This window comes from Drepanopeziza brunnea, assembly GCF_022702325.1.
Source record: "Drepanopeziza brunnea f. sp. 'multigermtubi' strain 214-2 chromosome Unknown ctg1, whole genome shotgun sequence".
Lineage (NCBI taxonomy): Eukaryota > Fungi > Ascomycota > Leotiomycetes > Helotiales > Drepanopezizaceae > Drepanopeziza > Drepanopeziza brunnea.
This window is the reverse complement of record NW_027094064.1, coordinates 4,737,341-4,839,645: the sequence shown is the minus strand read 5'-3', so window position 1 is coordinate 4,839,645 and position 102,305 is coordinate 4,737,341. Positions and strand designations below refer to the sequence as shown.

Here is a 102,305-nt window from a genome sequence, read left to right as displayed (position 1 = left end):
AGTGGAGTTGACAGGGCTTTGAGCCATTAAGAGACCACCGCTCTATGATTTATGGGCCTAAACTGGGTCCGACATTTATTCATGGGGGGGGAGAGTACGTATTCATAGGGCCGATAGTAAGTACTAGTAGTACTACCGGTATTGTGAGCCTCGATATATCAAAGCTCTTAAGAATTAAAATTGTCGCTCCAGTCACCGCGCTTCAAATTCAGCCTGAATGCAGGAACGGATGCCCCACTAACTCGGTATCCCGACCCACTCGCGAGAAAGCTTGTTTACTCACCAACTCCCCCGACTCTCCACGGATGAACAAATATTAGGGCTGGACGATTGCGCCTGGGATACGCTTGAAATGACGGGTGTTGAAATTTTGATAGTCAGAATTTGCGGAGGCGGGAAGCTCTCGAAGGGTATGGATATCCGGGGCGCCGGGACGATTGCAGATGATGGCATCGGACGAACCGAGAGCGATACAGGGGACAGCGATCGGATATCTGCAATTGATATTAGGCCGAGATGTTCCAAGCAATATTGATGTGCCGGCCCCACGGTAAGTAGAAGCTTGGAATGTACTACGTATTATGTCGCTTCGCGCTTCGCGAGGTAGTGGAGAGGGCTATAGATTTGTATATAAACTTGAGAATCCCCAGCTCCTGTCGAATCTGAAATCAGAATCTACTGCGTCAAGGTACTTTGCTAGGACTCTTCTCAAAATGCTGATGAACTTAGTTAAGATACTTGCATTCCTGGCCATCCTCGCGAAACCAGGCGATGCCTCCGTGCGTGAAAGGGGTGACAAGCGCTGGGTCGATACCTGGGTTAGCATGCCACAACTGACAGAGCCCGCGAATCTTCCCCCAGCACCCTTCGTACGTCTCTCCCATCGATATGCACAAAGCCGGTGAGATCCTCACCGTACCCTAGAATGGAACAGGCGCTGTCTTCGTAGACTCGACTATCAGACAAACGCTCCACATGTCCATCGGTGGGCCGCAGATTCGCATCCGCATCTCCAATGCGTTCGGAATATCCGACCTGCCGATCACAGCGGTGACGGTTGCGCTGCCCTTCAACGGATCTGCAGGGGTCGCTGCGATCGAGCCGGGCACCCTCAGAACTGTCACGTTTTCGGGCAGCAAGAACTACACCGTCCCGGTCGGAGCGTTGGTAGTCTCAGATCCGATCGAGATGGGAGTGGAACCGCAAAGCATGCTGAGTGTAACGATTTATCTAGCAGATGGGCAGCGGAGCGCAACGAATGCTGTGACAAGCCACCCGGGAAGTCGAACGTCTAGCTGGATCAGCGCTGGGAATCAGGTCTCTGCGACCAACATTGCGGACGCAGGTGCGGTGAGAGTGGTACATTGGTAAGACAATTCGGATATTGGAAAAGGAAGCGATCAGATACTGATCTCAAAAACAAAAGGTACTTCTTGAGCGCCGTTGAGGTGTACGTGCCGCGGAGCACCCGCGCTTTCGTAATCGTTGGGGACAGTATCACGGACGGCCGAGGGAGTGATACCGATGCCAATAATCGGTATGTGATTTCTGTACGGCCCGTAACATTCGCAGACTAACATTATCAGCTGGCCGGACCTCGTTCTTCGCAGGATGCAGACCCGTAACTCGACGTCAGACATTGCCGTTCTTAACCAAGCCGCTGGCGGAAATCGTGTCGTAAACGACCTGGTAGGACCCAACGCGCTGTCCCGAATCGACCGAGATGTCCTCTCCCACTCGGGAATTGAGTACGCCATGGTCTTTATAGGCATTAACGATATTGGAACTGCTGCGACGGACCCGCTATCCCAGCAGATTGTTGGCGATCGCTTGATTGCGGCCTTCATCCAGATTGCCATTCGCATCAAGACGTTCGATATCCCGGTCTTTGGGGCGACTATTACCCCGTTCAATGCTCCCGGGTATAACAAGACGACCCAGATATACAGTGATCCGGAACGAGAGAAGACGAGGCAGAGGGTGAACGAGTGGATACGGACAAGTGGGACGTACGATGAAGTGCTGGATTTTGATCAGTGGTTGAGGAACGAGACGTACCCGAGCCAAATTCAGGATTCATTGCAGGGAGACTGGTTACACCCCAATGCGAAGGGGTATGCGAGGATCGCCGAACTATTCCCACTGGAAATCTTCTGAATAGAGTTGCTTCGTGTAGGAAGAATCGCATTATCTGTTTTGATGACTGTCATGTTGACATCCTGACCGCAACCGAGGAAATAAAAGAGAGGTAGTAAAAGTTCATGAAAGGATCTCTTCCAGAACACGCTTCCCGGGCCGGTATTGTAGCGAGTGCCAAGCCAAGAGTGGGGGTGAGGCGAGGGGTCAGCGCACAACACACCAACGTCCAAAAACTGGTGAAGACAATATAAAAGCATAGCCCTGGACCTGAGACATGTCCAAGCTGGCTTCAATGATGAACAGCGTCGTAGCTTCCGTGGTCCAATGGTTAGGATTCCACCCTTCCAGTGCATTCAGTGCATGAGCGAGGTGGAGGTTCGTGTTCGATTCACGGCGGTTGCAATAGATAATATATTTTTTTTATTTTTGTTTACAAGGTTTTTGTTTTTTCCCCTCTTCTTTTGCTGCGGGGTACAATTATGTATGGTATGTGCGAAGGTGGGGCGGGCGACCCCATGAGAGTGCTCACGTAGACCGAGGCCCCCTTTTTCCTTTTGTTTACTTGCGTATGCTGATGATTTTTCCTGGCACTGTCAAGGCGCACCAAACCGCGGCGAATAGGTATTAGTTAGGTGAAGCTTCTTTCCTCTTGCTCGTTCGCAAATAACTGTATGATACCACCCACCAGGACTGCGCCATGGTCAACCATCAATAAAGAGCAAGAGTACTAACGTAAAAAAACGCATAGGCTCCCCAAGCCGGAGACGATTCGAGCCTTGATCGAGGACCTTCTCCACGATCAAAGGAAGCTGCTGTCTCTCGATGGCTGGGTTGTCGCAACCAATGATGAGCACCATACACACTATCCGCATCGGCAAGGCTACAAACTTGCATGACCGAAATAAGTCTATCGGACTGCTCCCCAAGCCCAATTCGCCACTAACGATTTCAAAGTATATCGAGGATCTGGGAAGTATGATGAAAGAACGCCTCGAGACTTGCCGACTTCGCACTAAGCGATACCTTAACCACGTCCTCTTTTATCGGGACGGTGTCAGCGAGAGCCAGTTTGGTATGGTGCAGTCGAAAGAGACACCCCAGATCCAGGCAGCGATTAACGGCAAGCCTCGATGCGCTACCAGCAACTCGGCATGCACCTCGAAGCTCAAATTTCTGGTCATGGGAAAGCGCTACGAAGCACGATTCTACCCAAGGACGTCCCCCGAAGACGAGGAAAGCTTCCATCCTGGCTTGGTGATCGACACGACCGTGGTCTCCCCTAAGCAATTCAACTTGTATCTGCAGAGCCTCGACAGTCCGCGCGGCACGGCCAGGCCAGGTCCGGACATTAGGTCCTTCTCAGGAACGACAGCGGATACGACGGAAAGCTGCTCCAGGAAGTGGTAAGACTCGATCACTTCCATTACTTTCTTGTATACATGTATACTACTGCACTTTGATACCGACTTTGGGTAGATTGATAAACTCTGCTCGATGGGCTCCCCGGTGAACCACACACTTTCCGTTTGCACCCCGGCTCGATACGCAGACTTTCTGTGTGACCGCTTCAAGTGCCAAATGAGGCCCGTCCTTGAAGATGGCATGCAATTTCCGCCGGGCGACACCTTGAAAGCATATGTAACGAATGAGAATGTCTGGGGCAGAGGGCGGAGCCAGGGAACAGTGTTCCGTGGCACGACGGTGTCAAGAATACCATATTCTATGTCCGGTTGCGGTTGACGATAGAGGTTTGCTCGAATTTGCTTTGAGGTTTGAGCCTTCGCTGCGCTGTTGCTATTTAGCCTTACGAGGATGGTTCGGATGTTCTGGCGTTTGAATCTATTCCATTCTTGTTCTTCATTTTCTCATATTCCTTTTTTTCTCCTTCTCCTTCCCTTCCTCTTCTTTTCCTCTTCTTTTCCTCCTCTTTTTCTATTTCAGACAGGCTTCTTTGGCGCGCAGCGTCGATGTCCACGTGTTGCACGCACGTATTTTCTACTTCTCAATAAATGTGGGATTATGCTTTAGGATAGATCGAGGCGGCGTTGGTAGCCCAGGCTTCCAGAGTTAAAATTTGAGATGGATAAACAACACTTACAAAACAGCCTGTCACCATGCGGTGTTGTGGGTATGGACTCAGCTTCTGCCGAGAACCGTCGAATTTTTGTGCTTCCAAAGCTATCTGTTTTGGAAAAGGTGGTCGCAGTGAACTTACTTCTTTGTAGATAAGAAACAATAATAGAGTATTTATATGAGGGTTGATGTGAGTTCAATTAGGGCTCGTTTAATATCCTTGATTGAGTTAGTGCTCCTCCGTAACCGAGACGGACTAAAGAGTGTGGGGCCGCTCTTTCGGCGCTCTTGATCGACGACGTCCGTTCGCTTCTCCCTTCTTTCACTCCACCTCATCTCTCCCATCCTCATATCAGCTAAAGCTGATCATTCAGAAAAATCACCAGTCATCCAGTCTCTCTATCTCTTCCTGGGACTGCTTACTCAATGGCGAGATGTCGCAGTCACTTGAAGATCTCGTCCGTGCGTTCAACGCTCTCCCACGGTCCCCAAAGACTCCATCCGGACTCGTGGACAATCACTGGTACTTTGCGATTCGACGAGTTCCACTGGAACCCCCGGGCGATCTCCTCCATGTTGTGAACCCTGGCAGTCGCTACAACAGCACCGAAGGCCCTACTCAGATCTTGTCCTACAAATCCCTAGCAGAACGCGCTGATATCGTGCTTCCCATGTTGCTGAGGGTATTCATGTATTCGATGAGCAACCCTCATCAAGCTCAAACATTTGCTCCATGGAGCTGGGGAACTGACGATGTCGATTTGGCGAAGGCTTTGGAGCAGCGTCTCAAACTTGCCGGGGTTTGCAAGGAACTTTGTGTCATCAAGGTTGGGGATGAGGCAAGCAGCAAAATCGAACAGGAGATCTGGGATAGACTCCTTGATGAGTTGATAAAGAAGTCAGGACCACAGTGTGACAGATGCAATAGTCCTCCTACAAACAGTACCAAGTTGCTGCGGTGCGGCGGCTGCAGACAGACTACATACTGCTCCAAAACTTGCCAAAAAGCAGATTGGAAAGATCACAAGGCTTACTGTCAGACTTCAGCGATCGATTACTGGAAAGTCATTGCACCAAACGCCCACGATGCGATCGAACTGGCGGCCGAAATTGGTCTGAAACTAGGCTCTGGTGGTCTCGTGTAAGCTATTATCCTTCAATCAATCCGTTATCGCAGGTGATGGTTTTGCTCGTCATTAGCTCCGGATTGAAAATGACGAGCTCTTAGATACCCAATCCGACGTCTTGTAGTCACCGGCAAGGATACCCCCGAGAACTTCAGAAAGCTGCTCGGCTGGAATGATAAAGATGAAATCAAGGATATACAACATAGTGCACGAAAGGAGGTCCTGATTAGACCACCAAAAGGTTCGCCAGATTGGGCCTTCGCGAAGGGTCTCAAGCTCGATGAGAACTGTCCTCCATGGACTCCTCGCCCGGCATCGGTGAAAGAGGAACAAGAGGTCCGCGAAATCAAGGAAATGCAGGAGCTCATTAAGCGCCATATGGGATCGCGAAGCATGAGCACAATCGGAACCAAAGATATGACGGATTTCTTAGCGAAATACTTCCCTCGCGATTTTAGTGCCAAGATGCAGACATTTACGGCGGCGACCAATGCTATGGACCAAGATGTTATGGTCTAGCTGTTGGAATTGAAGTGTACTCGATCATGTCGAACAAAGCTTTACGAATTTTGAGAGCCCAAATCTCAGCTGGTTTGCAAAACATGAGTCTTTATACCATTGGGAGATTTTAATTCCCGAGATTTGTTCTGTCTCTAAGATCGGCACGCCATATTGCAGGGCTTTTCTCTTCCTCTCATGTCTTTCCGGGCTTGCCGTGCCAGGAGAGCAGCTTCATCACAATCATCTTTAGAAGGAAGATGAGATGCTTGCCACGAGTCAAATGGCTGCCTGACTCTCCTCTGAGTGATCTCAGCAATCCTCAGAGGCAAGATTAAATCTCCTCTAATCTTACAGTGGTCCGTTTATCCTATTCAGTGCTCAAATCGAACATAACACCGAAATATATCGCCAAGCTAAAATTGGCCACAATATAATACGCTCAATATTTGTTTTCTCGCAAACAACAACAACAACACAGCCTAGAGCTCCTTTGGTTCTTACCAGCTATATCATGCCTCGAGACGATTACCACAACGGGACTGACAGGGATATAGGTGTGTATGTCCAGAAGTATCTCGACCTCGCTCAAGTGCATCCGCTGTGCACCATTAAGCGCAGCATCCAACTGATGATCAGCCGAAAAAGACACTGCGCATTTATCTATTGCACCGATAGATAAATATGCTGAAGGGAAGAACAAGCTTTGAGTTTCAATCCGCAAAGTGTCTTTTCGTATTAGTTAATTATGCTTTTGGGAAAATGTATAATGGGAGACTGACGTGTCTAAAGTAGCTCTCAATGCTCAACATAGTACTGCGTTTCTGCATTTAGAGCGTGATTCATCAATTGGCAAGAGTTTTGTCTCTAATTTCTACCTTACTTTAAAGCAAACCAGATATCTAGGTAAGTATCTCAAGCCCAAAATGGTATTCAAGCGCTCATTTAAAGTACAAAGTAGACGGGTACAATACGCTGCTACGAAAAGAATCCAAATAACCACAACCAATAGCCAGTGATCCATATCATCCTATATCAGTACAAGACCCTATCCTAGGCGTTTTCTCAGTCCTGGAAACAGTCATCTCCTCGTCATACCCTGCCGCGGCAGACTTCCAGAAGAAGATAGTTCTCATATAGAGATACTTAAGTCCGCCAAGTTACACACACGACTATCCCACCTCCTTGTTGATAGCCACACTATCAGCATCTCCCAGCGGCTGGCGAACGACAGGAGTATCCGTCGTAGCAGCGCTAGCCCCAACGTTCGTGCGTCCCCCGGATCCATCTATCAATTTGCTCATTCGGACTCATTCCGGCCACCGGACGCTCAAACAGCGCCTCAAACAGCTCCAGATCTTCTCCATGTAGCTGCGCGCGCGCCGCCGCAAATGCACCAGCAATTGCGACCCAAACATCCCGCTGCTGCTGTCGCCGTTGTTGATACACCGCGGCGGCCGGCAACTGGACCCGGATTTCGTCGGCGGAGACGAGGTCCGTGGGAATCGCGCGGCTCCGACCCCAGTTGACGTTCTCCTCCTCGGTTTTGATCCCCTTTTGTCTTTTGTATTCAGAGTTTTCGAGCGTGGCGGCTGGCAATCGCACCCGGATTTTGTCGGCAGAGACGATGTCCGTGGGAATCGCGCGGCTCTGACTCCAGTTGAAGTTCTCCTCCTCGGTTTTGATCCGCTTTTGTCTTTTGTATTCAGAGTTTTCGAGCGTGGCGGCTGGCAATCGCACCCGGATTTTGTCGGCAGAGACGATGTCCGTGGGAATCGCGCGGCTCTGACTCCAGTTGACGTTCTCCTCGGTTTTGATCCGCTTTTGTCTTTTTCTTTTGCGTTTAGAGTCATGGAATGAAGAGGGTGAGGCGAGCCTTTTCTTAGAAGGACCTGCTGGTGGTGCTGGCGCGGGTGTGCTGCCATCGACGTCCAAGGGATCGGCCACGCGGTGGTCGGCGCCCTCCATCAGTATGTCCTCGAACTCATTTGGTCCTCGTCGCTCCAGTGCTTCTGGAAGTCCATAGCCCTTACGTTGTCGATCGCGCGAGTCCATATTTTCTCCGCTGGTGCAAAAGTGTCTTCCTCCTGCAGATGTACGCGAATTTGCCGTTAGACCTAGCCGCGGATAGAAGGCTCTCAAGACGTTGGCTATTATCGGATCGCGTTGGTCTTTAGTGGGTGTGCGCGTGTTGACTTACTTGCCCTCGGATTCCGCATGTAATATCTTCGGTAATGATACGGTGCTGATATTATCGCGTGGTATGCGGATGAGGAAGCGAGGTTCTTTGGGTAGGGCATCGACGTTTTCGTTCAGGGAAAGAGGGAAGTAGTGGAACACTTACGAGGGATGTCACGATAGCTTCACTTTCGCTTTCCATCAACGTCATTTTGAAATTAGGACTCGCGATCCTAAGAAATCATGGATTATAATATATAATCGATCTTTAATCGCGCATCAGCTATTTTTCCAATGAGTCTGTATTTTAAAGATATATATTCCTTTCGCTGGCTCGAAGTTTCCTGCTTTATTCTCTTCAAGGGATCAGCCAAAAGTTGGTTTATTCCTTTATATATTTGCATCGTCCATTCTTCTATCAGCTTTTGACTTTGTCTTCTAGCCACGCTCTGTACCCAGATATCATTTTCTAACAATCGAAATCCGATTATTCTCTCTGCATCCTTCCATCCACCCATAATTCTCATCCCCACACGTAATAAATACAATTCATTGTAATCGATAAATACAAAGTCAGGTATCGCGAAACACAACTAACAAATGCAAAGAGTAGATAGAATCAATAAATATGAATTATACATCAGTATATATTTTGCTTAACCTTTCTGTATATACCTTACAAGAAAATCTCATCACTTACAAGGTTTTCTTACGAAGAGGTCGGGTTTTTGAAGGTGCCCTCTATAGGGCTTCCTTCGCAGAGAGGAACTAGAGCTAAGAACGAATTCCTCCCAATAAGGACGGCCCCATGAAGCAGCCTAATTCGTTCTTTGAAGAAGTACTAAGAACGAAAAGGTATTGTTTGGTTAGAAAGTATTAGACCTATCTCTTTCGTGACCAAGGAATCTTTAGAATAAGGGATAAAAGGTAGTAGTCATTTGACAACAAAGCATCTCAGATTTGATCCCTCTTTTCTTTTCATAAGCTACGAATCTATGACTATATGTTCAATGACTCACCAGTGGTAGTATCACAAGTGTTATTAAGACTAGTCATAATGATCAATTCTAATTATTATCATTCGCGACAGTTTCTATCCCTCTTTTCTGGATTACAGTTCCCTACAAGGAAGCCGCGGTGTCCCTCATCCCCGTGCTCATGCCCCAGGCCCACAAATCCTCCGTTCCTGCTACTCCCGACCACAGAGGTCCATTACTTTCCTTCTGAAAACACCAGAGGCAGCATAGGATAAAAACCGTAACCACAATAGTCTGAAGGAGAAAAAAAAAAAAAAAAAAAAAAAAAACCTTATCACCTTGCCGAAAAGGCAACTTGGTTCGAGCTACGTAAGCAACACTCGCTCACATTCATACATCATGGCACCGTTCAAATATCTTTTGTCTCATATCTCAGACTCCAATTGCCTCTCCGTCGATGCGCATACTTTGCCTCGCGTGTTCTGAATTCGAGTTGTCGATTGCAACGTCGGGGAACATTTGGTAAAGCCCTCAGCTTCTTTCTAAGATAATGCTACTAAACGTGCTCGGTCGGATGGGGATCGGGGGGGATAAGGTGGCCCATTGATTAAGAAAGTGATCTTTATTTTTGTCGAACCAAGGCCCAGCTTTTTTCGCAGCGTGAATCGATACACGATCTTGCTGAAACGAATATTTGCGAGGCAAATTTCGAAAGATGGGCTTGACTGCAGCTTCGAGGACTTCGAGGTAAGATTGTGCCGAATACCTATGCTTTATTTAACCTTGCAGCCGTTCGAGGCTGGATTTTTTTCTCTCGGGTGGATGGATGTCTTTGCTATATCTGGTATCTCAAAAGCAATCACTAAAAAACTACGCCAAAAAAGACATTACACTGTCCATCGATCCGCCCACCTTATCATTGTCTATGGATAACTCGCCGGTGCATCCAGACACTGACAATCCTCCACCTTGCCCGCGTAGCCCATCCCGCTCAACAACGACGGACAGCGAGCTGCCACCCCGGCATCAGTCGCGCACTGCATCACCAGTCCCCAGAGCCTCTCGACCGTGAAGCCGAAGAACGGGTTACTCGAGCTATCCGCCTCTGTGCCTACGCCCTTCATCTCGTCGCTCCCCGGGTGGATGCCGCCCTCTGCAGCCCTAGGACTCGTGATGGTCGTCAGCAAGCCTGCGAACGTCTTGATGCCCACCCCGCGGATACGGCGCGCGCTGACCACGAACTGGCCTTTGTACGACAGCAGAATCGGCTCGTCGCGCCGGCAGGGCTGCGAGTAGATCTTCTCATAGAGGGCCGGGATGACGCCCCATTTGTCCTCCCAGCCCCAACGGTCGCTGCAGCTGCCGCACGCACACGTCACGCCTGTGAAGCCGAGACTGAGCATGCCCGTCGCAGGGACGAGGTAAGAGTTGATTCTGGGTATGAGCTCGCGCATGTTGTGTGCGTGGGCCTGGATGAACATGGTTTGCTCGGCGAGCTCGTCCCATTTGTTGACTATGTGCCACAAATAGGTACCGCCCTCCCTTCCGGTATTATCGAGACGCTCAACAATGTCGGCGCCAGTGGCTTTCTTGAGGGCGTAGAGATCTTGATCTGGGTCTTTAGTATAGACTATGACGCGGGGCTTCAGGGTGGATAGGAGGGTCGTGTGTTTAAGGGATGTGAGCATGGTTTTTACGGAGGCGGTGTCTTCCTTGTACATTGAGACGACAATTTCGAAGCGTTCGGTGGGGATGTATGCGGTGTCAAAGGTCGACATTGGAAAACTTTGTGGGAGAGAATTGATGGATGCGGAGGCAAAAGAAGAGACGGTCCAGCCGGAGACGAGAAGAAGGATAAAAAGAGCTGCTAAAGTCAGAACGCGACTCGCTCTGCGATTTTCTTGGCGCTCGTTTCCTCTTGACTTGTTCATCTGTTGCTGAGTTATTTCCACGCATGCTAGAATGTAACCGTGCATCTGACCTATCCCAACCAAACAGGCGGATGCGATCAAGTAAGCTGCGATCTGGACCCAGGAGACGTTGGATATTGGACTTGAATGAATGGTCACCAGAAGGGTCCACAGGCTAGAAGATGAAGAGGCCAGGAAATCTACCCCACGCACGGGTATATTTGAGAACTCTGGCGTCGGATCCTCAAAAGATATGGGCGTGTATGCCAAAAGGGATGTTCCCGAAAATGCCGTACCAGTTATCGCCAAGAGGTTTACGAGTATTAGCGCCCAGGTTGCGCGTGTCAGAGGAACTGTAGGCTCAAAATGTTCCATGTAGTAAGCTGGTACCCCGCAGAACAGAAGTCCGAACAGCAATGTCATGCAGACGAATCCATGGTACGTTTTCAGTCGAGCCTGGACCGCAATACTGGACCCCGCTCTCTCGGATCCCAGCACGAAGCATGCGCGCGAGAACCCCATAAGTAGAATGCCTGAAACCCCCCATATAAGACCTGGGACCATCAGGCGATACTCATTAAAGAGCACAGTGCTCGACGCCGCTGTGGAAACCACGGCTTCCCAAGGTAGAGACTTTTGGGATCGAGACTTGGCGCAGCATATGAACAAGACGACGGACTCGGCAATGTAAATGACAGGCTGTCGATGTCAGTCTTGACAACCACTGGATGTTGGTGCAATACTCACAAACAACATGACTAGAACAGAAAGACTCGGCATGTGTAGAATCCCTTCCATAAGCATAGGGAACGATGCTGCCGCGGCCAAGGAAGCAGGTATCATGGGGATCCAGTGCCGGTTGAGCAAGAAATCATTCCCTTCCGACTGCCTCAACCCCCATTGTCTCCTCTTCACTCCTGAAATCACGTTCGGCTCTGTGTATATTCGAAGGAGGGCGACGTACACGAGAGCCATTGAAACCACCGAGCGCAAAGCAATCGTGAGTGCTGTGCGAGTCAGGATACAGATTAGAAAACAGGGACTGATTGTGCCAACATACGGTAATCTAGCAGACATTAGCGGAAATCTCGAATGGCGAAGTAGCGTGCTCACGATAGTTGTGAGTGACCATCAATTGCTTTGTCGTGTATGTTGCCGCTGCAGAGCATACCGTCCAGCATCTGCAACACAGGGGTATCAGCACATCTTTCCGTCCATTTGATGTCTTTGTAAGGCCCGAAATCACATACGCTGCTCTCCAAAAGCCCTGTTTTCTTTCTGCTGCCGGGCCTGAAGCCATTGCCTCTTCGTCGTCCATATTCCTAGCACCCAAGAACAGTGCAGCGCTGCCAGCAGTATCACTGCCGCTCATGAGCGTAAATTCTGGCTCTCGAGACGTCGTTGGTAGAATCTTTCACCGTCAAGACGGTTGAAGAAGTGGATGGGCGAGATGGAGGTCGAGGTAACATAGTGAAAAGGTGAAAAGGTTCGGACGTTGATCTGCGCGGCACAGGCACAAGCTCGGTACCAGTACTTTGCGAGGTGATACCTACATTGCCTGCAAGGTCGGGAGCTATCTATCCCGACGTGAGATTTTCAGACGGGCAGCCGCAGCCGCAGCAGCAGCAGCAGCACGAGCCCACACGCAGCCCTGTCGAAGCCGCTAGCTCACAGACCTGGGGTTTGGAACGGTTTCGTGGGGTATGATGTTTGGTCAATTATTTTTCATATCTCTGCTGCTGTGATCTTATACTGGCTATCCTTCTTACCTCTCGTCATCCACGCCGGATGCCGGTGAATATTCTATTAGTTTTACTTTTACTTTTGACCCGATGGGCCGCCCCGTAAACGCCAGCCGGCAGATCTACACGCCACGATCTACTCACATGGCGTGTAGATCACCACCGGAAAAGGCCTAGCCCCGGGTGTGTACCGAGCCCGGGTAAGCTTCATTTGACGTCTTCGATTCTTCGTTCACTCCGTCCTGGGCCTCTCTCTATACAGAACCATCTTCTTCACTGAAGTACTTCCCTATGCAAGCGGAGATTTCTACGCATTTGAGCAACTTCAGGCTAAACAATTGATTCGAGGTCCAGATTTTGAGAAACACGGGAAAGTACATGCGATAAGGTCTTATCGCACGCAAAAGTGGATATTTGCGGGTACCTTTTTCGTGCTTAGCACGGGCCGGGCATTTGAATAGGTGAATAGGTATTCCGCGAGGGGTACGATTTACTTTGCGCAAAAGGCAGGTAAGGGGGTCATTTCAATGGTCCTCTATCCTTCTTCTATATGAGATGGTTATCGGTCCGTTCAAAATCAGTATTAAGCTCTATTCAAGAACAGCTTAGCTAATAGACCATCCCATTGAAAAAGACAGTCCCATGAGCGTCCCACAGCCCGTCCCCGTCTAATTATTGAGAACGCGTTTCTTAGAGAGCTCGTTTTAGGATTTGGGAAAGAACCGATCTATTGATCGTTCATATTGTTCAGTTGATTTATTTAAATACGAATTCGTTTGGAAATATTGCTTATTAAGCTGAGATCTGTGCTGAGATATTTCTTCGTGATCGCTGCGGCCTTACGAACGTCAACGCTTTCGTCGTTTAAATATTGAAATCGAGCGATTTAGCGGAACTTCATCCGTTTTCCGCGGTGTTTCCTCTCGTAATAAGCTAGGGATAAGAGGGGAAGGGAAAAGGGAGGGGATGGGGGAAACTGAAAAGGTGAGGGGAAGCAGAAGAGCATGTGTTGATTACTTGCTTACTAATCTAAGTTCTCGAGGACGACCTTAAAACGATCCCAAAACGGTGTCAAAACGCTCGGAGACGGTCCTAAGGTGGTAGTATAACAAGTTTGATTCCACTTCAGCTACAGACCTAAAGGTAATCATCTACTAGCCATGCTAACCTTTTAGGATCGTCTCCCAATGAGATCTTCATCGGATGACCAGCTAGCCGATTATCCAAAACCTCTAAGCTCTAGCATTCCCCTTTGAGGTAGGTGCGGGTAGCTAATCTTCACTTGTTTCTATTTACGGAAATAGCAAGGCCCACCCTACCCCAGCTAATGGTTAGCGCTATGTCCGGGCACTCACAAGTAGCGGGAGATCTTTCTCCCTCGTTTGTCGGGAGAAGCATGAGAACAAAAGGATTCCATTTGAGAACTTCATATTTGATTAAATTCGTTTAATAATAGGTAGGTGTTTAAATATACGAGGAATATTTTTTATATATATTGATAAAGGCTAGGCTACGGCGAGAAACTTAGTATTGTATCCGAATCTTTGACTAAGAAAAAAATGATATGCGAGTCTGGTATTTAGTATGGGTATAAGGCGGATGGCAAAGAGAAGAAGTCCAAAGAAGCTGCGATGCGAAACAAAAGTGCTTGCTTATATCTGGGAACATGGATATTTTGAGCGTATTGCATTCCCTTTGAAGTAGTTGGTCTGGTAGAAGTTACATTTTATTAAGGGGTTAAGAGCGAGACGAATGGTATGAGAGTGAGAGTAGCCGCCCTTCCCATGCTGATCATTTACACCCTCCCAGTGCCGACAGCCCTTGTAAATCAAAGAAGCCTGTCTACGCCCCGAGGCAGGATCATGAAGATGGTGCATCGTCTTTTTCAAAGTGCATCGTGATCTCGGCCTCGCGGGCCTCCGTCTTCGCGCGAAAAATTGAACTCTCCCGTGCGGGCCGCCTGGAACATTGCGCAATCGTCCATCAGGCCTAGACGAAATGATTTTGGAAACAGATTCGCAATCGTATTGTCCGACAGAGTCGTAATCGTATTGCCCGCATCTCTTTCAGTGGCGAGTAAGCGGTAGGCATAAGTCTTGTTGATTTCTTCGTTAGGGTCCTCTCCAGCTGCCGCGACCAGTCCCTGGACAGTGTCTTGTTGCAGCCCCGTGGTCGGTTCGCTAAAATTTCCTAGAAAAATATTTTCTAATCGAGAGAAGCCGCAGATGCCGATGGATACCTTCACGCTGTAAATTGGGTTCGAGGACCGGGATTCTTTGGGACCATGACGGCCAGGACCCGTGATTTTTCACCGGCGGGGTCTTGATGGAGGCTGAAGGTGAAGAACGCGGCGCAGGAGAAGAACTGGATCGTGTCGACGGCGAAGTTGAAGTACCTCTGGCGGAGAAGGTGGGAGCGGAAGGAGACTTTGTCGACCTTGAGGGCTTCGCGTCGAGCTTCTCGGTTGACGTGGAGGACAGGGACTCTCTAGCTGCAGACCTGTTCTTGGCTGTGTTGTTCGAACATCCCGTTCCGTTTGAGACGGACTTTAAATAAGACTGATCTTGGGTTGTTGCTCCATGTGGTCTAGATTTTGAGTCGGAGTTCGGCGGGTAGTTGAAGGAACAGGGTGAAAGTGGGGTCGGTTTTGAAGAGCAGTTCCGTGCCAAACGCGATGAGAGAAGACATGGTAGCTTTGGCGATGGGTGGTAGTAGTATCTCCATGATTTCTCCTCTCGTGTTGTCTGATGTCGAGGTTGCTGTTCTTGTGGAAGAAGGTCGGATGGTTTTGTGCTGAAGCGAGTTGCACGAGAGGATGAGCCCAGTCCAGTAGCGCTGATCATCTACGTAGCGTTGCCAATTCACATTTCGAGTGAAACCAACAGATATTAGAGAATGAATAGGTTTGCATGGTTTGATTGAATGGTACCCTACAGAGCTCTGTGCAAGGTAACAGGTGCCGTCATGCTCTAGTTTAACCGTGGATCCATTATGCCCCGTCATATAATATGTACCTACCTATGTAATGCCACGCCGGGATGTTTTTCATGGAACGCAGCTTCTACTTCTGGATATAACGATACCAAAAAGCAGTTACCCAATTCTATCAGCAACACGACGCGACGTACGTAAACTCAAATTCTATTCATTCTTCGGTATATTGCTAACTGCCTGCAAGATTTACTCGGCAAGATTCTCCTGACAAAGATAAGATACCTGAAAAGTCACTCGTCACAACCCCCGCAGACATACCTGACCGGATATATTCCATTGTGAATAGGGAAGAAAGCAGCCCGCCTGCCGAGATTCCATTATTCGAGATGAAACTAAAGGCGCAATTCCCGGAAATCGCATCCAAGTCTCAAGAACAAAATCCGGATATCGGTCGCATGTTTCCCTCGTTTTCCAAGCTCCCAGATGAACTCCGCCTTCAAATATACGAGTTCATCGCATCAACCCCTCGCGTCCTTACCGTCAAGAACCGACGCGTCAACCTCTTCATCCCCGCCATCCTTCAAGTACGTGACGACGATGGATCCCTATTCCCCCCCCCTTAAAACACATCTTCACTTCTACAATTCTGTCCTATCTCTATAACTTCCTCGTCGACGCAAATGCTGATTTGTTCATGTCCCGCCAGGTCTCCTCCGAAGCTCGCGCCGCAGCACTCAAATGCTACACCTTCGTCCCAGGTTCGCCAAGCCACCTCGAGCATCCTGTCTACATCAACTTCACCCACGACATCCTCTTCTTCCCTACCGAGTCTCAGCTCTCCGATATATCTTCTCCCGTCGGCAAAGCTCACCACGATATCCAAGCCAACATCCAGAATATCATGATCGGACGCATTGACCGTGCCAATCTTGACGGCACTCTCGAGGAGACCTATCCATATCATATGAGGACCTGGAGACGTCTTCAGAGCTTCAAGAGCCTCAAGACAATCAAGCTCATCAAGGAAGATGTCCAGGACTCTGTTGCAAAGGTTTCCGCCAAGTACGAGCTCGCGAGAGCCCGCAGATTTGTGGTTGGTGGGAGCACCACTGCTAGGGCTCTGGGCTTCGAGTTCTCCACTCAGAATACAATGGCGGCTATGGCTACGGAAAGCTTTAAAGGTTTGTTAGAGAGAGAAGAACCAGGGACTGCATTCTCCGTCTCTCTGCAGCCCGAGGTTGATTATAGTAGACTGACAGAGAATAGTAAACGACCGAAGAAAGGAGTCAAACATCGTACGTGGTGCTTCGGAGGTTTTGGCAATATCGGAGATTGGTGTTTCGAAGGATGTATCTCCCTTCTTCGGGGTTGCCGGCTCTACTGAATGATACTTCCTCGTCGTCTGATTATCGCTCCTCGTATAGGCTCTACGCATGGCATCTGCGACGTACTTGCTGTAATATCTGGAGGGATTTTGATGCCCTTTTTTTTTTCAAGACAAAGAATCCGAACTTATGTTCCCTCTTGATTCTTTGTTGTTAAGAGCGAATGATTGTGATCGGGGTCCGAGGGGTTTGACCGAGAGAGCAAGTGGCTGTCTGTCGGATGCAACAGCGTCTTTTTCATCATTTCATAAGCAATGAAAGCGATTTTCGATATAATCTCGATGTGATGCCTCGTTCACTTGACGGGAAGACAATAGCTAGATGCGTTACTAGACCGGTTAGCGTATCATGAATCAATAGCAACAGAGGCCTAGATCTATCAGTACCGAATTACCTCACTGGAATCAACAAATCTAGTTTTTTTTTGTCTCTCACCATGAAGCAGTTGGAATACTTCATTTGACTGAACACAACCCAAACTTTTTTTTTTTCTTTTTCGCAGCTGGGCTGTGAAATTCGGATAGCCATCCTAAAGGGCATTTGATGTCCGTAGGAGGTTTATCATTAGAGAGTGGCTCCGAGAAGACTTTGAGTAATACACCACTTTGTAATATGACTGTAACCTACGAGAGCAAAAGGTCTTTTAAGCCGAGCTCCCAGTACCAGCAGTATTAGGAACTATCTCATACTGGATCTACCATGCTACTGTACATGCTTAATGACTTGCGCGATTGGGGAGGGGCAGGAAGGGTTGGAGAAGAGGGAGAAGAGGGCGGTGGATGATGATGATACTATAGGGATTGGCTGGGGGAGGAGGTGTACTGAATTATTTGGATGCAGAAGGGAGGTAGGAGGGGATGACGGGGAAGGGGGTGTGGATGGAGATGCTGAGGCTGAGGCTGGTCGTTGTGGTGGTGGCTGAGCGGGTTGGGCGGGCTGCTTTGCTGACTTGGGTGCCGAGATGGGGGGCCGAAATAGGAAGTAGCATGCGCTGCTTGCTGAGCGTAAGGATTCCTTCCAGGCACGTTATTCTATCAAATTGATTCATGAGCTGCTGCTTGATATTTGCCGTCAGAAACGGGATCCTGAAGGTGAGTAGAGCCCGTGCTACGATTTCGGTATACTGAACTATGGAGGGAGCCCAAGTCATACAAATTCTTGGGTTCCAATGGGACAATGAACCAAACTTGAAGCTCCTATTCGAAATTCAAGATCAGAATATGGCTACCAGAAATACAGCATGATCTTCTCGTACCCTGGACAACACGAGAATTTCAAAGTGGAGTTTTCGGTTGTAGAATCGTTCACTTTCAAAGTGTTTATCTTCGGGTTACAATGCTCCTTTCTACATCCCCCTTCCGCCCCCCCTCAAACTGCGTTTCCAGCTCTAGCAGTGTTTCTGATAGGTCCCATAGAGTACCATGTCACCGGGGTACGGTTCCGCCTGAAATACAATCAGATTGTTTCAATGTCTCAATGACTCAAGTGACTTACTGCGCTCTGCTCTCGGAGCAGTCACGCACCCACGTGAAGACGGCGTAGCCGAGGAGCGGCAGGGCACAAGAAAGGACGGCGAGTATCACTGCCGTAGCAGTCTCCATTGTTTGTTTGTTTCTATGTCGCCAGTCAGTATTTTACACTTATGGCTATTGAATCTCATGATAGAGAAATATACAGTAGGATACAGTCATTGACAAAAGGGGAGCGCGTGAAGGGGGAGTGGGGAGTCGGGGGGGGGGGGACGGGAAGGGGGAGGGGGGGGGGGGGATAGGGGTATTCACTTCGTTAAGGTGGTTGTTGTTTTTGGTAGCGTACTTTGTATTTGAGTGGTTGTTAGATCGATTTTTAGGAGATCGAATTTGTTTAAAAGTCAAAGTTAAGGATCCAAGTTCTCGACCCTATGTACTAAAACTGGGGAGCTATAAAATTAGCCGAGACATTTTGTTATTGTCCTAAACAAGCTTAGTGGTAGTCTGATTATAACTATGATAATCAGGGAAGCACAATGCTACCTTCTGGGGGTAGTTTATATCTGGTTATGTGCTCCTGGTACCGCAAAGGTGAACTCAACGTAGGCGTCGTATATCTGCTTCGCCCTACTCGGGACTCCAGTAATACTGTAATACCTGCAGATTATCAGCGATAATGACCTCAGATCTCTCAACTTTCATAGGGGCTTATCTAGTCCCCATTACCAGCACATCTCCTTTTTATCATAGTTGGATAGTGAATTTGGAGTCAATTCATCTTACTGAGCATAGTCGGCTTTGTATCATCCGCATACGTAGGCCAGTAGAGAAACTTCGCGGTCATGGGTCTGTTGGTCTGGGTGTCGACAATGCTCACTTTTGCGGGACTAAAGTGCTTGATCTCATCGTACGAACCATCATAGGTCCATCTTACCAATCCCCTATGCCGCTTCACAAGCCTAAGAGTAAGTTTTTTGCGGAGTCTTCTTCTTGCTCGCAGGGGTACTCGCGTCGCGATTCCTACTTCACTGGGTTAGCATTTAAATAAAGAATTTTCGAACAGGGTCGCTGGGTGAATTCTCGCTTATTAAACAAACAAAGAAAAAAATTCACCAGAAGCAAACGGAGCTAAGGTTTTCTACCTCTTGCAGTTCACCTTTACCTACCTACCTTCAATAACAATACCTTCAATAACAATACCTTCAATAACAATACTATCAATAACAATACTATCAATACCACTAACTTCAATACCACTACCTTCAACACTGCTACCTTCAACACTACCAGCTTCAACACTACTACCTTCAATACCATAACATTCTCGATCTCGGTTTCGCATAATATCTGTTTGGAGAGCAACATCATCTCCAGCAACGCAACATCTTCCGTCCAACAAATATTTTGGTCTCTGGGGCTTTGTGGAGAAGATTTGGAGGATTGCATCGCATCAGTAAGTCTTCGCCGAAATTATCGAGGTCGTTTTACCACAGGATCCAGAGCTGATTGTGCTCGCCAGACCAGAGTACATTGCATCAAGTCGTCCATCAGAAGGCCCCGAGACCTCACAAGCCATGTAAGTACCGACCCGATTTGGGACCCTTACTCTTCCTAACAAGATGCGATAGTGTTACTGGACTTCTATGATGCCTGCCGCTATCTCGATGCCTCCTGCCTCGGCGGACCCGTTGCCAAACACTTTCAAGATCGAGGGGTCATCTGACGATGTGAAGTCGGGGACCTTAAAACCAGTACAAGCAACAAGTCTCACCAAAAGTGAGGATGACGAAAGCCCGCTGTTTTCGATATTCGAGAATCTTCCTTTGGAGCTGCGCTCGATCGTTTGGCTATCCTCTTTCCTCCCGAGAACCATCAAGCTCGCGACCACCTTTCGAAGCAAGACCTTCGTCCTTTCGAGTGACATCGCCCAAGCTCGGATAAACACCTCCTACACCGTTCCACCATCACTCCACGTCCACAAGGAGTCGCGCGCGTTGGCGCTCAAGTTCTACACCAAAGCATTCCTCAACCACCCCAAGTTGAATCCGATGTACGTCAACTACGACAGAGACAGCCTCCAGGTCGACGCACGCCTCCTCGAATCTTCATTCGTTGGCCAAGCTGGACATGCCATTCAGGTAAACACTCTGGATAATATTCGCCATCTGGTGCTCACTACCGGGTATCTCACCAATAATGGTCTCGAGAAGCTTCTGGCTCGCTTCTTCCCCTCGCTCGAGACTCTCTGCTTGAGCTCAAGAACATCCTGGGGAGGAGTTCGAGATCATAAGAGAGAGAAGTTGTTGAAGCAATACTTCGACGCTGTTCGTCCTGGTAAGGTTGCCGGCGAGGTCTCTCGTGCAGCTATCTACATCGAATTCATGACCGAGGATGAAATGGCGAAGAAGGCGGCAGTTTAGGAAGTAGGTTTATTTGGCATGTAACTATGATTCCAGGTTGCTAACTTTTTACATTAGACTTTTTGAGGACCTCTTACTGCTGCGGTTGGGGGATATGAATGGCAGGGTTATCTTTCAAATCTTCGAGGGCGCTATGGGGTTCCCTTGGTATTTAGAGGAAGTCGGTGCTTCAGTAGGACTTTCTCTACACAAATGGATATCTTGAAACTGTTATGACCCGCGTAGAGCATTCAATCCTTCTCGAAATGCTGATTTCATTGCTTTAATTGGTAACAATCATCAGGCTTCGATTTTGATTCACCTTAGAAAACATTTCAAAGAGTGTTCACTTTTCAGCGGACAAGCAAGAAGCTTTGACGATTTATCATATGGATCGATCTTTCTCACATCTACTTTTCTAGCTGAGGGCCCGGGTACTTTACAATCATTTTTCTACAGGTGCTTGAGTTACACGGAACAGACAGACAGTTCATTCTTCAATGGGTACCACGAATTACCCGACTAATTGTCAGCTAATACTATCATAATACATGAGCAAAGCACTAGCAATGAGCGGCTACAAATAACAGGCACCTATTTACCTCCTACTCCTCCTGTCACCCATGTCCTAGCGATCTGTCGTATCAAGGGGCTGCTTCCGCTATCATGTGACACGCTCAAATGCATAATAATTGCATAACGAAACACCTTGTAGCAGCTGCAGGCAAGTAACTCTCTACTTTAAATCCACTGCTTCACCAGTCATAGCAAGACTTATCTGCGATCAACAATCCCCTGTGCCGCTCACCCCGAAAGGGGGCTTCGCTTTACTTCTTGGCATTATGTATCTATTTAACCGGCTACAGACCAAGAGAAGTGTTATCCCGAAGCCAGTGCTTTTTTTTACTGAAGAGATCCGATGGCTTGAGGTTTCCGCTCGAAGGGAGATTTTTTTTCCGTGTATGTGGGAATATAGGGCATGGGTATCCAAGGTCACGTGGCTATATGGTCACGTGGCTACACTAGGTAGCCGGCCTTGGCACTAGCATATAGCTCTCCTTCAGCTAGAATAGCTGACCTCTTCAGACTTCACGAATACAATTGGTACCACCATAATATTCGTACTTCTCATTCGGTACCTGTGATACCGGCAGTGTATTTCTTCAAGGCTGATGATATGCGCCTGCCGCAGCACATGTACCATGAAGATTGTTTTAGGACGGGGTTTATTTGGACTCTTTTCGGCCCCCGATTTATATGATCTCAACTATATATGTCAGGTGACAGTCTAGTTCTGATGTAGTTGAAGTTAATTCTCTCAACACTCTTGTTCTGTCTATACCTACAATTGTCGAGGATAACAGGTCTACCATGCGTTCCACCGAGATCAATCCCATCATACCGGGCTTCTCTCCAGACCCCTCAGTCGTGTTGATAGATGATACCTTCTTTCTGTTGAACTCTACGTTTCACGTTTTTCCAGGCCTGCCAATCTACGCTTCGAAAAACCTGACCTCGTGGAGACACATCGGTAGGCTCTCAAATGCCAGTCCCGATTCCCGTACTTGGCTAATTTCTTTAGGAAACGCCATCAACAGACCAGAGCAATTGAGTCTTGCCAGATCAAGCACAAGGATCTGGCCTAGAGATGATGCTCAGGATGACACAGGTGATTGCATGCTGGCTACAGGTGGGCTGTATGCACCAACCATCCGTCACCGCCAGGGTACCACCTACATTGTCTGCACCAATGTGATCCACCCCGATGATTCCAGTGACATTACGGAGAACTTCATCGTCTCGACCAAGGATATCTGGTTAAGTGAGTGGAGCGACCCGGTGTACTTCGAGTTCGATGGCATCGATCCCAGCATCTTTTTCGACGACGATGGTCGCTCTTACCTTCAAGGGTCAGCTGGCCCGGGACCAATGACCAAGATCCATTTATTTGAGATCGATCTAGAGACGGGGGAGAAAAAGTCCGAAGAGAAGACGATATGGCGTGGTACAGGTGGGATCTATTCAGAGGGACCGCATCTCTACAAGAAAGATGGCTTCTACTACTTGGTGATCTCTGAGGGTGGTACGCACGAGAACCATATGGTCACTGTAGCCAGGTCTGAGGAGATCTGGGGCCCCTATGAAGGGTTTGAAAAGAACCCCATCCTTACCGCCCGCGGAACAGGTGAGTATATTCGCTATACGGGACATTCCGACATGTTCCAAGACCAGCAGGGACAGTGGTGGGGTGTCTGTCTTGGGGTCCGGAGAGGGTCCCTCAAAAACTCGGGATACATCATGGGGAGGGAGAGCTTCCTCACGCCAGCAGAGTGGCCGAGGGGAGAGTGGCCAGCTCTGAGCCAAGTCAAGCTCAACCCTGTTCTCAAGGACGGAACGGCACTCGTGCGGGTGGAAGGTACCTCGCGCCTTACATCTGCCCCGATGGTCGACTTTCTGTACATCCGAGATCCTGTGCTGAAAGACCACGTCTTCTCGAATGACGGAGCATCGATCACCCTCACCGCGAGCGAGGAAGATATCTCGCAGTGGGCTGCGCCAGTGACATTCGTCGGGAAGCGCCAGCGAAAACTGGAAGGCAGCGCTATCGTGGCCATGCAAGGTGTGTCCAGCTCTCCCAAGGCCGCGCTCAAAGCTGGTCTGGTGTATTACAAAGACGAACATCGCTATGTCAGGATCTTCTACGATTTCTCGGCTTCGGAAATCGTTTACGAGCTAGTGAACAAAGCGAAAGTCATCGCCGAGATCGAGAGAGAGAAGTTGGCTTTGGGCCCGGATAGTATGGTATCACTTCGCATCAGCTACTCCGAGACCCAACTCACACTTCTATACAGCTGTGATGTCAATGGGGATACCGTATGGAAAGTTCTCGGAAGCTTACCGACTATTCACATGAGTGGCCCGGACTTCGTTGGTCCCCTCATTGGGATCTTTGCGATTTCTCCGGAGTCGGGGGTGCAAGTGCGATTTGACGAGTTGCAGGTAGATGTGGCTGGCTCCGAATTTCCTCGAGCCATCAGCTCAAATTCTAGCCGGGGGTAGTCGTATGTTATTAGCCGAGAAATAGTAGCAGGAGAACGGCTCACAAGCTCTTCTAAATTTTAATCCGGACCAGTAGCTACGACGTTCTACCGGAAAGATGATCAAGTGCATTCACGAACAAGGGCATTATCTCAGTAAGATAAACAGGCTAAACCACCGACGAATGGGCTTACTTGCGCTCCTATCAACGTCAACTGATTGTACCATGTTCATGCGCATCTGCAGGGAAAGTAATCACAATAGAGGGGTACCTACCTAGGTAGCGAGATGGAAACCACCCACCCCAACCTCTCTCTCTCCAGCTCTAACCAACAAACATCCTTTTTAAAATCACCAATTGAGCCATCCTACTCTCACGCTGCAAGCCCATGGGATTTTTACGTAACCTAGAGATTATCCGATCAGATGCAATACCTTGTTTGAATTCTTGTTGCAGCAGCTGGCTGGTGTGTGTATTTTCTTTGAGGGGGTGGTCGGTCGCTAAGAGGAAAGGGGGTAGCGAAGGACTGCTTTTCCCAATTTTCTTTAAACTTTTTTTATATTTTTAATTTTTTTAATTTTTGCAAGATTGCGGTATCAGGATGGAGCCTATGTCCCTCGAGTGTTTTATGGGGATGGAGACGGATTATTTGCTTTGCATTTACTTCGTTGCCAATGGCCTTGCTGCGGTTATTGTTGTTCCCAACATTGGGAAGCGAGGTCGAGCTACCGAGGTCTCGACAGAGCAAGGTGCATGCACATACCCCAGTACCCCATATTCCATTCCCCGCGATACTACGTAGATCTACGAGGGAAAAGATTAGGACCGGGACGCTGAGCATGAAAAGTCTTATTTAAAAAATTTTCCCTTGTTATTCGAAAGCTTATTTATAAAGTCCCGAGACAGCCCAAAATTGAAGTTGGCCCATCCACACTCCTCACTCGTCCCCCACCATAAATTCACAACCTCCGCAAACCTCTCTCTCCTCCAGCCCGAAAAAATCAAAACGCTGGATATGATAATGGGCTTCCCTCCCAAGCTTCCGCGAACCCATCAGAACGAGGCGTTAAAGCCCGTCAAGCCTCCCAGCGGCCATTTCTTCTTCGCCGGCCGAACCTTCCCGCGCATCAAGTGGTGGAGAGACGCCCATCTGCGCAAGCTATACATCTACATCGTCGTGCTCATCCTGACCAACGTACATCCCACCCCTTTCCCCATCTTCAAAGCGAGAAGATTGATTGACCACTTCCCTCGCCCCGCCTTTCCTACTAGACAGCGAATGGCTTCGACGGCTCCATGATGAACGGCCTCCAGACCCTCTCTTACTGGCGCGAGTACTTCCACCACCCCAGGGGCTCCATCCTCGGCCTCTTCAACGCCGCCATGTCCCTCGGCTCGCTCACCGGGCTCCTGTTCGTCCCGCACCTCGTCGATCGCTTCGGGCGGAAGTCGGGCGTGACGGTCGGCTGCCTCGTCATGCTCGTCGCCGTGGGGCTGCAGACCGGCGCGCGAAACTTCGGCATGTTCGTTGCGGCGCGGCTGCTGTTGGGCTTGGGAGACTGCATCGTGCTCGGCTCGGCGCCGTTGCTGATTGCCGAGATTGCGCATCCGCAGGACCGAGCCGTGTTGGTGACGCTGAGTGCCGCCTCGTACCATTCGGGGGCCTTCATTGCGAGTTGGGTTACGTATGGGACGCTGAGGATCGAGGTCAGTTCCCTTCCCCTCCCTGTGCTTTGCTTTGCTTTGCCTTGTGTGTTTGGCAGCCAGCAGCATGGCTGAATAGCTGAACGGTCTGAGAAAACAGAGTGACTGGTCGTGGAGGCTCCCCAGCTTGCTGCAGTCCATCTGCAGCGTCGTCATCCTCGCGATGATGTGGTGGGTTCCAGAGAGCCCTCGCTGGCTGCTGAACAGAGATCGTCCGGAGCAGGCCCTCGGGATACTGGCTCATTACCACGCCGGCGGCCGGCGAGACGATGAGTTCGTCCAGCTTGAGTTCACCGAGATCCGCACAACCATCACCCTCGACAGGGAAGCCGAGGCCAACTCCTGGCTAGACCTCATCCGCACCAAAGGCAATCGCAAGAGGATCGGGATCATCACCGCCATCGGGTTCTTCTCCCAATGGTCAGGGAACGGACTCATATCGTATTATTTGTACCAAGTGATGAACAGCATGGGCATCACGAACCCTAACACGCAGCTAGGTATCAACGCCGGGCTGAAGACCTGGGGACTCTTCGTCAATGTCTTCATGTCTTTCTTCGTTGACAGGGTGGGACGACGGCCGATCTATCTGGTTTCGACGATCGGTACGCTCGTGGCGTTTACGATCTGGACGGTCATCTCGGCGAGGTATGCAATTGCACCGCAGGACAGTCTCGGCGCCGCGTTCGTGTTCATGATATTTGTGTATGGAACATGCTACGACTTTAAGTAAGCTTTCCTCTCTACCTCTGAGCGGCAATGTGCTTACTTGCATCCCCTCCAGATCGGGACTCCTCGCTTCGTACACAACGGAGATTCTGCCCTACGGGATCCGCGCCAAAGGGTTCACCTGGATGAACTTCTGCGTCACGGCAGCGCTGTTCTTCAACCAATACGTCAATGCAATTGCTCTCGAAGCATTGGCTTGGAGGTACTATCTCTTCTACTGCGTGTTCCTTGTGTTTGAGGTTGCTGTCATCTACTTCTTCATCATCGAGACGAGATATACACCGCTGGAAGAGATTGCGAAGTTCTTCGACGGAGAGGATGCGGTCGATGTTGCTGAGATTGCGAATGCAGAAATGAAGGATATGGATAAGGGTGCTACGCAGGAGATAGAGGAGGTGGGAGAAGTAGGCGGTGCGATTCATGCCCGAAAAGACGTGTGAAGTAAGAGCATGCATCGGGAGGTGGTTTTAGGCGATGCTGAGAGGGGCAACTGGATTCAAGCTTCGGCGTTTCTGCATCTTTTGCACCATCGGAAAACGTGGGTTGTCGCTTAGCACAACCTGTGTGGAGCTGCGGGTAAGAAGATGTTTGAGAAAGCTGTATTTCGTGCGATCGGGACCCCAAATACCCCGATCATCTCGATATGAAAAAAATATACAATGTGAAGAAGTATCATCAGAGCAAGAGCGCCGCCACTGCCAGCCATACTAGCGAATGCAATATAACAAAGGTCGGTCGGCCTCGAGACGAGTCGCTCGACAGAACCACCGGAGTCGTGATGTTTCTCATCACTCCGACCACGGTGTTAGCCGCGGGAGTGGTGAGCCAGCCATTATCCACAGCGTCCTGAATCCCTCCATACCACGCTTCTGCCATCTTGCTATAGCCATAGTCATTCGGATGCAACCCATCTTTCAGATCGTCAACCGAGACATAGGCGGGCATGTCTATAGCCGCGATTTTCGCTCCGTTGCTCGCTCTACTATTTGCCAACGCGACAACTTCCGGGTTAAATGTCTCAATGCGAGACTCGACGTCGGTTGTAGCAGACGGCGTAAGTTGGGCGAGGAGAATTACCGCATCGGGACACGCAGCGATGCACATGTCGACCAGACTCGCCAGTCTCTCGGGAGCTCCGATAGAGAGATTTTGGACCATGTCGTTCGTGCCTGCCATCAGGAGGATCAGATTAGGTCGCATCGGCAGGCTGGCCCGAGAAAAATTTGCGATTTGGTCGATGGTCGCGCCTGGGTGGCCTTCGTTGTAATTGTCCGTCATGTTGCCGGCTCTGACAGACCCGAGGTATTGAGCTTCAGTCCCGTTTGAGGTAAGTTTTGTGAGAAGCTCGTTGCGATAGCCATTTCCGTCGGTACTCAAATAACCAAATGTAATTGAATTTCCTAAGGGTAAGATCCTCAAAGGTACGTCTTGGTCGGCAAGTGTGAAGTTTGAATATGTAATATTGCGTGACGGCGCTGGAAATGCTACTGATGCTGCACAGAAGTCAATATCTTGGTGGACCCGAAAGAGAGTATAGACCCACGGGTTGTCCAGAAAGCGAACTGTAGCAGAAGGATTGCTCCTGGCTTTAGCGATTGAAGAAAATACATTATGCTGCGGACGAAGGTAATGCTCTGTCTGGTACGTATATGGATTCCAGAAGCTTGGGGTATTTATACAACCATCTTGACTGTCGGGAAATGAACTTTGTGCGGAGCGGCAAAGGGTCCCAGCCAAAAATAAAAATTAACAATGCGCTGGATCAGGGATTATCTGACTCCTTCAACCACGGCTTGAGCGAACCTCACCAGCAAAGCGATAAATATCCACTGTCGAGCGCTATAGCCTTTTTCGATATTGATCAGAGAGCGAAAAACACGAATTTAGAGTGTACACGGCAGGACTTCAGATTGGGGTGGAGTGCCATATGGAACGCACGGAGGGCTCACGGCCCCGGTTACAAGAAGGCCAGACGACGGGCTGTTCCGATGCGAAGAGCTCGACCTATGTCAAAAGCAAAAGGAACTATGCCCCACATCAGGTTCGTGATGATGATCGCCGATGACATATCTTGAAACGAAACCTAACAGACACAGACAGGCTCAATCCCATGACATCTGAAGCTCGCAACCCTTAGCCCGTAAAAGGGGCCGTTCGGAAGCGGGCTCATTCTCCCAAGCCTCAAAATCCCTCGTCCGAAATGACCGGCATCAAAGCCATAAAAAACATCCCGCGTCTGTGAGCCAGGTCCTGCATGTTGTTGTTGAGGAAAAATGAGAGCCCTGCTCAATTGGTGCAGCGAGCGAAATCAACTGAAGGAAGGGAAACGAACACGATGTACAACAGCAGCAAAAATAACAAACAGAACAAACATAACTAACTCGTAATGCTGGGAAAAGATATCTGATTGTTGACGCCGCAATGTGAGAGACCGGGGAACTGGTTGATCCAGGTTCGTTCTCTCGCACTCTGACTGGCAGCTGTGCCCTACATGATGCTAGAGCTTGAGCAGCAGGGCGGCACATTCAAGTGCCAATGGACTAGATCAGAAGTGAGTCTGCCATTGTTTGGGATAATTTTACTTGACTCACACACTCGAGCGCGTGGTGTTAGTGTTGGTGTTGATGATTTGAGGTCGGGAGAAAAGGGGCCCGGCGAAAACGCCGAAGTGTTTTACCGCAGCCGGGTCCAAGCTAACCCGAAGCAGAACGCGACTTCTTCGCCACATTGCCGCGCTGCCCCAAGTTCCAAATCCCTTTCTTTCTATCCATTTATTTGTACATCAACTTCGCAACACTTCGCCAGCGATTCAGTTAACTCAGTATCCCGGCAATCTAACCAATCCGACCTTTTTTTTTTTTTCTTGAATTTATATTTGACATTGGACAGAATGATACACGGCTAATCGTCGGTTACCTTGAATAATTCTTGTAAAATTGACCCGACTTTCGCAACCACCAAGGCGGGACACCTATTTTCGTCATTATAAAATCGATAGAAAATCAACCACTTATAACATTGTACTTATTTCTGTATGAAGATATGCACAGTATGGGTTTCAATAATGATCAATTAATACTATTCTAAATATGAATAAATGTTTTATTATTATGCTAGATTAAAATCGTAAAAATAGTGCTTTTGATGTGCTTTTAACGTTACGCGTCCGTGCGCTGCTTATGCATATACTTTAAAATTGCCGCTTAAATACTAGAATAGGCGAGGAACGCGAAGATTGGACTTTCCTAAAAAAAATACATTTGCTACACCACCAAATGTCATTCAATAATTATTTCCTTTTATAAGATAATGGATTTATTTATTTCCTGTCGACTTATGTTTTTTTTTGGTAGTTGTGGCTGTTGAGATGTTCAAAATGGACAAGTAAAATCTGATTACTTGGGACAGTTTTTAGTCGCATTTTAACTATATCGAAATGCTCTGGCTTGCACTAAATAGATGCATCTCGATATCTTTGATACACGTTTCTATAGCAATTTTTATTAAGCCTTGGTGGTGCCGATCTGGCGCAAATTGAATTCAAAGTAACCGACGGTTATTGCTACGATAAGCGAGATCATGATTAAAAGGGTGACCATCTCTAATAAATTTTCCTGCATAACTGAACACTCTGCATAAAACTCACAATTACCGCCGTCTCAGACGGATGAATGAATGTGCAGCCTACCAAGTACCAAATGTCACATTGACGATAGAATATCTTTACGGAAGATTAAGGTACCCGACCAATGCATCCATTCTAGCTGCCGAAAGGGTTTCCGCAAACCGAGAAAGAACCGACCCAGAGATATACAAAAACCTCGACGCGGTCCATAGAACCAACTTACCGGTCGTCGCCAGCGACATCATCTTGTTCACGGCTCTATTCCAGCTCGGGACGCGGCGGATAAATATAGGCCGGGTTGCTTCCCGGGCCAGGAACCTAGAATAATTGTACAGTTAGTATCAATTAACTGATCTTTTCCACCTCAGGACTACTCACCTGGCTCGTGGTAACTGCCGGTGTCTTATCAAGCGGGAAGTAGTTTTTCTCCGTCAAATTCCCTATTTTTCTGTCAGCGTGCACACTTTGCGGCGAGCCCATACTTGACACAACGGGCGACTGCACACCTAATGGCTGGTATGCGCTTGGTAAGTCGGTGCCGCAGAGTACCGCTGATCGGTAGCAGGCGCCTGGTAACCTTGTGGCGTCGGAGCCATCGGGGGCTGATTGTACACCAGAACTGGCTGTTGTGGTACTTTGCGTTGGGTAGTACTTTTGGATTTCTTCTTGATGCAAAGAATCCAGGTTACCAGCGCGATGATTATGATGAAAACGATTGGTCGACGACAATACCTGCGATAAATGCTATGCTTTTTGTGAAGGGCTTGGACTTGGGCACCAATCTGGGAGTGGTTACTCTACCGAGCGGAGTAGTTGACCTTGGGGTGTTTGCTCGAGGCGCGGAGGAGGTTTTGATACCCCTGGAGGCCGCTGACATGGCAAACAGTAAGTCAGCATATCATCTATCTTCACTCGTGAGGAGGTGCGGCTGGGAACACTCACAGGTGACAGGAGCCGGAGCCGTAGCAGCTGCTGGCCTCGTCTGGTAGTAGTTCGTCTCCAATCCATATCGTCATAGCCAATCCAAAAGGTCGGGCTGGCATCACTTAAAGTCTGGACAATCTGGTCCGTATTGCAAACACTGAAGCTTCCAGAACTGTTGCCCCATTAGCCATCTCCTTCTGCCCTGTCCTGAGAGAGGAGGCACGAACCACGAAGAAGTATATCCGTCTCCGAACACAGCTGTGTTTCCAGAGCACTTTGTTATGAAATATTCCTCGGCACACGTCAAGCTTGTTGGACAACATCGTCCGTAAGTCGATGAAGCCGTCCATGTGGACCCTATCCTGCATCGCGCGCTGTCGTCTAGATCTCTTGCTCAGCATATGTACGGCTTCTCTCCTGATTCAAAAAGACCTACATCCAGATCCATAGGCATAGTACTCGATCATATCCTGCCCGAAATTCTGTCTCGGGAAAACAGGAGCCGGAGTAGTGATGGGCTCGGCTATCGCTTTAGCCAACGCAATGGCAACGAATGTCGATAGAGCGGCGATGAAGGCTAATGAAACCATTGCTCCTCACATTTCCCAGTAGAGAAGCGATGAAACTTAGAGAAATATTCGGGGAGCTCCTCACTTTTACTCCTCGCGGCATGGTGCAACATGCCTTTTCTGCCAAGAATCGAGAGCAGGCGAGGCATTTATTATGTTGGACGAAAGCGGTCGAGCTAAACCTTTGACCCGCGAATGGCTGAAATGTGGCTGAAGAAGGATCTCTCCTGTTATATTTTCTATACTTGGATTCCGTATCTCTTCAAGGTCGTTTTTCATTGTTTCCAGAATGCTGTCCTCCGGTATGTATGCTGTTTGTGCTTTGCAGCGGCACTCTGCGTCGTCGTTTGATTATGCTAGGCTCATTGGCGTAAAGCCTCGCCTCCGGAGCGGCTGCAGAACCTCATTCCCGCCGCAATGTCACACCAAAATTCCAATTATAGTTTGGGTCGAGATAAAAAGCCTCTATATAAACCCTAACTAATTGTCAATCAGAGGCGTGACCGAGTTGTACGTTGTCTTGAAGGATAGAAATCCTTTAATTATTCAATGGGCCTACAAGGAGATTTGAAGAATAACTGTCCCAGAATCAAACCTGGATCAACCATCGCTAATTGCAAGAAGAGAAACATTCATGAGATCCAATGGCAATAAAAGCGTGACCATTTCAACTAGTCTCATTCGCCCGCTCATCCTCGTGCATTGTTCTTAATGCATCCTTCCATCTCTGTCTGTGTTTCATCCAATCTTTTTTTTTCTTCTTTCTTTTACGGGAATGTTTCGCCGCGGAGCTCTAAGCATGGCAGCATGGGCATGAATTCGCGAGAACAAGTGTGGGACTCAGATAGGAAAGTAGAAGCTTGACCCCTCATCATTTTCAAACGTCTTATCCACTATGCCTCGTTATATATTTCTAATGCGTAGATAAATACTGAAATTGAGCTTTTTTTATCTGCCTCGCGTATAGCCAGGAGTATCGTTCAAGTCTGAAGTCATGATCGATGAGGCTGTTGGCAAGAGCAGCCGTTGTTCGTTCGTAAAAGCATGCTTCCTAGTGCATCACCTAGATGTTGATTGCAGTTGATTATATTACACTCGGTTTGTAAGAGTTGGGCTTTAACGGCGTAGATCTCTACACTCCTTAAAGAAGAGATATTAGCTTGATAAGATGATTGCTGAAAACGGCTGGATGTTGCAGGGTCTTAAGCGGGATTACGTGCACTGAATGGCAACCCACTTGCTGCCTGGGGGTGTACTAGGCAGTTATTCGATTGACTGGCTTTGTTTTCAACGAAAATAAGTCAGCGGTTCCCATGGAGATACAGAGCCATGCCAATGCTTTGTTTACCATAGCTTCGCTTATTTCGACTAGATACCCATCATGTGCAATATCCCTAAAGCAATCCATGCAATCGATTATATCTCGTCCGAATTTTAGCTACTTGCTTATCTGGCCACCAGCATTCTCTTTCCAGGGCCAAGTGGTCTTATCACGTGGACGAGTATCGGGTGTAGCTCCGCCAAGCTGCGGCTGAACCACCTTACTCCTGCCGTTCAGCTTTCCTCCATTCCTCGAGAACCATCTTTCTACCGTTCTTCTTAACTAAGTGCTGCCAATAATGCTGACCCGACTCCTTGACAAGGCGCTTGTGAAGCTCGAAATCAAAGACTCGCCAAAACAGACATCCGCCAGGGCAGACGAAGCACTCTACCCGACCTTGTTTTTCCCGCCCCCACCCCAAGGCACGACTTCTCTCTGTCGGCGATGTTTGACACTACTCTCCCACTTTATATCGCGGTTTGGAGATGGAACTGACTACCAGCCGCTCACCATCACTCACTCGTGGTCGATACGGGATCTTACACACGCCGTTCAGATGAACCACGCGGTCGCTCGGAAGAACACTACAGAGGTGAGTGGTCTCATTTCCTGTTTAACCAATATTTTCGAGATCAGGATCGCATCTCAGATTTATACAAATCTTGTATCTTCGCGATTCTGAGATTGTTAAAGAAGTTGGTAATAACATTCCGGGTAGTGCGTGATATGCATCAAGGTATTCATATTGTTCAAGGCTATGCAGGCGCATGTTTCATTCGAGGATTCGTGGCGGACTTCACCGTCTACAGATTGGAACTTGACTTGGGCAATAACTTTACCTAATTACGAGCCAAACAAAGATCGTCTGCACGTAAAATTCTCTGTGACCCACAAGGGCGGATACAGTTGGGGCATTGGTATGTGATCAGAGAATCGCGCTTGAGACTGTGAGTTGATATAACGCCAGGTGGCTTCAAGGTATATCCCGATAGGAATGCTACAGCTGCGAGAGCCCCCGAGAATCCAAATAAAGTGGACGATACCCTTTTGGTGGGGCCGCTTGATGGTTATGAACAGCCTACAGACGGTATCTCCAATCTTGATTTCTCTTCAACACTGAGCCAAGGGACCCTCGCCCTCGTATCTTCTTGGGCAAGGGAGTGTGCAACATCTCACGCAAAGTGCCGAAGAATATTTGGAAGCGATGGACTACAACAGCCTGAGCCTTGGTTCCCAGACCGGCTTGTCCAAGTCAGACGCAAAGACAACGGGTCCCTGACTGCTCGACTTGTGCTCAAGGCCAACCCAGCACATTTTCCCACCTCTGCCTCGAAACACGTTGACTACCTCTCATTTTCCCACTGCTGGGGACCTCCTCCTGAGCCAAATGCTCCCCTCGGCGGCCGAGCAGGCAGTGTCCTTACGCGAGACACGCTCTCCAAGTGGACAGCTGCTTTACCGGTTAATGACCTTCCATTAGCATTCCGGCATGCTATCACTGTCTGCGCCTGGCTCGACTTTGAGTACATTTGGATTGACAGCCTTTGCATCATGCAAGATAGTCGAGAGGACTGGGAGATCCAAAGTGCCGTCATGGGAGACGTTTACAAGTTTGCTTTCCTTAACATCGCCGCTCTCTCGTCTACGTCCGACTATAATGGCTTCATCTTCTCTCGCGATACGAGGATCGTTTTTGGCTTTCGACGCTCCTTCGCAAACCTCCTCGGTCGGAATGCCAGTGAGCGAAATCAAGAGGGGAAGCAGTGCGTCTTGCTCAAAGGACAAGCTCCGCTTGTCTGGGATTTTCAAAAGGACATTCAGGGGAGTACGGATTCTAACACTCCGCTCTTTACTCGCGCATGGGTGTATCAAGAGCGCAGTCTTGCTCGTCGCTCCCTTGCATTCTCCAACTCTAGCGTTTACTGGTCATGCGATGAGCATAGTGTCTGTGAGCAATCTGGATGGGGAGGGTACATGTCAGTTTACCCCGCCCCAACCTTTACCTGCCACTTGGGCATCATGGAACTTAGTTAGTCACTTTAAATGTCCTGAATCGCTTGACTGACATTTTAAACTAGGCAGAATGGCCTGCGAAGAACTTTACATAGGGTAGAGGAAATCATGAGCACCATCTCACAGAACGGGGCGACCGAAGACCTCGCAAAAAGCTTGATTCAGGCATTCGATTACCAGTGGCACTCGACCGTAACAAACTACTCTAATTGCAGTCTCACCAAGCACACCGACAAACTAGTGGCCGTGTCTTCCGTGGCTCGCGAGCTGGACAGCACTGGGATCCTGCAGAGTCAGCGGTACCTCGCCGGCCTCTGGAGCGTGAGCATCCTCATCCAGATGTCTTGGATCACCATCGTCGGCTCCAAGACACCTGCGCGGAAAGTCGTTGGGGAGGAAGGCTACGTCGCGCCGAGCTGGAGCTGGGCCTCGGTCGAAGCGTGCGTTCAACCTCGCCATTTCTGGACGGTTACATCGGCGACGACCATCCCACTGGGCGAAGTTCTCGGCGCCGATGTGGAGCTTGCCACGGATTACAAGTTCGGCTCTGTCAAAGCGGGCTGGATTCGCGTCCGCGGGCATCTGAACGGCGTCCAATCCGGGTCTCGCGACGGTAAAAGCCTCAGCCTCACTGATAGAGAGACCGGAGGCGATTTGTGGTTCTGCTCGGACACGGTCGAAGGCTTCGATATCGTCCGGCACGGAAACGCAAGGAGGCTGGTGTGGATGCCGTTGTCGGTGAGCTTCGATACTAGCATATCCGGGAAGTGCCTCGTTCTTCTGGAGGTGCCGGGGCAGCAATACGGGGGGCCGAACGCGTTCATAAGGCCCGGCGAGAAGGTCTACCGGAGAATGGGAACCGGAAGATTTGGGAGGACTATCGGCATGTTGCATCCGACCGATGTGGTCCTTGGTCTGGGCACTTACCCCAATATCAAAATTGGTGGTGAAACTCGCACTGGGGCAGAGCTCGCTAGCGTCTTCACGCGCAAACAGACCCCAATGGAGGAATTTGTGTTGATATAGACGTCTTCCGGGATGTGAGAAATGAAATAAAAATTTCTCCTCCCTTGTAAAAAGGCCAATGATGGGGAAGTATTCTGTTGGGACTGAGACCTCGGTCAGTTCGGTACAGTTACTTTGGCAACCAATAAGGCTAAGCGAGAGTAGCGGTCAACTCGGTCAAGTGAGTCAAGTGAGTCAAATACTTCAGGCCACTGACTTCCGTTTGCTACTCTCCGTTTGTATCGATAGCTATATAAGTAGCTACAATTCCACTTATTAGAGGCATTGAAAACCAACTGAAGACACTCAAACAACTGAATACGTATTCAACTTTGCATCACATACCCTGTGATACCAACATATTCAAATTTCTCATAGCTCTCAGGCCCTTCTGTCGACGACGCACTCGAGATTTACCCCTTCGGCAGGTGCCCATTGAACGGGTCTGAAAATCGCGGCTTCAGAAGATAGGCCACGATTTCAATACCGATCCAGACCCAAGTATGCGGGCCCTCTCTCCGTGGTTATAAGATGCTATCAGCAAACCCTCATATCAACACAGGCTAAAGAAGAACTCACATTCACGATCTCCATGCCCGCGTTTTCAAGCGCGGAGACTGCATACGCTGTCACCGTCGTGGCAATCACGCTCTACCAAGCTAGCTCTTCTCGTGGCTGAATCGACAGCGCTAGAGGTAGGATGAAAGATGCCAATTCAGCTTACGGGATGCTTATGCCGTCGAAGTCATACTGGTGTTCAGATTTCAGTTGGTTTCTGTACTGGGCGGCAGGCGAAGTCTGCCGCCCTGGGACCTCCCATGGGGTACGGCGACGTGCTGAACCAAGGAGTTACATACAAGACAGCCCTAGAAAGCATGTCAAGGTGGAGCGGCAAGACTGCCATCAAGTGCGTCCTTCCCCTATGGGTAGTATCGGTATCACAGGTACCGAGTGATAAGTACGAATATTATGGTGGTACCAATTGTATTCGTGAAGTCTGAAGAGGCTCAGCTGTACTAGCTGAGGGACTATATGCTGGTGATGCCAAGGCCGGCTACCTAGTGTAGCCACGTGACCTTGTATGCCTATGCCTTATATTTCCACAGATAGGATGGATCACAAAAAGAGAAGACTCAAGTAAGGTAGAAAAACCGGTGAGACAAGGGCCATCGCGAGCTTTAGAAGCCTAGCGGTTGCGAATTGTACAACGATAGGAGTCGAGGCCGGACCGAGGTCGGCCGGGTGTATGTCCGAAGACCGAAGAGGTAGAAACAAAATCGACAGAAAAGGGAATAAACAAGGTCCCAATCGAACGTCAAAGATCGTATACATCCATGGTTTCTGCAGAGAAGAGCGCGGACGGGGGATTTTCGTCAGGCAGATTGATCAGAAACTCCTCTAGATTAACGTATTGGCTCGATTATCTCTCGCCCGCCCAGATGGAGTTCGAGTGCTATTGCTAGGGTAGGGGACGCAGCTTAGCGCTGACTTTGACCTTGCTAGAAGTACTAATAGCGTCGCCGTCCTCTGCTGAATTTGCTGGCAGTAGTAGAACATGCACGGAGCTGGATAGGACGTGCAAATGATCAACTATGAGTTGGCGGATACCTTATATCATATTGAATTCGTCTAGCGAGCACGGAATGGTTTTGTTCGAAAAGTGATTGCACTACCGACGATGAATCTTTAGCGGTCGTTAGGTCCGCTTGCAGTAAAAAAAAAAAAAAAAAAAAAGGGGGGGGGGGGGGGGGGGGGGGGGGGGGGCAAAAAAGGCAAAAACCACTCCTCTAAATACGTGGGAAAGGATAACGAGTGCATGGAGATCTCTCCTCCAGCATGCGGTATGGCTGCAAATGTTAAGTTGGCCACAACTTTTGCTTCTGATAGGAGAATCTACAGCACTAATGGAGAGCAGGTGACTGCATGAGGTGCATCGTATCAAATGCGATGCTGCTATAGCATCTCCCCTCTATGTCAAGAGTATTCTCTGACCAGTGTGTACAAATCTCGCTTCCTGAGAAAATTAGAGCCAAATAATAGGCAATAAAGTATCAGTAAAATCGATAAGCGATCTTCTCGATGTACCTAGCTAGCCGACGGGAGGAAAGGGGCTTTCGCTTAAGCGGGGGGTATATAAATAGCTAGCATAGAATCAAACCGCCGCTACCGTATCTAGCTTTAAGTAAAATATATAATTTACGCAAGGCAAGAGATTGCGAGAAGTCTATGGGCACGACTTTTAAGTCTGAGACGAGATGAATCATCGAACCTTGAGGCAGAATCCGATCAGACAAGTAGTCACTCCAACCAGTACACACACTTCCACTGCTTCCTTTACCTAGCTCTTTTGTTTTCTTCTTTTTTTCTTCTTTTTTTTTTAATAACAGATACAACGATCCGTCCGTATCTATCATACGATTAAAAAAATAACTTTTAATAAATGTACAGAATAGAAATCCGTTATCAAGGAAATATATATCCTACCATCTTCACATACTACGTACAAACATCCCAATTTCCATATATAGAATCAGCAACCCACGTCCGTCAGCAAGAGAAAATCCAAATTCACAAATATCTCAAGGTTAAAGTTGGCCAACTCAATTTCTATCCAAAACCTCTCTCAATCACCTCCTAATTCTACGGACTGCTTCTCACATTCCAGACTCGGTTACTCTCCGTACCCACCTGAAAATAAACAAACCATCCCTATTCCCCAGCCTTACTAATCCCCCAAGACCTACCGAGGTAACGTCCGTCCCGACTTCTATCGAAGTTTAAATCGCCCGATTTCCGAAACATGATTTATGCAATGTGATTCAAGCTCGCATGCATGCATGCATGCACGCCTCCGTACGCCACGGGAACTTTCAAATTCATGTTGCATTTTCCGATAAGACTGATACCACGGTACAGGCGTAATTGTTACCCCTTGAGGGTGCTTCAAAAGTTTAGTTTCCACTATAAGCCCCTTGGTAACCCTACCCTCAGGGGGATAATACTTACACCTGGGACGTAGTACTTCGTAAATCAATCAAAAGAAAACCAAATCAAAAAACTACTTATAGGGTATTCAAACACTAAAAGCTAGGGAGGCTATGATCTTTTACCTGTACGAGGTGCCTCTTACGAACCTTCAGCTCTCTCTTGCGGCAAAGAGTTTAGAAAGCCGAGATTGAATTATCGATATGCGACGTCTCTTCGAAAAGAACTTCTCTCACCGGCGGTTCCGAACTTCCTTCTTCCTTCTTCTCGAATATCACGCCGATTACGATCTATACCTGACGGGCATACCGATTGAAAAGACCAAGAGGATTTGCGATAGAATAGGAACGGATGTGATAGATGGGATAGAAAAAGCTTAATTCGACTTATCGGAAACACGATATTGCGCTTTCGTAAAAGCGTTTTGCAAATATACCGGCTTTATATAAAGGCTACGAAGGGAAGCTATTTTTAGCTTTACGATAAAAGAGAACGATGTTTGGATTTATACGGATCGAAGCCGCCCGTAACGCTATACGTATTCGATAATTAACGAAAAGAAAAAAAACTCGAAGCATATTCTTATAAAATGCTTTTAAAAGGTTTATAAAGACTTTGCGACGCCGCGGGATCACAAACCCGGAGCTATTTAAAGATAAAGCTTTTCTTTAGCGTAGATTCTACGTCTGATTAGATAATAATTTGTAGATAATTCTTTTATTTAATACGTCGCCGTACCTTATAAGCGGTCTTTTGGTCTGAGCATTGCGTTTTCGATACCCGCCCGACGCTAACAAATACTACGTACAATAACGATAATAACAATAACATTAAAGCTAGTATGAAAATGAAACCGACTTTCGATCACTGTATAATATGTTCGATTCGTACGATACGTTACGTTACGTCATACCCTAGAACAAACAATCAAAAGGAAACAGAAGGGGAAAAAAAGAAGAGGTCTGTATATCTACTCCGTAAATCTACTCCGTGGCGTTACGAGGTACGTAAAGAAAATGTAAAAGTCTCTTTCTTTAATCGGAGAATCCGAATCCGACTTCGGTATGCCTCACTTAGGGAAGGTTACACTCCGTAAGGTCAACTCTTACGTAGTATTTACTATTACGTTATATCCATCGAATCGATAAATGGAATGGATGGATGCATGCATGACCGGGCGTGGCATAGCATGACGCAGGTATCAACTCTATCTATCCTTCCACAATTCTCCCTGACAATAAAAACAAAACAAAACAGAAGCCAAAAAAATTGGATTTTGAAAGAATATGCTTCCATTCTGCTGTGAAGTTATCTTCGCGATGACTGACCTGGCTAGGTCTCCGAGATACGTAGTAAGATAGATAGACAGATACATAAATATATTAACCTCGCCGGAAGTCTTTAGTCTCGTATTCCATACACAAAGGTATAGTATATACGGAGTATACCTATATATATATATATACAAGTAAAGTTCCCCACCTAACGACAATAAGTCCGTACCTTACCTTACTCCGTACTCTATTGTTCCAGGAGCCTGAACGAACTACAGGAAGATACCTACGTAGTAACTCTTCTAGAGACATCTTGGCGGTCAATTCTCCATTTATCTCCATTTATCTCCATTTATCTCCATTTATTCAATAAGATCTCACCCAGCTCTCCTATCGGTAGTCTTTCTTTCCCCCTGTCCACGGCGTAACTGACAGAGGCCCCTTTGCCCATGGTTCAGTCGGGACTTCTAGAAAAACCGAGTACATGAAATTGCGTAAAACTGCATAATACATATAAGATATACGGAGGTAACAGCGGTTAAGTGTCGTAACCATCGTCGACCCACGGCGACTATACTATTTCTAACCCACTTGGGCAATAGCGTGATCGCCAGGCACGAACATGTTGAAGATCCATATTTTAACAGAACCCAATTAGGTTAGAGACAGTGGCTGTGGGTCGACGAGGGTTTATGACACTAAACCGCTGTACCACTGGTATATAGTGTTTGTACATACTTACCCCCTGATGAACAGAGGGCGGCATCCCAAGGGTAGCACGAGCCACAACACAGCAAAATTCTGTCCGTGCAACCCTGGAATTGCTGCTCTTTATTCATGGGGGGGGGATTAGTAGTAAGTAAGTAAGTAGTAGTAGTAGTAGTTAGTTGCCCTACAGGCGTAATAGGAAGTAATGCTATGCATATACGAAAAGGAAGGAATGGAATGGTAGGAAATAAGTAAATATGATATGCATGCGAACAGGTATGCATCTACGGTACAGCAGATCGTTTTCCGCTTTCTCGCTTCGAGAACATTGCAATATAAAAATACAAAGAAAAAGCTCAGGAAGAGTCCGGTTAAAGCGCTTACAATCGCGATTAAAAGATAGGTGAAGGAGTGAGTTATGTGAGCGATTGCCGCGCAATTATTTACAGATTGAATTTGTTTAATATGCTTGGAATAGAAAGGAATGGAATGAATGAGGGTTTTTTTAAGGGGTCAAGCGAGAGCGGAGAATCAGAGACTTAGGCTAAGAGAAAGGTAAGATCAAGGTCGTAACCATTCGTTCGTCATGGAGAGAAATATGTGTTTTTATGTACATGAGGAGGGTCTTGCTTAAAGCTGGTGGCAAGTGCGCTCTCTCTCTGTCTCTCTCTCTTCGTAGTGCGTGGTATGCTGTGCTGTGCTGTCAACCCCAGGTCGTGCATCCGGATTTTCTTTCGTTCACATCCACCTCCATCCATCATCTGGTCTGGTCCCCTCCTCCCCAGGAACCTCTCGACTTGGCCAGCGGCTCTCCTCCTGGCCTCTTCTCTCCTTTTCCTGTCTCGATTTTTTCCCCTCCTCCTCATCATCGAAGGGCTTTGCTCGCCCCTCCCCCACTCTCTTCCCAGCAGAATAACAAAAGAATGATACGGATTAGAAAGTAGTAAGTGACGCAACAGCGTAATCCCAGATCGATTCCCGCTCCCTTGGTATTGAGAGCGGGAAGATATATGTATGTATGTATATGTATAAAACGCCGTGTAGAATGAGGATTCCGAGGGTATGTAGACGCCGGCCCCCAATCCCCCATTCTCAGATATCCGATTCCCGATTCCAAAAAACTGAATCGTATTTGATGCATGACAGACATGCGCATGCAAAGCTCTCTCTCCCAGCGGTGAGACACCCGGTTTGGTTGGTTCTCGTCATATTACTACAGCAGCCATGTCATCAGTATGGCGCAAAGAGCAAGTACTAAGCTCACCGCGCTCGGCGGCGGTTTCAAGGCGAAGGCCGGGGAGGTTATGGGTTCGGCTAGACTGGCGTTGACGAAACCCGGCCCGCAGTTTACGTTGACTTGCTTCGCCGCCGGGACGTACGTATTGGCTAGCGCTTGGTCTCGATCGGCGCTCGAGGCCTCGAATATCCCCATGGTGGTCTGCAAACAGGAATCGCATGTCGGCTGGCTGCCGCCTACCAGCGAGGTGTTCAGGGGCAGGAAGTAGATGTACGAGTCGGTCGGGTTCGTGACGTTGGTGATGGAGTCTGCGAAGCAATATGAAGACGTTTCCGGATTACGCGAACACGAGGCTGTGTAGAGCGTCTTGTAGGCTTTGAGGCCGAGGAGTGCGTCTTGAATGAGAGGATTCTGAAGTTTGAGGTCTGATTCGCAGCTGTCTGACGTGGTAATGTTGGATGCGAATGAGGACATGAGGGCGCTGCATTCCGTGAATTCTGCAGCGCAGGAATAGTCCAGAATTTGAGTGATTCGGACTAAGGACTTGGAGGCCTGGAAAAAGGAATTGGAATTCTGTGATGCGAGGTTAGAAGGGTATGACAAGCGGCAATTAGGGAGCACAAACCGAGAGCAGCATAGAGAAAGGAAGGCATTCGCGGAATGAGCTGTTACTCAACATAGAGTCCATGAAGGTTTGGCATTCGGTAGTGATGTTATTGCTGAACCCCATATCGAAAGGGTGAGGAAAGCTATCAGGGGTAGGCGTTTTATCAGCAACAATGCCACTGTTTGGTTCTGCTGGCGCCTCTGTCGGTGTGATTGTGGGGTTCTCAGCAAGGGCAGCAGCTGCACGAGGTCGGAGATCAGCAACGGGCTGGTCGAGTTCTGGAGACCAATTGTTGTCAGGTACTGGAGCTGGTCTTCGATCAACCAGAATTGTGCCCGAACGAGCAAGGCGTTCGAATGTCGATCCCAACGGCTCTGAAACGGCTGATTGGGCCTTGAGCAACTGCTCCCCGACAAATCTTGCAGGCGCTGCGGAAGACAACGTAAAGCAGAACGAGAAGATTGCCAACAGGCGAAAGAGGCTTTGGGAGCTGGGGTTGGATTTGGAATTGGACCTGGAAGACCTTCGACGACGTGATGGCTGTGTCGATGCTCGGGCAGTGAAGCTACCGTGGTCCGGTGAGGGCCATAATATCGGACTGGGGAATGCCGACAATGAGCAAGATGTATAGGATTTCCCGTCGTCCCCCATAGTGTATATAACGGTTCCGAGTTGAAATTAAATTGGGTGAGGTCCTGAAATGTTTATAACCGTGGTTCCAGCATTAGTCGCACCGAGTCGACGAAGCTGTTCGTCCCAGTATCCTAAGGGTGATATGATCAAAGCAGGTACAAGGAGTGTGATTATCTGGTTGCAGTGTCGGATCGTTCCTTTTTGGAATCGCGTTCAGTCCTCGATCGGATGGTTGAGGTTGTCTCTTGTTTCCTTCCTATCTCCTGCTCTGCCGAAGAATCACTTCCGTGTAATCCGTTGACTTCGAACGATCATCGATTCGTAAACAGGTTAGTAGTTGGTTAAACGAGTGTCGGTGGGATTCGAGGTTCCAAGGAAGGTGTTTGCGTCTCCTGGGTCCCGGAATCCGGATTATGTATTTGTTGATGGATGGATGGATTCGACAAAAAAGAGTGTGAGTGTGCAGAGATCGTATAGGTACTGTACAGGACATCGGCTCGCCTCCATCCACTTCTATCCGTACTCCACCGTACTGTACTGGGATCGATTTGCACGAAGGTTCCTTGGATCTTGATTATCCCGGGGCATGGCATCCTTTTTCTTTGGGCTGGGTACCGCGTCGTCAATCGGGCCAGACTCAGGTCCAAGTTGCCTTTGGCCTGTCCTTGTCCCTGCCCTTGCATCCCCGAGCGGCCGTGCAGAAGAAACACAAAGGGACCACAACAACCGGTCGCACAGCCAGTCAGTTCGCTGGAATCTCTCTCGATGCTCTCGATGCCCTGATGCATACCGGGGGAATGCCCCCATGCAGTCAATATTCAATACTTCCAAGAGACCAGGATCCGATAACAGACTGACCGAACTCGTCCATCAGGACATAAATTTATAGAAATGTATGTATGATATACGGACTGTCATTTCTCGTATTGCGGTTACAAAGATGATCGTAAACATGTCCTATTTACAACTACATCTTATTTTCTTTTTCTCTCTCTCTCTCTCCCATTTTGACTTTCAGACCTTGGCTTGGATAAGGACAGAGCGGGCAAGGGCGTCGCACACACATTGTGTACAGATCTACAGATACACACGCCCGCCGCCGCCCCTTTTTCTCGTGTTGTGTGGAAAAGTCAGCGCCAAAGCATATTCTCCGGGCGGTATCTCCACCACGCTCGGATGACATTGTTGACTCCGTTCAACCTCAAACGTTAGCCAGGGACGAGTCAGATTAGTCAACCAACAATTCATCATCTCATGTGTTCATCTCATGCTGCATCAGGGACAGATTGGCAGTAGTACTACTATATGTACAATAGCAAGTACATCAAACTCGGGCCCTGCCTATCTACGTACGGTACGGAGGTCTGCGAGTCTTCTAGAACAGAAACTAGCCTGGCGCGAGTGCTACGCGAGCTTACGCGAGCTTACGCGAGTTTCCGTACGGACATGCTAATCCAAACTAAATGAGATGAGACCCTTCCCGCGACTCCGAGCGAGTCGCACGAACTATTTTCAGAGCAGCTAGGTAGGCCTACGTAGTAGTAGTAGTAGTACGTCAGTCGAAGTCGAGATTTCGTGACTAGGTCCAGCTTCCATCACTCTCATTCATTTGTCATCTTTTTAGCGCCGAGTGATTGTAGGAAATAAGGAAATTCGACGTTGATAAGCGGAGCACCGTCCGACCAAAAGACCCTGCACCTCCCTCCAAGCATAACACAGCAGCATACATAATATACTCGCAGCACACAAGAGCAAGGGAGCAGCGTGTTCCCTTCTTCTTTTGACAGCGAAGAGGGGCGCATAAGAACACTAACAATGCCTAATTTTCCGTATGTGACTAAATAACACGTGCGACGGTTTTCCGTCACAACTGATTACGATGAAGATGAGCACAGATAGGGATGAAAATGCGGTTTATATATTTAGAATGCCGATTCTGATGCTATCTCCCTCCGCGTCGTCATTGGATTGCGCCAGACCGTGCATTATAATTTCCGTACGGTAGTAGTACTATAGTACTACGTATATTGCCAAATGTATACCGGACCCACAGTCCTTGAACCATAAGGGGGCTAAATAAGAATACCAAAAAACATCCATGCGATTTCAAGAAACCTCAACGTTCATCATCATCATCATCATCATCAAATCATCCGGAACTCTTCTTCAGCCGTCGAAAATCATACTCTTTCCTTCCTCCGTGATCGGCTGATGAATATAGTTGTATGAAAACATACTAGTACACTCCGTCATTAAACTCTACAGATGTTTCCCCCTTCTTCCCCACCACCATACAGTCATCCGTACAGCATGACAATTTGCATAGCATTCTATCAATTGTTGGTGGAGTAAAAGGGATGGACACCATTTCGGGCATCACGCAGCTGCACATGCGAGGTATTACTACCATTCTCCCTATGCCCCTCCTCCTGCTCCTCTTCAACATCCAATGAGTTTTTTAAAAAAAAACCTTATCTTACTTGGCTCCGTACTTTACCTATTATTACCTGATAATACCGGTAGTATCACACCCCTCCATCCCGTCCCTCCTTGAAATGCAAATACTACTTATAATAGCGCAAGGTGCACTTCGAATTTCATCAAAGAGAGTTTGATTATACATAATTTGCAACTAACCAAACAAACTTGAAAGCTGCTTACTACTACTAGTTGTACCACGGTACAGGCCTAAGTATTACCCCTCGAGGGTGCCTTAAAAGTTTGGTTTCCACTTTAAACCCCCTGTTTTCCTTACCCTCGAGGGGTAATACTTACGCCTGCGACGTAGTATGTAGTAGTACGTAGTAAATCGCAGTACCACCTTGACTTTATTATACCTTGTCTCAGAAAAGACAAGATTATATTGTACGGAAGCTAGCTCCACCTCTTTCTTGTCTTTGCCTTGTCCTTATTGACATCAGGTAGGTAGCCGGTGATACGGAAACGAAATCTCAAACCTGGGTTCACACCTTTTTTTCTTTCTTTTTTTTTGTCCCTTAGAGTACGAATTATACGGAGTAGAAAAAAGAAAAGGTCCGGATCAACCCCCCACCAGAGATAAGAAGTAGGCACGGCAAATTCCAAAAGAAAAAAAAAAGAAAAAAAAAGAGGAAAGGGAAAAGAAAAAAGGATTGGCATATTTCTTCTGTTGATTAGCCGAGTACCGAGCCCGCCGGTGAAGCAGATAGACAGGCCAGAAGATTTCCCATGCCTCGCCCGACATTGTATTAGTGGATCATGATTTCGCATGCCGCTACCTACAGATACGTACTGTAGTACCGGTAGTACATGCTAGCTAACGCTCCCCCCCCCCCCCCCGCGTAAAGCAAAGTAAAATAGAATATAAAACCCGGGCCGTCCTCCGTCCACCTCGCACCTTATCGACGAGAACTACTCTCCCCCCCATGAATACACGTCGAAAGTAAGACTGTTGCAAGGGATCTTACCAGGTCTTTAAAACCGATCAACGGATAAGAATCCATTCAGCCTTGAAAAGGGTACAACGTCACAGGCGTAAGTGTTGCTCCCTGAGGGTAGGGTAACCAGGGGCTTTAAAGTGGAGATTTTAAACTTTTTGAGGCCCCCTCAAGGCGGTAGCAATTTGGGGGGGCGGAGTGGTACGTAGTACTACGTATCTTTGAGCCAGTATTCCGTCTGTGCAATGGAGTTGACAGGGCTTGAAGCCGTTCAAAAATCACCGCTCTACAATTTATGGAGCTAAAATGCGTCCGACATTGATTCATTGGGTGGGGGGGAGGGGATAGTACAGAGATCGGAGGCAAAAAGGTAAGAAGCTTCTTCGCAAAAGTCTCTGTTTGTGTGCAGAATCGCGAGGAGATGTTCCGCAGTTACACTCTGTAGAGAAGTCAAAAAGGAGCGGATGAAACGCAGATGTTGATCGATTAATTAAACCGCTCTTAACTGCGATCTGCGGTTCGCAAAGATACTTACTTTTGATCACAAGCAGAACAAGAGTAGAGTCAAGCGTCGCTGGCTTTTTCTTCCTGGCATCTGTTACCGTAGAGGGCCATGGGGAGGTTTCTGGACAGGCGGTCGCAGCCAGCAAACTGTAGCAGGGTGGATTTTTTTTTCCCTTAATTCGATCCTTTCTCGTTTCCGATTTGAATGAGAGATTTCAAGAGCGTTAATACATCAACCCGTAGCAGCGTAGCAGCGATAGAGTCCCGAGAAAATCTCTTGGCATCGACGCTCCGTAGAGAATCAAAAACTAAATACGGTACTATTAAAAGAAGGGTTTCTAACAGGATCTTCCAACCGTATCTTAATTTGAATAATCTTCAGATTGTTTATAATGTTTAAGCCGAGCTTTTTAATGAGCGCGTTTTGAAAATCTGGCAGGTCTCTTTCAATAGGACGGTCGAGGACGGTCTATTTAATAGACTTACTCTTGAATCAAGTCTAGCTCCAACTTAAAACATTCTACTGTGTAATACTTACTACCTAATCGACTCATATCTTATAAAAGAATGTCAGAGGACAGGCCATTGAAACCACTCTCCTACCTACCTACCTTCCTTCCTACCTATATTTTTAATAAGTAGCTCTGCTCGTTGTGTCCACTGGCTTGCTCGCTTAAGCCTTCCTCAAGGCTCAAGCCAACAATAATCAAGCGAAGCAAATGGTACGTAAAGTTTTCTCCCAATTATTATAGTTGTACGGAGTATGTATGGGGTATATTAACCGCGTAAGCCCTACCTACAGTATACAAAAAAACACTTCACTACGTATTCGATACGAGTACCGTATACGGAGTAGAGCGGCATTAAAAGTTTAAGCCTTAAGGTGGATGTTGAGGCATGTGAAGTGCGAACTCATGCTCCACCAACAGGCAAGGCAGCGAGCGGGCCGCGCACAGATTATTACATTAGTCATTCGAATCAACCAAGTCAATATTGCGGGGGTTCGGACTTTCAAGAGATCCGAAGACGAAGACGAGAGGCGGCGCGCCGGCGGCGGGCGGGGGCCCGGCGGGCATCCTTTTCCTAGAGTAAATACGGAAGTCAGTGCGCTACGCTGCTTGTCTGAGCTACTACCTACTCTACAGGCTCTCGGTATTTGCACATCTACGTAGCAGCTTACTCTTTTTTCTTTTCTATTTTTCCACTTAGTGGTGGATTGATTCCATGACTCATTCATAACGTTTTATAAAAATGACAAATGAAGAAAAACATCCGTCCCGTTAAAGTTACCTGTGTCATATCTTTCTCTTGCCATTTTCAAACCTCCTGCTCTTACAACTCGGAGGCTTATGGGGCGCGCAGTGCAGATCCGGATCATTCATTCAATCGTTTTGGTTTTGATTCCGAATCATATGATCTCTGGCTTAGCCCACCACCACCATACTCCCTCGCCGACTTCCTCCTGATATCACGAAAGTAAGACAGCGCATTAGTGATGTAAAAAAATCTTATGTATTGTTACTGAGGTAGAGCATAAGCAAAGGCCCGCCTCGGTCATAGTCGTCCGATGACAACCGGCAGTGCAAACCATGTCTGCCCTAAACGCTGCCAGCTCCACCGAGCACCCATCCATCCTTCATAGCCACACATCATCTTTCGTAAAATCATACCCGAAGATATCTGGTTGCCCAGCAGCCCAAGAGAGACAGCATTCAAGAGGCCGTAGAAATTCGAAGAGAATGCTGGATTCACTCCGTCACGAAGCGACGGGGTGAAATACGCAGTATCTACGAAAAACATTGGTAATGGAGTATAGACAAGAAGAAAGAGGGGAAAAAAGAAATAAAAAAAAACCATACTACCATACCCTATGCCGCAGCACAAATATCAGATGACAGGATAGAAGGGAGAAGGAAATTTGATACATGGAAAAGAAATGATCATGCGGCTGATCGGAAGATGACAGCAAGGTTAATCCCAACCCGCAAAGTTTTCGAAGCTTTGTGGAGGGAGAGGAGAAGAATTTAGGAATGCCGACATAGCGTCGATATGTGTAGGGTCTGAGAAATAAGGAAAATTGCTCTGTTTTGACAAGTGCATGGACGGGTCTAAGCAATGAGTTTGCTGAGCAGTACCAGGCAGGTCGAGAGGCATGGTTTGCATACCAAAGATGTCGCTGCTGTTAATATCGAGTGACGATGGGTAGAGGTTGGCGATTGGCGAGGTATCAACGAGGAAAGCGTCGTCGAAGATGAAATTGCTGTTTAGAGCCTGCATTGGTTGACGGGAGTAGGTAGTTTCGTCGATAGAATTGTCGGGAGTTTCGTCGTCGGATGCATCAGCCGCTTCTTGCTGGGCGTCAGTGAGGCACTCGGTGACTTTCTCCTCCACCTCTTTCATCCAGAACTTCAACTCGGACATTGGTGGGTAGTCCCCGCCACCCTTCCCACCTCGCTTATTAGTATCATCCGACTTCGGCTGGTTCTTCGACCGCCCCTTAGTCTTAGGATTGAAGTGAGCTCTGCGCAAATGTGCAGCAGCGTTGTAGTACGCCCCGTACTTCTTCTTTTGCTGAGTGCATGCCTTGCATCGCGAGAGTGACACGATAGGCTCCGGGTGATGCCCGCCATCTGTCGGCTCAATGCAGACGAACTTCTTGACCGTCGTCTTATGCTCTCGGTCTACGTGGCGCCGCAGCTCATGCTCGCCGCGAAACCCATCCTGATGAGTATCGCATTGATCGCAGTAGACGCGCTCGTGTTTAGGTCGTTGATAAGTAGGCTTTGAGATGGCAACTTTGTCTTGTAAGCCGTCCTTCGACCCGATTCGTGCCATTGACTGCGATGAAGCTTCTCGAGTCATTGGGATGCCTTCGCCACCACCCTTGGGCATGATCGGCCGTGCTGCAGCCATATTGATCTGATCTTGCAGGCGCTTGACATTTCGAGACGACGACGATGATGAGCCGGACGATGAAATACTTTCATTTGACCGAGACTTTTCCATCTTTTCGCCAGGTGAGCCACGAGACGAAATTTGAAAGAATTTAGGAAACCGGGACTCGTGACTTGCACCACCAGTACCAACAAGAAGCTGAGATTGCTCCTCGTCTGAAGAACGACGAGTATGACAAGGGGATGGAAAACCAGTACCATGATCATTCGTGGACTGATCGGGGTATGGATCAGTGGGATGTGAGTAGTTCGAAGTGAGATTCATCTGCATACTTTCGAGTCCCGTGCAGAGACTATTGTGCCGACTCATTTCGCTTGTAAGTGTCGTCGCAGAGTCGAGTGTGGGAGTCGAGGGCGTTTGCGTGTTCAAATAACTTGTGGGGAGTTGGTTGTTGCTGTTGAATGTTGCCGAGGATGGCATGGAAATTGACGGCGAGTTGCCCGCTGTACCCAATTTTCGAGTGATATAGTCGCCTGGGTTCTCTCCTACAGAATCGAGCTCTGGGACCTTTTCAAGACTCGAGTTCCTCTGAGATGTTGATCGCTGGAGTTGGGGGGTCTGGGAGTAGGTGTATGCAGTATAGGGTTGTTCTTGGGCGACCCAGTCCATGATAGCGGAGTTCTGTGGAACCGAATTCAGGGGTGGAGGAGGTATCGCTCCATTTTGGGTGAAAGGAACATTGGCGCGCTGGGAAGAGTTGCCTCTTGAGTTTGCTCGTGTCATCGACGATGCCGAGCGCTGTGAAAGGGCTCTCGGACGTTGCGACATGTCGTTCAGGTCCTGCTTGAGGTTAGAGCAAGGCGGACAAGGCGAACAGGTGCTTCCTACAGAGTGATGTCTGGCCATCGCAGGAACAACGCTATAAGGCATGCTTCGAGGAACATTGCTACTTCGATGCTGCTGGTGGTGCTTGCGTATGGGAGAGCGGTGGTATTGGCGGGAGGATTGGGAAGAGGATGGGAGGAGAGAAGCAAGCTCGGCGTCAAGCGCTGCTGTCTTTGCTTCCATCACGGCCCGCTGGGCCAAAAGGAGTTGTCGCCGTTGTTCTGGCTCGTAGTCCTCACAGTCCATGGATGTACTGTCCCATAGGGTTGAGGCCATCTTGAGGCTATGGGCCTACCTTCTCGTGGGAGTTTCCACCTCGAGAAATGAGCTGTAACGTCTGCAGCCTCGCCGTGTCAGCGAACAGTAGGAAACATGCTAGAAACGAGCAGATGGGTGACCGAGTGGGATCTACAGAACTTACAGGTGGACAAGGCTCTTGCGTATACAAAGAGAGTGGGGATATCTCGCTCCTCGTGCGGTTGTGGTTTCGGGCAGGGCGGAGGAGGTAGGATATGTGATGGGGCACCGGGTGGTGCTTGGGATTCCGTCAAAGTAAGGCGAAAGGAAGGATGAAGATCAGGGCGAAGAGGAAAGACAAAGTATGTATTGGATCAAGGGGGATCTGCCAGCTACTGTACTAACGTTGTATCTGATGCAACCTGGAATGGTGAAGGCTATTGATGGGGCAGATAGAGAGGGTGGATGGGTAAGGATGACGGCGTGAGCCGCGATGCTTTCTTGACGCTTTCTTGACGCTTTCTTGTCGCTGTTGATCCCTGGCCTGTGCCCTACTGTCGGGGCACAAGCAGCGATCTGAGTGGCCAGAGCGCTAGCAGCAGTGTTGTTTCCGGGGAATGTTAGTGGTTGGCTACGCTGCAAGGGAAGTCTATTACGGTAATGCCTGTAGATGGTCGGGACTCGGGCCCAGCACACCGCACGCCAACTCATTCCTATCAACTCACACCGCAGTGCAGTGCCTGTCGACAGCGACAGTGAAGCGACGAATCAGCGATCCAGACATCTCATTCAAGAAAAGGAAGCAATGGCGCTTGTCCGCCTCACTTCTCGCCAGCTGATGTTATTCGACAACGCAGAGGATTCGATGTGGACTAAGGACTCGCAACTTTATGTTCCACCCACAATAGCCAGCCACGTTGACAAAAGGTGCCTCGTAGTCTCCAGTCTCCAGTCTCCTACCGGTACTCCCACACCCGGCCATCTGCTCCATGGTATTGCTTGCAACCAGTCACAACCTCAAGCCATACACCAACCATGGGCAGTATCGGAGCTGCATAGACAATCATTCGACGTATCTTACAGCACAGTCAGGCGGGACCAGTTCGAATCTTTTTGCAAAGGTATCACAAGGTTTCGCATTCTCCTGGGCCTCAATGCCGCAGAGCCCAATGCTTCGCTGGCACATCGTAGCCTAACTGAATAGCTGGCTCTCTCGACGCGCCGTATGTTCTAGACAGGTCTATAGGGCAGAGGGTCGGTTTCTGCTTTCGAAATTTGATTGCGAGATTTGGTGCAAGCAGATAAAAAGCATCTAAAAAAAAGGACATCGTTCGCTCGCTCTGACCAGTCGACGTATGAATGAAGTCTAAGTCATCGAAGCATTACACCTTGAGCACGATAATATCTCCAGTATTAACACCCTAACAGGAAGGGTTTTAGGGAGCTCTGCTAGCGTTTGTCCATGGACCAACAATATGCTCAACGATCTAACGCGAGATAAAAAGCTCGGCTGCGATAGCAACTGTATCGGCACGGATCGCAAGGCAACTCTCATAAGCGGTGCTCTATTTCGACAGAACATGAAGAAAGACTTGAAATATAGCATACGTGATTGAATAAGGACTATAACCTCCGGGCTTCCTTCTTCGCTCGGTACATTGCAATTGTACCGGCATAAACAGCATTCAATTGGCGAAAGAGCATGAAGACAAAAACATAAAAGCCCGGGAGGACCAAACTCTGATGGGCGCAAAGAGCAACAGTAAAAGAAAGTTGATCGGTGTACAAAGTATGAGCCGCATGAATGGCATGTCTTTGAACAGCATGTCTTTGAGATCTCAAGAACGCTGCAAGCCTCTGCCAGGTACTATTGCAGTTATGGCCTAGGGCACACTTCTCCAGAACTTCTCAGTTGCCTATGTTAGACGCACTATGTTAGACGCACTTTTCGTTGAACAATGAGCCGGAAGTTTGGATCAATCTGACCATCCAAATGCTCTCGAACATGCTGACGCCGAAGGTGAAGATGAGAATATCAGGTTTGGAGGAAGTTGAATGTCGGATGTTGCAAAGCGGAAATTCGTTCGCGACTCTACTTTGACTTTTAACCTCATCCTCGCATCCCTCTACTGCAGCGTCTTCGCTTACGAGAAATCCTCCTTAGAATTCAGGCCGCTATCTTATCGTCTTTCCATGATGCCAGTTGGACTCTACACTCCAACTCTCAGCCTCGAATCTCTCACAGACATCCGACTACTTGACTTCTCTCGAATGGCACGATGCAATCATTCATTACAGCCTTGCTGGCATCGCTCCTCCCTGTAGTCCAGGCAAGTCAGACCGTGTTCAGCGTCCACGATGACTTGCTGGCTTTCCCTCAAGTAAAAACGCCCCCTCCCCCCCCTCTCTGCTCTGCTCTAGAAAGCTAACAGCTCCAGTACGAAGTCGTTTTCTCGGAAATCTTTATCTCGGATGTCGAGGCGAGCCTCTTAGTTGAGCAGGCTTCTTCTGCTATCCACAAATCCACCTCTCCCCAGAGCTCGACTACAAACAGCGTAGACCTGGAGAAAAAATCCGATAGCAATGGAGACAGCTCCCGGGCAGAGCATTCCTTCGATCCCGAACACGAAACTTACGAATTCATATACTCCCATGGCGAGAAACATCTATGCACGATACCCATAGTGGACACGCCCGCCAAAAACGACACGTCCGAAGCTCGAGCGGCGGAGCAGAAAGAGCTGACCCGCGCCACAGACCGGGGCTGGGAATTGCTACAGGATTTGGAGGGCAAATGTCTATACTTTGTCTCCGGCTGGTGGTCCTATGCTTTCTGTTACGATGATGAGATCACGCAGTTCCACCAGCTGCCTCCGCAGCCTGGAAAGCCACTGCTTCCACCTCAACCCGACCCTACAACATCACAATTCGTGCTGGGCAAGGCGAAAAGAAAGGATAGGGCAAACGGAAAGGACAATTCGATCGAGAAGTCGTCGAACGAGCATCCGAAAACAGAGTTGCAGATCCGAGGCGATACGAGATACCTGGTACAAAAGATGGAGGGCGGTACGACATGCGATTTGACTGGGAAGCCGAGACGAGTGGAGGTACAATATCACTGCAACCCTCACGTCACAGACCGAATAGGATACATCAAGGAGGTCACAACATGTTCCTACGTCATGGTCGTGTACACTCCACGACTTTGCTCCGATGTCGCATTTCAACCTCCAAAAGAAACCAAGGCAAACTCGATTGTCTGCCGAACCGTTGTGCCTGAGGAGGACATTGCCGATCTCTCCGAAATCAAGCTGCTCGATACCTCCCCAACAGTGGATACGGAGCTCCCTATCAACGTCGGGGGTATTATTTTAGGTGCGGAAAAGTGGATAAACAAGGAGGGACAGCGAATGCCGGTCCCTGCCAACTTTGGAGAGGACGGGCAGAAGAAGGCAGTGACGGAAACCATTGCCCGTGCGGAGAGCAAGGCCGAAGGCGGAAAGGTTGAGATTGCTAGCGATGCTGAGCTGCAAAAGCTAGATCTTGATCCCAAGATGATTGAGAAGTTGAAGAAAGAAGTTCAGAAAATGGCCAAAGAAAAGGGATGGCAGATCCAGGTCGTAGATGCACCGGGCCAGGTCAGAGAGATCTTGGGTATTGTGGACGGAGACGATGACGAAGAAGAAGCTGACGACGAAGAAGAAGGGAGTGAGGAATTGTTCTTCAAGGATGAGTTATGAGCCCGATAGTTGTAGTTTGAATTTTTGTGCGTTCATCATACGATACCTCTTCCAATACCCCTCCGGAATAGGTTCACAGCAACGCTGGAACAACTCTCGAGGGCTATGATGCACATACTCTCTGCGTACATTTGTGCTCTTCCGAACGGTCCGCCCTAGCGACAGCTTCCCACGTCCCGATCCCGGAGTTCCTTGACTCTTTTCTAGAGTGGTTGCCTCCTCTGCCAGAGTCAGGTTGTGCTAGTGCTACGGTAGTGGAGGATTTCAAATGTCGCCTCTCGAGACTCTCTGCCGCAGGAGGTTCGAAGGAGGCTCGAAGGAGGTTCGGAGGAGGCAACCTCGTACGTACGGGTCCAGAGTCGTAGCCTAGCCCTCCCCCTTTTCTTTCCATCCAGGACAAATAACTCTTCTCTTAGAAACGACCCCGTTCGCGAAATTTTCTCGTGAAGCCGGTGAGGAAGGAGGTCCCCCATCCAACCCGCCTCTTCTTCTTCTTCGCACCAAGTCTCCAACTTCAACAAGATGAGAAGGGGGAAAACAAACCCCCCCCCCCCCCCCCCACAGGAAATATGCATACGTCCACATGGATTTGAATGCATATGTGTGTATGTATATAGATATATATATCTATATACGGAGTACATCTAACCATATTATACATCCATCCATCCATCCATCCATCTTTTTATTACAGAAACCAAAACTCCTTTGACTGTTGTTTGTTGATATCGAAAAGCTTCTTTGCTCTTCAAAATTCCCGCCCTTTCTCTTTCCCTTTCCCTTTCCCTTTCCCTTTCCCTTTCCCTTTCCCTTCCTTTCATTTCCTTTTCTTTCCTTTTCTTTCCATTTCTTTTTGAAGAAAAACCCCCAAACCACCAAGCCCCAAGCCCGCAATGCCGAATTCCAACTAAACAAACATTCTCACGCGCCCCTCCTGGACATCGAGGAGAAGCAAAAGCAAAAGGCTAAGCAAACAGAGAAACTCATTCGTATCATACTATTCATACATGCAGCATATGTCTCCCTCGATGGCCCTGGGGTAATATAAAGGAGAAGAAAGAACAGAGAGAGAGAGAGAAATGACCTAAGTACCCATACTCTGGCTAAGCCCCGACCTGCCCGGCCCTTGAGTCTTCTTGAGAGCCCGTAATTCGTCTTCGAGGCGGCGCCGTTCTGCTTGTTCGGCCTACTCAATATTAGCCGAGACAATCCCGAATCCCCAATCCCCAGGTTCAGAGAGGAAAAATAGAGAGAAAGGAAGAGAGGGGGAGGGGGAAGCATTACCCGCAAGGCCTTCGCATTCTCTGCGCGCGCATCCCTCATCATCTTCTTGAATTCGTCTTTGAGCACGCTGGTGCTCGTCGACCCAGGCGGCAGAGTCCCATCGATGCCAGGACTCTTCATGCCTAGCCAACGAACCTTCTCATCGCTCAACTGAGTCTCGAGACTGTCCCTCTCGTCACGCAAATTGTCAATCGTACCTTCCAAGGATTCCCGCTCCTTCTCCCACTCGATGCTCGCTTTGGTCATCTGCTCGTACTCCTCGATCGTCTCTTCGAGCTCCTTCTTCAGCGTTGCCATCTTAGCCTCAGCTTCGGGGTTCGCGGTACCTTTATCGAGTAAGGTAGCGAGTTCGGCAGCGAGAGAGGAGTTGCTCTTGGTGAGAGCGTCGATCTCCCTTTGAATTTCGGGATTCGCTGCAACTTCCGCTGCACGCTGGGCTCTAGATCCATAGGCACCATCCAATTCGGCTCTTGCTATTGTGACCTCGGTTCGGAGGTTGGCGATCTCCATGTTCATTTCCTCCTTTTCTTGCTCCTTGGCATCAATCACCTTCTGTTTCTCCTGGGAGCTGTTCTCAAACAGTGCTTGAGCAGCTTGGGCGGCAGCCAACTCCTGCGTTAACGAAGCTATTTTGGATTCCAAGCTGGTAATCTTGCCTTGCAACTCGGCATTGCCAATGGTTTGACCATCCTTCATATCTTGCAGTTCTTTCTCGAGGGCAGAAATCCTCTGGTTGCGGGTTTCCAGTTCTTCTTCGAGAGAAGCGATTCTCACGTTGCGGCTTTCGAGCTGCTCTTCCACCTGCCGAATCGTCTGGATACGAGATTCCAGCTCTTGCTCTACTTTCTGGAGCTTTTGGTTGCTGCTGTTCAGCTCCTCTTGAGATTGCTTGAGGACAGCCGAGTCACCGTTCGAGCGAGCTTGATCACGCAAGAGCTGTTGCTGATCTTTCTCGGCGAGCCGCTCCATCATATCGCTCAATTGCTGCCGAACGTTGTCAGCATCCGCTTCGCTTCGCGTGAGAAGATCTTGCGTCCTCCGCAGCTCTTCGATCTTCTGTTCCATCTCGGCGTCCTTCGTTGCATCTGACTTGTTGTTCAGCTCTCTCTGTTGTTTGATCTGCCGTTGTAAAACCTTCTTCTGGTCCTTCAGTCGAGTGGCTTGGGTGTAGAGCCACTGCACCTTGGAGGAGAATCCTTGGAGCGAGAACTTCTCATTCGGATCACTGTCGTCGTCAGGTGAGTCGTCCTCGTCTTCGGGTAAATTTTGAGCCATTCGTGTTTTCCGCCGATCAGCTTTGCGTTGTCGGTGGTCTTCTTCGCCGGATTGGATGATATCCCACAGTCCCATCAAGACTGTCTCCATCTGTTCTGAGTTGCCCTGGTTGCCCATATTTCGGTTCGCGGTAGTTGAGGCTTTCGAGAGCTCAGCCCCCGCAGACTGTGCCTGTCCACCGTTCCCCTGGTTGATCGTCATGATACTCTTTTCCATGTAGTCCAAATGACTTTGCAGAGAAGCACCAGCATCTGCAGAATTGCCATCTCCCGGAGGAGCACTGTATGTCGTTTCGCGGTCCGGATTCGCTCTCACAATCACTTCCCGCAACTGCCTATTTAGATCTTCCAGCTTGCGCTCCGTATTCGCAATCATTTGCATCTGTTCCTTTGACGAGCCCTTAGACTGGGACATGAATCCCTCCCTGCCCCCGATCTCAAATTCATCCGAGTGATCGGCAAGTCTGTAGAAACTCCTCTCGTCGAAGAAGAGATCGTCGCTGAGGGGTTCCATGCTACTTCTCGCGTTCGAGTATGTGTACATGCTCTCCGGGCTTCCAGGAATTCCTTGTTGCTGAGCTCCCCCTTTTACCATTGGCACCTTCGGCCCCTTGTGAGTCATCTGCAATATGCCCGCGGTGTGCTTCAAGAGCCTGCTCTGTAGCTCCATCTGGCGTTTCTCCAAATTCCATAGCTCCAGTGCCAGATCCTCGCACTTCTTCTCGCTGGCCATTCGTTCCTGGTCTGCCTCCTTGACAGAATCACTAACGTTGCGATTGTGCCCGAATATGCTCCGCCTCTTCCCATCCTGGCCATCCATACTTTTCTTCTTGTCAGGGTTGGTATACAGTTTAGCCATCGAGATCGCAGCATCGCGGTACTTGGACTGAAGCGCGAGGCCTTGCCGCGTCTGCTCGATCCGCTGGGTCAGGGCCTGACATTGTTTCTGGAGGTCGTCAACCTCCTCCGGGGACAAGATCTCATACTCCTTGCTATCACAAAGCGCAGTCTCAACCAGCAGATGGACTTGTATCGGGTCATTGACATTGAGCAATGGAGAGCTCTGTGGTCGCGTAGGATTCAACTGCCAAACTTCCGTCAGCTGCGCCCTCTCCCATTGCTCCTCCAGCGACCTTGAGTGGCTTCCACACAACATACCGGATTGTAACGAGGCTTCTCCTCGAAGCCATTCGTGGTATTGCTCCTGTAGCCCTCTAGCACAGTCCTCCCACTAAGCTCAGGAGGCCCCCTCGTCCCGTTCGGCGGCGCTGAGACATATCCCAAGTCCTGCATTGGTCGCTGCGGCAGTGCCTTTTGTCGAGGTATTGTTCCACTCATCGTGGTTTTCTGCGGCTCCGCTCCAATCTAGAGCCTCATGGTCCGCTGTACTACTGGTGTCGTCGCTCGTTGCTGTTGCGTCACATCGTCCAAAGGCCGTTCGCATAGTTTATAATGCGAAGGCCGCCGAGTGAGGTGATGCGCGTTCCCGCAACAAGGAGATTGTCGCCTCCTTTTTTTTTTCCGGGCTCCTGCCCTGTCGTCTTTGAGTTACGGGGTCTTTGCCAGGGCGACCCCTGATCCAGATTCCTGAGTCGGAAATTTGAATCTGGACGCGATTCTACGCTGCACTTGTAGCTTGAGAATAGGTCCTCGGTTACAAAGGATAGCGGTATGGGTATTTAAATAGATGTCGGTTGTCGTCGCCGTCGACGTTGTTGGGGGATTGCGATTCGGCAGTCTCTAAAAGTACTGGACTCTGTCAGTCTCATAGGCGTGTTAGGTGCCAAATAGGTCACGTTAAAAGGGGCTCAGCGGCTAAGGTAGCCGCTGAGTGCAAGCCGCCACGACGGGGCCGACGGGACGGGTCATGGGAATTCAATATCTTCCTTTCTTTGGCTTCACAGCTGATGTCATCCGTCACATAAGCTTTGATTATTTAGCAAGTAGTACCGGTATAACCTGCCAATCTTCCTTTGCTTCTCGAATCCGCCGGCGTGTGCTTGGCGACCCGTGAATGGATTGCTTGCTTATTAGCTGCAGGAGGCCCGAGAGTCTTTCAAAATGTAAATCCACTATAGGAGGAAGAGACTCGGTTGAGAGAGGGAAAATGAATGTAGCTTTATATATATTCAATTATTTATTTATGTATTTCACACGACACATTCCAAGCCCACATTCGTATCATTGTAGATCTCTATTCACTGGCCTGTTTCTATAATCTCGTTTCGGACGAAGATATTCTGAGTACTCACTCTCGCTTCCGGAAAAGGTAGGTGAGCATCTTGGATATCGATCGGAGCCGTCAAAGGAACATGTACGTATATTATATTGTTATCTTTCTCTCTCGGCTTTTACTTAAATTCAGTGCCCCCTCTAAGATCTCGTCGTTGTAGACTTCAAAAATCAAGTGCCTTGCGCCGCCCTTCGTCAATCAGACCTATCGTCACCTGCATATCCTCGAACAATGGCAAAGTTGTATGTACCGGTATACAACTGTCAATTTTGAAGGGCAAGACCGGCATATCTCTTTCGGGGAGGCTTGTTTCAAGGCCAGCAAGCGGCTCATATCTTGAGGAGCACGCAATGAATAGCTGGAGCTCGAGACCTGTACTTGAGATTCGTGAGAACTTCATAAGCTCTTCTGCTGCCCTTCCCTCCTTTCCAATTCCTATTAAGAAGCCCCTTGGAGCTTACGAAAATGGTTGCAGTGCTTAGTACTTGCCAGTCTTCACGGTCAGAGATAACCTATCCAGTACGTATCTCCCGGCCGTGATCGGCGGGTACAGAGATGGGCACCCCTCACTGACACACGAGGGGAGCGTCTCCACCGTCTCATCGTAGTTGATGGAGAAGAACAGTGGGATACTGTATCTCTCTTCATCAGTCCGGTTGACCACCCTATGGATTGTACTCTTGTAGACTCCATTTGTCCATCGCATCAGGAAATCCGCAACATTGACCACGAATGCTCCCGGTACGGGCTCAGCACCGACCCATCTTCCATCTGGGCTCAGAACCTCAAGACCGGGATTGGAGTCCTGCAGCAGGAGAGTGAAGCATTCGTAATCGGAGTGGGCGCCGAGACCAATCTCTTCGTCTTCGTTGACTTCAGACAGAGGCTTAGAATTGGTACTTGGTGGGTAGCGGATCAATCGTGCAATTCCTCCCGGGTGTGTCATCATGGGGTCGAAATAATCCTCAGACAGAGCTAATGAGAGGGCAAAGAGGCGAAACAGGTGTCTTGACAGTTGGAGAACCTGATCACAAGTTAGAAAAGGAGGTTGAGCTTTGGCATTCCGACGTACATGTCCATAGTATTTCGCAATTCCTTCGTAGAACCCAGGCAGTTCGGTTTCTTTCGGCCACATGTTCACCGCGAATTCGGGCTTCCCATCCAATTCCACATACTTTCCATCACCACCCGTTGGGTCCAGCCCAGATTCATAGCCCCAGTTGAACGCCTCCTTCGACTCTTTACTTGTGAAGTCATTGCTAGACGAAGATTCGGCTGGCTCATAGCCCCGAAAGTATTCATTCTTCCTCATGTGTAGTTCTTCTTTCGACTCCTGTGGCAACTCATGGAAGAACCTCCTCGCAAGCTTCAATACATCGTTGCAAACTCCATCTGGTATTCCATGTCCGGTGATGAAGAAGAATCCCACTTTGGTGCACGCCTCGTTGATCTCTTTAGCTACAACTTGCCTTTCCGTTAGAGAGGAGGAGAAGGATTTTGTAAGATCAATTATGGGGATTGAGCGGAAAGAGGGGCTGTCGGTGGTGCTTGAGAGACGAGATTGCAGGTACTGCTGGGCTTCGAGGGCTGCGTCGAGGGAGCGGTGGGGTCCTTCTGTCGGGGGTTGATTCAAAAGTGCGGCCATGGCTCTTCAACTTCTTGGTATTTATTTTTTCTATCGAAAAAGTGGAGGTTGGGGTTCCGGGAAAGTTGTACTGTAGTGCAGTGAGGGTTTTGAGAGTCGATGCAAGAGTGGGGGAGGGGGACCACCACAATCCCCTTCTCGACGGAACCTTCCCATCACTCAGTCCTTGGATTTTCACTTCATGACGATTTTTTGAACTGTGATATTGATGGCCCTGATTCATCCTGAGTTTCGCGAAATCGAGATCAAGTGATTGTCTTCCTGGTCTTGTTATTCTCGGCAATTGGAGTCTTTTACCAAGCTTGTTTGTAAACAAGCTTCGATGATCGACATACCAGGCAGCAGGAAATACTACGTACCACTCACTGGAATATACAACGGTTGGAAGAGCTGGGCCGCAGCACTCCAGGCTCTAGCTCTCGAGGTTCATTGCTACACAGTCACTTCTTCATCCTGTTACCAATATCGACATCGTTTCGGAAACGGGCTGGGTATCAGATCAATTACAAACGTACAAACACAAATCCCTCTGTGACAAGAGACGCATGAATGAGTATCTATGTTTGACTTCTGCATTTGGTTTGTTTCTTTCCCTACAACCCTGGCAAAAACTACCCAGGCGAAAAAACTAGTAGTAAAATAAAAAATCCGCACTCGCTTCCGATCCGCAGTCGCTTATACCGACTAAGACTGAAAGGCTGAAAGGAGGCCCACCTAAGCGAGCCGACGATTAGAGAATATTGACCGCAGAGGTCTATTGAACTCATATGGATACCTTATTCGGCCCGTTGTGTCCACTAGTATATAATCCATCATCGACTCATTTATCAACAAACTAAGATTATACTTTAGCAGGTGCATCGATCATTCGGAATCTGGAAAGCACCGAAGGAAGCATGATTGTACCGTATGCCCAATGGACACTAGATTGTTTGAACATGCCCCAAGTTATATTTGGACTACACCATTTCCTAGAAAAGCACGTCAAATTTAATTGACAATCGGCATCTTATTGTCACATTTAAAATTGTTATCAAGCAGCCACACTTGCCAGCTCTTTCGATTGATCAGATTGATTGACACTTCCCCATTGTCCATACCCAGCACTCGATCATGAGAATTTTGCTGAGCCACGTCTTTTGGGTCCACCGTTAAGTAGTCTATTTCCCCGAATAAGTTAGCTAGCTATACTACCATATTTCTCGTTCTATACATCTCTCTACGTTTCACGTCACTCACTGCGCAGCTATATAAATACCATCATCCTTCATCGGAGGCTGTTTGTTTTCAAGTACAAGCAAGCTATGACCTATGATGCCCTGGCTACTTGGAATGAATGTATCTCATATTGTTGACTGCAATGCCGACTTGTATTATTCCCTCTTGCGCGTCCAACAACTAATCTGGACATCGTTCCCTGCGGTCTTTTCCCACTTCCCCTACACATACATATTATGGGTTCAACTATGAATGTTGATACTGCTGCTAAGTAGCCACAGTATTTATGAAGATTATGGATTTTCGTTTGCTCAAAATGGAACTTGTGTAATTTTTGCGATGGCTGACTTTACATGCGCTCCAACATCTTCTGAAAGAAAGGAGAAAGGCTTGCTCTAAACCACCTTCGAGGGTTCTGGCATCCTCATAGAATCCATCGCACAGATGCCCACGTAATTTCATTCCTGCTTTTTCCGGAAAATAGTGGAATGGTGTACCCAATAACCAAACAATAGGTACTCTTTCTACAGGATTTGATGCAAATTTCATAAGATGGAGGGGCAAAAGAGAAGATGTCAAAAACATACAACAGCAGGTATTCGCTGGTGGTCACCCACCCAACTACTAATCTGCCGATCTGAGGCTTGTGTATGGCAGAGCGAACGGGATGCCCAATTCTCCTCAGTCTATGGTCGTATGTGTCAGGTGTTGAGCCAGCGGGTATTATAGTGTTCAAAAATTTTGCTGCGTGAAGGGAAATGAATGAATCGTCAGCCTCAACTCGAACTCATTACCACCACATAAAGTCTCTCCATCTTGGTGTCCGTATATCGTGTAAGGGCATGTCACTGTTGAATATCTACCGTCATCAACTTGAGTGTGAAAAAAAAAAAAAAAAAAAAAAAAAAAAACACCACCTCTGCATAACATCGCAGTGAGAGTAGCTGGCAATGAGCCATGAGATGAGAATAAGGGGAAGTGCCAAGAGTATCGGTACCACGTGATCTTGAAGCTACGATGACGACTCGCGAAGCTCGTTGCCTCCAACCACTCCAACTATTGTCCATCGCACCCACATCACCAAGCTCTCCTCAACTATTGAAGAAGGATTGGGAATACCGCTTCTTCTTCGCCATGGTGCATCACGAGGATACCATGTTCCGGTCTGCGGACATGAGCATGGTCCAACTATACATCGCCAACGAAATCGGCCGCGAGATTGTCAACGCCCTGGGCGAGCTGGGCCAGATCCAATTTAGAGATGTATGATAAATTCGCGTCGAGGGCCACAAGAGATTCGATTGAGGCTCGCGCTGATGATATGGTAGCTCAATTCGGATGTCACTGCTTTTCAGCGAACTTTTACCCAGGAGATTCGGAGACTGGACAATGTCGAAAGACAGCTTCGTGGGTTGGATAGGCTTTTTAGTATGCGGGGCTGGCTGACTCTGGATAGGGTTCTTCTATTCGCAGATGGAGAAGGCTGGAATCCCCCTCCGGAAGATTGATCTCGATGTCGATACCCTAGCCGCGCCCTCTGCCTCTGAAATTGATGAGCTGGCCGACCGCAGCCAGAGCCTCGAGCAACGAGTTGCATCGCTCAACGATAGCTACGAGACATTGAAGAAGAGAGAGGTAGAACTGACCGAGTGGAGATGGGTGCTGAGAGAGGCGGGCGGATTCTTCGACCGGGCACATGGTAATGTCGAGGGTATCAGAGCATCGAACGACGACGACGATGCGCCGCTGCTGCAGGATGTCGAACAACCTGCGCAAAATGGAGATGGGGAGCGTTCGTTCTCGGTTATGAACATTGGATTCGTGTCCGGCGTCATCCCTCGAGACAGAGTGGCTGCTTTTGAGCGTATCTTGTGGCGTACGTTGAGAGGAAATCTCTACATGAACCAATCCGAGATCCCGGAGCCGCTAGTCGATCCAGCGAACAACGAGGCAGTCAACAAGAACGTCTTCGTCATCTTCGCACATGGAAAGGAGCTCATCGCCAAGATCAGGAAGATTTCCGAGTCGCTGGGAGCGGATCTATATAGCGTGGACGAGAACAGCGATTTGAGAAGGGATCAGATCCATGAGGTCAACACCAGACTCGGAGATCTGGGAAATGTACTGAACAACACTAAGAGCACACTCGATGCGGAATTGACACAGATTGCGCAGAGTTTGGCTGCTTGGATGGTCATCATCAAGAAGGAGAAGGCAGTTTACCAGACGCTAAATCTCTTCTCGTATGATCATGCAAGGAAGACACTGATTGCAGAGGCTTGGTGCCCTACAAACTCATTGCAGTTGATCAAGTCGACGCTCCACGATGTCAACAACAGAGCTGGGCTTTCTGTTCCCTCCATCATCAACGAGATCCGTACGAACAAGACCCCGCCTACATACCAGAAGACGAACAGATTCACGGAGGGGTTCCAGACTATCATCAACGCCTATGGAACGGCCAAGTACCAGGAAGTCAATCCTGGTCTTCCCACCATTGTTACTTTCCCATTCTTGTTCGCTGTCATGTTCGGTGATTTCGGTCACGGATTCATCATGTTCGCCGCAGCTTCTGCCATGATTTACTGGGAGAAGCCACTAAAGAAGGTTCGCGACGAGCTTTTCTCTATGGCATATTATGGAAGATATATCATGTTAATGATGGGAATCTTCTCTATGTACACTGGTCTGATTTACAACGATGTCTTTTCCAAGTCGCTCTCTATTTTCCCCAGCGCCTGGCAATGGGATGTTCCAGAGGGCTGGAAGGAGGGACAAGTGGTCACCGCATCTTTGAAGAGCGATTACCGCTACCCATTTGGCCTGGATTGGATGTGGCATGGTACCGAGAACGACCTCTTGTTCTCCAACAGTTACAAGATGAAGCTCAGTATCCTGATGGGTTGGTGCCACATGACATACTCACTATGTCTATCATACATCAACGCTCGCCATTTCAAGACCCCGATCGACATCTGGGGTGTATTCGTACCTGGAATGATATTCTTCCAGGCAATTTTCGGATACCTTGTTTTCACTATCGTCTACAAGTGGTGCGTTGACTGGTACGCCATCGGTGCATCGCCTCCGGGACTCCTCAATATGTTAATCTACATGTTCTTGTCCCCTGGTACGATAGAAGAGCCATTGTATGGGGGCCAGGCCGGAATTCAAGTCTTTTTGGTTCTCATCGCCATCGTACAAGTCCCCATCTTGCTCTTCCTTAAGCCATTTTATCTCCGCTACGAGAATAACAAGGCTCGTGCGAAGGGATACAGAGGTATTGGCGAGACGTCCCGCGTCAGCGCCATGGATGATGACGACAGCAATACTTTGGACGGAAGAGCTAGCATGAATAGTGACGGTGAGGGCGTTGCTATGATTACACAGGGTCTTGGAGATGACGAAGAGCACGAGGAGTTTGAATTCAGTGAGGTGATGATCCACCAGGTCATCCACACTATTGGTAAGCCTTCTATTCTTTTCTATATATCACAGCTTACTAACGATCGTCACAGAATTCTGCCTCAATTGTGTCTCCCACACAGCCTCCTACCTCCGTCTCTGGGCGCTTTCCCTCGCTCATCAACAGCTGTCTGTTGTCCTCTGGACCATGACGCTCGCGAACGGTCTCGCCATGACCGGCACTTTTGGTGTCTTTGCTGTCACTGTCTCATTCTTCCTCTGGTTCTTCCTCTCTGTTGCCGTACTTGTCATCATGGAAGGTACCAGTGCTATGCTTCACTCCCTGCGACTGCATTGGGTTGAAGCAATGAGCAAGCATTTCATGGGCGACGGTATTCCATTCGAGCCGTTCAGTTTCAAGACCATGCTAGAAGAAGATGAGAGTGCGGCGGAGATCAGCTAGACTTTTCCTTTGTGCTGTACCTTTTTTTTTTTGGCTCCCTAACATGGGAAGTTGAAACAGGAGATAGCTGGAGTGTAGAGATAGCCTTGTATTATTGTTTCAGTACTATACGAACAAAAACACCTCACCTGGTATTAAAAAATGCCGCAAACTTAGTACGCGTTCGCCGTATCTGATAAACAAATCGAACAAGATTTCCGAGGTCAACCCGCCCTTCAGGATAATGTTCGGATAATCCGATTCGCCGGTAACCCTTGAGTTTCTATAAGGCACAAGTTACTAGTACGTAGTACTACTACTTCCTAGAGTCCGACCATGTACGTAGTAGATCCAATCAGAGTGCATCGTACTCGCAATTGACATTATTCGTATTGCAATAAACAGAATCCGAGGAGAGTTCACCCGTCAAGATCAAACTGGCGCAGAGAGAGGCCTGCCATCACTCTATCGCGTACGGCCTTTTGGCGGGGCAGATTCGTCTTTGGTAGGATCTGGATCCACCTTTGATTTTTACTTTTCACTCTCCTCTCTTTTACCCTCCTCTTCCCTCCCATCTCCTTCTCCCTTTTGGTCCTGTCTAGTCAATCTACATTCAATTTTCCTGGGCTCCGATTCTACCTTTGGAAAAGTTTTCTTACCCAACCATCCTACATCGACACTATTGTTCTTGGAAGCTCGGAAGCATACGGGCAGATATGACGGATTCAGTACGAGAAATGATGAAGGGCTTACCCGTCCATAACCGCAAGTTCTCGATGAATCGGAACACTGGTACTCCTAGGCCGTCGACCAAGGCGGCGAGACGCTTCAGTACCCATGATCCGAGTGCGAACGGTATGCCTTCTCTTCTATTTGTGAACGGGACTTGGAAACGGATAACTTGCATATAAACATGTCGCCTTCCTTCTAATGGCAGATCCCACTCTGTCATGGTTCTTTGCTGCGAGCATCTGCTAATCTGCACGCTCCCAGAAACCAACTCAACCATCCACAAGCAATTCCGAAATGCCCACGAAGGCCACCGCCCTCACGCTGGCCTTGATCCCACCCGTGCCTCCACAGGTGTCATCTGGTGTACCGAGCGGGCCTACGAGCATGGCTTTCTCGAGGAACCCGAGCTCTGGGCCAACCTCGGTCAAGGCGCCCCCGAAGTGGACGACGAGATTGAGGGTTCCTTCGAGCGCCCCAACAACATCGACATCACCATGGCGGGCCGCGAGTACGGCCCTACCGCCGGAATCAAGAGCCTCCGGGCTGCGGTCGCGAACCTGTATAATGTGCATCACCGCCAGGGCAAGAAGAGCCAGTACAGCTGGGAGAATGTGTGCATTGTGCCTGGAGGCCGCGCGGGCCTGATCAGGATCGCGGCAGTGCTCAATAACGCGTATCTGGGATTCTTTATCCCGGACTACACTGCCTACAACGAGATGTTGTCGCTGTTTAAGAACGTGTGTATCTATCTCACTTTGCTTACTTTGTTTGTTGACTTTTGGGGGGGACAAACAAGGAGGGGTTGCCAAGATCTACCCCCCTCCGCTTATCTTGGCAGGGGTCTTCCCTCTGGTTTGGCTCAGGAACGAGATGGAGTCGGAGATGGTGTTGAGGGTTGAGGCACACGGCTGACTACTCCGTATAGTTCGCAGCTATTCCCTCCCCGTTGTCTGAGGAAGATGAATACCACATTCACCCAGACAAGATTGCGGACGAGATTGCCCGCGGTACGTCCGTCATCTTGACTTCGAACCCGCGTAATCCCACTGGCAAGGTCGTGAAGAATCCCGAGCTGGCCGAGATTCAAGACATCTGCAGAGATAGGGCGACGTTGGTTATGGATGAGTTCTATGGCGGGTACAACTACACGAGTAACTGTGATGGCACCACGATCAGCGCGGCAGAGAATGTGGATGATGTCGATGAGGACGACGTGTTGATCATAGATGGCCTTACAAAGCGCTTCAGACTTCCGGGCTGGAGAATCGCTTGGATTATTGGACCCAAGGTATCCCCTCTTCTGCTCACATGGACAGGAGACACGACAGAAAGCTGATGCATCCAGGAATTCATCCAAGCCATCGGCTCCTGCGGCTCCTACCGTACGTAATGTCTCACTTTACTCGCAGATTTTCCTTGATAATGCAAAGACTGACTATTCGGTGTGTTATAGTCGACGGCGGTGCCAACGTACCCTTCCAGGAAGCCGCTATCCCCATGATGGAGCCCAGTAAGACAATGAGAAATCATATTTTCTTCTTTCTGAGAGATTACCAGATCCCATGCTGAAACATTAACATGGAAAATGACTGACCACCTCGTTCTCTAGACAAGGTCCGCACCGAGATGAAAGCCCTGCAGCTCCACTTCCGGGAGAAGCGCGACTACGTCGTTGAGCGCCTGCGGAAGATGGGTTTCAAAATCAACACCGTCCCCGACTCCACATTCTACCTGTGGCTCGATCTGGAAGGTCTCCCTGATCAGATCGCCGACGGGCTGAACTTTTTCCAGGCTTGTTTGGAAGAGAGGGTTATTGTGGTCCCGGGTATCTTCTTTGATCTGAACCCGAGTAAGCGGAGAGATTTGTTCGACAGCCCTTGTCACCATTTCGTGCGATTCTCATATGGGCCGAAGATGGAGACGTTGAAGATGGGCCTGGACGGGATCGAGAGGGTGGTGAAGAAGTATGCGACTGTCGGTGAGTCTTCAGGTTTTTTCTTTAGAAAAGGATTGGTGCTTGGAATTGCGTCAAGGGGGTGTGCTTTGTTGTACGCCGGATGACGTCTGGGTACTTTGGACCGGTCCTTGGTTTGGTTGCTAATTTTATACAGAATCTGATTCCGAGTAATCAATGGGAATCGCGGTAACCATCTTTACGGCATGATTGGGAATTAGACAGGTCAAAAGAAGCGGTCGTCGTTGAACAGTCATTCATTTGGTATATGGTACATTTGAACAACTTTCAATTTTTCAGTAGCCAGATAGATCGTAGACATGTTACACACAGGCTTTCTCTCTCAAGCGTACGTGCCCTGATCTCGATCTAGATCTAGATCTTCAACAGTGAACTTCATTTAGTCTGCGTCATATCCCTTCTCCCATCTTCCATCTCCCATCTCCCATCTCTTATATTATCTGTCTATCGTTCTTGATCATTCTTTGAATACGGCGCCGGCATGTTTTATTGGAGAAAGAGAGAGAGGCGGTAAAAGTTCAACCAATTCACTGCAGAAAGAAGCATTAAAAGTTATTTTTAATGCGGTTTTATTTATATATTTATCATACCCCTTTATGCCTCCATCTTTTATCCTTTCCTTTCCTCTCTTTTTCTTTAGTTCTGAAGTCGTCTTCATTTCGCTTCAGATCTTTTCTTTCTTTTCGAGTTTTCTTTTCTTATTTTTTATCTTTTATATTTTATATTTTATTTCTTTTTATATTATCTATTTATCGTACTTGATCATTCTTTGCATACGGCGCCGGCATATTTTATCTATAAAAAAAAGAAAGAAAGAAAAAAACGATAAAAATTCAACCAACTTAATACAAAAAGAAGCATGAAAAGTTATTTTAATGCGGCTTATTATTTATTCATCACATCTCTTTGTGCTTCTATCTCTTATCCTTTCCTTTCCTCTCTTCTTTTGTTCTTTAGTCGTCCTCAGTTCGCTTCAGATCTTTTCAGTCTTTTCGAGCTTCCTTTTCCCATCTCTTATTTCTTGTCTCCCCTTTCCCATCGTCCGAGCGTAAACAGGGCACTCACTCACTCACTCGCTCACTTGAACGTTCCCTACGTACGTAAGTACCGATATGAAAATAGAACGGACATTCTCTCCCTGCCTTTCCCCCTCTCCACCCTCTTCCTAATCATCCCCATCTCTCCGCCCACCAACCATCCCTCAAAAACTTCCTACATACCACCTACCTACCGACCAACCTACTTACTCCTCCTCCTCCTCCTCCTCCTCCTCCTCCACACCTAATCCAAGCCCGCTCACCCTCTCCCCCTCCTCCTCCACACCTAATCCAACCCAGCCCAACCCACCCATCCACCCCCCTCCCCTTCAAAACTCTCCAAGAGCAGTCACAGTCATACTCACACTCACACTCACACTCACAGAGAAAGAGAACCTCCCCCCCCCCTCTCTCTCTCTCTCCCAACCCCAAAGCCCTGATCTTGATCTTCCTAGATTGCAAGTCTCTATCTCTATCCAAACCTACCTAAGGTACTTACCAACCATCCCTCACCACCAACCAACCCTCAAAACCAACCTCCCAACCTCCTCGCTCAGCTCAGCCCAGCCCAGCTCAGTTCAGCCTAGCTTAGCCTAGCCTAGCCTAGCTTTATCCTAGCTCGGTAAATATAAATAAACTTATAAACATATAAACATATAAACACATAAACATATAAACATATAAACACATAAACACATAAATATAAACACACAAATACATAAACACAAATACATAAACAACATCCCCATCTTTCCCCTTCCCCCCTTCCCCCCCTCCACTCACCCCCTTTCTCCTTTCTCCTCTCAGCTTCTTCCTCTTCCTCTTCCTCTTCCTCTTCCTCCTTCTTCTTCAAACTCAAACTACACTTATGATGAGGTAAAAAAAAAAAAAAAAAAAGGGGCAAACGCGCAAAAGCGCAAATTGCCGTTGGGTACCAGATCAAATCAAATCAGATTAGATCAAACAAAATCAAACCAGATCAGATCACATCACATCAAATCAAACCAAATCACATCACATCACATCAAATCAAATCAAATCAAATCACATCAAATCACATCAAATCACATCAAATCATATCAAATCATATCAAATCAAATACTCAAACAAAACAGAGCATGAACTGATAACCCCTTTCGTCTTTCCTGCCTCCTTCCCTTGTCCATCCATCTATCCATCCATCCATCCATTCACTCATTCACTCACTCACTCATTCACTCATTCACTCATTCACTCATCCACTCATTCACTCCCTCACTCACTCACTTATCCATTCTATAGTCCCCCCTTTTCTGATTTTTTTTCTCTTTTCACCTCATCTCATCTCCCTTTTCATCCTTGATTTTTGATTTACTTTTTTCTACTTCTTTTCATCTAATTTCAACGCTATAGCTGCTAGCAAACCTTACTTATCCTACACTGAAGTCTGGAACAAAGAGGAAAGGGAGGATAGAAGAGAAGACGAGAACGAGAAGAGCCTGACTCCTTCCTATCCCCCCCCACCTCTCTACAAACCCTCTCTCTCCGCTCCCCCTCACCTTCTCCATATCCTTCGCGCTTGAAATGCTTGTTTATTCCACAAAGAAAAGAAGAAAAAAAAATGAGTAGGTGTGTTCGATTCTACGCTTGAGTTGTGGCCGGTTCGCCCTGACCACCTCATCTCACAGGTAATAGTATACCGTTCATTCCGCCATAAACGATAACACGACTTTCCTCGCCTCAGCGCCGCCCTGTCGATCTCTAGTCAGGAGACAGACTCATCAAGGACCAGCGAAGCTAATCCAAGAAGGATCAGCCACCAATCTGAGACTGACAGTGAGCAATGAGTTTCCCCTGCCCGTACAGCATTCTCACACCGCTACAGGTCCTCCCGGGGACGGGCCATTGCTCTCGGGTTTCGTACTCCCAGGGATAGGCGGGAGCTCGGATATGCCACCACCAGAGATGGGCCCAACCACCTCGGGCACCTTCACAAGTTCCTTGGGAATCGCCTTCATTTTCCCCGTCAGCTTCTCCCCTCTGATAACCTTAAATGCCTCGTCTTTATCGAGCGTCTCGTATTCAATGAGCGCCTTGGCGAGAAGATCAAGCTCATGGCGCTTGCTGGTCAGGAGTGTTGTAGCGCGCTCGCGGCCCTCCTCGATCAAGCGGCGGACTTCGGATTCAATCGTCTGCTTGGTACCTGCTGAGAGGGTATTGTGATTGGACGCCAGGTCGACATTGCCAAGTTTGTCGGACATGCCAAACATGGTAACCATGGAGTATGCGACTTGCGTTGCGGTTTGAAGATCCTGTACACAAGTCATTAGCATCATTGCTAGACATGAGAAAAAAGACGCTGGACACTCACGCCAGATACACCGCTAGTCACCTTGTCAGGTCCGAACTTGAGCTCCTCAGCCACCTTGCCCCCCATGCAGACGTCAAGGTGCGCTTGGTATTCTCTCTTGCCTTTCGAGTACTTGTCCATCTTAGGGAGATGCATGGTGATACCCAGGGCTTGGCCTCGCGGCATGATCGTAATCTTGTGAAGAGGATCGAAGCAATCGGAAAACATAATGACGAGGGCGTGGCCCGCTTCGTGGTACGCGGTCATCTCCTTCTCCTCTTCGGTCATGAACATGCTCTTTCTCTCGGCACCAAACATGGTCTTTTCTCTAGCCCACTCCAAGTCGAGCATGGACACAACCTGAGCCTTTGCTTTGCTAGCATGAACCGCCGCTTGATTGATGATGTTTTCGAGCTCGGCGCCAGAGCAGCCAGGTGTCGAAGCAGCCAGACTCTCGAGACTGACATCGTTGCCCTTGATAATGTTCTTCATGTGATGTTGTAGGATAGCCATTCTGCCACGGACGTCGGGCAGGCCAACGACAACGTTGCGGTCAAATCGCCCAGGACGAGTCAGTGCCTTGTCCAGCAGTTCCGGGAAATTGGTGGCCCCCAAGATGATAACGCCGCTGTTCTGCTCAAATCCATCCAGTTCGGTGAGCAGCTGGTTCAGGGTCTGCTTGGCATAAGACGCATCTCTCGAGTTCCGCTTTCCACCGATGGCATCGAGCTCATCGATAAAGACTATGGCAGGAGATTTTCCCTTGGCAGCAGAGAACAGGTCACGAACTCTCTTGGCTCCCACACCAACATAGACCTCGTCGAATTCAGATCCAGACATGAAGAAGAAGGGGACACCAGCCTCTCCCGCAACAGCACGTGCGAGCAGAGTCTTTCCAGTTCCGGGGGGGCCGACAAGCAGAACACCCTTGGGAAGCTTGCCGCCCAAAGTCGAGAACTTGTCCGGGTTCTTCAAAAAGTCGACCAGCTCCTGGAGCTCCTCCTTGGCTTCGTCACAACCGTGGACGTCGGTGAATCGCACGTTCTGATGCTCAGCCTTGGCTTCGTTGTCGTGTTTTCCGCTCACTTTCTTGAACGTCTGGACGCCCTCGAGGAGCATCGCTACGATGACCAAGCTGAAATATGTGAAGAGACCAAAGAGGAATACGAATTTGACCCATTTGAAGAGATGGCTGGCGATGCTTTCCTCGACAACGACATGGAGAGGTGTCTCCTTGCTGCCGCTGGCGCCATTGGCTCCTTTAGAAATGGCCACGTTAGCGCCTCGGTGCTGTGCCGCGATTGCCTGTCCGATTGCCTGCAGCTGGTTGTTACTAAGGTTGGTAGACTGTCCCGAGAAGTGGTTCGCGTTGGCAATGGGCGTGCTTTGCTGTACAGTTGGGCCAGCATTTTGCATTGCCAGTGCCCGGTGGTACAAGGCCTCAGAGGCGCTGTTCGTTGCGAATTGGTTGGTCTGGTATCTCTCGATAACGATGGCGGGCATGTCAGCACGGATCAAGGCCTGGTAGAATGCATATTGCGAACTGGCGCTCTTCGGGTTCTTGTTGGCAGTTTCCTCCAGATGCGCGAGTGTGCTCTGAGACGAAGTGTTTCCGAATAAGGTCCTCTTTTGCAGCCCATTGATCCCACCAAATCTGATCTCTGCGGGCTGGAATCGATTTTGGAGGAGTCCGGTAGACATCTGGCGGCTTTGGAACGAAGAGAGTGTGCGGCGGGCAATCGGATTCGCGGCTCGGAAGGTGCCTGTGGGCATCGCGGCGGCCATCTGGCGAACGCTCAAAGGCGATTGTGACATTGAGGAAGACATACGAGGAGCCAGCGTCGAGCGAAACGAGGTTGGAAGGTCTCGCAGACACTCGGGCAATTGGACCTTGGAAGACTCCTAGAAGGTGGCGTTAGCCGGTCTGTCCTGTATGGACATCAATCAGAGAGTGGGAAATATTGTCCAGAGCATACCAACGTCACCGAAGTCGAAAAGGCCTTGGCTTCTGGGGCACGTCGCCCACTTGACCCCGATGCAGGAGAGCGCTTCTGCTGCCCCAAGACTCTCCACGGGCTCCCCATCGCATGGGAGACCGCAGGCCAGATCTCGGTCGTCGCAGGCGCCAGACCCTAAACACCATCTCATCAGCACGGCCCGAACCGATTCCCTGCATCTCCCATCTCCCATCCCCATCTCCATCTCCATCCGTGTGCCCCTCCCCTTCCCATGTAACGGTCCTCCAGAGCACATACCGGCAGCGCAGACGTCGAGCGGAAAGCCATCGCCGTCATCAGGAAAAGAAAAATATTCCCCGTCCCTTTCTCAACCAGCTCAACACGTCGTCCACCGCCTTCCACAGACGCTCTCGATCGATCAATCAATCCTCAATCCTTCCAGACGTGCCACGCCTCCTATGATAGATACTCAGTGATACCAGATGCAGGCAGAGGGGATAATGAATGTGCAGTTATCGTGCCGTCGTCGGCGCGGCGGGGGGAGGGGGGGGGGGAATATATTGTCGACGAGGTGGCGGGTTGCGTGGCGATACCAGATGCTGAGGAAAAGCAACGGGTCGAGAGAGGTAAAAGGTAAAAGGTAAAGGTCAGGTGACGAGAGCTTCTGGTCGAGGCTACGTAGAAACGGTCCTTGGGTCTTGGCGGCGCGCTAGATCGCTTAGCTACTTAGCGCCGCCGAGGAGAAAGATTCGTAATTGGTACCGTACCTAGGTACTTCATAGTAAGGAAGAGAACTTGAGGCTCGATGAATACACACAACGCCCGAATCCCTTCCACTACCTATTCCGCCGCCGCCGCCGAGTTTCGTCCCTTTGATGTAAACCCTTAATATATAAATATCTACTAATAAACTAGATGAATGATGAATGATGAATAATGAATGATCACGTTCTTCACAATGTTGATGACGACGTTCCAGACCCCAAAGAGTAAAGTCCAAAAAAAAAAAACCAGATGATTTTGTCAGCTTAACCTACCTAGCTTACCTACCTACCTACCCACCTCCTTCCCCATCTACCCACCTACTTCCCCATCCATCTACCCTTCCCCCCCCAAAAAATAATTTATTCCCGAGCCGTCTTCAACATCCAGCCCTACCCTACCCTGCCCTAGACCAGACCAGACCAGACCAGACTAGACTCTCTCTCTCCCCCCCATTCTCGAAGCATACATACCTTACACGGCATGAACCTGCGGGAAAGGGAACCTATCCTCCACATCTATCCATCCCCCACATCCATCCATCCATCTATCCATGCATCTACCTACCTACCTACCTACCTACCTACCTACCCATCTCGGTACCCGTCCCTCGCTGTCTGGGAAAAAGGGGGCGGAATGACCAGCCAGGGTCGACAACGTCCAAAGAGCCTTCACCTCACATACCTCTCCTCACCTCACCTCACCTCACCTCACCAGCCCGAAAGCCGTCAGACACGTCCAGTGAAAAAGGTCGGCTGCTCATCCATCCATCTCCGTTCACCCCCAGCGGAGCCCGCACGAACGCAGGCATGCACAGCTTCGGGCTCGCAGACCAAGTCGGACTTCAAGGGATTTGTATTGGTGACAAGCTGGAATTCAACACGAGTGGTATAATACATGGAACGTCCAAAGTTGCGCGTCCAGATCAACATTAGATTTTTCATATTCGTACATGGCGCTCGTCCCCCCCTTCCCAAGCCGCGTCCGTCATCTCTTCCCCCAGTGTGGTTACAATCTCGTCCAGACCAGAACTCCCCCTGCCCCTCCCTAGCCGTCGCCCAATGAAGGTACGAAGTACAGAATAGCAGGGAAATCAAGAACTTGGGGGAAACTAGACTTATGAATTGAGCTCTATAAATACTTCGCGTATTTCTCGTGGCCCAGAACACCAAGGTGCGCCCCTAACGCCGACCACGGTCCCAAAAGAATTCCGACCCAAAACAGAAACTGGGGAATTACACCATCTGATGATGCGGGGAGAAGCAGACGATTCATGCAACTCCGACCGGGCACCTCATCAGGCCAGATGAACGATCAAGGAGAGTTGATGAAAGCAAGACAGGCCGCCCGGACCCGTAAAGGGTGTGTCGAAGTCGACGATGTGGAAAACGATTGTACGGGAAAGGATGGGTATATGTGCGAGTACGATCGGTGCGCATCAGGTCAGATGCCTCGTGTTTCGTGGATGCGTTGGTGGCGTATTATGCGACCATGTCGTCATCGTGGGAAATAGAATTATGGGCGAAAGGATAAGTCTGTGAAGCAAGAAGCTTGTGGCATGTTTTGCCGCTGTTGAAGGCTTTCTTTCGGAAACGGGCAACGAGGACGGTCCTGTGATCCCGTCCCCAGTCTCGTGTGGATCAGCGAGCGCCGGGTATAGTAATACAATCGCCTGAGGCGATGCGGTGATGAGGCTCGAGCTGGTGGCGGCAGTCGGATTGGCTCAGTCAGTCCCACTAGAGATTTTCGATGCGCGCGCTGGGCATCTGCATGGCCGGGTCGTCGAACGACTCAACCTTCCAAGGGTCCTGGTAGGCTATAATATGGGACACCTGGGGGTACCCCCCCGGAGTGTGACCAACGACCTCGATAGGCGGCTGGTACGCAGCCGTATTGTGGTACCATTGTTCTTCTGACGCCGGAGTGTGAGGAGGTTGGTGGTACGGCTCTGACGCTTGTGGTAGCGGCGGCAGGCCGTGATTCTGACTCAAGTGCTGATGGGGATTCATTTGATGCTGATAGTGCATCATCGGTTGCTGCTCAACAAGGGGAGGGCTCGGGAGGGTGTATGTAGTGCCCGGAGGACCCTGGGGGGGCGGGTGGTGGCTGAAGAACTGCTCCGGGCTCGCTCTCGACGCCGAGGAGTAGCTACTGGGGCTGGCTTGAAGACCTTCCTGTCGGTCCACCTGGCGCGGGATCTGGTAATTCTGCATGGACACAGGGTTGGTGTTCAAGGTCGCCACGCCCGGGTTGTTTTGCTCGGGGACGTAGTATGATGAATGGGCCGGGAGACTCGGTGCTCGAGGCATGATCGAGGAATGAGGCGCTTGTTCCGGAAGGTGGCCGTGATATTGTTGTTGGGGGGGTGCCAAACCCGACATATTGTGGCGATCTGCCAGGAACTGCTGAGGCATCGAATACGCATCAACTTGATGTGGGTGGTTTCCAAAATTGGTAAATGAGTGTGCTCGATGCATCTGTTGTCCGTGGAGGAGAGGTGCTGGCACGTGAAGACTTTGATGCCAATGCATAGAACCTGGATGTTGCGGCGTGGAAGGGGACTCTCCGGAGTCGGAATCGGAAGTGTCTCCGTCGTCAAGCTCGGAAGAGTGGATCCCCCGTTGGTGGGACCGGCGCTGGTGCTTTACCATGGTCGTCTTCCGGCAGAAGCTACATGATGTGAGTGACGATTCAGGCCGCCCGAACTGTGGTACAAACCTCTTTAGGCAGCCTTCATGAGCGCACTTGTAGGGACGCTTGCCCGTATGAATTCGTCGATGGCGAGCCAGACTGGACGACTGCGGTATATATCAGCAACCGCAACCCCTACAACTCGGACTGGTGAGGCATTTCTTACATCCGAGAACCGCTTCCCACAGCCAATGTGTTGACATTGATGCGGCTTCTCACCCGTGTGCGTCCGGACATGAACCGTCAAGGCGCTTCTCTGAATGAAGCTCTTCCCGCATCCTTGGGTCATACACGAGTATGGCCTCTCGTTGGTATGTATCCTGTAATGTCTCTGGAGATCGGACTTTCTATTGAAGCTCTGGTGGAGTTATATGTTAGCTTCGATACGCTTTCATCTCCCCCCGTCATTGCTCACTTTGGAACACGTTTGCCAATCACACTGGAACGGTCTTGCGTTCTGCTCATTTTCTACCAGCTCCATGACATCCATCTTGACGTGACTCCTTTCCGGTTTGATCCTGAAATGCAGGATCTCGAGATGCACTTTTCTCCGTGACAGCTCACTCAATCGGCTGAGGCCGTCGTATCTCGAAGTGGTCGAGAGCGCAAAGCGGGAGCCCGAGTGTTGTTCCCGGGGAAGAGATGGAGGCCGTTAGGATCGGGAGGACTGAGAGTCTGCTTGGATCGGATGAGCGGTCCAGATAACGATGTCGAGCCTCCCGCACAGCTGTTGCTTGGGCAGGTGAGAGCGTTCGCGAGCTTTTTAAGATGACAATATCTGATGAAGTCAGGAAACCTGATCTGAGGCGGTAGGTGTGAGGGGGCAGAAGTTATTTACATACTCTTGCGATGCCGATTATAAGGTCCCGGGAATAGGATCCTATCTCAACAGGGTTGGGTGGGGAAGGAGGAGCGCACGAGCGTTCCTGTAGAGTTTCCGCGGCCGACGAGAAGGAAAGAAGGCTCCGTATAGAGAGAGAGAGAGTAGGAGAGACCTTCAACTACTGGAACGGCCTGACTAAGGTACGGGTGAGGGCTGACGAAGACGATTTAGAGCTCTTTTTTGATACTAGCGTTGTCGCGAGAGGCAGTGGCTAAGGGGAGGGCGTGATCCAGGCAAGAGGAAGGGGAAAGACTCTTTCGGGAGAGAAGCCGTGATGAGCAAGCTATGAGTCGTGGAACCGCAAGACGGGAAGGGCCACTGGGTAGACCTAGAAAGGTAGCGGGACGGCTTTATTTTGTTTGTTTCGAGTCGGCGTAGCAGCCTCGACTTGGGGGGGGGTGGTCTCGCCTACTGGAGCAACAGTGCGTTAGGCGAATGCGCCAGACAAAGACCGGTTCGAGAGCTTGGATAGATTCTGGAAACAGGGACTATTCTTGAAGAGAGGAAGCACGAGCTCGCGGGCAAATTTGTGGCTGGCGAGATCGTCGTCAAAAACCTCTGAGCGCAAGGACGTCGATGAGATCTCGGGGGTCCGACGGGGGGAGGGGGTGCGAGAGCACGGAATAGGATTGCACGGGGACTAGAACTGGGACTGACACTGGAACTGGGACGGGAAGTGGGATGGGGATGTCTCCTAGGAAGGGCGAGCCTTGAGCTGGGGCTATGTTGATGGTCCGGATAGGTAGTCCTGATTCCTAATAGTGTCGATGGTGACTTGGTGGTGAAGTAACGACGGGAAGGACAGTGCGATTGCAATCGGGATTGCGCTAGCCGACGTGAAAAGAGAGGGAGAAGTGTAAGAGGGGGGGGGGGGGGGGGGGGGGTTATTAGGATGTGGCGGCTTTGATGGGTATATGTAGGTAGTATGTCAGTGCTGGAATTGCAAGGGCCGACCAGGGCAGGAGGATATGGCAGGGCAGGGCAGGGCAGGGCAGGGCAGGGCAGGGCAGGGCAATGCCAGGGCAGGGCGATGCCAGGGCAGGCCGGAGATCAATCTGTTTTTTTGTTTTTGTTTTTTTTTTATGTTTTTGGTTTTTGGTTTTTTTTTTTTTTTTGGTTTTTCCTTTCGGGGTCGTTCATTCGGGACGGGGGCGTCCAGGTTGCCAGGTGGCCAAGCCTCCCCATGGAATCAGAGCCAGCCCAGCCAGCGAGACAGCCAGCCCGCCAGCCCGCCCGCCAGCCAGCCAGCCGAATTTCTCTGCTGACTCGCCGGCCGAGGATGAACAGATACAATCTATCGATCTGGTCCAGGACGGAGTCGAGCAGACATGTTACTCGCATTGTAGTAGTAGCTGTCTCTGCCATGCCATGGCATGCCGTGGTAGCGTACGGAATTACCGCGGCCGGATCAATGAGGAAGAAAAAGCGATAAAAAGAGAAGGAAATCCTGGACCTGCGTTGTGTTAGAGTTTGGTGGCAGACGCTAGACCCGACAGAGGAGTAGCTTGTCCTGTAGGTAATACTGGTCTACTTGTCTACTGGTATACGGATGTGGTGAGATTAGGCATCTCGTAAAGGGAAAGCCGTACCGTATCTGGGATGCGAGGGTGCTAAATACGTAGTAGTACTAGTACGTAGTAGTAGCACTGCTCCCTAGTCCTACATCATGGACTAGGTAATCGGGGGTCGACTGGGGGCGACTGGGGGCGACTAGAGGCGACTAGAAGCGACTGGGGGCCACTTGACGTACCTGAGCAGGTACCTGAGGCTTGTAGTGTAGCGTGGTGTAGCGTGGAGTGCGAATATCTAGCTTCCTCTCTCTCGCCTCTACTAGATGTAGCGCGAACGTCCGTCGTGGAGAGTAAAAAATGACAAGAAGTCACAATCATCTCCATCTCCATCTCCATCTCCATCTGCATCTGCATCTGCATCTGCATCTGCATCTTCATCTTCATCTCCATGTGCGCAAGACAGATACAGATACAGATACAGATACAGATAGGCTTTGCCTACCTACGGAGCCTATTGACAGGGCTGATGATGGGTCCGCCGCCGACGCCGCCACCAGACTGGGGCTGATAGATTCACTACCCCATCGGGGCTTCCACGCTGGCCCGCTAGCCAGAGCCACGAACTATGCACGTGCCCGGGTCTCGACCAGGGCCCATGGTCTACGTCCTACAACCACGACGACTCCTGTACTATTACTAGTACCGTACTGCTACTACTACCACGACTACTACTAGTTTCGTGCTGCTCCGTAAACTATAAATTAACAGCTCGACTAGTGTACTGTACAGTACTTACAGCTACTGCTAGTAGTAGCTCCACAGCTCCACAGCTCCGAAGCCTGCTAGCGAGTGGGCCAAGAGAGGGAGGGGGTGGTCTTACATTTATAGACATTTCTGGTTTTAGCTTAACCCCTCGTTTAGAATAGGCGTCGTGCTAGCTTTTTCCAGGTAGTAAGTACTACTACTACTACTAGTATTACAAATAGGAACAGGTTTTTTTGTCTTTCCTTCGGGATTGATCATTCCTCAGCCAAGGTCCAGGGTCGTTCCTCTCTTGTCCTTCCTTCTCGTACCTTTATTCTTCTCTTCGACTTCCTACTTTTTCACTTTGGGGGAAGCAAGCTCTATTTACTTGACTTAGTTGGACGTCGGGTGGTACTACGTACATAACACGCCCCACGGCGAGAGCGAGAAGAGACGAGATAAGGTTGAGGGAGGTAGAGAGAGAGAGAGAGGCTTGTTGCCGTGGCATGCACACTACCTATCCATGACTACAGATGTGTAGTAGTAAGTAGTACTACTATGTTGTACGTAGTATGTTCTCACGTCTTGTTTGTCTGATGGTGATGTGGGTTGAGTTAACTTGAGATGAGATGATCGACGCCCGGTTGACTCGGTTGGATTTGGCTGATCTGTGGGAGAAGAAAAAGATGGAAGAAGATTGAACCAGAGGGAGAGATGTTCGTTGGGAGCATCGTGGCCAACCCTGACGTACTACTATCTGACGAACGACGCATCAGAATCAACGATACACTTTGCGACCTACTTTCACACGGCGCAAGAGGAATGTGCAGGATTGGCCTTCCTTCTTCTTCTTCCTCGTCCTCGTCCTCTTCTCCCCCTCAGTCTCCGCTTCTCCTAAGCTCTTGATCAGACGCAGAAGAAAAGTGCAAAGCCTAGAGAAGGGGAATCATGTCCCAAACACGTAGACATTCCTCATCCCGTTTTTCCTTCTTCCTTCTGATCTCTCTTCTCTCAGCAGCCCCGAGGTCGCTTGAAGCTTCTCCGAATCCTCCATGGAAGCTCCATGTCCGTCCATATCCTTTTCTCCCCGATCGCTCGTGAAGGACTAGGTACCAGGTGTCGAGTACGTACAGTACGTAGTAGTATTTAGCCGTGCGAACTACGGTCCCGCTCCTCACCGACACCGAATATGCCTGCCACACGATCTCCCGGCATCATCCCCGCAGTCTGGAGATGGGAGGACAGGGGGATGTCTACTTCTAGCACAGCGTGGTACCTAATTGAATTTCGATGCTAATGCACGCCTGTAAGTACAGTACCACGGTACATTCTCCCCTGCCATGCGATCACGAGAACCAGAAAAAGAGATACGACCATGTTTTGCTACTACTATAGCATGTGGTCTTGTCTATTTATTTTTTTTATTTTTGTATTTTTTTGGTTTTAATTTTTTTTTTTTGGTCGCTGCGCTTGTCGTTGCGTCGTGTGTGCATGCATGCCGCCCCGTGCAGGCGAGTACCGGTATGTACTATGCGTAGAGAGGCTGTAGATAACCTCCGTACCTGCATCTTTCAATGCTGCATCTTTCAATGCAGAGATACCGGTCGTTAGAAATACTGCGAGGTAGGTAGATATGTAGGCGCGTTAGAGGCTGGTTAGTGGATGTCTACAAGACACGCGACGCGACGCGATGCAACGCGATGCGACGCTATCCTGAGTGAGGGACCCGATCGGGTCGGATCGCCCGCTGAAAAGGACGTGCGAGCCGCCGCAGTAAGTCGGGACTCTAGCTATCCTCGCTCCTCCCATACTTATTTATACATACATAGGTCCAGATTCTACGTAGGTCGGTAGCTACTACTATGTATAACGCAGGTACCAGGTTTCCGACCAACGAGGGTGCAGCGTCGATAAGAGCCGCCGCCACTGCCACCACCACCACCCCACGACCAGACTATGATATACCTACCTATATCATAATTATTTGTTCCTCCACTCACGTTCCTATCACGGTAGTTATTGCTTCCTCAAGAAAGAAGGAGGAGGAGCCACTGCTGGCTCGTCATACCTACTCCTACGGTACTTCTCTCGCGATAACCCCCACGGCCCCACGAGGATCGATCCTGAACAGGTCGAAAGCGAAGAATCAAAAGATATATTTAAAAAAAAAGGAGGAATGCCTCTGTATATGCCGGGCAGATAAGATCCAGGGGTGGTTCGGGAGGAAGACCAAGAACGGGACGCGCCGAGGAGGGGAAAGAAGAAGATAACGGTATATAGATAGCAGAGCGGGATTTGGGAACCTCTTTTTTTATACACGTATATATATGTGTGTGCGTATGTGTGTATATCTGTACGTTTCTATTTCTATTCTATTCCGTGGCAACGGCGGCGGGCCTTTGCCGTCCTGCAGTTCTGCAGCTCTGCAGCGCTGTCCCTTAAAAATAGTTTTACTGACACTTGCCAACGGGTTCGTGTCGCGATCGAGAAACCTGAGTGTCATCAGCCTCCCAAATGCGGAGGAGGGGGTGCAAGACCAGAAAGGAGAAGATTAGATGTCACATTGCTAATTTCAAAAAGAAGAAGACAGGCGTATGCGTGGATGTGTTTAGTGTTTTTACCTTTCTTACCTTAATATCAAGCGAGGAGGGGGAGGAGGAGGAGGAGGAGGAGGAGGAGGAGGAGGAGGAGGAAGGGTCTTGGTCTCCGTCCCTCCTAGTGGCGGTGAGCAAGAGCCAACCAGTTGCTTAACTGACACGGAGGTAAGATTTATTGCGTATATAACTAGTGGTACTGGGGACGTGGGAGCGTAGATTGATTTAATCTGACTTTAATTGAATTTTCCTTGGTAGGGCTAGAAGTTATCCTCCGTCGATAAGATAGGGAAGTTGGTGGATACTACTAGATAGTAGCTGATAGCTGATACTACGTACTACGTAGCTGACCGCTTTACGAAACAAACCTTGACCTAAACGAACTTCTCAGATGCAAATGTACGTAGTAATGGTACGTAGTAATGGTACGTAGTCAAATCCGAATGCGAATCTGGTGAGTTTAACCCCTCCCCCTTCCCTGGTTATCATAGTGCGTACGAATCTGCGTGTCTTACTTTATTCATTTCGTTCATTTCCCAAAACTCCCGTCTCGTGACTCGTCTCGTCTCGTTTTAGTCTCGACAGCCGAGACAAACCACACATGTTGTACGTAGTACGTAGTACCTTCTCTTTTCAAACGATTCCATCTCCATCTCCATCCAGATCCAGATCCAGATCCACGTCCAGATCCACATCCACATCCATTTCATCATTTCTATTTCTATTCTAATCCCATGCGATTCCATTCCTGCCTGTCCTCAACCCCTAAAAAAAAAAAAAGAGAAAGAAAAAAAAAAAAAAAAAAAGCCAATTACAAATTTGACTAAAGAAAAAAAAAAGTTACCTCTTTCGCTTCGTTTCAGGTTCTTCCATCTATTTATCCATCTTTTTTTTCCATTCATCCAGCCGCAAATTCTATTTCCTCTCTTCTCTTCCTCTTCTCTACTCCCCCCACCTCTCTCCCCCCTGGCGCACCCCACATGAAGTTTCATCTACTACTAACTAACCTATTCTTCCCCCCCTCCCCCTCCCCCCCGCCCTCACATGACGTTATCCTTTTCTGGAAGTTGCGAACGGGAATACGCGACTCGAAAAAGCCCGTTCCTTGCCCTCCTTACGCTTTTCCTTTTACTTTTACTATCCCCCCTTCATGGCGGACCCACTTCATAGAAGTGTATTTCAGCCGTGACGTTCACCGCTTACCAAACGTAGCAAGAATGACGTACACATTTGATTTCCTAGTCATTTTCTTAGTACGTACGTAGTAGTAGTAGTAGTAGTAGTAGTAGTAGTAGTAGTAGTAGTATTTTGTTGTAGGGCCCTTCTCTACGTACTCTGGAAGCGTCAATCACAATACTTACTGCTTGACATCGAGATCCCAATCCCACGGCGGATGAGAGCATCGAGCGACGAGTGCCTCCAGGAACAGCCGCCTCGGGCGCGTCTCACACCCATCATGCGAAGCCGATCGCGAGGTATCGCAGCAGCAGCGGCGTCGTCACACGCTTACGAGGATCGCGTGTGAACCCATCCATCATCCTTCATCATTCGCATCCCAAGTCCAAACGTGCTCTCCATCAGATTGGGGGCGGGAGGGTATCGGGGATGCTTGATCGTTGGTCCAACCACCTCGGCGGCGAGAGGTTTCTGTTTACTACTAGGTAAGCCTGGGTTCGGTGGGCGGCTTGGGTACGAGAGACGCAGGGGATTTCTTTCTGCCGGGCCTGTTTGCAAGGGGGACGGGGGACGGGGGACGGGGGACGGGGTCGTATTCTACTACTACTTTAAGGGTTTCGAGTCGTAAGCTAATTATTTCTATTGGCTGACTGGGCCCTTTCCTGGGTTCACTGCCACCCTTTTTCTAGCCCTTGCAAAAACCCTTGCGAAACCCCCTGCTAGATCCCTAGTAAAAATATCCTTTCGACATGTACAGTATTCATGGGGGGGAGAGTAGAATAATCCCGGGGGTATGGATAAGAGAATACGGGGGGGGGGGGGGGGGGGTAAGGTCAGGGGAAGGGGGAGGGGGAGGGAGGAGGGAGCAGGAACAGGGTAAGGGAAGCCGGAGTGGGTAGGCTGAGCCGAGGCCTGGAAGAGCCTGGAGAGTGGGGTAAAACAAATACTCCTAGCTCCTGCTCGGCGCGAGATTTGGCTAGGCGAGTACCTAGGCAGCATTTGAGCATGACAAGAATGGTTGATGATGGATGATGACACGGAGAGGCGATCGTGTAGGGCGTAACGGAATCAGGATCTCATTCGATCCAGATCCCATACCGAGGAGCGGAAAGAGGAAGTGGAAATGCGACTGCGAATTAGAAAAATCGCAGAAACCACCCGCGTTCGGTCGATCGGATTCATCAGCCTAGCGCATCACGATGATTAATGATGCGCTTTGGGGCTGACTAGCTTAGCCTGACCCGAGCTTGCCATCTAGTTCCCGTCCGACCGATCGAGCTCGAGTAGGTACTACTAGTAGTAGTTTTGCCTCGCTTAAAACCCCCTCCTGACAAAGAGGGAAGACGACGAGCGGTATTTCCTATTCCTATTACTCTACGATCGTTGGTTTTCTGCATACACGAACGACGAACTCGCTCTCGCCTACCCGAGACGAGGGGGTTTTGGTTTGCTCTCCAGAAGCGAGAGCGGGTTCCGTCGCCAGAGTCGGGGTCGTACCTACGTAATCACTTCTTCTGCTGCTGTGGTGCTAACTCTTAACTTCTGCCACTCCCCCAAGGCAGCAGAGAGAGAGAGCTAAGAGGTCTCTTGAGGCCGCGGCCCGTCCGCTTACCTACTCTAGCCAAGCTCTTTGTCTTGAAGCCAAGAACCCTCGGACGATGAGTGAGCGGCGACGACGGGGAGATCGAACGGACGGACGAACGTGGCACTGCTTGATTGGAAAGTGGAGAGGGGGAGGGAGGTGAACAGAGAGAGGGAGAGAGATGGAGAGATAGAGGGATAAAAGGGTAAAGACAGAGGGATAAAAGGATAAAGACAAGAGGGATAAAGAGATCGCGAGATCGATAGGTAGCGAGCGTGAGGGGTGGTAGCCGGCCAATTTACATATGCTATCATGAGCGTGAGGAGGTCTGTCTGTCTGTCTCATGCTCGGCTGGCTGGCTGGCCGGGATCCCTCGCGGAGACGTTGTGAGGTCGCATGCCCGGCACGCGTGGCACCCAGTTCTCCTTCAGCGTATACCACACTACTGTACTGTACTACGACTAGTATATCATCACTGCAGGGACCCTTCTGCATGCATAAGTAGGTACACATCTACCCGTCCTTCTGCGTAGCTAGTTCGGGGCGGGCAGAGCGGGAATGGGGAGCGCAGGAAATGGAGAATGGAGAATGGAGGATGGAGGCGCGCTTTAGCGAGGCAATCAACACGAGACCCATTTCTTACTACGTACGTAGTACCTTGGATGGAAGGATAGACGCTAAGCGAGGGAGATTTGCACGTGGGGCCACCGGGCCCGAACCGAACCGAACCGACCGCAGCCTCCTCAAGGGTTTTGGCGCCTTGGCCATGGCACCGGCGCTCAGCCTCGAGGGGACCGGTCTTACGACGTACAGTAGTGGTATATTAGCTAGGCAGATCAGGACTGCAGCGAAACAAACAAGACAGCCTTGCACGTACGTTGTACGTGCCTTTCTTAGCGAGCCTACCGACGGAAGCGCATGGGCACATCATCAACACCACTACCGGAAGAAGCGAAAGGGTTTGTTATTGTGCTCATGGATCACGATCTGGATTAGAGCCATCAGGGAGAGAACGCCCAAGTACGTAGTAGTAGTAGCAGTAGTAGTAGTAGTAAGTAGTGGTGGACCTCACCGGATGCCGGCTTGGTCTTCTTGGCGCTTGAATATGTACCAGACTACTACTAGTACTGTAGGAGGTATTCCATCTCTGCTCGTCTCACCGACTTTTCAGATATTCTACAGGATTAAAGGACAAGCGCGCCGAGACGTGTTCATCGACTTCCTCTTACGCCTGCCTATACGGGGTACCGCGCAAATCGATTTCAGCTAAGAGGAGCGCAATAGTGCAGACTACCATCTCTGTTGAAGATAACGGGCCATCGTACTACGTACTACGTACATTCAGCCATTTTGCCATCTGCTGCACGATACGCTGCTGCATACAATGGATCCATCTATCTGGACCCACTGACCGTGTACTCTTTAACCACGGACCAAGAGTTCACCTGGGGGCTAGGGGTGCTGCAGCCCAGCCTGCAGTCTGCATTCTGCAATCTGCAGATGTGAAGCCTGAATCGAGCAGCGTCCTCATCCCAATCGAGACGAAACTGTGTTCCTGACCCTGCATGCATTGCAATACTACAGGTACTACGTACGTATAGGCTAATCTCGGTATTTGACGGGAAGTCTCGTCGCCGGCGCCGGCCCCCAGGCACTACGTAGATTATGGATTTGCCGATGGTACTTACAGGCGGGTGAGCTGTAGTGCTGCACGGCCTCGCGGCTCGCAGTTTGTATTGCATTGCGTTCCAACTCATTCAAGCGGCTCTGCCCTTCGGGATGCAGATCATGGGATCACCAACCAACCACACCGAACGCCACTGCCGCGCCTGACAAATCTCGTTTCGGCGTCTGTCGCGGTACCTGAAACAAATCTCCCAGGTGCGGCCGACCTTCTACGTGCGGCAGACCGCTACGTCGTCTCTCTAGCGAGGACATCTACTTCGTACATCTCGTCGTCATGAATGAGCGTGGCGCGATAGACTTCGATATTTCCCCGGCGATAACCCAATGTGTAGGGTCTGCAGCTCGAATAGTCGTTGTACAAAATAACCTTCGTTCTTCTTGGCCGACATGTCCCTTTCTCTTGTCGTTTTCCACGGCTGACGAGGTCGCATCTGTGGGCCTCCCCGCAGATGTGCCGACAGGGTCGACTTTCGTATACGGGCTCGAACCCGCAGCCACCGATGGGTTCGTACTGTAGAGACCGAGTCCGTCCGTCTAGATAACGCAAGTGCGTCCCCATCTACTCTATCAGTCTTTCTTTCATGGCCCAAGATTATAGTTCTGGCGATAATGGTGGGACTTGACGTCGCAACCTTCAGGGCCCTCCTTTGGGCGAAACAATCAGGTCCCGCGAAACAAAATGTATTCCCGCCCCCATTCTTTGGGTAAGATTAAATTGCGAGGAAACTATAACCCTTTTCGGAGAACATTTCTCGATTTATCATTTTCCTTACGTACTCTGCGCAGAGGCGGATGGTTTCGTATTTAAAAATATAATTAATAATATACTATTCTGGATGCCGTTCGAGGCTCGAAAAGCTGAATGATCTTACTCTACCGTTTATGCGAGACCGGTGCCCGCGAACCTTTCACCACCCGCCCGATTTCATACGCCTCCCGCGATGCTAGAAAGTGCGTAGCAGTAGCTTTTCCGCTTCTTTTAGATCTAGCGTAAGTTAAAAGGGTATAAGAAAAGGGGTCAGGAAGGAACGGGACTGACTGCATGCATATGCTCGGATGCACAAGAAATATTTATAGATAAAAACAAAAACAAAAACACAAAAAAATGAAAAGATTGAAAAAATAAAAAAGATTACAAGATTAAGAATTAGACAACGAGCGACCGAACGAGTTCATCTCCTTTGGCTTTTCCTTCGACCGGTTTTGACTGTATCAAGACTACGTATAGCAACCCGACGACATGAATGAACGACGACGTGCGAGCGACGGATCTCTACTCGAGACTGTCGAGACGCCATCGCAAATGCCAGAGCTGCGTGGAGCGACGTTTAAGAAAAGGAAAGAAAAGAAAAGGAAAAAAAAAAAAGAAAAAAAAAAAAAGAATGCGTGCCAAGTTCGCGAAGGCCTCGTATCCGATCGACCTCTTGAAGTTTTTAAGAAATGACAAACGCTTTTCGAAATCAGGCAGAATTGACTACCATTAGCTTCACACTTCCAAACTAGCCATACCGCCGCAAGATGGTCAGCGGATGCGATACCGGTACTGTGCTCTCATAACTTTTAGTCAAACGAATGCGTGGGAAAGTGAAAAAAAAAGAGCTGGAAATCCAGGGTTGGAGAAAAAGGAGACCGGATTCGCCGCGGCCTTAATCGGTCGCTCTTTTCCTTTAACTCAATTTCGAGAGATGCGCGATATAATCGACGAAAAATTAAAAAAAAAATATAAATAAAAAATAAATAAATAAATAAAAAAATAAAAAAATAAATGATAATCAGAATATTGCAGCTTGATCAAGATCTAGTAATATATAGAATCAGATATATATATACGTGTACAGATATACATGTACATGTATTTATTAAGTCCCGGTAACTAATGTTTGGAATAAATAAAATACGTTGTCTGATTTCCTCGCCATCTTTGTCAGCAGACGCGGGACATTTTCGCCTACTTTGGGAAAGGGCCCTGGCAGTTGCGACGTCAAGTCCCACTATTATTACTATATTGTTTCTATCCCATACCGCTGCTACGAGTACCACAGTACGTACTAGTACTACGTACTACTACTACGTACTACGTACGTATAGTACGTCGCACCCTGGAGGAGCAGATAGGCTCTAAACTCGGCCTTCCATTTTAAGCCTTCGCTCGAAACAACGGTAGTTGTATGAGCCGAATTCTAATTCCGGGTTTCCTGGCAGGCTCTGGGATTTAGCTCACTTGGCTACGAATCTCCTACGTACTGCTATCTTTCCACGGCGGCACTAGAAGTTGGTGGTACGTAGTACTAGTACTGCTACGTAGGACCTCTCCCACCTCATTCTTGCTACTGTACTGCAGCTTTCCCCCCTCCTCGCTGGCATGGCCGAACGAACTCGCGATAGGCTCTCAGGGAAGTCCCAACTGGGGTCGACGCAGGCAAAGGCTCTGCGATACTTCAACTGTGGAGAACTAGGTAATACTGCAAGTACTACTACAGTATACTCGGTACTACTACTAGCATGGTTCATGCACCGTCGGCATAAGCGCATCCAGGGACCAGGACTGGGATCTAGGATCTAGGATCTAGGATCTAGGATCTAGGATCTAGGATCTAGGAACTAGGATTCGATACTTACTACTGTACTACTAGCAGTATGATGCGATGCAAATGCAATGCAATGCCGCAATCCCAGCCTTAATCTCTGGTCTGTCCGGCATAACTCCGCCCCCAAAGATGCAGAGAGATAAAAACAATTAAGGTTTCCTGGGTCTGGGTCTGGGTCTGGGTCTGGGCCCGAACCAGTAGGAGAATAGATTGCGACTAACCCGACCCGCACAGGGCCGAGAGAGGCTGCTTCCCTTCTTCTACTGTACTGTACCAGCCTCGGCGAAACGGTGGCGAACACGAACTCAACATGTCGAGCTTGAGGCTCGAGGCATGCCATATATAGACACGTGGTATATAGTAGTACTTAAGTACAGTAGTACGAAGTCCGGACACCCATGAAGCGCGGGTTGCGCTGCAGAACTACACGAGCCTGCGCGCAATCAATCGCATCAATACGGTGGGTGGTGGTGGTGGTGCACAGTAGTCCGTACTCGCCCAGCTTGCCGCATCCGCAGACGGCCCCCCTCCCCTCCCCCTCGAGAGCATCCATTCACCCTCCTTATCTCGCGGAATGGTCAGGTTTAAGCTAGATTTATAGTCAAGATATGCAAAGGCTGGGCGAGTCGTCCGTACTGTAGTCATGGCGCAAGGGGACGAAAGCTAGAAGGCACAAGTACCGTCCCCTCCCAGCAGAGTCTGTTTGCCTGTTGCTTGCTCTCGGCACTTGAGGGATGTATTGACTGCGAACTCTGGCAGGAGGAGTACTCCTACAACTACGTAGTTAGTACGTAGTAGTACCTACTACTGCTATCTACACTGGAGTGGTAGTGGGGGGGGGGAGGAGGAGGGGGAAGTTGCCGAGGATCCATTCAGGATTGTCGTTTCAAGTCTTTCTTTGGGCCTTCCTTCGTCCTCCTCCTCCTTCTCCTCCTCCTCCTCCTCCTCCTCCTCCTCCTCCTGCTATACTTGTACTACTTCTGGTACGGGCGGAATAGTAGCTATCCCCGTCTTGGAAAAAGACTTTTGCCGGAGAAGAGGGCAAGACAAGACAAGATCCACAGACGGTGGGCACGGATAGGGTTCTGGCTCTGTTTGGGCTCGTGCCACCGTGGCCACACTGATAACTCCTTCGACGGTACTGCGTTGCGTACTTAAGCGATAAGTCCAACGACTACGTACTACGTACTACTACCTACCTATACTGCACAGGAGTGTCCGCACGACGACCCTGGAGGCTGAAATAAAGGACCGCAGGACCCAGTTCGAAGCCCCCGTACAAAACGGTCTTTGCCAACTCTATTTGCACAGACTTGTCAAAGGCTAAATTCTCTCATCGATAAGCGTATGGGTGCACGCCCTGGTCCGACTTGCCTGCCTTATGACCTTGGACAGCTCAGCAGAGCCCTGGTACGAAGATTACACTTTGCGCCTCTGTTTCCAAGGACGGCGGCATACAGCCAGTTCCGTATTACTGCTGTTTTACTCAACGGCTGCCGAAGGGATTTACATTGTGCGTAGTACTACGTAGTAGTACTACTTAGTCTCTCTCTACGGAGCTTAGTTAGCCTGCATTACCTACCTACGTAGTACATGACATCTAGTACGCATACACGCAGGAAGTTTCAGCCGCTGGAAGGAAAAGAAACAGAAGGAAAGAAAGAAAAAAAGAAAAAGCGAAGAACCAAAGCTTTCCATCGCCGATAGAATGACGGCAGTCGGGCCTCTTCCCTCTGGTAGCGGGGTAGTCGTACGGAGTTGCACGCGGCAATCCCATCTAACCCCATCCAATTAATCCCCTTCCCCACCACCACCCGGGGTCCAACGGCCGAAGATGGGCGCTCTTCTCATTTCAAAAAGAAGAGGAGGGGGGGAAAAAAAAAAAAAAAAAAAACTTTACCGGTCTACGTCGTACGTAGCAGGCTCAGCAAGCCGTCACCATTCCCCCCTTCCCCCCTTCCCCCCCCTCCAAAAAAAAGGGGGATTAATAGATGAAAAGAGAGGAATTGACTTTCGGTACTCCTCCAACTCCCTCCCGTGGGAAGAAAGAAGAAGAGATAAAATAAAATAAAATAAAATAAAATCCCAATGGAGAATACGAGAGCCGATAGGAAGAAAAAAAAAACCCCTCTCCCCTCCCCCTCCCCCTCCCCCCCCTCTCTCTCTCCCCTCCAGAACGACACGACGGATGTAATGCGTGCCGCCGAGACCGCTCGCCCGCCCGCCGCATCGTTCGTTCGTTTGCTTGCTTGCCCCTGCGATCGCAGGATCTGGAAACGAGGGTCGCGATGAAACTACCGGTAGATAGATAGGTAGGTAGGTAGGGTAAGGTAAGGGAAGGGAAGGTACCTTCTTCCTGATACCTACCCTACCCTACCCTACGCAGCTCTGCTCTGCTCTCCTCTGCTCGATTGTTCGTCGTATTACGTCACGGAAGGGGGGGGGGGGGGGGGGGAGGTAAAAAAAAAAAAAAAAAAAAAACCTCTGTCTCTTTTTTTTTTTTTTTTTTTTTTTTGTTTTTTTGCGTGGATGCGCACATCCATCCATCCATGCGTGCGTGCGTGCATGCGTGCATGCAGGTCGCCAGGCAGGCAGGTTGGGTTGGGTTGGTCGGCACGTAAGAAAGTCAAGAAAACTAAGTAAGTACCTTAAGTAACTAACTCACTTCGATTGATTGATTAGCCGAGAGAGGAGAGAGGGAGAGAGGGGGAAACCGAAATCGAGCAGGCGGCGACCAAAACAATTAAAAAAAAAGAGAAAGAGAAGGGGGACGAAGATCGAAGGGGAGAGAGCAGAAAGCAATTTCCCGGTTCCTATATCCTTCCGCTCCTTGAAATCCCCAAAGGAAGAGAAAAAAAGGAAGAAATGAAGAAAAGAGGGGGAGGAGGGGAAGAAAGGATAAAGAGTCACCGAGGGACATCACCCGCTCACCCACCTACCTATCCCAAAGCTTTTTTTTTTTTTTTTTTTTTTTTTCCTTTCTTTCAGACGAGTAGCTACCTAACTAGGTAGCTACCTAGCTAGCTATACCCCTCCCCCTCCTCCCCCTCCTCCTCCTGCTCCTCCTCCTCCTCCTCCGTACCCCTCTCCGTATGCGCGCTGCATTATCCATGAGGAAGTAAGTAAGTCAATAAACAAGTCAATAAGTCCAGTCCAGTCCAGTCCAGTCCAGTAAAGTACCGTAGCCTTTACCTTTCCTCAGCCTGTATGCAAAATGCACGCATTGCATCTGCATCTGCATTTGCATCTGCATCTGCATCTGCATTTGCATCCCATCCCATCCATCCATCCGCCTGCATTCGTCCAAAAAGCAACCTTTTCGTAACCCGCACGGTTACCGGTTAACCTACGTAATGATTGCATATACGTTGTACGGTTCTCTCTCTCTCTCTCCCTTTTTTCGTTTCGTTTTTTTTTTTTCAGTTTTTTTTTTTCTTTTCTTTTTTTTTTTCTTTTTTCTTTTTTCTTTTTTTGGGCTCACCCCTCCCCCTCCCCTCCCCTCCCCTCCTCGACTTCCTGTTTGGAAGTTTACTGATTTTTTCGTTATCGGCTGCGGGGTTGGGTTTTCATGTTGTTTTGTATGGGTGGGGGGGAGGAAGGGGAGGGCGGGGGAGGGGAGGGGAGGGGAGGTTTGATGTTTGGAAGTGAAGCCCACCTTTTTTTTTTTTTCTTTTTCTTTTTTCTTTTTTTTTTTTTGGAAAAGAAAAATGTTCCTATCTTGCCGATGGGGTTGCAGGAGGAGGAGGAGGGGGAGGGGGTGAGGGGGTGCGTGGGTGGATGGATGAGTGATTGGATGGGTGGGTGAATGGGATGAGAATGTTGTAGAAGAAAAGAAGGGAGGGAAGGGAAGAAGTGAAGGAGGAGGAGGAGGAGGAAAAGAGATGTATAGTATATATTTATTGGTTGAAGATGGCTGTGAGTAGGTAGATATTGCAAGGCAGAGCGGCATGTGTTATGTGTATGTGTTTGTGTATGTGTATGTGTACGGTATGGTATATGCATACCTACTCCTAGCTACCTAGAGAATGACATAGGTTCGAACGATGGGAGTAGTAGCAGATATTCGACAGCCTACGATCCAAACCATCGATCCAAAATCGACGTTACCAGTGAGAGTCTGGATAGGTCTGGTTCCTTCTACTTTATGAAAAAAGACCAAAATCACCGTCTCACTATGTCATACGCGCAGCTCTGCCGCGGCGCCTATCTCAGCACGCAGGAAACATTTTTCTCGCTTATTTGCTGGTGGTGGTGGTTTTTTTTTTTTTTTTGTGGGGCGTAGGCTCGGCTAGCTAGCTTATACGCACAGGTATGGGCAAGCAAATGTGCATATGTATGAATATGTCGGTAAATATGGTAACAACTTTGCTGTTTTGGCCGTCTCCATTTTCTCGTGCGTTTGTATGTATGGATGGCATGCATATATGTATGTATGTATGTAGCTGTATATGTGTATGTGTATGTACTACGTAGGTACATGTGTATGTATATATGCATGCACGCACGCAGAGTACATATTTAGCGAGGAAAAGGAAAGGGAACTGTGAAAGGTGAAGAGAGAACCGAATTGGAATCTGGATTGAAATTGGATATTGTAGTTTTACGGACACAAAAATAGGAAGGAGGAAGGAGGAGGAGGAGGACCCTTGCTGTAGGTAATGGCATTGAACTTGCGGAGGTGACGGCGGGAATGCTTCAATTGACTACCTCGAGTATTCTCGTCATTGATTGGATCAGGACTGATTCCCAGATCTATTTATATCCACATCGAAATGGCCGATCTCATGATCATTTACACCGAAACACACCCTTTATCGCATCTTATCTTCACCTTCTATTTCTGTTCACGGTAGGATTTACTAGTTGTCCATTCATTTTCAACCTTTTTTTTTTTTTTTTTTTTTTTTTTTTTTTTAGCCGCTAGCTAGCTCGCGAGCTAGCCGCTATATAAATACCAAAATAAATCACTGTTACATGACGTAACCGTGATCCATCCCTCCCCCTCTTTACGGTCTAATCTTCCCCCCAAAAAGAACCTCCAAAGATAAGAAAAAGGAAGGGGGCGTGGGGAGATGTCAAAACGTCAAGCGAGCTAGCCGCGGCGGCACTAACCGCGGCGGCTGTAATAGCTCATGCAACCAGCATCGCTATTGATTTAGTATACAATGATAAGAATAATTATAATCATGTTGCTTGGATGTACGTATGCCCCACCGGTCGCGGCCGTTTCCGTCTCTTTCTCTACTCTCTAACAATATAGTCTCGGTCTATATCTATACTGAAAAAGATGGCAAGCGCTAGCTCGCCAACTAGAGATTACCATGTACGTAAAATAGGTATCTAGACGGACGAAGATGGGCCGTCTTTCTCCATTCTCGGGAAGATTCTATTTTATTTTTGATATTTTCCGGCTTCATTTCGGACTCTGCTTTATTGGATTTTGGCTAGGTGGGTAGGTGGATGGAGGAGGAGGGGGGCGCGTTAGCACCGATTGATGTCAAAACCGGAGACTAGAAATTTAGGAGTCGTTATCTGGCTTGGAATGGTTATCTGACCTGCGTATATCCCGGTAGCTGATCATAACGGAGAGATGGAGAATACTTTCCCGTGCTCAGGCTCGGTGATACATCACACCATGCTATGTCGATCGGCGATTTTCATCTTAGCGTGGTGGTGGCTGAAGTTGGTGGTCCTGCGGCAGACGAGGATCTAATCAGCTGCCGGCGGATTAAGAGGTTTTCTTTTCCCTTTTCATCACGGCTTGGATCCTTCCCACATACTAAAGCTAGAAACTTCCCGACTGGCACATTCATCACATCTCTCGTCTGCAAATCCTTTTCGGGAATATCAAGCCTCTTTCGTGTATTATTAACACACACATGCCGAGAATACGCAAATACGTACGACGTCGTTGATACCTTATTTATTTTCCGGGACGGAAGGACGCCGGACGCGGCTCAGCACGGGAAGTCCGATGTTTGGGATCGCATAGGTAATAGTGAAACTGAAACATCCTACAGCGTGAAGGATTCGGCGCCAACTAAGAATACATACCTCCGAGAATCTATGCTCCCAGAAGCCCCATTCTAAGCTAGCAGAGATATTCTTACAGTTCTCGAATATAGGATATCCCTGAGAATAAAAGTCTTTTCGAGGAGCATCCGTTTTGATGATGCCGCCTCTAACATCTCAGTCACACGTGATGGGAATAATAGCGAGGAGCTTCTCTAGTTTTTACATGTTGAGAAGTCTGACATGGAAAATTTGCTAGCCTTCGATGACTGTGAAAGCCTCTACTTTTTTTTTCATAAGCTTTTTTATTGTAATCCGCATATCGAATCTTCGGCCCAGAGTTGCCGTCCTTCCTCGGCCATTAACAGAATGCTAAGCTTTATGGACCGACCTGAACCCTGGCGAAAATCTTTGATCTTCCAGAGTAAAACCTCGTATCGTCATAGTTACGTTTCATTACAAATATTGAAAGATTCATACCAAAAATCAGTCGACGCGTCATTCTCCATCTTCCGCGATTCATGGATCTTATGACGGAACAGGAGAAGGTTGTGATGAGGCAAGCCACTTGTTTATTGACTTTTGGAATTCCAGAGGCGAAGACGGCGTGCGGGATCAGACAGCACGACTCATCTCCTGATCTGATCCTGAGTTCCTCTCCGCTTCTCTACAGTACTTAGAAAATAGAGACAAGGTTTCCCTATAGAGCTGACCCATTACGTCGTACTTTTCCCGTCTCGGTTGTCGCACCTCTTGGTTTACTTTCCTCTCCTTTCCTTTCGTTTCTTCGGCTCTCCTGCTCTCCAAGCTGACTCAGAAGTTCCAGCGATCTTTACTGAAGTTAGTTAGTGATGACGAATTATTCTTCTTTCCTTGGACGGAGTGCTTACTGAGAAACATCCGCGAAACGATTCTAGGTGCCGTTTATCTACTACAGCCGGCGGTTTTAGACTGCACGCTAGAAAGAGACTCCGCAGTGCTAGAGAGGACCCAACCTCGGGATCTATGGAATGACCGGTAGAGCAACGGCGGCGATTCAATAACTGCCGTCAGCTAGCTGATATGCAGCATGCAGATCACAAGGAAGCCTTATAGTCCCACGGAGCTGTCAAGAAAGATTGGAGATCCCGCCTTCGGCGTGCGTGCACGTGCGCGTACTCGCATAGAGATCGATTCTCTTTGATAGGGTAGCTCCCATTTTATTTCCCGGTAGTTTTTGCAAATAGTTAGCTGCAATCTCCACCTTTGAGCCGGGCTGGCATCTAGAGCGTTCGAGACGTCGTCATTCCCTATTCCCAGCCTATAGGACGCGTTGCGGAATCATACTCGCCAGCTCATCTTTAGCTGACTTAAAATACAAAGTAAACATAAGTACGGATCCAGCCGAGAATAGATCATTGCTATACCTGGGTGTGATGCCTAGTCGTCGGTTACCTTGAATTTAACTTGTAAAAATTCCCGACCTGGCTACAGCAAATCGGTCATTTCTTTCGGATTAAAGTTACGGAAACCGACGACTAGTGTACAATCGCAGAAGCTAATTTCGGATCGAATTATTAGCTGGACGCCGCCGTCTATTGATGCCGAAGAAGGGCAGATGGAAGTTCAATATTATTCAATAATGCCGACGCTGGACCAATACAAGTAAAAACCACGCATTGTATGGGGCTCATAGCCAAGTGATATTTCCGGAGCCAGCTAAGTTGGTCAGCTGCTCTCTTAGAGCAGTCACATGCTCGCTTACCGAGCATTTAAGCTCTGAACTCGTCGTTCAGGACTTGTAAGATAACCTGGACAGCAGTATACGGAGTACTTGGCCCTTCAAATAGCTGTACTTCCCGGAAGCAGAGAAGAGATCGGCTGGGTGCCCCTATCACGAAATGGCAAATGCCTATTGAAGATTTTTCGGAGCTGAATTAGCTCAACCTGCTGAACTACCGGTACTCACTCAATCTCATGACCTCAGCAATTGCTGAATATGGCCCTCGGTCGCCTTCAATCTGGCGCTATACCACCTAGTCTTATGAGATCACAGCTACCGTCGTTAGCGGTACATTTGGAGGGAGATACTTTTCTGCTGCGTACTTGTAACGAAGATACTTTCCGCTTTTCTCTCTCCTTATGATCAATAACTTCGAATCAAAGTCCGAGATCAGCCGAATTCTACGTAATCCTCCCTTGTTTATGAGACAAGCAATCGATATATTTCTGTTGCTTGCTGTTACGGTAGCTTAGCGGGATGCCCAGCCGTTCATCAGGGAGACCTCGGAAGTCTTTCATGACTGTTATATAGTCAATAGCAGAAAAGGTCTCCAATCTATTCCTTTAGTCTTTGGGGGCGGTTGGCCGAGTGGTAAGGTTATTAGGTACTCGTTGCAAACCAAGTGATTGCTGGGCGTCACACTTGCTGCGACTTACTCGATATAAAGGAAATGAATCACACAATAACATTGCAATGTCATCATTAATTTCACGTTTGTATTTCCAAATCAGTGATGCACAGCAACGGAGGTATGGAGGTATTGTATTGTACCATACGGAGTGAATTTTGTACAGAGTTTTCCTTTTTAGTTGATGCTATCACATGCTAATGAACGTGCGACGAGCATGCAAGTTAGCCATTTTCTAGAACACGTTCTTTTTTCTATAGATGTGATTTGACATTGATCTGGTCGATGGAGGTGAGCGGGATTGCGACATGCTGCAGGAACGGAACCTATAGAAAGGTACAGTATAACAGCTAGGCTTGACGCTAGAAGCTGGCATGCAGGTCTGAGTTGTTCCTGATGCCGGGGCTGCAGAATAGCCAGGCAGGGCACATGCTTTCGGCACGGATTTCAGTCTCTTTTTGCTGCCTTAATACGTAGTAGTTTCGCCTATACTACCTCCCAGCCTGGGATAGAGGGGGGGGAGTATAGTTCTACAAGACGTTTTACTTGTCTAGGCTCTAGAGCCATTAGACTTCTGAGCAATCCGCGCTGAATGATTGCTCTCCACGTCTGTAAGCCAATGATTAGCTTTGGTCCTTAAAGAGTTTGACTTACGACTTTCCGAGGGGTATAGATGACGTGCTATGAACAAACTTATCTACGACTAGCTGTATAGACGCATACAACGTTAAGGGCAGATTGAGAAAGGAAAATACCAAGAGGCAGGGTTGTTTCCTCTTGTTGAAATGGTTTGCTAACTGTGTCGGTCCGAAAGTCGACGAAAAGAATTAAAATCAGAGCATTGCGACGCTTGGCGTAAGTCAAGCAGAGATATTATCGGTAGCCAACTGGTAGCGTCTTGGAGATTGCAGATCATGAACTTAAATAAAAGCTTCAATAGTCGGACTTGAAGATTTTGAAAAGATCCAGCATAAAGGGATGGGATCAGAATTTGGCGAAAGGCATCAGGCCTTAACCAGAAGCGAGAATCAGGTCGTAGGTAAACAAAGGATCGCTTATGGGTGATCGCTTACCCAGAAGCGAGAATCGGGTACTAGGTAAACAAGGGACCGCTTATTAGCACCACCTCCTAGCTCCGCGGGATCTAATATACTCGCGATGATGCAGTCCTCGAGTAGATCAGCTGGTGAACCGTGTGCAGATCTATAGTCTTAGCACTATCGTTTAGCTCACTTGGTACGGCCACCTGACTATGGAAGTGTTTTGTTCGTGATGCGTTCCATGAGCCTCCAAACCGAAGAAGCTCCGCCCAAATGATCTGGAAATAAGAATTTGTTTTTATCTTAGAACATAAAATCGGAAAATAAACATTCTTCATCTTTTCCACATCGCTTAAGCATAGCTCGCGCTTGCTTTTTCCATCGAATTTCATGTTTCTTTCTTCCTTTCTTCATTGTATTTCGTCCATGACTTATTTAACCTTTTTCGCGTTCTGTCTCTTTCGGGATTTACTTCTCCGAATGGCTATTATTCGCGAATCATTGTGTTCACTTGGATAATCTCCGTACTCGATCTCTCTTTTTAGACTTTCATTTTCTCCATCGTCGTCTCGGTCGTTGATAGCGACGCGCCCATTAACTAGCATTTTGAGCAGCCAAATACCAGACTACTTGGGAATCGGAATGATGACTTTCACGGCCGGAGTAGTGCTCGGGGAAAAGGAGACATACTAGAGCTGCGATGGCTCTGGTCTCGATCCAGCGTAGTATTCTTCTATCGATCAGCTCACGCGCCAGTCTGTAGTCTAACGCGCTCCACCTTCTAACGCCCTTATGAGCAATTGAATATTTGAAAATAGCCGCACTCGTCACAGCTTACATCAGGCGGCTTTTGGATGCATAGAGTCGATTACAATGTGAGGGGAGGAAACAAACAATTCGGCCAAGGAATGCCAAGGCCGATGAACGTACGGACCCCACAACGGACTTATCTCCTCCTGTACCTTAGTATCTCTTCCATCCCTCGTACACAATTTAGACCTCATTCGAAGACCTTGCTCTCGTACCGTGACATACAACCAAGCAGTATTTTCACGTGCTCTTGATTGGGGCTGACCTTGCGAATGTAATGTTTCACGGTGACGCTGCTCTATCAACCGATCAACCTCTGGAACCTAGCTAGCCTATGACGATGTGCAAGCGAGTTTGTCTCGCTGCCAACGCTAAATGATTCGCGGTTTTCAGACGCAGGAAAACCCTTCGGTAGGAAAGTCTGTCTTGCTGCTTTCAGACAAGAATATTTCCTAGACGCAAGTGGGCTGATTATTTGATCGAATCCGTGGTGGATGATGGGCGCTTAAGCAGCTCGGTAATCTTACAGCCTTAGTCATTTAAATCTGTGCATCATCAATAGCTTCGTCCTACTACTCGGGCTATCGCGGTGCTCGCTTCACGTTTCTTTAGCGGGTTTCCCCCCCTTTTGCAATGGTATGGTCGCGGTGAGCTTTCATGTAGGAGAAGAACCGTCCATGATTAGGCGAGTGAACACATCAAAACAGCAATCGAGTCGTTGAACAGATTCCCTGCTCACTGCCATGTATCACCACTGCTGTGCTGTGTGCTGTTTCCTTCGCAAAAAACATATTTTTAGATGCATGAGAAGCTTTTGAGTAGCAGTGAGCACCAATATGATATATCCATCTATCTAGTCAGCACCTACTAAAATCCGTCGAGGTTGCAGCTGCGGAGATTTCGTGCATAATTCTTAGTCCCTTAGCGATATCGTACCATGTGCTCCCCGTGTTTATGGATCCGTCGAGCAGAAGTTCTCTATGCCTTACCCCAATCCCCCTGCTCCTCTCGGCTCATGGCCATGATGGTAGAGATCTCCAGCAAAGCTTACATGCAACAGAGCCAACGTGGGATGCCTTAATGATCTGATATGCATTGGTGTTTTATACTTGATCATGGGATGGAGTGCAGTGAAGCTATTGAGAAAGCAGCATTCTGCCACTCTGTACCTCAGCCATCGATCCAAGCTTCCCTGCTCAGATGTCTCCTTCGGATGCAGTGTTCGTGACAAGGACCGTTCCGAGAAGGCATGCTGCCAAGTTACATGACGGGCGGGTACAACCTACACCAACTTTCGTCGCTTGTCGCTGTCACCATCTTCAGCCTCATCAAGCTGCAGTATGCTTGAGACATGGCGCCATTTCGCTCCGCCATTTTCTTGGAACGGGGGCTACGCTCTTGAGAAACAACAGCCAACCGAGC

At 48.9% G+C, this 102,305-nt stretch overlaps 23 protein-coding genes across 23 annotated transcripts; 12 read left to right on the top strand and 11 right to left on the bottom strand.

Moving 5' to 3' along the window:
- Positions 1–713: 713 nt before the first annotated feature.
- On the top strand, positions 714–2,157 carry L3040_000940 (uncharacterized protein; the record flags this gene model as incomplete). The annotated part of the gene is made up of 4 exons (XM_007289344.1): positions 714–869; positions 925–1,367; positions 1,427–1,537; positions 1,587–2,157. 4 exons carry the CDS (start codon positions 714–716, stop codon positions 2,155–2,157), a joined length of 1,281 nt encoding a protein of 426 aa, XP_007289406.1.
- Positions 2,158–2,985: 828 nt separating this feature from the next.
- L3040_000939 (uncharacterized protein) lies at positions 2,986–3,546 on the top strand (the record flags this gene model as incomplete). The annotated part of the gene is made up of 1 exon (XM_007289343.2): positions 2,986–3,546. The coding sequence occupies one exon, from the start codon at positions 2,986–2,988 to the stop codon at positions 3,544–3,546; it is 561 nt and encodes a 186-aa protein (XP_007289405.2).
- Positions 3,547–4,646: 1,100 nt separating this feature from the next.
- Positions 4,647–5,858, top strand: L3040_000938 (uncharacterized protein; the record flags this gene model as incomplete). Its single annotated transcript, XM_007289342.1, has 2 exons — positions 4,647–5,353; positions 5,441–5,858. 2 exons carry the CDS (start codon positions 4,647–4,649, stop codon positions 5,856–5,858), a joined length of 1,125 nt encoding a protein of 374 aa, XP_007289404.1.
- Positions 5,859–7,091: 1,233 nt separating this feature from the next.
- Positions 7,092–7,892, bottom strand: L3040_000937 (uncharacterized protein; the record flags this gene model as incomplete). Its single annotated transcript, XM_007289341.2, has 1 exon — positions 7,092–7,892. The coding sequence occupies one exon, from the start codon at positions 7,890–7,892 to the stop codon at positions 7,092–7,094; it is 801 nt and encodes a 266-aa protein (XP_007289403.2).
- Positions 7,893–9,915: 2,023 nt separating this feature from the next.
- Positions 9,916–12,274, bottom strand: L3040_000936 (uncharacterized protein; the record flags this gene model as incomplete). Its single annotated transcript, XM_007289340.1, has 5 exons — positions 9,916–11,601; positions 11,650–11,909; positions 11,963–11,968; positions 12,016–12,083; positions 12,153–12,274. 5 exons carry the CDS (start codon positions 12,272–12,274, stop codon positions 9,916–9,918), a joined length of 2,142 nt encoding a protein of 713 aa, XP_007289402.1.
- Positions 12,275–14,529: 2,255 nt separating this feature from the next.
- Positions 14,530–15,170, bottom strand: L3040_000935 (uncharacterized protein; the record flags this gene model as incomplete). The annotated part of the gene is made up of 3 exons (XM_066155369.1): positions 14,530–14,824; positions 14,890–15,080; positions 15,144–15,170. The coding sequence occupies 3 exons, from the start codon at positions 15,168–15,170 to the stop codon at positions 14,530–14,532; spliced, it is 513 nt and encodes a 170-aa protein (XP_066013392.1).
- A 465-nt stretch (positions 15,171–15,635) lies between these two features.
- L3040_000934 (uncharacterized protein) lies at positions 15,636–16,966 on the top strand (the record flags this gene model as incomplete). Its single annotated transcript, XM_007289338.2, has 5 exons — positions 15,636–15,654; positions 15,738–15,768; positions 15,823–16,162; positions 16,285–16,759; positions 16,845–16,966. 5 exons carry the CDS (start codon positions 15,636–15,638, stop codon positions 16,964–16,966), a joined length of 987 nt encoding a protein of 328 aa, XP_007289400.2.
- A 2,409-nt stretch (positions 16,967–19,375) lies between these two features.
- Positions 19,376–20,852, top strand: L3040_000933 (uncharacterized protein; the record flags this gene model as incomplete). The annotated part of the gene is made up of 4 exons (XM_007289336.2): positions 19,376–19,397; positions 19,584–19,885; positions 19,952–20,008; positions 20,061–20,852. The coding sequence occupies 4 exons, from the start codon at positions 19,376–19,378 to the stop codon at positions 20,850–20,852; spliced, it is 1,173 nt and encodes a 390-aa protein (XP_007289398.2).
- A 1,350-nt stretch (positions 20,853–22,202) lies between these two features.
- On the top strand, positions 22,203–23,891 carry L3040_000932 (uncharacterized protein; the record flags this gene model as incomplete). Its single annotated transcript, XM_007289335.1, has 2 exons — positions 22,203–22,362; positions 22,414–23,891. The coding sequence occupies 2 exons, from the start codon at positions 22,203–22,205 to the stop codon at positions 23,889–23,891; spliced, it is 1,638 nt and encodes a 545-aa protein (XP_007289397.1).
- Positions 23,892–24,892: 1,001 nt separating this feature from the next.
- L3040_000931 (uncharacterized protein) lies at positions 24,893–26,744 on the top strand (the record flags this gene model as incomplete). The annotated part of the gene is made up of 4 exons (XM_007289334.1): positions 24,893–25,066; positions 25,144–25,578; positions 25,676–26,304; positions 26,360–26,744. 4 exons carry the CDS (start codon positions 24,893–24,895, stop codon positions 26,742–26,744), a joined length of 1,623 nt encoding a protein of 540 aa, XP_007289396.1.
- A 235-nt stretch (positions 26,745–26,979) lies between these two features.
- Positions 26,980–27,914, bottom strand: L3040_000930 (uncharacterized protein; the record flags this gene model as incomplete). The annotated part of the gene is made up of 2 exons (XM_007289333.1): positions 26,980–27,797; positions 27,848–27,914. 2 exons carry the CDS (start codon positions 27,912–27,914, stop codon positions 26,980–26,982), a joined length of 885 nt encoding a protein of 294 aa, XP_007289395.1.
- A 2,273-nt stretch (positions 27,915–30,187) lies between these two features.
- Positions 30,188–31,443, bottom strand: L3040_000929 (uncharacterized protein; the record flags this gene model as incomplete). The annotated part of the gene is made up of 7 exons (XM_066155368.1): positions 30,188–30,247; positions 30,308–30,369; positions 30,436–30,531; positions 30,748–30,799; positions 30,872–31,025; positions 31,081–31,111; positions 31,290–31,443. 7 exons carry the CDS (start codon positions 31,441–31,443, stop codon positions 30,188–30,190), a joined length of 609 nt encoding a protein of 202 aa, XP_066013391.1.
- Positions 31,444–33,041: 1,598 nt separating this feature from the next.
- L3040_000928 (uncharacterized protein) lies at positions 33,042–36,716 on the top strand (the record flags this gene model as incomplete). The annotated part of the gene is made up of 7 exons (XM_007289331.2): positions 33,042–33,335; positions 33,462–33,660; positions 33,711–34,719; positions 34,822–35,772; positions 36,233–36,262; positions 36,324–36,456; positions 36,507–36,716. 7 exons carry the CDS (start codon positions 33,042–33,044, stop codon positions 36,714–36,716), a joined length of 2,826 nt encoding a protein of 941 aa, XP_007289393.2.
- Positions 36,717–41,941: 5,225 nt separating this feature from the next.
- Positions 41,942–42,695, bottom strand: L3040_000927 (uncharacterized protein; the record flags this gene model as incomplete). The annotated part of the gene is made up of 2 exons (XM_007289330.2): positions 41,942–42,538; positions 42,591–42,695. 2 exons carry the CDS (start codon positions 42,693–42,695, stop codon positions 41,942–41,944), a joined length of 702 nt encoding a protein of 233 aa, XP_007289392.2.
- A 49-nt stretch (positions 42,696–42,744) lies between these two features.
- Positions 42,745–43,203, top strand: L3040_000926 (uncharacterized protein; the record flags this gene model as incomplete). The annotated part of the gene is made up of 1 exon (XM_066155367.1): positions 42,745–43,203. The coding sequence occupies one exon, from the start codon at positions 42,745–42,747 to the stop codon at positions 43,201–43,203; it is 459 nt and encodes a 152-aa protein (XP_066013390.1).
- A 5,893-nt stretch (positions 43,204–49,096) lies between these two features.
- Positions 49,097–51,926, bottom strand: L3040_000925 (uncharacterized protein; the record flags this gene model as incomplete). Its single annotated transcript, XM_007289329.2, has 6 exons — positions 49,097–50,860; positions 50,909–51,097; positions 51,201–51,242; positions 51,327–51,440; positions 51,548–51,806; positions 51,868–51,926. 6 exons carry the CDS (start codon positions 51,924–51,926, stop codon positions 49,097–49,099), a joined length of 2,427 nt encoding a protein of 808 aa, XP_007289391.2.
- A 1,495-nt stretch (positions 51,927–53,421) lies between these two features.
- Positions 53,422–54,882, top strand: L3040_000924 (uncharacterized protein; the record flags this gene model as incomplete). Its single annotated transcript, XM_007289328.1, has 2 exons — positions 53,422–53,523; positions 53,581–54,882. The coding sequence occupies 2 exons, from the start codon at positions 53,422–53,424 to the stop codon at positions 54,880–54,882; spliced, it is 1,404 nt and encodes a 467-aa protein (XP_007289390.1).
- Positions 54,883–55,966: 1,084 nt separating this feature from the next.
- Positions 55,967–58,778, bottom strand: L3040_000923 (uncharacterized protein; the record flags this gene model as incomplete). Its single annotated transcript, XM_007289327.1, has 3 exons — positions 55,967–56,068; positions 56,167–58,524; positions 58,599–58,778. 3 exons carry the CDS (start codon positions 58,776–58,778, stop codon positions 55,967–55,969), a joined length of 2,640 nt encoding a protein of 879 aa, XP_007289389.1.
- A 1,373-nt stretch (positions 58,779–60,151) lies between these two features.
- On the bottom strand, positions 60,152–61,318 carry L3040_000922 (uncharacterized protein; the record flags this gene model as incomplete). The annotated part of the gene is made up of 2 exons (XM_007289326.1): positions 60,152–60,697; positions 60,746–61,318. 2 exons carry the CDS (start codon positions 61,316–61,318, stop codon positions 60,152–60,154), a joined length of 1,119 nt encoding a protein of 372 aa, XP_007289388.1.
- A 2,235-nt stretch (positions 61,319–63,553) lies between these two features.
- On the top strand, positions 63,554–66,404 carry L3040_000921 (uncharacterized protein; the record flags this gene model as incomplete). The annotated part of the gene is made up of 4 exons (XM_007289325.1): positions 63,554–63,799; positions 63,865–63,943; positions 63,993–66,002; positions 66,055–66,404. The coding sequence occupies 4 exons, from the start codon at positions 63,554–63,556 to the stop codon at positions 66,402–66,404; spliced, it is 2,685 nt and encodes an 894-aa protein (XP_007289387.1).
- A 695-nt stretch (positions 66,405–67,099) lies between these two features.
- Positions 67,100–69,243, top strand: L3040_000920 (uncharacterized protein; the record flags this gene model as incomplete). Its single annotated transcript, XM_007289324.1, has 7 exons — positions 67,100–67,238; positions 67,377–67,852; positions 68,041–68,403; positions 68,461–68,497; positions 68,569–68,625; positions 68,725–69,093; positions 69,227–69,243. The coding sequence occupies 7 exons, from the start codon at positions 67,100–67,102 to the stop codon at positions 69,241–69,243; spliced, it is 1,458 nt and encodes a 485-aa protein (XP_007289386.1).
- Positions 69,244–71,977: 2,734 nt separating this feature from the next.
- On the bottom strand, positions 71,978–74,741 carry L3040_000919 (uncharacterized protein; the record flags this gene model as incomplete). The annotated part of the gene is made up of 4 exons (XM_007289323.2): positions 71,978–72,418; positions 72,478–74,358; positions 74,433–74,588; positions 74,712–74,741. The coding sequence occupies 4 exons, from the start codon at positions 74,739–74,741 to the stop codon at positions 71,978–71,980; spliced, it is 2,508 nt and encodes an 835-aa protein (XP_007289385.2).
- Positions 74,742–76,912: 2,171 nt separating this feature from the next.
- Positions 76,913–78,357, bottom strand: L3040_000918 (uncharacterized protein; the record flags this gene model as incomplete). Its single annotated transcript, XM_007289322.1, has 4 exons — positions 76,913–77,846; positions 77,895–77,974; positions 78,034–78,225; positions 78,283–78,357. 4 exons carry the CDS (start codon positions 78,355–78,357, stop codon positions 76,913–76,915), a joined length of 1,281 nt encoding a protein of 426 aa, XP_007289384.1.
- Between the last annotated feature and the right edge of the window lie 23,948 nt (positions 78,358–102,305).